The sequence below is a fragment of the Canis lupus genome, chromosome 1 (assembly GCF_048164855.1).
Source record: "Canis lupus baileyi chromosome 1, mCanLup2.hap1, whole genome shotgun sequence".
NCBI lineage: Eukaryota > Metazoa > Chordata > Mammalia > Carnivora > Canidae > Canis > Canis lupus.
In genome coordinates, this window is record NC_132838.1 from 5820990 (window position 1) to 5965168 (window position 144179).

A 144179-nucleotide genomic window follows, 5' to 3' on the forward strand; every position below is an offset into this window, starting at 1 on the left:
TCCTGTCTTCATCTTCATTGCTCCTCTCTCCTTGGGATCAATGGAAAAGACAAGGATAAGTCATTGCCCTGCATGTTTCAGAATATTATGAGCTGTTTTGGTTCCCTTTCCTCACCTTCTTTCAGATGGAATCGTTTTATTATTTTAGGCAGCTTATTCATCTGGATCTGGGAAAGGTGTTTGTATATGTAGGTTCCCATAAATGGCAACTAGCACTGTGCTCTTTTCTCTATGGGCCCTGGGGGGAGAGTGATACTATTTCCCTGAAACAGTTTTAGAAATCAAAATTAATTGAAAATACCCATAATAATCAAAATATCACCATTTTCAGGGAAGGCAATGTCAGAAGACTGATTTTTCTTTTTGCTCTGCTTTCCAATTGGCTCAGCGTGGCATCTGTTTTCTCTTTACCCCAACTGATTTTTTTTGGGGAAGCATTATCTTGGAGCAGCTAAGGGCCCAGCCGAGGTAGCTGAAACACCTGAGTTTCAAAACAGTTGCTCCTACTTACTAGCCACCTGACACTGGGCACAGCTCATCACGTGAGTCCTTAAAAATAGACTCCTTACCTGCTGGGTCAGACGGAGCATTTGGAAGGAGTCGAGATTCAAAGGGGGAAAGGGTTCTGACCCATCCCCTCTTGCTGGCTTTGAGGATGGAGGCTGGGATCCAAGGAATGGGAGGGACTCCAGGAAGCTGGGAGTGGTCCCCAAGTGATAACGAGCAAGGGAACAGTGACCTTGGTCCTGTAACCTCAAGGAACTGAATTTGCCCATATTCCAAATGAGCAGGGCCTCAGCAATCAGACAACAACAACAACAAAAAATGAAAGGCATCCAAATCGGCAAGGGAGAAGTCAAATTTTCAGTATTCACAGAAGACATGATACTCTGTAGAAAAGCCAAAAGACTCCCCCTCCAGAAAAACTGCTACAGCTGATGCATGGACACAGTAAAGCCACTGGATACAAAATCAATGTATAGAAATCTGTTGCATTTCTATACACCAAAAATGAAGCAGCAGGAAGAGAAATCAAGGAATCCATCCCATTTACAATGGCATTGAAAACCGTAAGATTCCTTGGAATAGACCTCACCAAAGAGGTAAAAAGATCTATACTCTGAAAACTATGGAACACTGATGAAAGAAATTACAGATGACACAAGGAAATGGAAAAACATTCCATGCTCATGGTGGGGAGAACAAATATTGTCAAAATGTCTAGCATTGCTGACACCTTGATTTTAACCAGATGAGACTCATGTTGGGCTAATGATGAATACAGAACCATAAGATAAAAGATTTGGGTTCTTTTAAACCATTATGCTTGTGGTAATTTGTTAGAATTACCAGGTGTAGAATTACCAGGTGTAGAGAACACAGTTTCCTAATGCTGGAAGCAAGGGTGCTGCTCAGAAACCATCGCCCATGGCTTGCCAACACCCACGGGTGCTGGCAGGTAATACTGGGAAGTGGCACTAAGTGGGAGTGAGGGGATATGGGTGGGCACCAATATTGTTTGCCAGTGTTCTTGTGAAAATGGGAACACACACACATGTGCACACACAAGGTAGGGAGGGACATGACAGCAGCAATCAGACATAGTCTTCATTTTTGGAGACCAAGTAGGTTTGATTCCAGGATCCACTAGAGAATAACATAAACTGGACTTACTGTCCAAACTGTAGGATGTGTGTTGAGGGCTGTTTCAGTAGCAGATGGAAAATGGGTTGTCTCACGGACATGGTCTTACACTTTCGTTTGGACCGAATTTCAAATTGTCACTGATAAAGGACATGTGTAGTGATGCTGCCTAATTTCATAATGGTTTCTCTCTTTCTGTCTTTAGTTGGGGAGTTGGATCTATTGCAAAGAGTTAAATGAAACTGATGAAAAATGCAAGAGCATAAAGTTCTAACAAACGTGAGACAGGTGGCACCAGACTGTCTGCTTGGAAAGAAAACTTGAAGTAGCGCCGCAACGCAAGCAGCTGCTTCCTGAATCCAGAAGCTTCAAGTAATCAAGTATCTCATGCTCCTTATTTACAGCACCTCTTCCTCCTTCTCTTTTTGATCTTTTTTCTCTTTTCATTCTGTCATTTCCCTGGATAGTCTCAGCCACTCCCATGACTTTAATATTTATTTGCCTTTTTCAAATCTTCATCCAATCTCTATATTATTTTTTATTCAATATCCCATAGTTATCTTAAAATGTTGTACATCCCAAATAGACTTAATTATCTCCCACCCCCAAATCCTGCTAGACTTAGCTCTCATCCTCTCTCACACGATCTCAGTCTCTCTTTTATCCTGTGATGGAGGACTTGAGTCAGTTCATAAAAATTTGTGGCAATATCAAAGAGCAAAATGAACACTCGAATGTGGTCTGGCCAGAGGAGAAATATGAAAAGCCAGCACATAAGATGAGCCCAGAAACAGATGTTAAATAGTCCTTTAAAATGGTAAGTGGGTCTCAGATTTAACTCTAAGCTTCCTAGTGCCCAAAGGGAATCTGGAACCACATTCAGCTAGGTGACTATTAGGTGCACCAGATTGCAACTAACTCAATTTCCAACAGTTTCCTGTTGCAACCTGGGTGAAGTTTTCCCTGACCAAAGGGAGCCTTCTATACTGTGGCCCCTGCTGTCCTTGACCCTCATTCATTGAAACATTCAGTTTTCTAGACCCTTTTTCAATCAGAGTGATGGTCTGACACTGGATGATGTTTTACAGGTAGATGGAGCTTAATGAGATACAGGCAGAAGGGCCTGTCAAAGGCTTCTCTTTCCAAATAACAAGATGATGTTTTTAAGGAGAAGGCACCCCTGCATCCCCTCTGCTTGGGGCCATGTTGTGCCTCAGGGTTACAACGACAGAGCAGGAAGATAGAAGGATCCTAGGTCTGCAAGGCAAGTAGAAATTTTGTGATTGTCCCTGATTGTTGACTTTAAACCTCTTTATTATGTGTGAGAATCACCTTGTTTAAGTCACATTTCCCCCCCAGGTTTTTCTTTATTTTTTTTTAAGATTTATTTATTTATTTATGAGAGATACAGAGAGAAAAGCAGAGACACAGGCAGAGGGAGAAGCAGGCTCCATGCTGGGAGCCCAACATGGGACTTGATCCTGGGTCTCCAGGATCAGGCCCTGGGCTTAAGGCAGTGCTAAGCCACTGAGCCACCGGGGCTGCCCCAGGTTTTCCTTAAAATCAAGTTAATTAATGTATAGTGTAGTATTGGTTTCGAGAGTAGAGTTTAGTGATTCATCACTTACATATGACACCCGGTGCTCATCACAACAAGTGCCCTCCTTAATGCCCATCACCCATCAAGCCTATCCCCCTGCCTACTTCCCCTCCTGCTACCCTCGATTTTTTTCTCTCTAGTTAAGAGTCTCTTATGGTTTGCCTCTCACTGTTTTTATTTTATTTTATATTTCCTTCCTTTCCTGTACTTTCATCTGTTCTGTTTCTTAAATTCCACATACGAGTGAAATCATATGGTATTTTCTTTCTCTGACTTTTCCCCTTAGTGTAATACACTTTAGCTCCATCCTCGTTGTTGGAAATGGCAAGATTTCATTATTTTTGATGGCTGAGTAATAGTCTATTGTATATATAGACCACATCTTCTTTAGCCATTTATCAGTGAATGGACACTTGGGCTCTTTCCATGGTTTTAAGCCACATTTTTAAGGGTTTCTGAGCATAACCCTAAATGATAAAATGCCCCATGATAAATACTGTATTCATTCCCCAGGGCTACCATTACAAATGACCATAAACTTGGTGGCTGAAAACAACAGATGTTTATTCTCTCAAGGTTCTGGAGGCAAGAAGTCTGAGGGGGAGGCATTGGTAGGCCATGCTTCTTTTCTTCCTCTGAAGGTTCTAGGGGCAAATCCTGCCTTGCCTCATCCCACTCCCAGTCATTCCAGGCTTCCCTTGGTGTTCCTTGGCTTGCATCTCTTTTACTCCCATCCCTGTTTCTGTGTTCATGTGGCCATTTCTCTGTGTGTCATGAATCCTCTCCCTTTCTTACAAGGACACCAGTCATTTGATTTAGGGCCTACCCAATCCACTATGACCTCATCATAATTAATTATATCTGCAAAAACCTTATTTCTGAATAAGATCACTGGCTGAGGTTCTGGCTGGACATGAATATTTGGAAGACACCAACCCACTGCAAATACTACATCAAACTTTGTGTGGATCCCAGACTTTTTGACTGCTTCCCATATAGGCAGGATAAAAGACTGTGGATCCTGCACACCACTCAATTTCCAATACTCATTGGAAAAAATAACTAGAGGAGAAAATTGGCAAACTGCAGTTGCCTCACTGAGGTCCATTTCACCCTCTGCATGACTTGGGGACCGTGCTGTTTGAGTTGATACAGACTCAAACCCAGTTGTAGTTGTGAGCACTAACCACACAGTGATTGTTCAGGAAGCAGTAAGAATCTCTCCCTAAGCCATTCAGTGTGATGCCTTCCCTGGGGCCGCAAGGATTCAGGAGGGTGAATAGTCTGAATGGGGCTGTGGAAGTGCAGGGGCAAGGGGCAGGGGCAAGAGATGTTCTTTGTTCGTCTGTCTGTAAATAGGGAGGCAGGTGTCTCTGATACTGTTGACAGACATCTTCCAGGCTGGAGAAGGTCAGCCGTGGGATCAGGTGACCACCTTGGGGGCCGAGGGAAGAGACTGGAAAATGCTGGGTCGCTGTTGATGTTGGACTCTTGGATTCCACTCCACCTGCTGCCTGATATACCCCTGGGCCTTTCTGTTGGGTGAGCCAAGAATTTCCCCTTATTAAACCAGTTTAATTCAGACTTTAAATTACTCACAATGAAAAGTATCCAAGCAGACATACTGCCCCAGCAAGTTTGGGGGGGATTTAAGGTCTCAGAGCCGGGACCCAGTGGCCCATGACACACTAGATTTCCTGCTTCAAGGACTAATGACCTCCCTAAAATAAATCTAATCATGCATTTCCTCTGCGAACGAGTCCCCCATTTCCCAGAAGACAAAACCCAACATTATCCTGGTAGGTAAGGACATTCGCCAACTATCTTCAATGCCTGTCCTGCCGAGCTCCAGCCCCCCTGTCTCTACATCCTGCCTCACTGAATTTCTCCCTATTCTCAGAACTTCTGGGGACTGTCCCTGGAATAGGCCTTTCATTCCAGTCACACAGGACTTTGTCTCTCCCTCTTCTGTTCCTAATCTGCTACTGTCCTGATCTGTGCACCACTGGATTGTGAGCCATTTCTCAGAAATACAATATTCTTGAGAATGGTCTCCTTCTTTTTCTCTTACTTTCATTCTTTGTCTGCTCTCTGTGTCTCTGTGTCTGGTTTGTGCCCTACTTTAGCTTGGGTTGGGATAGGGGTCACAGACTTCACTCTAGTTGTCTGATAGGAAATAGCTTCCAGGTCACACACCAGCCCACAACCTCCCACCATTGGGCAGGAGCTTCAGAGCTCAGACCACTCTCCCTTCCCATAGAGGAGATGCAGATACTGCAAGAGCCCCAGAAGGATCTACTTAAGGAATTATTCCTTCATATTTTGAAGAACATTATTATTTCTACTTATATTTAAAAAATTCTCTTCAAAATAATTGTTTTTGGATTGGGGCTTTCAACTGTGGGAGGAGGCAAAGAGTGTAGATAGTCTTAAAACCCCCCCAGAGATTCTCAAATTTGTTGGCAGAAGAGAGGGCAGCTCTGTCCCTTCTCAGCAACTCCTTGTTTGGAAAGAGTACATATGTGCTTGTATTTGCAAAGAACACCTCCTGGAGGATAGAGAGAAAATGCTGGATGGAGCTGTTGGAGGGGCAGGATGAGGGGCTGAAGCCTTTCCTAATTCTGAGAGTCCTCTGGCAACCTGTTCCCACTCCCATCCCCAAGCCCAATTTGGGGTCCTTGCCCTCAACCCCCATATATCCTTTTACATTTTACCAAGGGAGTAGGAGATTCAACGTTGCTGAAAAATTAAAAGCTTTTTAAATGCCACTTCCTGCTTTTTTCATTTTTATTGCATACGCATTTGGCATAAAATGCCATGCCCAATATGAATACGTAATATTCATTTAATGAACAGCTGTTGCTTTTTCTTTTACTATCCCCATGTGTTAAGGTATTTTTTTTTTGTGAAGAGCTAAAGCAAATAAAGCCTTCAATTTATTTTATATGCCTGTTAAAAGCTAAATTAACAGTTGTTTGCACACTTGCAACTCTGTGATGGCCCGTGTGTCAGCCCTTGGGCTGCCCCCAAGCCATAGAGCATGGCTATGAGAGTTAGGAACAATGAACAGTGTGTTATTTATTCTAAATTTTTTTCTTGAATTGCAAAATTCTAAGAGCTAAAATTAATTTAAAGGTATACTGTAGGTTTTTGCCAATGAGACCTTAAGGTAAGTTGAAGAGGGAAAGAGGTGGGAGGAGCAATGTGGAGAGGGAGAGAGCAGAACAGGTGAGGATTGTCAAAGGTTATCATTGCGTACTATATGGTAATATTCTGTTAAGAGTATTACTATAGTAGCAGCAGGTATTGTCAACCCTGGAAGCAGAAAAATAAGCCTGAGGCATAGACTTATAAACCCATATATATATTTTTTTATTTTCTATGAATGCAAATGCTTTTTTTTTAAAGATTTTATTTATTTATTCATAGAGACACACACAAAGAGAGAGAGAGGCAGAGACACAGAGGGAGAAGCAGACTCCATGCAGGGAGCCCGACATGGGACTCGATCCTGGGTCTCCAGGATCATACCCCAGGCTGCAGGTGGTGCTAAACCGCTGCACCACCAGGGCTGCCCCCATAATTTTTTTTTAACATAAATATGTGGGCATCTAGGTGGCTCTGTTGGTCAAGCATCTGTCTTTGGCTCAGTTCATGTTTCCTGTGGTCCTGGGATCAAATCCCACATTGGGCTCCCTGCTTCTCCCTCTCCCTCTCCCCCTCTCCTTGCTTGTGATCTCTCTCAAATAAGTAAATAAAATCTTTAATAAAAATTTTAAAATAAGCATAAACATTCAGAGGTAGAATAGGCTAAAGAACAGAATATCTTATTAAGAATGTTGATATGTATAACCAGATTCTCTTTCTTGAAGGGTGTCAGTTGTGATTCTCACCTGCAGAGAATTGGTGTATTTGTTTTGTCATACACCTTTGACAGCCTTCGGCGAATTCTTTAAAAAAAAGTCCAAATAATCCCAGAGAGGCAGAAAAGAAGAAACATAGGAATGGAAAAGAGACAAGACAAAGAAGGTCAGAGTGGATGTACTAACGTGAAAAAGTAAATATCAAAGCAAAATGTATTCCTAGAGATAAAAAGGGTACTTCATGGTGATAAAAGGGTCAATTCAACAGGAAGACACGCCAGTTATAAATGTGTATATGCTCAATAACAGAGCTTCAAAATCAGTGAGGGTACAATTGACAGAGGTCACGGAAGAAGTAGATAATTCCATAATATACTCTAAGATTTTAACATTTCTCTGTCAAACAGTTGATGGAGCAACTAGGCAAAAACCCAGGGAAGACATATGTAGAAGATCTGAGCAACACTATCAGCACGTGGGCTTCTTCGGTATCTCCATCAGTCATCAGAGCTACAAGGATGGGTCCTAGCCTTCATGCTATAGGCTTCCTAAGATCCTGGGCACTAACCTACAGTTGCTGTCCCTGTGACTTTCTGCAAGGTACTTCATCGCCCTGGGTCTTGCTTTCCTTGTTTGTAAGGGAAGGATAATAACAGTACTTATAGCATTTATACTTTATGTATTTAATGAGCTAATGAATAAGAAGCAAGGTAGCAGAATGCTTGGCGTATATAAAGTGTTTGATATATGCCAGTTATTAGTGTAAAATCAAACAGACTGCGTTTGGCTGCCTGGCCAAATCTTAGGGGATTTGTTCTGTTTTATTGTTGTTTTGTTATCATTCCCTGGAAATCAATCTGCCATGGAAACTGTCCTGGTCAATGCCTCACTCTGGGTTGCTCCTATATTGTTCCTGTGCCTTCTCGTTTCAGCTTCCCCCACCAAGTCAAGGTGAGCTCACAGGTGTTTAAATATTTCAAAGAGGCCCTGGGTGCCCCATGCAAACCTCGAAACTTCCAAATTGCCTACATTTAATGTGCCACATAGGAAAGCACACGTTTTTACCTTTCCCGCATCACCCTGTTCTCACAGGCCTGGATGATGATGACATCAACTAATGGAGGAAGTCAAACTTGCATTCTTCACATTTTTGTGCTATTAGGCCTTTTAAAATGAACGTTGCTCCTCTAAATGGCTATTAATAGTATTCCATGGTATAGAGATCATCTCTAAGCTTAGTCCAAGGTCTTGCTTTTTAAAAGGAACTAAGTTGAAATGCTTGTAAACAGAAGAGTCCTTCTGTGTTGCACATCATCCCTCCTTAACTGGCAATTTGTATTTCTTCAGAGAAGAACAGCCAATAAAAGAAGTAAATAAAATAAAGCAAATTATCCCTTTCAAGTCTGCCAGCTGTCACACCTTGAGAAGAACAATTTCCTCTTATTCTTCTAAGAATCAAGGCTCATTTATTTATAGGTATGTGTTAAAGAGTAATGAGGCAAATTGAAAAGGATCTTCCCAAATACTCTGAGTGAAATGTAATGCATCATTGTTACCAAGGACTTGTAAAAATGTAAAGCCATTTCCTTTCATATGAGCAGTGAGACCAGCTACACTAGCTTTGCAGAAACCAGAGGAAAGAGCCTTGCTCTACATTCCTGCGAAATAGGAAATACCTGGTGGATGAGCCTCATGGTGTTGGGGGTGTGGGTGGGCCCAAGGTATTTCCACAATGGCAGCCGTAGAGGGATAATCCTTTTTTTTTTTTTTTTAATTTTTATTTACTTATGATAGAGAGAGAGAGAGAGAGAGGCAGAGACATAGGCAGAGGGAGAAGCAGGCTCCATGCACCGGGAGTCTGATGTGGGATTCGATCCCGGGTCTCCAGGATCGTGCCCTGGGCCAAAGGCAGGCGCCAAACCGCTGCACCACCCAGGGATCCCATGGGATAATCCTTAAGCCTCTTGTGGTGGAGGGTCTTTGGAAATTGGGAAGGGCCAATTCTCCTACAAAAAGCTCCCCCCATCTGGCTTGTGTTCTACAGTATGTCTCCCATACTTGGTTTCAGATTTTAATTCCATAAATATAAGTACAACAGGCTTCTTGCATGGAACTGTCAATATGTGGACTACAGCATGGTGGTTAACAAGTAGTGTGGAGCTTATTAAAGGGGAGGATGTTTACATGAATATAGTACTGGAGAGGTTTAAAAATTACAGTAGTCCTCTTCCGGGGACGGCGTCTGTAGGCGTTCAGAATGGTTCAGCGTTTGACATACCGTCGTAGGCTGTCCTACAATACAGCCTCTAACAAAACTAGGCTGTCCCGAACTCCTGGCAATAGAATCGTTTACCTTTATACCAAGAAGGTTGGGAAAGCGCCAAAGTCTGCATGTGGCGTGTGTCCTGGCCGACTTCGAGGAGTTCGTGCGGTGAGACCTAAAGTCCTTATGAGATTGTCTAAAATGAAAAAACACGTCAGCAGGGCCTATGGTGGTTCCATGTGTGCTAAGTGTGTTCGTGACAGGATCAAGTGTGCTTTCTTTATTGAGCAGAAAATCGTTGTGAAAGTGTTGAAGGCACAAGCACAGAGTCAGAAAGCTAAATAAAAAAATGAGGATTTTTTTTGAGTAATAAAAATCAAAAAGCTTGATCTGTTAAAAAACAATAAAAAAATAAAAATTACAATAGATGTGTTTTAGAAGAAATAAAATAGAAACCGACATTTAAAAAATTTAATTAAATTAAACTATTTTATTTTTAATTGCTTTGATTAAAATTGAATGAAGTTTAAATTAACTTAAAATTATGACTTACGGGGCACTTGGGTGGCCCAGTCGGTGAAGTGTCCGACTCTTGGTTTCAGCTTAGGTCATGATCTCAGGGTCGTGGGATCGAGCCCCATGTCAGGCTCTGAGGTGAGTGTGGAGCCTTCTTGAGATTCTCTCTCTCCCTCTCCCTCTGCCCCTCCCCATCTCTCTCGTTCCCTCTAAAAAAAATAAAGATAAAAATAAATAAAATTAAATAACAACTTGAAAGAAATATTTTCTCCAGTTTCATCATAAAAAGTGGCCCAGCAATGGCAACACGACCATCACTTCTGTCCCAAAGTGATGGGACACCAAATGTCATGTGTGTACCCAGTGCCCAGATTATGGTCTCTAATATTATTCCCCCACAACCAATGTTCCCAGAAAGTAATATATTCCATTGCAGGGGTCTCAGTGGTATCAAGACAAAAGTAGCACAAAGAGCTTTCTGCTAATCTAACTACAACAATGTGAGTGTCAAAAAGAAAATGACATCCTGAAATTTAAATGAAATAAAATGTGAAGTTCTGTGAATTTATAATGATGCTCAGAAAAGGAAAGTCAATATGAAATGCACCCAAAACTACTGCGGCTCTGATAGGGCATGTTTGGTTTGTATTGGTCTTAAAAAGTAGGGACACGTTTGTGTATATATGCACATGTGTGGTTATTGTCTTAGGGCTGGATGTACTTATGACGTGCCGAGGCATGTTCTTGTTTGGGAGCGTGGCCTAGGTGAGTGAACCAGTGAAGCTCTAAACATAGCTTATTGTGTGATAGGCGGGATCCCTTGACAGCACATTTCAACTAGGATTACAGTATTGTCACTGGGTCAGAGGGACCTGAAGAAAGCAGGGAGTAGGGTTTAGTGTGAGGGCTGCCAGCAATCCCAAGAAGGACAAAGGTGAGTGAAGCAGGTAGTGGTGTTTGGGATGGCCTGGTCTTCCTTCACATCCTGTCCTGTGAGGCGAGGGACTCCTGCTTGGTGGCCCTGTGGGACGTTAATCCTAGCGTGCAGTCAGGCATCACCCTGTGTAGAAACGCATCTTTGGGACGCAGAGGGGAGATTTATCTAGAATTAAGAGGAGTAGCTGGCAGAATCTGACGGACACTGAAACAGCAATGCTGTTTCAAGTTCTTTATCTGGAGAACATAGAGACACTTGCTCCCCATGGGACTGGTCTCCCTCTGCTGGGTTTCGTGCTCCAATTCCTGCCTTCTAGTGTTTAAGTCTTTATTACTCTGCACCATCTGTTCCCAGAAGCCGAAGAGCGTTTGTGTACAGATGAGTGTGTTCCTCAAGTGAGGAGAACAGACAGCGGGCTGTAAATATTTTATACTTTCCAGGATCATTTTCTTTCAGAATATTAAGAATTCATGCCAACATTTGATAACGGGTTATCTGAAGGATGCTCTGCTTAGTCAAACATTTATCTTGGTAAAGGATAGGGAGAAAGCTTGAATAAATGCAGAGCTGAGAATTCAAAGTGCTGTAGCCTCATGTCATTCGCGTAGAATTGCGACCTAGTAACAGAACTTTAAATGCCCCTTGTGGCTGCTTTCCTTTAATATTTTTCAGAAATAATCTCCAACTTACAGAAAAGTTGCAAGTAAGTGCAATTGCAAATAACTCTTTTTTTTTTTTTTTTTTTTTACACTTTCTGAGAATAAGCTGCTGCCCAGATGTCACCTTATTTCCAAGTTCTTCCGTGTGTATTTCCTACAAACAAGGATTTTCCCTCATTTGGGGGCTGAATTGTGTCCCCTTCAAATTCACGTATTGAAGTCCCAACACCTAGAACCTCGGAAGGTGACCTAATTTGAAGACACGGTCCTTGGAGGTAATTGAGTTAAATGGGCCTTAATCCAAAGCACTGGCGTCCCCAGGAGAAGAGAAGATCAGAAAGGACATACACAGAGGGATGACCACGTGAAGACGGGGGAGGAAGGCCATCAGCCAGCCTTGGAGAGAGGCCCTGGGAGGAACCGATGCCCCGACAGCCTGGTCTTGGGGTCCTGGCATCAGGACTGTGAGGACACAGAGGTCTGCGGTGTAAGCTGCAGCCAGGGCCATGTCTCCCACCTCCAGCCACAGTGCCCAAGGCCAGGAGAGCCGCCAGAGGCAGAGCACTGGCACCCAGGCCTTGCCACCATGTGGCCCTCAGGTCCCTTCCGAGTCCCAGCACATCCCACTGTCCCTGGAGGGGGTGGGCAGCACCAGTTCAGGGGCTCGGGCCACACTCAGCTGTCTCCTCTCTTCGCCAGGTGTCGGGCTGGAACTGTTTCTCAGAGCTCCATCTCCCTGACTCTCACGACCTTGGACATCACAGGCCAGCTGTGTGGCTGGAGGTCTCCCAGTCCCGGTGTGGCTAACGTCATGGAAGGGGAGCCGTGTTCTCCTGCCTCTTCTCAGGGACGCGAATCCGCCTGTTCCTGGTGCTGTTCCCTGCAGCTGTGGGGTGAAGGTGGCACCTGCCAGGCTTCTCCCCGGAAAGTCACCCCTTCCCACTGCCGATGAACAACACAGAGTTGTGTGCATGGGGGGTACCTCGGGCTGGGTAACTGTTTCCTTCCTCGTGAAACATTTCTTCACTTATTTATTAGTGTCACTAAGGACCCAGAGGCCCATTTGCTCAGTGGCTTGTCCTCCACTGTAATTCACTTTGATGTGCAAATGGTCCCAGGTGTGTCCCCAGCAGTCAGGCCATGTGGTACGAGGTGCTTTAGGTGTATTCAAGGCTCGCCTGGCCTGTCCTGGAGCCGCCCACTTCTCCAGAGCCCCCTGCTGCCTCTTAGTGGGAACCGGACACCTGCGGTGGCAGTTGGGGCGTACACATATAGACACGGGGGCACACGCACGGGCTCACGTCTATATTTCTTTCCATATCCACCGTGTGAATGGGCAGCCCAGGTTCTCATCGTTACCTCCACCCGGGGCCACCAGCACCGGCTCATTCCTGGCCTCCTCCTTTCCATACCTGCCGCTCGCTCTCTCCTGTGCTCAGAACCTGGCTCCCTTCCACTGCGTATGTGACAGCTGGACCACCTCCCCGTATGTGACACCTCCTGACCCACCTGAGCTCCAACACCTCTCCCAGAGGCCAGCCCAAGCTCCAACCCTGAGGCAGCACCGCCCCTGCACTGACCCCCTCCTGCCTGGAGTTCTGACACCTGCAGGCCCCTCATCCCTCACCCCTGCTCACCATATGCAGGGTCTGGCCCCCAACCCCAGGCCACAGTGCCCCTTGTGGGCACCCTGTTCACCTTCGCCCTGCCCTGGGCTCCCCATTCTACTCCCTGTACCCCGGTCTATGGAGACACCTGTCGTGTTTGGTCACAACGCATGGCTTTTTCTTCACACTGACTTGATTCTGCAATAATGGGGCCATATTTCCTTGAATAAGAATTAGATGCTTGCTAAAAAAAAAAAAAAAAAAAAAAAAAAAAAGAATTAGATGCTTGCTCAAGGAGTTTCCCTTGTCACATCTCATTCAAAACCAGGGCATCCAGAGTCCTGTGACTGGGTTATAAGACATCCATAAAACATGCTGGAGCAATGCCACATCCCAGGGGTGACGAGCACCTGTAATGTCCTTGTCCTCTGTAGGCCACTGATGAAAGGAAAGAGCCAGAGCCACTAACACTTCCTGGGTGGCCTGGCCTTAATGAGATGTGAGCAGCATATGGGCAGCTCCTCAGGAGGCAAGCGCATGTGCCCAGCTGAGGGGCTGAATTCCTGGTTTTGTGTGATGTGGCATGATGTGACAGGGATGAGGTGCCAGTGGATTATTGCTTCCCTGACGTGCCACCTGGCGCCCGGTTCCATGGTGGCTACAATGCTCAGAGCGAGGACTCTGCATGTCCTTTGCAGCTGTCCCACGGAGCAGGTCTGCTCTCCCTCAAACGCCCCTTCCTGCCCCCGTCCCCACTGCAGCTGTGTTCTATCCCTCTAGCTCCTCCTCTTGTCACCTTATGTGTCTGGCCTGAGGCCCTACATCAGCTGATTTGAACTTCCCGCCCAGCATCCCTTCTAGGATGCCTCAAGGATGCTCTCCTTCCACGTGCTTCCTTGAAAGTGTCCAGTAACATCCCTCTCGGTCCTTCTCTCCTTGACACTCCTGAAGGACATGCCACAGCTCCCCATCCGCTCCCTGGAGAGCACCCCTGTTTTGGCTTCTGGTATAGTTTCCTGGAGCCACCATCACAAATCACCACAAACTGGGTGGCTTGACGCATCAAGAGTCTTCTCTCGCTGCTCTGCAGACCAGAAGTCCCAAACCAAGGAGTGGGCAGGGTCGCCCTCCCTCCACGGGCCCAGGGGAGGGTCCGTCTTCACCCCTTGCAGGTTCTGGGGGCTCTAGGTGCCCTTGGCTTGCAGCATCATCTCTCCGATCTCTGCCTCTGCTTCACACTACCGTCCTCCCATGTGTCCTTTTCTGTTTCTTATAAGGAGGCTGTCATTGGATTTAGGGCCCACCCTAGTCCAGTATGATATCATCTCCATCCTTACCTTAATTACATCTGCAAAGACACTAATTCCATAAGGTCACATTCTGAGATTCCATGTGAGCATGAATTTTGAAGGACATTCTAGCTCGCTACAAGGGCTGAACTGGGCTTGTCTTTGCTTCCCACGTCCATCCTGATCATGGTGTCTGTCAGACCATAGTTCTCCACCCCCAGACATCCCCTCAGAAAGATGGCCATGTTCATCCTGAGATCAGAGCCCATAGAATACTCGGTGTATGCATATGAATGGCCTGTGGTTCTAGTCTCCAGGCCTGAATCCTGCAGTAGAGCAGTAGGCACAGCTGCCGGGCCCCTACCCCTGCACAGCTGACACTTAATCCAGCATGTCTAGTAGGATTCATTCTTGCACCATCCCTCTGTCCGCCACTGCCATTCAGTTCCACCTCCCAGCTCCTCTGGTGTGTCAGAGGCATCTGAGTCTTATAATTATCAAGGCTAAACTTATTAGGCCCATCTATGGTGTAGCAATTTGAGAATTTATGGCAATGAAAGAGAAGCCAGATAGCTCACTATAGGCTTACTGAGGAAGGAAACTACAGGGGATACTTTCCTTTTACGGTATATTACTTTTGGGTAAATTATGAAGTAAGCTCAAAGGAGCTAAATAATGTATTATTGTAAATTATTATGTTGTTCACAGCTGCAGTTAGAAAAAATTAAAAATTTTCTACTTTCCAAGTATTTGAAACCCAGGATGAATGGCTGTCACTAACTAGAGGGAAGGTCGTTTATATAGGGCAAGTAATAAGAAAACAAGATAGCTTTTTAAAAATGCTGTTTGAAAAAAAAATGCTGTTTGATAAGGTAGGAGGGGGAGAAAGGACCCACTTTAAAAAAAATAGTTACATATTGTTGTGGTGGTGTTGAGATTTCTCTCCCATGTTCTCATTTCTGTAGGATTCTTTTGCATTTTGACATTGCATTCCTGCATTACATGCATTATTAAACTGTCCTGGAAAATAACACTGAATTTTTGTTCTCACACATTCCCACTAGATAGAAAAATATGACATTGGTTTTAAAACATCTAACCTTAGGAGCGCCTGGTGGCTCAGTCGGTTGAGTATCCGACTCTTGATTTCTGCTCAGTTCATGATGTCAGGGTTGTGAGACTGAGCCTCCCCACCATTGGGCTCCACGCTCGGTGTCGAGTCTGCTTGCTCCTCTCTCTGCTCCTCCTCCTGCTCAAAATAAATGCATAAATAGAATATTAAAAAAAAAAAAACAACCTGGAATCCCTCGGTGGCGCAGCGGTTTGGCGCCTGCCTTTGGCCCAGGGCGCGATCCTGGAGACCCGGGATTGAGTCCCACGTCGGGCTCCCGGTGCATGGAGCCTGCTTCTCCCTCTGCCTGTGTCTCTGCCTCTCTCTCTCTCTCTGTGTGACTATCATAAATAAATTAAAAAAAAAAAACCCTTCTAGTCCTAGTCAATGAGAATAGTTATTTTTTGGCAAAGGCAAGTTGTTAGAAGTGGTAATAGCAGATTATGTTTGAGCTGTGAGCTTCCCATATTCCAGACCCCATGGTCAGCTGGACATGTGTGTTTTGCCTCTGACCCTCATGCTTCTGGGTCTCAGGGTCATCTGGAGGTAAACTGAGACTCAGAGAGATTAAGTGACATTACCTGTGATACTCAGCCAAGTGAGTGACGGGACAAAGATTTCATTCCTGTGTCTGGCTAGCTCTAAAGCCCATACCCCTAACTACTTGACCGTAATTAATTTACTAATGTCCAAATCATAGTTTAACAATATCTTGATTTTTACAGTGCTGTCAGGATTTCTCAGAAGACTTCTTTCCCTAACAAGTGGGAGTGTAGGTTGTCTGATACTTGATTTCTACAATGTTCCTGCAGCTGTGTGTAGAAGGAAAACCACACAGAGGAGCGGTTTTCTATGTCCTGTCACCTGGAGGGCCCCGTGCTCCTCATTCCACTCCCTGAGTGGGCGTGTGAGACTGGGGCCCTGTGCCACACGCCTTGTGCTCCTGGATGGGAGCTCCTGTCCTCGTGCACACACGCAATCATAGGGCAGGAAAACAGGACCACTATGACTTAAATCATCACGCACAAGAGTCATGGAAGAGAATGATGGCAGGAGGGATGTTATATGCAGAGTGCTGTGTGTACAGAAGGATTTCATGGCATAAAAAACCATACCTCCCATTCAGGCTGTAAGGTTTGGAACATACTTGAACCCTACGACAAGGCTTAAAGCAGGCATACGAAACGGATTCAGCACTTCTTCAAATTATTCCGTTCAATATAATCTAAAACAAGGACTCTGAGTGGCATATTAAAAATGCTTCAGAGCTAAGAACTTATTTCCTTTCTGCTATGTAAATTATTTTGACCAAAAGACAAAATCTAATTAAGCTAAAGCCTTTATGCACATTAAACTAGTCAATCTTCCTCCTCATTCTGCAAATATGCTCAAATCCGAAGGCTGGTCTCCTATGAATTGTAACGTGCTGTTGGTTTCTATGCAACTTCATACTGTTGCAGTTTCCATAAAGAGCCAAGGGTGTTTTTAAAGTCCATTACAGGTAAGCAGAGAAATCACACCCGGGACTTCCCTCCAGCAGCCAGGCCACGAGGACTTCAGGGTTACATCTGTAAAAGGCATTAAGGTGGACAAAGGCCTGAACTGTTTTTTCTGAACTCAAAAATTCCACCGCAGTTTTAACCTTGAGCAGATGGGTGATGGGGGCAGTCATCTGCTGTTGAATCCCTCTGGTTATTTCTGACCAAGGCTCCCTCTGTCACCTTGTCATGCTACGGGCACCGTCACTGTGGAGTGGAATCAGTGTGGTTTTTCGGGAGAGAAAAGATGCACCACTATTAAAGTAAAAATTTCTTTTGGGGGGGTTAACTTGTGAGTTATATAGTTCATTACACACTCTCTATCACTTTTTGACACTTGGCTCTGAGTGGCTTTTTCAGCGCCTCGGGCACAGCAAGGCTCAGCTGGTGGAAAAGAGGTTCTGGAAACCTCTCCTGGCCCACAGTGTGCTACTTCTCCCTGGGAGCACCAGGGGTCCCATGGAAGCTGCGTTTGTGGCAACTTGTATTGCTCTCACCAGGTGAAATAATTTACCTCTGCGGCAGGTTAAATGTCCTTCTTAAACGGAGTTACCTTCTGCATGCTGGTTTTTATTAAATTACCGCAGATGTCGTGTGAACAGACGGGAGCAGAGACCCGTGCAGCATGCTCCGCAGGGAGTAGGATCCCCATGTCCCAGTTCTTGGGAAAGAGCTGCTTAAATGTGACCCTGGTCCTCATCTCTCAGAGATGCGCATCTCACCATGGGTGTTTATGCAGTCCCAGCTTGAGTCCTACCCCAGTAGGAAGATGCCCAATTTGAGAGACAAAACCAACACGGAAACCCAGAGAACATAGAGCTGGCTAAGCTCTGAGAGCCAGGGGTGGCGTGCTCTTGGCCAACTGTTTCTAAGTCACCCATGTTACCTTGGGAACCCATTACAAATGAGATTCTTGGGTCCCCTAGCCGATTAAATGATGACCCCTCAAAAAAGATGCCAGTGTTCTAATATATGGACCATGTGATTGTGACTTCATTTGAGAAGGCTCTTGCAAATGTGATTAAGTTAAGGATCTTGAGATGGGCCTCCTAGATGATACAGATGGGCTCTAAATCCAGTGACAGTGTTCTTCTGAAAGAAGAGAAGGGGACAGGCACCCAGGGAGGAGGCCGCATGACAAGGGAGGCAGAGACAGGACTGCTGCATGCAGAAGCCAAGGACATGCACCACCGGGGACTTGCACCACTGAGGACGAGCACCACCGCCACAGGTAGAAAGAGACAAGGTAGGATTTTCCCTCTGGAGCCTCCGAGAGGCACGGCCCTGCCCAGCCTGGATGTCACGTTGCAGGTCTCGGTGTCCATAGCCACAAGCCAGGTTGTGATCATTTGTTTCAGCGGCCGCAGGAGTCAGGTAGGGCCCACCCCAGGCCCCCTGAAAGCCGTCCAGTTTCAAAAAGCTCTAAAGCTATTCTGATGAGCAGGTGATTTGTGGAAAAACCATGGGAGTCATTGGTCTGGCTCTGAGGTGCTCGAGCCCTATTGTACACTGAGCCCTCGGAGCACCTAACGTCGGGGATGCCCAGGCCACACTGCAGACGCGGATGCTGAGTCAGGTGGCCGGGCATGGACCCAGGCGCGCCCTCCCGTGACTGTGATGTGCAGTAAGGTGCCAGCCTCTGGCTGCCCGGCCGCTGCAGGTGGAGACGCAGGTTCCTGTTGGACGTTCACCCGAGCCCTCCAGCAGCTGGCCTTGGAAACGGCCCAGTGCTGGGTCTTCCCGGCTCTGGCCACGCTGCTTACCCGCTCCTTCCTGCCCTTCCTCCCCCTGCTTACCCCTTTGAACAGAGGTATTATTGACATACCGAGTGTGCAATTGGTAAGAACGCCTGAGATTTGCAGTTGCCTGTATCTGTGCGATGGTTACCCCAGAATGTTCTGAATCCCCTTGGGGCCAGTTCTCTCAGCCCCTAGAGTTACTCCCGCGCTATCACCTCTAGCAGTGAGATTGTGTCTCTGTTCCCCTCATGTAACCTGTCTTCGTTCCGCTGACTCTTCTAAATGGTTCCCTTTACTTGGTTTCCATTAATTCGAGCCCGACATACCTACGTGTAGTTTTTCTCCCCCCAAGATTTTATTTATTTATTTTAAAGAGAGAGAGGAAAGAGGAGAGAGAGAGAGAGAGAGCGAGCAGGGGAGGGGCAGGAGGAAAAAGAGAGAGAGAATCTCCAGCAGACTCCCCACTGAGAGCGGAGCCAGACTGGGGCTCGATCCTAGGACCCCAGATCATGACCTGAGCTGAAACCAAGAGTCAGACACTCAACCTACTGAGCCACCCAGGTGCCCCCCACCCCATGTGTTGTGTTCTTGGTCTTTTGTCTCTCCTTGAGCTTCTTGGATTTGCGGGCCGTTGCTTTTCATGAAATGCAGAATTGTTTTTGGCCATTGTGTCTTCAGGTATTTTTATTCTTTTCTCTGTTCAGTCTCTCCTCCCACTCTGGGTTTCTAAGCTTCCATCCTTAAAGAATCATCTCTATGTGGACAAGTCTCAGAGCTGTGTCTGCATCCCCGACCTTTCTCCCAAGGTCTGAATTTGTGGCTGAATGCTGGGCGACTGTGTATCAGTGGCATTTCAGATTCTAAAACTGAACTTCTAATTTTACTTCCCCAACCTTTTATCCCTGTGTTCCAACATTTACATCCACTTTGATACCATCCTCCTCCTCAGATGTAAGGTTAGACACTTCAAGGTTGCATTTTCCAGACTGTGTTCCTTGAGCTGTACACGTGTGCACATTCCACGTGTCCATGTGGTGTGTGCGTGTGTGTGTGTCTGTTGGGGGAGGTTCTGTTGTCGAATACATTTGCCTTCATTCTAACTTTCCCTTAGATGCTACCATTATAAATTGCCACATAAATGCCCTTACAAGTCCCGCAGCCATAATTTAACTTTGCTTAAAAGTTAAATTATCATTCGGCATTTTTCAAAATAAGTTAACCATAAACTCCTCTTTTCAAATAAAATAGAAAATCTGCTAAAATCCATGTAAGTGAATTTTGAGAAATATTACCACACGGCCATCTTTAGTTAATCTTTGTCCTATGAATGCTCCAGTACTCACGAATTCTGCTTCCTGGTATCCCCGGTCTTTTTCTGCCTCAATATCCCCACTTTCATCACCTCTCATGATGACCGCACAGTCTCTGAGCAAGAGCCTCCCTCCTTTTAATGTCTTGCCTCTTTAATCCACTCTTCGCTTGGCTTCCAGAATAGTCTTCTTCAACACCAATCTCTTTCTTAAAAGCTTTGAATGGCTACCCTTTACTTGGAGAAGAGGGTCCAGGGTCCTCAGCCAAGGAGCAAATACTTTTCCTCATGGGCAGCCCTCCCAGCTTTTACCCAAGCTCCATCTGCAGGCTGTTATGGGCCAAGGTGGGGGCTTCTGAGGGAATGCAAGTGGGGCAGCAGGTTTCTGGGTAGGGGTGAGTTGGGCAGGACGATGGGGGTGGCGGTTGTGCCTGGGAGAGCAGCCTTGCGGGGACAAAGCCGAGCAGAGAAAGGACAGGACAGCCTGAGATTAGAACCAGCAGCAGGTGTGGAGAGAACAGGAGGATGGGGGGTGGAAGGCAGGGTAGGAAGGAGGGAGGAGCTGGGCGGAGAGGCGGCCCCAGAAGGGCTGACACAAGGCGGTGACTGAGACCATCGCCAGGCGCTCCTTGGTGCAGACGCTGACCATCTCAGCAGGTGCAGCAGGGTGCTGGCTGGGCAGACGTTCCTCCCCCACCTGCAGCGCTTCCCTCCACTGAGCTTGTGGTCCGGCCCACCCATGGCTCCCCGTCACTTCATTTCTTCCCCAGGACCCGGCCGATGGACGCAGTGTGAAGCCTTCCCCAATCCCAGCCCCGAGATGCTGGATGGTAAAGCTGCACTGCTTCTCTTAAGCAAAGTGGATCGAGTCCCTGGTCCTATTCACGGCACATGGACAATAAACATTTAAGGAACTGGTCTGAGAATGAGATGGGGTCTTGGTGTTGACATCAGAGGATCCATGGGATGCTCCGGATCCCTTAGGCGACTTCATGAAGTGGCTTGTTTCTAATTCTGTGCTTCTTCCCACTGGTGAGACGCATCTTTACTTCTCCCGATCCAGTGAGACCCACAACATTGATCTTGCCTGATGTAAATCAACAAGAAGGGATGTAAATGTTTGTCAAGAGGGAAGGTGGCTAGACATAAGTCTCTAGTATAGTCTGTTAAGGAGAGAATAAGGAGAAGACGAGGAGGAGGCGGAGGAGGTAGGAGACGAAAGAGATGGAGAGTCAGAGGTAGTGTTGGAGAGAAGGGGATACAGCAGGAGAAACCGGGGGACCTGCGGCTTGATGGATTTTAAACGAGAGCAATCGTGTCCTGCTATTTCCTTGGGGCCTGAGCTGCTGTTTGAAGTCACCTGGATAATGAGGTATTTGGCTCCTGTTTATTCTTCAGAGCTCCGTGCACACTGGAATCCTGACTCTAGCTGAGACTCAATAAATCTGGGGGTGCCCTTTGTATGGGAGGAACCCTGCAGCCCACTTCAGAAGCATCCCCAGGATTGCAACCACAGGAACCAAATCAAGAACGCTTCAAAGACAGTTGCAATCGAGCCAGGCGCTGCACTTGCTCCCTTGGTCAGATGCCCCCACGTTATCCCCTGACGTGAGCGCTGAAAATCGCAGCCTCCAGGTGGTCCAGTTAACGAGAAACTTCTGCACAAGTCCTTAGCAAACACACCGGCATTCCTGGATTAAGTAAATTGCAATAAAGTAAGTCAGTATTAATAACACAAATGATGATGCAGTTGCATTTGGTAAGGACAAAAGTGAACACATTAACAATACTTTGAAATGAAAAATAATGAGCCTATTACAATCTGTATATTATTTGAAACTATTGAAATGGCATACATCATTTTTACGTATTTATGTCCATTTCATATATCTATAGGCTAAACACAAACTTATATCAATGACTGTGACATCTAGCTTAATTACACTTATCGTTTTTATCCCAACTGTTGCTGAGGAAAAATAACAGCATTTCCTGGTGGTCTGTCACAACAGCAGCCGGCAGCTTCCAAGAAAAACAGTTGACTTTCATCATCTGTGCCAAAGACAAGGGGTCCTGTTTGGTTCATCGAGAAATCAATATACTCCTTTAGAGTCTCCTCTCCAGACAGAAAGCCCTGTGCCTCCCTCAGCATTTACTTGTTGATAGCAGTTACTTATCTCCAAAACAATACTGACAATTTTGCCTAAATAAATGAACGTTCCCACTGCTGCATTCCCGCGTGGCAGGAACAGTAAGTGAACATGAACAATGAGTTCCCATAAGGGAGACCCCTCTTGGGGCTAGAGCATCATTATCATCAGACAAACATCATTATGGTCCTGCTCTTTGCTCATCATGCCGTCCCCCTCCCGTGACTTGATGGCACAGCTCATGCCAAGTAACAGTCAGGGTGCAGTCAGCACAGGGCTGGATACCCAGGGCCAGGGATGAAGTCTGGGTTCTCCATTTGATGAATTCGACCTTGTCAACTTTATGTGTGTTTTTTTTTTAATTTTTTAAAAAAGATTTTATTTATTTATCTGGGAGAGAGAGAGCACAAGTGAGAGGGGCAGAGAGAGAAGGAGAGTCTTAAGCCAACTCCGTACTGACCTTGGAGCCTGACATGGGGCTTGATCACAGGACCCTGACACCACGTCCTGAGCCGAAACCAAGAGTCAGAAGCTTAACCAACTGGGCCACCCAGGCAACCTTTTTTTTTTTTTTTTTTTTAACCTTTTTAATCCCTCAGATCTCAATTAATAGAAACGATCCATGTTAAACATTGTTTCATTCATTCACATTTCTGTTAACTGTTTTTAATAAAAGCTCATCACAGATTCTGGGAATAAGGGGAGAGGATGGAAAAAGAAGAAGGAGAGGCGTTTTATAGTTTATCAGAGATCTTACTATTATGATTAAAAACCAGAGAAAAGTGGACTAATAGTTTTCTAGGTTGGGTGGGGGATCTAGAAATAGGATATTTGGTGGAAAAGGGGACACGGTGCCCCCAGCAAGGCATCTGGGTGTCAGGGAAATTCGGGGAGAGAGAACCTTCCCTGCGAGCTACACAGAAATAACTGTGGCATCAGGGCCACGCAGTGAAAGGCCGGGTGGGGTCAGGCTGCCGCTCTGGACAGTCAACAGATTAATTGCAGCACATCCACCACATCTGATGAACACAAGTGGTTCTTTCGAGCTGCTTCTGCAGGAATTTTTAAGTAAATGGTCACAGCATTGGCACTGCAGTCAAAGAAATGTTTTACCATGAAAATAGTCTTTTATAAAAGAATGGAACTCTCTTTGGTCAAATCAACAGATGTGAATGCAGCCACTTACTGTGATTCTCGTAACTATTTGATCAGATCATTACTTTTCTTTGCATTTTCATTCTGTCATATTGTGAAGCAAGTGGTCTCACAAGCTGGTTTTTCCATAAACCATTTTTTGCTGCCTTAAATATATATCTACCCCAATGAGCAGGGTGTTTTCCTTCTGCCAACCCCACTCCTGGGGGGTATATCCACCTTCTAGAGGCATCAGTTTGATGTTATTTTGGTTGTTATTGTATTTTACTGATGCAGGGTGGCTCGTGAACATTTGTGGACCACATCCACAGATTTCGTGGCTTTCTGTTCCTTAGATTTGGCTTACCAGGAATTTTGCAGCTTTTCAGTTGCCTTCCAAGTCACGTGCTGCGTTAGAATGATGGATGTTTCTAAGGCTTGGATTTCACAAACATTTTGGGAGGACCTACTATTGCCAAATAACCCTCAAACTGGAGGTCCAAAAATGGAAGCGATGCCTTCTCTAAGTGCAGTCTGAAGGGAAGACGAGACACACACTGGTAGCTGCCCTGGGTGGGAGCACATTCCACACGGCCTCACAGAATCCTTACAACAACCAGAGGCAGTTGTATTGTCCTCACTGGAGAGATGAGGAGGCCGAGCTGTGGAGAGACCAAGGGGCATGAACCTTGGCATGAAACAATGTTGAAACATCCAGGCTTCAGACTGCTGGTTCCAAGGTCACACAAAGCAGGTGGCTCCAGCCCATGCATTTGGTGGCCTCCAGAATGGTGAGTGGGTCCCAAAAGATAGGTCTATGTTCTAATCCCCAGAACCCGTGAATGTCACCCTATAGGGCAAAAGATGTGATTAAGATGAAGCTCTTGAGGCTGTGGGTTATTGAGTTCAGCCTGGGTCTCCACTGGAGGGAGCAGTGCGGCCCTGGGCTTCATGCACCTGCTCTGGACTTTTTTTTTTTTCTTTTTTAAAGATTTTATTTATTCATGAGAGACACAGAGAGAGGCAGAGACACAAGCAGAGGGAGAAACAGGCTCCCCGCGGGGAACCCCATGCAGGACTCGATCCCAGGACCCTGGGATCACGACCTGAGTTGAAGGCAGACGCTCAACCACTGAGCCCCCAGGTGGCCCTGCTCTGGACGTTTTGTGACGACGTCTTGCAGGCAGGGAGCCCAGCATTGACCAGCTTCATGCCAGCCCATGGAGCAGGAAGGAAAGCGTTATTTCCCAGGCGGATCTCCCTCTGCGTGTCACCCACCCGTTTCCAGGGGGGTCCGTCTGCATGTGGTGTCTGCACAGGATGAGGGCCGGGGGGGCGGGCAGCAGGAGGTGAACCTGGGTCTGGGACTCACCGCGGGTGGTTCCAAGCCCCTGGTGGTAGCAACCCCTCGCCTTGCTCGGCACAGGGGGACCCAGGAGGCGCAGGCGGGGTGAGTGAGGCACCCTGTTTCTGCTCCCGGGACTAACAAGGCCCCATGCTCCCCGTTGGTGGTGGTGGTGGGGGGCCCTGCTCAGCCCCTGTGGCGAGAGGCCCACAGTAGGCAGTGCCCCAGGAGGAGCTCTCGGCCACGCGAGCTTGTGCCCTGAGCTGGGGGGGACTTGGCTTTTCTGCCCCATAAGGCCCAGGGCCATAGGATAGGCCCGTGACCTGCTTCTTGGGTGGAACCTTACGGTCAGGAGATGGTTTTGGAAATGTCACCGGGGGAAGGAGACCTCTTGCCCATAAAAGCATAGCTTCTGGGGCTGCTTGGGTGAGAAAGGAATGAGCCCGGGGCCCACTGGGAAGCATTACGAAAATTCGAAGTAGCTGAGAATATTTACTAGGAAGACATACGCAGGTCCTAAAACCACCTGTTAGCAAAGCTTTTGGATGTCAGGGTGTGAGGAGGTGAGCCCCTGGAGGGGGGCTGGAGCAGGGCGGGGGCCACCTGGGGAAGGACCTCTGTGGGGAGCTGCGGAGATCGTTGGGGGGGGGCTGGTTTAGAGGGAGGACCTAGGGGCGCAGACGGAGGTCGAGGGGAGACTCGGGGGGGGGCTGGTTTCGAGGGAGGGGGTACTAGGAGCACAAACCGAGGTTGAGGGGAGGATTCCGACCTCCCAGCTACAGCAGCTCTGAGCATCTGCCAGGCGAGGGGGCTGTGGGGACGGGGTAGGACGTGGATAAATCCTACAGAGACGCGGCACCTGGGGGGCTCAGCAGGTTAAGCAGCTGAGTCTTGGTTGGGGCTCAGGTCGTGGGCTCGAGCTCGGCGTGGGGCTCAGCGCGGTGTCTGCTCGGGTCCCCTCCCTCCGCTCCCCCTGCTCGCACACACTCGCACAAATACACACCAGTCTTAAAAAAAAAAATGAGGAAGAACAGATAAGTAGCCAAACTCGTAACAGGGCTACAGTTCAGGCTACAGAGAGGATGAGAGACACAAGCAGAGGTGCGAGAGCGGAGAAGCACGGGAAAGCGGGGTCTGGTGCCTGCGGCCGGGGACACTGACGGGGTGAGCGGGTCCAAGGCCGAGGCCAGGCCGCAGCGCAAGCGGCCGGAGGGGCGCCCGGTGTCCGCCCTGAATCAAGTCCTCGAAGACGGGAGCAATCCCCAGGGCAGTGCTGGGCTGGGGGGTCTGTGACACCGGGGTACCCCGTGCTTACTTAGGCTTCATCTGTGTAAATTTGCGGAGCGTGGTGGCAGGTGACCAGCCCCGTCGGCACCGAGCCCGGGATGCGTCCTCCTCGCGGTGTCCTCAGGGCCAGAGGCTCCGGAAAGCTCCGGGGCTTCTCTGAGAACACTAATCCCGGGGCGCCTGGTGGCTCCGCCGTCGGTGAAGCGTCTGCCTGCGGCTCAGCTCATGGTCCCCGGGGCCTGGATTGAGCCCCAGCTCGGCGGGGAGTCTGTCTCCCTGTCCCCCTGCCCCTCCCCGCTGCGCCTGCACTTTCTCTGTCTCTGTCTCAAAATCTTAAAACAAGAACACTAGCCGCATGCGTGGGGCCCACACCCTTACAGCCCAGTGGCCTCCCAGAGGCCCCAGGGCCCAACACCATCACCTTTGGGGGTTAGGGCTTCGGCATATGAATCTGGGGGGTGGGTACAAACATTTGGACATAACACATGGTGACTGAAGTAGTGGATCCCAGTGTCCTCCTCCAGGCTCTGGTCCAAACTTGCCAGTGTTTGGCTCTCGCATGTCTTGCTCTGGGTTCGGGGCCTGTGCGCGTGAGGCGTCCTAGGCCCCTGATGGGAGGAAATCCTGGTTGGGGACGTTGTGCATTTATTTTCAACTTTTTTGAGCAGTGTCGAGTGCGCTGTCCAGCAAGTGCCACTGCCCCCCGCCCCCCCCGGCCCCTCCAAGCAGTGGGTCAGGGCTCCCTGTCCATTCTCTTTCTTTTTTCTTAACATTTAAACAGAATGTTTTATTGACTTTAAGTCAGCTGGGGACAAAAACCTGTGTTTATGTTCTAAGACCATTCACTTCTTTACTGATTTCAAAGCGTTCACCCGTCTGGCAGATGGAAACGAGGAGCCCACGCTGCACGTTCCTGATTTCAGTGAGGCTGGAGGTTCTCTCAGAAGCTCCTCAGCTCCACGTGCCCTCCCTTTACTATTAACTGTTCTGGGATGTTAACATGCCCACTTTCGCCCTGGGTTGCTGCTTCTAGCTCACTGGTTGTCTTCAAGCTCTTTGCAAGTAATCCTTCCTTTGCTATAGGTGCTGTAAAGCATTCTCATTAGTGGCTTAATTTTTTTCTAGTTTTTTTTTTTTTTCAAGATATTATATACTTATTTTAGAGGTGGAGAGAGTTTGAGTGGGGGGAGGAACAGAGGGAGAGGAACAAGCAGACTCCACGCCGAGTGCAGAACCCTGCCTGTGGCTCAATCCTGGGACCCTGAGATCATAACCTGAGCCGAAATCAAGAGTCAGACGCTCAACCGACTGAGCCCCCCAGGTGCCCCTCTGTAATCTTTTTAAAAAAATTTTATTTATTTATCCATGAGAGACATAGAGAGGGAGAGGAAGAGACACAGGCAGAGGGAGAAGCAGGCTCCTCACAGGGACCCCAGTGTGGGACTTGATCCCGGACCCCAGGATCACTCCCTGAACCGAAGGCAGATGCTCAGTCGCTGAGCCACTCAGGCGTCCCCTGAAGTTCCTAATCTTTTTTTTTTTTTTTGAAGTTCCTAATCTTAAGACCAATCTTTTTCTTCATGATTTCTCATTCTGTGTCTTACAAGATCCTTCCCACAAAGGTCACAAGGATGACCGAAGTTGTAAGGTGTTAATCTATGTGGGACAGACACTTGTGTGGTGTGGGGCAGATTCCACTCCCTTCCTCCCCACCTGGTACCCGATGCCCAGCGCCATTCGTTTGAGCGTGTGACTGACCTCCGCATGGGTAGGTGTGTCCCGGTCTGCGACTGTCCGCCGTCCCCACCAGTGAGCACAGCCATCTGGGCGGCAGGGCCCTCTGTGAGGGCACGTGGCCTCCAGGGGACACAAGCCCCCTCTTCCTGCGGCACAGGGGCTTCACTCACCTGAACCCAACCACCTGCCTCATCTGTTCTGTCTGTGGCAGCGGTCACACAGCTGTGCCACTTTCTGGGCCTGCTCTCACCCTGGCCACCATGCCCCCGTCTCCCCTCTTGCCCTTCGGAGACTATCCCACACCTCGTCCCACTCTCCGAGGCCCAACCCCACTCGAGCGTCTTCTTGGCTCATGACACACTCAGGCGAAGCAGCTGGGGCCGACTTTGAACTTGTCCCTCCCAACCCCCCCCCCCCCCCCGCAGACTTCTCTGCCCTTGTGCCCCTCCCCCCTGCCTCCCTGGGTTCTGCCCTGAATCCAGTCCCCTGGGACCTCGCTCTGTCCTTGTCCCTTTTCTTCCCTGCATTTCAGCGTCTCCTCTCTTGCCTCCTTTTCTTTTGCATGTCCCCAGATTTCTTTCATCTTTAGGAATCCTAGAAAAAAAAAAAACCGGTTCAAAGTGCAAACACACTGATGCTTTACTTAGTGTCTGTTAATCATTATAGAGAATGGGGGGGGGGCGCGAGGTGATGTGCCTTCCCGCACTGCCCGTGCCCGTGCCTGCTCACCTCTGTCCGCCTCAGCTGCTTCCTCCGTGTGGGGCTCTCTGAGCTCCTTCTCTAGGCCACATAGTGTCCTGAGCACCAGACTCGACTGTCCAGTTGCTCCTAGACCCACCACATGGCTGACTCGGGGGCTCGTTAACCTAGATGCTCAACTTAGCATCCCCACTCCCTCCCCTAGTTCTTACTATGCTCACTCTAGGTGGACCCGGGGGCTATCCTGGGCTATTCCCTCTGCACCCACTTGGCCTCTACCCCTAAACATGCTTCCACGGTACACCTTCTCTGGCTTCATCAGTGTCTGAACTGTCCTAATGGCCTTCATGCTGGCCTCCTCCCTGGCTCTCGTCCCTCCTGCAGCTACCAGTCCTTTTTTTTTTTTTTTTTAAGGTTTTATTTACTCATGAGAGAGACACACAGAGAGAGAGGCAGAGACACAGGCAGAGGGAGAAGCAGGCTCCACGCAGGGAGCCTGACGTGGGACTCAATCCCGGGTCTCCAGAATCAGGCCCTGGACTGAAGGTGGCGCTAAACCACTGAGCCCCAGGGGCTGCCCACCAGTCCTCTTCTGTTACCACAGACACAGTAGCTTCTGCTCCTGCTCAGTTTCTCATGTTCTCCATTGCTACTGGAGAACCTTAACCCTCGTCATGTGATATACTACCCCCCCACCCCGCCCCCCCTCCGGCAGCACTCCCAGGCCCCACAGAAAAGGACATTTCTAATGCACAGGCACTTTACAGTCACATGACTGCACTCTTGGAAGTTAGGGTCAGTTTTCTCCAGATCGCCCATAGATACTTGGGATGATGGTCCTGTCCCACAAAGGCATTGTATGTATATTGGCACCAGGCTGTCTCCACGTTCCTTCAGCAGTGAAGAGGGACTTGTGTTCTCCAGGGCGTGGGGACACTCGGTGATGCCAATTCGTGGTTGGTGCTTGCACCTTACCGCTTGTTCAGCTGGACAGTGAGGTCAGACGGTGAGGTGTGGCATCTATACAGGCCTCTGCCCTGGTTGAGGATCCAATGGCCCCCGATGAGCGGGCGTGGGCTTCTCCCACTGCAGCCAGTGTTCCCACTTGCTGAGCTGGAAGTACGAGACACACTACAGTGCTATAAACTGTGGTGTATACACCTTGCTACAGGTGTGCTGAAGCATACGTTTAATATTTGCATTTGTCACTTGAACTTCCTACAGTTCTCAAATGTTCTCACATGTTCAAGTCAGATTCCCAAGTGTGTGGAAGCAAGCAGCTTCTGACATCTCTGTTACTTCTGACTTTATTTCACAGATTTTACAGTTATACAGCATGAAAGCATAAAATATTGAACTCTTTTTGCTTATTTACATGGTATAGTTTTTAATAACAGATTTCTTATCATGAAAGATATTAACTAGAACAGAAATACTGCCCATGATCGATTCAGAGATACCATAAAGTATGTTCTTTTTCATGATTTGCCCTCTGTAAGAAATTCTCCACGTACGTGTATCTAAATGCAACTACTACCCAGTTACATTCACTTTTATGTGCTACACACTCTTTCCTATCTTATTCTACAGCCTTGGGAGGAGAGTGGGGAAGGGCGGAGCTGTGTGCCCGCACCACTCCACGTGTGCTTGGAAACCGTGCTTGCGGGGGTCTTGCAGTCAGCTCAGGATCGATTGTCTTCGATGATGATAGTTCTTCTAGGGTGGGGCTCAAGTTCAACAAATATGTATCGAAATTCATATTCGCCACTTTCTGGGTTCTGAAAAATAAACATATTTCTTGGTGTAACTTCTGTCCCCAGAGCTTATGTCCTGCTGCGTCAGAGCCCTTGATCCTCCTAAGGCCCCCTAAAGTTCCCACAAGGTCCCCACAAAGTCCCACGAGGTCTCCACCAAGTCCCACAAGGTCCCCATACCTCCTTCACTTCAAGATGCACTGTTCCTTGTTTCCCAGGCTCGGAGCCCTCGATGTAGAACTTCACACGCATGTGTTTCAGCCCATCCTTTACATATTCAATAAAACTGCCAAGAAAATGGAAGAGCGTGGCTTAAACTTCTGTCACTTAAACAAGCGCCCGAGCTTCCTGAACACATGTGAACGGGTACCTGACGTGCTGTCTCCGTCCACGGCGCGTCGCCTCCCCGTAGCCCTTCACGGGCTCCCCGAAGATGCTGATGACCTGTGGGACAGACTCGGTGAGGCCTCCACCCTTCAAGCTTCCTAGGGAAATATGTTCTGACAAATCAAGTAACTTTTTTAAAGAAAACAAATCATTAAGCCTGGGACCCTTTCAAAATGACAACTCCACTGATGAGAAAACGGACCAAAAAAAGAATTAGGCGAAAACCCTCCCACAAGGATATATTTCCTGCAGACAATGGGGTAGGTGATTCTGCGGTGTGAGCTACAGCTTCAGGACAGGTGACCCCACTTCCCTCACAAAGACCGGACACAACAATGGGGGCAAATGCTTAAATATACATTTGAATGTTTTTAGTGAAATGTATCTAATGGGGTCTAATACTCAAAGCTACAAGAATAAGACAACTTTCTGAGTCACTAGAGACAGTGAAAAAGAAGAACGAGTACAGGTTTCTCCAGCTATCCAAAAGTTGGCTTGACCACGTTGCTTTTAAGAAGGACCTACGCTAATACCTGTTTCTGCTAACTGAACAAAATCCAAATGCTTCTTGCTTCCATGAAATAAATGGTGGCTGCGCCCTTGCTTTACGCTTCTGACTTATGAGAACTTTCATGGGAGCGCACCACTTCCAGACGGCAGGGGCACCTGCAACAATCAACTGCTTAGAATAAGCCAGATCTAGAGGTATGAACCCACGATTCCTAAGGGAAAACTCACAATGACGTGGACATGCAGTTCTTCCTGAATTTAAAATGCAAATACCATGGAGCCCAGGGAAAGCGGTCAGGGACCTGCGCCTACTGAGGGCACCTGCAGCCTCACGCCTCCCCCTCACAGGGTGCTGTATTACTCCTGGGTCTGGGTGAGAAGCCACCCGCCTGGTTTTTGGTGCTGTCTGCTGTTTTCCTTCAAGATACAGGGATTGAGATTTCAAAGAGTTTCCGCTCTGGCACTACAATGGCTGCGCTGGCTTTCTACCTGTGACTGGAAAGCATCACGGAAAGCCCTCCTTCTGGACAGGACTCGTAACAGAACATGGGCAGCTTTCCCATATGTCAGCCTCCTCCCATGGGCAGGCCGTGCTTAAGAGCATAAGCTTTGGAGTCACACAAACTTGGCCTCAGGTCCTGGCTGTATCATTTACAGCTCAGCAATCTCAGTTGTTACCCAGTCTCTAAAGTGTCAGTCTCCCCTTCTGCAAATGACACAGTCAGTAGTATTTAACACAAATGCCTTTCATGAGATCCAAGAAAGAGGATGTGCTGAGTGCAGTGCCTGGTGCATAATGTGCCTTTAGTGTCAAGAATTATCATTATGATCATGGGGTCACTAAGCTTTTTTATAAGACTAGAAACTTACCGCATGAGTTTAAAACTCTGGGAAGATCTAAGCATTTAACATCTATGACAATAAGTGACTCTCTTGTATAATTAGGATGGAAACACATCGCTACACAGACCTTTAGGTGGTCTTAAGGCATTTCAAGTACAGAACAAAGAGCTAATAACATAATCACAATCCAACCGTTATGACTTTATTATCCTATAAACGTCACTAGTCTCAGAACCAATATGTGAGTTCTGTCCCTCGACCCTGGCATCTTCTCCGGATCTTCAGAGTGTGTGTGACTGCATCTGGAAGACTCACCTCGGGGTGTGATCTGCATTTTTCTAAGGCTTTCCCATAGATCTTATTAGGACTGGATGAAGAAAAAAGTTCTTTGAAAATTGTGTAAAACAAGCCACCTGCAAATTATAGAAAAAGAAGATCAAGCAAATCAAGAGCAAGACAAATGTTTAATTAAACAGATTTTAGGGACAGACATTATACTTGCTGTGATCAACCTGTGACGGTGATTCCAATAAGCACCACTATCAAATAGGTAAAATCTCTTCCAGCTTCTTTCACTGTAAACAGAAAGCACCACTGAGTTAGAGGTGTGCCAGATGGGCAGGAACGCGCATGGCTTCAGCACTTCTGGAGGGTGAGATGTGGACCCAGGACCCTACGGGGGGGTCTGCATGCATGCTGGAACAGCTGCTTTCAAGCCTCCCCACAAATCAGAACCACCTAAAGAAAGTTTTCAAAAGAACCTCAGCAGAATTCTGGGCCAAGGAATTTGTATTTTAATTTTATTTAGTAGTATAATTTTAACACTTCTTTACTTTCTAAGATGACAAAACACTTGAAACAAGTGCCCCAGGCCCTCGGCATGAAAACATGTTACAGATTTGGCAGTGCCGGTCACATTCTGTTCACAGATGAAGTGTTTGCTTTGTTAACTGTAGTCCAAGGGATCAGCATAGGCCTCAACTCTTCCAGTCACCTTCCCACCAGGCTGCCCCCACTGGCAGAATGGAATTCAGAAAAGGAATTTGCTTGGCCAGAGCTGATAATCGGATAAACTTAGAATACGAAGCACCTGCTACCAACAGGTAGCGCTTGTTGGAACACAAAATGACAACAACGTCTATGTATGGTCTCACCTAGGATTTGTTAGGTATGTGTTACAATGTGATTGTTAGGGACCTGAGCCTTCTGGACTTTGGCTGTCCTGTAGAGTAACCACACACCATACATGGCTATGTGAGTGTTATTTTAAAGTTACGTTAACTTAAAATTAAACACTCAGTCCCTCAATCACACTAGCAACATTTCAAGTGCTGAACAGCCACATGTAGAGACCTCATACGTACAGAACATCTCTGTCTCTGCGAAAAGTTTTATTTGGACAATGCTGTTGTGGACATTTTGCAAGACATCACAATAGTCCATTCTATTTATGCCATCATATTCGTCAGAGCCCAAAGTAACAAGTGGCATGTGTGTCAGGAAGCTTGGTAAACACAGGTACTCCAAATGTGGGGGATGAGGCCAAAAAACAGATCCAGAGCTCACCAACCACATGAGCAAAACCCTTAGGGGTATACTGCATGGGGCATGCTAAGACACTCCATCTCAAATAAAAGAAACTACTGCATCTTGTATACCCTAGTGTGGTGTGTGATAGGTTCCTTTGGACGCTGTGGGCAGCATATCCCACATTTGGGAATACTGCTCCCACTCATTCGCTCAGTCACCAGGAAGGCTGTTGCCTTTGAATGGGGTCCAGATCAGGACAGGACTCTGCAGCAGGACCCGTCTGCAGCGTAAGCAGCCCTATTGCTGGAGCGACGACCTGACACATGCTGTTTGACAGTCTCTGCCTCTGCCCTCTGCATACAGGTTGTTCATTCATGCTGAACTTTTAATCATCCCTCACAGCTCTGTTCAGGCTATTATGAATGAATGAACATGTATTTTACATATTCAACAGATTACAAAACAATTGCTAGGATACAGGTTTTTTTGTTAATGTTAAAAAGTATATATGCACTAAAAAAAAAGTATATGCACGGAAATAACATAGAGCAAAATATTAACAAAAGTCATCTCTGCATGGTAAAATCAAGATGTCTGAACTCTTTGCTTCCTTTTTACTTATTTTTCCACAAATTACCGTGAAATGAAGAAATAAACAATAAACGTTGAATTCATCATCTCATCTGTGAAAACCTGACTTTCCCTGACAGAAAGACATTGTGCCTTCCGTATTACATATGTTCTTTCTATCACTTCTCGTGTCACTTGGAGGTAAACGGTTTGGAACACCTTTAATTCTGTAGCGTGAAGAGTCTAACTCAACATCTGGGCGTCGCAGTCATTCAGGAGCAGTGTTGGGCTGACCTACGTTGAGTAGGTCCCCACGGATTATGCCTCAATAGTATTTCTTTTATTTATTCTACCCAATTACTCTGTATCTATTTTGTGCTCTCTGGTACTCTTTGCAGCAAACTACCATGTTTTCATTGTTTCACACTGTACCTACCTCCTCCTCATTGAGTGCATCTGTTTGTGTACAGGAACTCTCTGGCACACCCGTTAGCATCTGCTCAAGTGTACGCAGAGGAAATGGAAGCTCAAGAACTACTGGTGAACGGCTGTTCTAAAGAGCAATGACCTGGGTACTAGGAAATGAAGATTAGAAGATGTGGCTTTAATTTTCCGTTGTGTGAAACTGGGGAAGTGTGCCTCACACACAGAATTTTAATGTTTGAGGGAGGGAACAGGAAACTCAACTGTGGTAAACCACATCTGTGAAGTCTACTGACTTACTATCAAGTACTCAACAACGGTTAAGTTGTAATAAAAGCTGGGAAACATTTTCTCGCCACAACTCAACAAAGTCACCTAAAAAGCAACTTTGAAATCCGAGTTCAAGTCTGTGAAGAAAAGAAGTCTGTGGGTCTATAGTCTCAAACTCTGCACTGTGTTGAACGGTCCTACCTTTTAATTTGCGTGAACCGTTTTTCTACCTTTAGCCCTGAACTTGTGCGAAGGAGGGACCCTGCTCGCTCTCGCCACGTTTGCTGATAGACTCATCACTCCCGTTACCTTTCTGTGACGTTGAGACGACGGGTTCCCCTCTCTGGCTGTGCACGGACACTTGTTTGCTGCCGTCGTCTCCTGCCCTCTGGGGGCTCTGCCTCTGCGTCCAGATGGTTTTCTGGGTGACTCCAAGGATACTCTCAGGTCGTACCGCTTTCTTTTGCTCTCGCAGACCCCAGCTCAAACCCGACGCGGTCTTCAAGCGAGCTCTGTTAAGCACGAAGTGTGGCGGAAACAACGGCTTCCCTGACGACCTGCACAGCTTCTCCGCACACCGCGCAGCTCGTAAGAAAGTACAAATCATGATCACAGAAAACCGCTCCGCTTTACAAAGGTGCCAGCGGGGAACCGCAAAGCTTCACTACCCAATACACGCCCAGCCAGAGTGTCCTCAGCGCTACACAGTCACATCGGTGATTCTGCACGGCTTGTTCGGCAAAAAAGTTAGCTCCCGAAAGAAGCCGTGTCCACCTCTTCTTCCCTTCTGCGCTCTTTCTACTAGAATTAAAGTGATTTAATTACCTGCCGTATTGACATTCACACACTACCCGCCATGCCTCTGCAAAGTAACCTGGGACACCTCGGGGAGTCCTGGGAACAGTAGTCCGAGGCCCTCACTCCTCGCAGAGCTACCGCAGCGGGAAAGGCACCGGGACTACAACTCCCACAGTGCAAGGCGGCCAGACAGCGCGTGGCCTTTCCGCCACCTTCCAGAGTTCCTTGCGCATGCGCTCCACCTATTTGGCGCCAGGGTGGGCGGGGCGATCGCTCAACGGGCGGCAATCAAATTAGCGATTACGAACTGGGTGTTCTTGCAGCCCTTCGAGAGGACTGTAAACTGCGAAATTCTCAGACTGACTATGGCTCTGCTGTTGCTTGTGGGGAAATGATGTAGCCTGTGTTTCAGTTTCTTCCCCAGGCCACCAGACGGGAGGCAGCACAAACTCCCCCAAAGCCAGCGGCTGGGGAGAGACGAGGTTGCGGCAGTGCCCCCACCCGGGACCGAAACTCGGCGGCCCGCTTGCCACGCGGCGACCTCGGCATCAGGCCGCGGGGCGTGGGAAGAAGCAGGGCCCGGAAGTTTCCAGAACCGCTCCTCGAGCCGGCGGAAGGGCGGGCCGCCCTCCGTCCCGCCCCTGCGCACGCGCGCCGGCGTCGAGTGGGCGTGGCGTGGGGCGGCGCGCTCCTGCCTCCGTCGTCGCTCCGCCTCGGGCGCTCCCGCCGGGTCTCCATGGCGACGGGACGCGGCCGACTGCTGCTGCAGCACTGGCGCGGCCTCCTGGCGCTGCATTGGCCGCCGGGCGGCGTCGGCGCGGCCCCGGGGCTGGCCGGGGAGGCCCCCGGGCCCGCGGGGTTCAGGTGACTGTCGGGGGCCGCGGGGCGGGGCGGTACCCGGCACCTTCCCCCACTAATTTCACTCTCGGCTGTTCTTAGTGCAGGAGAGGTCCAGAGAACCGCGGGAGGACGTCCCCTCAACTTGGAAACATGCGGAGACCCCACGTCCTGATACAAGTAGCCTAGCTCCCCCCCACCCGGGGAACAGGCTTCCTCCTTCCCTTCATTCAGTTGTAGGCGCTGTGGGGAGCTGGGAGCCCTGGAGCAGCGCCTCCTGCGGGATGCGCTCCACCTGCGAGGGCAGGTGCACATCCCTGGTCTGCACCTGCGGGTCGCCCCAAGGGCACCCGTTCAGAGCTCATCCCTAAAGTAGCTTGTCTCTTCTGGGGCTGGAAAATCACCTTTCGTTCTTTTTATTAGGCTCTGGAATCTACTCATCAAAAAGTTACCGATTTTCTCTCCCGCCCATGGTTCCTGAATGGAGGACACAACCTCTAAGCAGATAATTCTGGTGGGCGGGTTGGTCTGGGAGTTTGTTTTCCTGGGGCAGAGCTTTCTGAATTTCGGATTTCGAGGCCTCCAGTGCCTTTCGTTTGGTTTCTTTTTACTTTTTCTTTCCTTCTTTCCATGGAGTGGGGGGGGGGGTGGGGGGAGAGTGAGGGAGAGATGGGGAGGGCAGAGGAATAGGGAGAGAGAGAATCTTAAGCAGGCTCCACTGTGAGACTTCATCTCACAACCCTGAGATCATGGTGGAAGCTGAAATCAGGAGTCCACTGCTTAGCAACTGAGCCACCCAGAAGCCCCATAGGTCTGCTAGGCAAACCCTGAAGGGATGCTTATTGATAGCCACTCCTTGGTGTTCAGGCCCCTGATCCCCTTCTGCCTCTCTTCCTTGGGCACCTTGCGGCTGAAGGGTGGTCCTCTTGTTAAGTGAGAGAAGGCAACTTGGAGGAGATGGGGAAGGGGCAAGAAGCAGGATGCTGCAGCTATAATCCAGAAGGCTCTTTAGCTTAACTCCAAAGGTTGGTTGATTTCAGAGTGAATGATCCAGTTTGTCAGAGGTGCTGTCATGGTCCCTTGTGGTGAGTGGTCCCTAACTTTACAGCCATCATCTCGGTTAGTGTGCCAGGTGGAGTGACAGTATGAAGAGCAGTTTGCAACCTTGATGATTCTCTTTGCTTGCACGTCCTTGTGATTTGTAAGATACAAAGAACTCATGTGTATCGTGTCTTCAAATAAACCGAATGTCTGTGTTTATGTAGAAAAAACAATTGTTATTTAACAATCGACAATTTGAATTTTGTTTTCCCGAATCTCCAGGACTACGTCCCATGTTCACCCAAGGGTCCATAACCCTGTCATGTTGTTTTTGGAAGTGGTGCTCTGCACCTTTGTATTATGGCAGTAGTTGGTTCTTGAGTGTAGCTGCAGTGCTGGATATACCACAGGACTTGTGACAACTAAAATGGTGACAATGCCTTCAAAACTTCTGTAGGAGCATTTAAATTTGAGGTCTGAACTTTAGATCAATTTGCCACTAACACTAAAATTAGTCTTTATATATAGAGCTCTGTCAGTGGGGAGCAGAATGATTTTTATGTGATGAATCTTCTATTACTTTGTAAGTTGAGTGAACATCCTGGTAATGACGTACTTAGAGTGCCTGGCAAGGGAGCCTGCTTGTCACCCTGTGATTTGGTGAGGTCTGCATTCTTTATGGGAAGGAAAATAAGCTGCTGAAAATGATTGCAGATGGTCTAAGTGGGTGGTGATTTTTATTGTTTTACTACAGAAAAATTAGATTTTAATAAGGAGTCCATGGTTCCCTTTTTAATGAAAGATGTGAATATGTGTAAATATCATGAGCTGAGAAAAATGGCAGCATATTAGGTTGGCTTAATTTGGACTTGATTTAATTTCTTTGGTTTATCATATATCAAAAATCAGGCTCAGAAGATAATTTTTTAAGGTAAACTTAAAAAATATTGAATATATTCAAGGCTATCAGGCAAAATGTATTACTCGAAAACATTGTTTTCAAACAAAATGTCATCTTACTAATTATATCAGCTAAGTATGCGCTTAATTTTGTAGACCCATAAATCTACATGAGGACATGCATGCAACTTACTGATTTGTTAATTGTGTGGCCCTAGAAAATATGCAGTTGGTTTATTTTATGGAGAAATGGAAATGTACTTTCAATATACCAAAAACCATACTAATAGGATATAGAATATAATACGGTGAGAAGAGCTCTGGAAGGACAGTCAGGAGATGAGTCTCTTGGGCTCTGGACCTCTGTCTTGGGACCTCAAATGAATCCCTGTGATTGCCTTGTTAGAACTTCGGTAATCTTTGATTTGTCAAATATGGACATATGAAAACTATTTTAGTTATGGAAAAGCAAAACAGCAACAGATAGGCTGTATTTCTCAAACAGGTGCCAGTGGACAGGTAATGCATGGAGCATCCTCCTGCGATGTAAAATTAATGCAGTGGCTTTGGGGAAAAATGTTAAGTAGTTCAACTGTAGGTAATATAATCCACTTGTTATATTAGAACAGCCACCGACAAATTATCCAGTAAAGTGCATCATTTGTATTAATTTTTTAAAATTTTTATTTATCTATGATAGTCACACACAGAGAGAGAGAGAGAGGCAGAGACACAGGCAGAGAGAGAAGCAGGCTCCATGCAGGGAGCCCGACGTGGGATTTGATCCTGGGTCTCCAGGATCGCGCCCTGGGCCAAAGGCAGGCGCCAAACCGCTGCCCCACCCAGGGATCCCTGTATTAATTTTTAAGATAAAATAAGAGACTTCAAAGAACTTTTGAGCTCTCTGCAGGCTGTGCCCCCAGATTTCAGAGCAGCTGGCACTCCACTGCACCTGCCTAAAGAAAGGATTGTGCTATCAAACTGTGAATCCAAACCTTGTGTATGGGATTCTCAGTTTTGAAATTAAAACAACAAAAATCCCACAGTTTATTCCATATTCAATATATTAAGAAATAATAGAAAACACATGGAGTTCTGTCCTTTCAGCTCTCCAGCCCCCATTTAAAAACATCCATCACCCAAAAACCTCATAACTTTTTGCAGTCCTGTGAATCAGACATATTACTGGCTAATACCTTGTCTTTTTTTCCATACACATTTCTTTGTGTGTGTTTACTTCTTCTCATAAGGGATAAATTAAAAAATATTATGTGATATATCTTGATATAACCTGATTTTTTCAATTCATAGGTTATTAATTTAGCAGGTATTTATCAATTGCCTCTCTATGCCAGGCATGTTGTGGGTGAACAAAACTCATGCAAAAGACCTGCCAGTGTGGAGCTTATAATTCCAGTGATAGCAAGCAGAGGAGATAAGATGTGTATGTAGTGAAGGATGGTGATATGTACTGAGGAGAGAAATAAGGAGAGGGCCTAGAGTGTGTGTGGGTAGTATGGATTGGAGTTTTAGAGAACATGGCCAAAGGAATTGTCAGTGAGTTGGTGACATTTGCATGAATACCTGAAGGAGATGGAGGCATGAGCCATGCAGACACAAAGACGTAATGAGCTTGTTTCTATCTCAGACACTTTTTTTCTGTGCTGAAAATGTCCATTTTAATTGGCTGAGCATTGTTCACTGTATGTAGCCACACTGTTGAACCAATCCCTGTATCGACTCTGGAAGTTTGTCAGTGTAGGCAAGTCTGAGATGGACTTTCTCCAGCAACATTTTTGGGCTCATTTTCTTGCTTTGGGATATATTTGTACAAGTGAAATTCCTGGCTTAAAAAAAATACATGTGCCTTTTAAGGATCTTGGTAAACACTACCAGATTTGGCTTTCCTTACTGTTTATACCAATTTATGCTCCCAGCAGTGAATGAGATGTTCTTTATGTGGTCTTTGCCAGTTTGCTAGATTGAAACTGATCGATACAGTGTATTAATTTACTTTTCTTCGACTCCTGTGGAAAGGACTTAGGGTAATAGATTTTATTTCTTTTGACAATTTTTGATTGCGGAAACATGTATGGCAAAAAGCTGTTGTCAATTTACTAATGCTTTTAAACAAATTTATATTTGAGTGACCCCAGCAGTATTCATTTAAGTTAAAGAAGCCTTCCTCAGTCTTCATACAATGTGTAATACAGACTCTGGGAGTTCTTAGCATGACCATTCATACTGGCAGGGGTCTATGGGTCACTGTATGGAAAATCCAGGCAGACAGTGGATTTGATGGAGGAGTTATAGAAATGCCTTTCTTAAAACTTATATGTTAGAAACCTCTATCAACTAAAGATATTTGATCTTTGAGTATGTAATACAGGTTGGTATAGAATTTACAACAAGTAAACCAGTTAAAATAAGGAGTGCTCTTAAATCATTTAAAAATGTATATTGTTTAAAAACTGTGTTAAATGGTGCCCCCCCACCCCATTCATGTCTACTCAGAAGCTTAGGGCGTGATTTTATTTGAAAATAGGGTGTTTGTAGATGTAGTTACAATGAGGTCACACTTGGTTAGGGTGGATCCTAAATCAAATGTGACTGGTGTCCTTAGAAGAAGAGATGAAGACACACACCGGGAAGATGGCTGGGCAAAGATGGGGCAGAGATAAGAGTTAGTCATCTTAGTTGCCACAAGCTAAGGAAAAGCAAGGATTGTCAGCAACCACCAGAAGCTGGAAGAGGCAAGGAAGGGTTCTTCCGTAGAGACTTTGTGGAGGGAGCATGGCTGTCCCAACTCCTTGACTTTGGACTTGTGGCCTCTAGGACTCTGAGACAATACATTTCTGTTGTTCTTAGCTACCTAGTTTAAGTCAGTTTGTTAAGAGAGCCCTAGGACACTAATACAATTAGGAAATTGTATTTTACTTCTTATTACTGTGTTAGAGCCAGGTTAGTGGAGTTGAAGATTTTCTCTTGTGGAAATCTTTGCTTAAATAATACTTTCAACAGAAATACAAAGATTTACTGCATAGGTGGAATTCTCTGAAATAAGGGGTGGGAGCGTTACAGAACTTTCCAGAGTAGGGCCTCTTCTGCCCCTCTCCCTCCACTTCCTGTTCTGGAACACACAGATTGCAAACTACTGGTTGTGTCCAGCTTCTTTGCGTTCCCAGGGACTCCCTGGCTAGGAGTCAGGTAAGACAAAAGGCACATTGACTGTCTTCTGCTGAAGCTGGAATGGAGAAGCATGGGCAGCCAGTGTTTTTACCTCGGCGAATTTGTTACCCTCCAGGATCTAGAAAGGTTTCCTGTGTTCCCCCTCTCCTGTGTTGACAATAGTGTCAGCATGCAGATGCTAGCCAGTGTTTATCGAGGGCTTATCATGGGCCCTTCATTATGATGTTTCTGAAGAGAAAAACCTATAAAGGGGGGACAGACATTCTCTGGATGCTCAGAAGCCCCTGGGGAGCCATCAGGCAATTTGAGTGCTTGTGGATGTGCACTTCATGGGGCGCATGGTTCCACCGTGGGTTTCAGGCTGTGCTGGGTTGTGGGTGATTCAGTCCCATGCCTCCTAGGGGCAGGCCGTGCTTGGGTGCTAAACTCTTGGTGAACAAAGTACATCCTCAGAGCAATGACATACTGGTGAACTGGATGTATGGAATGGATACTCTAGATTTTAGTCACATGCTGGGTGGGAGGTGGGGCAGTAGTTTGGTGTGTGTGTGTGTGTGTGTGTGTGTGTGTGTGCATGGTAAAGAAGAAGCTTCCAGACCTTTCCAAGAGAAGTAGCATATCCACCAGTAGCTCTGTCTGTGGGCTGCTGCCTAGAAAATGAGGGTTTTGGGCTCCATGCCTTACTGGGGTTTCAGATCCCTATCAAACTTCTGTGGAGCAGTGCTGGTTTTGAGGGTGATTTTAATAAAAAAATTAGGAACTTCTGAAAACTGCATAAAATACACCTTATTACATTGAGCCTTAAAAGCCATTGATTGTAAGAGTTACAATTTTTTTGTACTGCTAAAATGAAAAAAAAAAAAAAAAGATGGCCAGTTAAAATATATTCCATTGAATCTGAGATATTTAAAATGTGAAAAAAAAATTGAGGATGAGTATTTGGTATTTCTGTAGCTGTGATTGCCAGAGCTAGGGTTGGATTCATCATCCCTTAAGACCAGCAAAGTTGTAGATTGTGTGGGCAGTTCTGGTTTGCAAATCTAAAGGTTTTCTTACCTGATTGATGCTGTTTTCATTAGGTTTCTGCTATGGTATTGCTGAAGCTGGCCAGGTGATACATTTTATATTTATCCTTTTATTCCATTAAATAAGTCTTATTTAATGTCTTTGATATGCTGAAAGCCTACAAAAGCAAATATTTAATCTTGTTGTTTACTTGATCTTAGTCAACAGGCCAAAAGTGATGAATCTTATGTTTAAAACATATCAGAGTAAGTCCAGTTACCAGGTTTACGGACTCAGGACATGGAATATTTCACAGTCTCTTGCCTGCCTGCCTCCTTCCTTCCTTCCTTCCTTCCTTCCCATGATGCAATTTTACAAGGAGTCATTCTTGGAGTTTATGAATCCTCTACAGTTTTGTAGAGGGAACTGGACAGTTCGCCTGTCATGATTTCACTTTTCTGTGCTTACTTTCAGGAAGAGACCGGGCACCAGTTACGCAGGCACTGCCACCCTGAAGCAGTGCGCTAGGCGAGGAAGGCACTACAAGCAGCCCTCTGCTGACCATCCTGCATCTCTGGAAAGGTGAGTCACAGTAGTTGGTGCTCTTCTGGAGGCCCCAGGGGGTGGAGCTTGTAGAGAAAGTTTCAGTGCTGTACATAGCAAGCTGCTGTTCTTAGCCAAGAATAGAATTGCGTAGGAAGAAAGTACAACATGGAGAGTTTGCTGTGAGTCATCAGCCTGTCACCACTGTCATTATTAGACTAGGTTTATGAAGTGAACTTCTAAAAGTGACAAGTCAATTTTCCTCCTTAAAAAAAATATTCTTCAAAATTATTCACTTTCTAGTTGATAAAGACCCTTGAAACAGTGGAAAGAAGATGAAAAAGCTCCAGAGGTCTCTGGATTTTTTAGTGTTCAATGCTTTGGGAGCCCCTTGTGCCATGGCAAGGTTCTGCACTGTGACCTCGGCAACAGAATCTGTAGAATCCTTTCTTTGAACTAATTATTTGAAATTGGTGCTGAGATGCCCATGGATTTGTAGTGCACTGACACTCGTGGGACCCAAGCCTGTGCTGAGCATTGTGTGAAGCCCTGAAAGCGTGGCGTTCCCATAGACATGTACGGTGGGGAGAGTAGGGCTCACAGAGTCTGCACATTGCAAAATTCAGATTCAAACATAAGTTCCTTGTTTTCAAGTTTTGGGCTTTGACACTATAACTCAGCTCACAGAGTACATACTTTCAGTGTATTCTTTAAAAGAAATGAAAACAAACAAAAAAAAGTTAATTAAGGACAGCAATTTAAGCTTTAAACCCTATACTCTGTGAATATGATCTGTCATCTAATAATGTGATGTAGGAACTAGAACAAATACTCGATTGGTTCATCCATCCATTAAACATTTGAGGACCTTCTCTGTACTAGATACTGTGCTCTGACACTTGGAGCTTCTTGGATTGTCCTGCCTCTCTCTCACTTTCTTCCTCCCCCCAACCCCCCCTCCACCTGCTGTGGTATAAAATGATTAGAATCCAGCACAAGGTGACCCAGTGGAAACCTTATGAACCATAATGAAGACTGTCTTTGCTCTCTACTATTCTAACTATGGAGTGGGGGTTTTCTGCTTTTGCTAGAAGTACAGGGAGAGCCCCCATTATGTTAGTCTGCTGGGTAGGGGGTGGGAGTTAGTCTCTAAGAGCCTTTGAGTAGGATTTTAGTCCAACTCAATAATTCTCCCCAGATAGGATTTGCCAGATACCACTCTGGAATGTTTTCTTTAAGACCAGCTCTACATTTTCTTTTGGATTATAATTATTTAAAAAATAATAACTATGAGTTTTTGTGAAATAGTTGAATCAAAATATGAAAACTATGTGCAGCAGGTCATCCAAATGGTCACAAAATGTGTTTTCTTGCAACTTTGCCATCTATGCATTAGCAACCTTTTGTCACTAAAAGCATCTGATTTATTGACTCTGAGTGTAAGGAATTTCATTTGGTGGGAGGGATTTAATTAACCCCAAGCAAAACTGCTTGTTTAAACCATCAGGGAGTCTCTGGTCGAATATCTCTGAAGCTTTTGAGTTGGGGTAGCTCTGACTAGTGACATGGGTCTGGTCTGTCTTGTATTCTTCATCTTTTCTCTGAGGGAGTCCACATCATTCTTTCTCAGTATTATCAGAATCTTAGGACTGATTATTTCCCTATGACACATTTAATAACTTGATTTTCATCATAATTAGAAAATTTAAAATAGTTGAAATCACAAGTGGAGAGATTAGGGGCAAGCCATTTTAAATTGGCCAAAGGGTTTTACTGCCTAGGTTCGTCATCCCTGGGCCCTTCCCCTCTCCCCGTGACAGTCTTCTCTGGCTTGCTTTCCTTCAGCCTCAGAGAATGCAGCTCAATGTCATTCATTTAGGTTATAAATGAAAAAGGAAAAGGGAGTTCAGAAAATCTTACCGGGCTTGGAGTCTCTTAAAACCTAGAGGAAGGTCTTAAGTGTGGGGAAGAAGAGAGTATGTGAGGGTGGTATGGGGTAGGTGGAAAATAAGTGGGTATTTCCTATTCCAGTTCCTTTGTTTTTTTGAGGAGGACGAGGATTCTGTGGTTTATTATTATTATTTTTTTATTAATAGCTAAGAATGCATTCTTTTTCTCTTATTTCCTTTTATCTCACCAAAGAATAATGCATACTTTCATGAGGGAGTAAGGAAATCCTGTCTCTTGATCCATTGTGTGTGCATATAAGTAACATGCCAAGGAAGTTAGCTCCCTGTACCCTTGAGTCTCTGGATTTGTTCAGGTCATGAGGATTGTGGTAGCCAGGACATTTCAGTTGAGAAACCAGTGTAAGATAAGGGTCAGTTTGCCTCTCGTACAGGAAGGGTGCTGCTCACCTTCGGTCTGGAGATGAACAGCCGGTGGTTTTCTGGTTAACTTGTAGTTCAAATGCTCGATTCTTCCCCTCTCTCAGTATGCCTTCAGAAATCTTGCTGAAGATCTTTTCCTACCTGGATGCTGTGACCCTGCTGTGTACTGGATGTGTGAATAGGCGCTTTTACCACCTGGCCAATGACAAGTAAGGAGAAAACCAGATCTCTCTGTTGTCTTTTGATAGCATTTTGATGGAAGTCATGAAAACTAGTAAGACAATTTTAACCATTTTTAATATTTAGGAGAATTAATTTTGAAAGTGTTTTTAGGCACAGATGTAATATGTCTAATGCTTTAAGTGGTCAATTGACATTTTCAGTGATTTGTATTTATATGCTTAAAAAAAAAGGAATACCTTTGCATGAACTGAAAAAGATCGAACTTGTTATTGATGTAGCTGTTGTCTCATGTACGGAAGAATACATCTCTGTGTCAGTAGGCACACAAGTGGGTTTAGTGTGGGTTCAAAGGAAAGAAGTGTGCCCTTGACAGTCATTCTAGAATGGACGCAGAGCAGTTTTTGTGTCTCTTTCTTAATGACTCTTAATAAGAGATGAAGACATTCACTAAAGCAAAGTGTAGCAAGGCATTGTTCATGAAGGAGGTCATTTAAATATCCCAAAATATAGCTTTTTGGAGGGTTCTTACTTTAAGGATAGAACTCCAATTACTCCATAAGCCAATAACTTATAAATTGCTTAGTTTCTCTTAATATCACCTTTCCTGACTGACTTTCACAGGCTCAGGTGGTATAGGCACTGAGCCCTCCAGTGGATTTGGGGCTATACCTCTAGTAATCTTCCTTTTGTACTTTAATTATGAATTATGTGCCTATCCCACATTTCTTGGGAGTTGTCCCTTAAAAATCTGAGCTTCTGATGAAATTACCCTTATGTTTGTTTTCTTGTTATAGGAAATATCTTAATTGCATCTGTTGAATTTTATTTTATTTTTTATTTTTAAAAATATTTTATTTAGAGAGCGAATGCATGCACAAGCCTGAGCCAGGGGGCGGGGGGAGAAGGCAAGAATTTCAAGCAGGCTCCTCCACCTTAAACATAGAGCTTGACAAGGGGTTAAATCTCACTCCCCCAAGATTGTGACCTGAGCCAAAATCAAGAGTCTGGCACTCAACTGACTGAGCCACCCATGCGCCCCTTCATATGCTGAATTTTATTTGTAAGAGTCATAGTCTGATTTTATAGTTAGACTTCAAAAAGGGCATATTTATTTATTTATTTATTTATTTATTTTTAATTTTTTATTTATTTATGATAGTCACAGAGAGAGAGAGAGAGAGAGAGAGAGAGGCAGAGACACAGGCAGAGGGAGAAGCAGGCTCCATGCACCGGGAGCCCGATGTGGGATTCGATCCTGGGACTCCAGGATCGCGCCCTGGGCCAAAGGCAGGGGCCAAACCGCTGCGCCACCCAGGGATCCCAAAAAAGGGCATATTTAATGATTGGATGGGTAAACAATAAATGTTTTGGGGGGAGTATTTTAAGCATTACTTCTGGAGAGGGCAGGAGTACCTATTGTAGCCAGTCATACTAATGACTAATAGGGAGACCTGTATGGAGGGTAGGGGTCTCGCTGATGCCCTTCTTACATCAGCGGGGGCTGCCTCCTTGCTGCGCATGTCGCATCCATCAGCAAGAGCACCAGGCTCCACCTGCGTGGAGGTAACGGGGAAGCGTGGGTCAGGCTGGATCTGGATCATCATGTGGGGTGTTTATTTTCCAGCACTCTGGGAAACACTGTTTATCAGAATATTAAATTGGCCCCATTTTGTCAACAACTTGTTTGATTGAAGTTTTTCTGTGCCTGACTGGTACAGTAGCTAAATACGCTCTTGTTCTCAAAATCACCTTTGTTTTTTAACAGGATGAGGCGTTGGGTGATCAGAAATGAATGTGTTTGGGTTTTGAGTACTTGTTAAATGCATCTTATACTTGACATTTGTATTTTATCAAGTATCAAGTGGAACAATCTGCACAGTCTATTCTGTAAAATGTTCTGTTTAGACTTCACTTACAGTAAATACAGTAAGCTAATGAGTTGAAAGTGGTTCTTCATACAGGTGTTGGGTGTAGTTGTAACTGAAGGTGTGTGGGGTTCGGGCTCCGCTCCTTCAATCCCATTTCCTCTTTTGTAATTCAGGAGTGCTGGCGCATGGACAAGAATCGAGTCAGCTTTAGGTCATGTGGCGCCAATGTGAGAAATTTGGGAACACTTATGTGGAGTAAAGTGATGAGTAGAATAAATTTGAAGGAGATGTGAACAAGCTTTTATGTAAAGGGAGTTTTTAAAAATGCCTACTCAAGAGATTTTGGTGAAACAGTTTCAGATTTACCTAGATGTACTCAAGTAATCATCATTTTACACTCTTAGCTCACATCTGAAAGTCCAGAAATTTCTGAACTGAGAAAATAAACACCTTAGGGCAGAAAGCTTGGTGTGAAATGATTCTGTGGGGTGAGATATAATTTGAAAATGCATGCTACCTAAGGATGTCAGTGGGGGTCTGATTCCGTGTGAGTGTGTTGGGAAGTGCGTGCACTGCCTGGATCAGGGAGACACGTCTGCAGGTCGCGTGTCCGCCGAGTGCACCTTGCTGTCGTGGTGGTGACTGGCTGGCCCCCAGAGTGTGTGGCATCTCCAGCGGATCTCAGGCAGTGCGGGGCCATCCTCTTCTGAGGGCATTGCTTTCTCCTTGCTGCCTTTTGGCCACTGGCCACTTCATCCCGTGCTGAACTAAACAGAAAGGTAGAGACACAAATGAGCAGATTATTACATTTATTTATGTAAAGCTCACTTTTTGCTGTTGGAAATGGACTTTAGCCATGGCTCAGTTCCCCCAAAGAGAAGTTTGCTTCTTTCCCTGGAGGAGAGCATTGGTTCGGAGAGAGGTGTCTTGGGCTCCCTTGGGCCCCTGCCAGCTGCTACTGCTCCCATGGCTTCTCCTGGGCCTCAGTGTGATGGGCGGGAGGAGCACAGGCTCTGCCTTGGGGCTGAATTTAAATTCAACCTTGCGGCTGATGGGCTCTCTGAATTTAGGCGAATTACTTGGTTTCTTCAAGTTCATCTCTTTGTCCCTGAAGAGGCTGAGAAGCACAGGGGATGGATGTGTGAGTTCTGGTTGAGGCTGTGAGGGTCCAATCCTGGGTCTTCCATTTCCTCACCATCCACAGACCCGTCTGGGCCACAACTTCACATTGTGGCCTCATTACATTGTCCAGTGGGGACAATGATAGTGGCTACTTCATGGATTTTTTGATGATTAAAGTAGTTGCTGTTTACCAAATGCTCAAATAATGCTTACCACAGTGCTCAGAAAACACTGTTGTTATTTTTTTCATTCATTGTGCATTTTCCTCTCTTTGTGCAAGCATGACATGTCTTTGTGGAAAAATTAAAACATAGAAATAAAAAACATTCAATTCCATTCTGCTGACATTTCTCTCTGTGTGTATGTACATATGGTTCCTTTCCGACCTTTATTTTTTTTAATTTTTATTTTTTTAAAGATTTTCTTTATTTATTCATGAGGGAGACACACACAGAGAGAGAGGCAGAGACACAGGCAGAGGGAGAAGCAGGCTCCACGCAGGGAGCCTGACATGGGACTCGATCCTGGGTTTCCAGGATCACACCCTGGGCCGAAGGCAGGTGCCAAACCGCTGAGCCACCTGGGCTGCCCCCTTTCCGACCTTTAAAAAATATATCTACCTAAGATAACACAGTAGGAGTCACCTTGTATATTTCTTATTATTTTTCTGTAATCTCTTATTCCATTATTGCTTTAGGACAGCAGTGGTTTGGGTGATGCCAAATACCGTGAGATCACTCATTTTAACTTGACCCTGGGAAACGAGCTTTTCCTTTTAGTATGTGTTTCTGGGGTTGGTGAATCTGAAACACTTAACCTCAAACTACAGTTCACTTTAACACATGAGCAACTGTAAACGTTTGATTTATTCATGGACTAGGACTATTTACAAACGATTGTGCATCTCTACGGTAATATATTGCTACTGCAGGTATATGACAGTGTCTCATAGTTAACATAGTTCCTCTTCTCCCCCAGTTTTATTTGGATCAGAATCTATTCAACTGCCTTTTCACCTAAAATATCTAATTGGCAAGTTAATTCAGCAGAGAAGACCACTGTATCTATGAACTTACTGTCGGTTGAGGATAAAGAAGCTGGATATTGGAAGAAAGAATATATTGCAAAGCAAAGAGCATCTGTAAAAGCAGCGCTAGCGCGGGTTCTCAAACCTGTCAACCCTTACACAGGCCTTCCAGTTAAAACCAAAGAGGCCCTCAGGTACACAGCATCCTCTTGATCAGTGGGTATCGTGGTTACTTGCGGGTACTATTTAACATTTATATGCATGTCACTTTAAAAAGAATGATGGTGTAAGCTCAGGGTATTGTGTGTATAAGGACATAGGTACAATTTATACTGTGAGGGACTGTCTCTTGAGATATTCATGTGTTTCTGTGCATCTTATTAGCTATATAGTATTTCCATATACCATAGAAATGGCCTGAAGTTTTTATGAAAAGCAGAAATAACTAGTAATCTATTGTCATAAAGTGACAGCATCCAAAGCATCCTTGCTTCTGGGCAGAACTTTGCCTTGTCTGTGTTTTGCCACTTCTGAGAACATGGTAGATGTTCAGTGATTTTTAGATGAGGAGAAAAAGTCTAAAGAGAGGATCATTGATGAAAAAATTTGTGCCAGGTACTTTCTAAGAACTTCAACTTTGGCTTTTCAGGAACTAGATACTTTAGAGATGATGTGTGAAATTGACCTTAGCACTTTTTTTTTTTTTTTCCTGCAGCAAGACAAACATTTTTAATTTTTCTTTCTCCAGAATATCTGGTTTAGGTTGGGTGATTATATTGAAAGAAAAAAATGGAAAAGAATACATCATGCAGCACATTGACCTTTTGATAAATGATTCATCAGTGACAATTATATGGTATGGCAGAAACTGGCCACAGCTAGCCACATTGTCAACCCTAGATTTGTGTGGTGTGACGCCAGTTTTTAGGGACCGGTCTAAACCCCCCTCCAAAAATGGGTAAGTACTAACTCAATAGAACCTTTGGGTGAGAACATCTTATATGTAAAAACTAGTTGCCATTAATCTTGTAATTTAAGAATACTATTAGTCTTGTACTTTAAAAATACCACCAGTGCATCTTAAAGGCTTCTTTTGCAATGTGGATCACTATAGAATAGAAAAAGAATGGATTTATAACATTTATGATTAGATCTAAATTTAGGTTCCTCACACCTTGGGTTATCTATAACAGAGAATAGTATTCTAGTTCACAAAATTCCTAGGTGATTTATGGGCTAACCTTTTGAGCCTTTTAGTTTAGTTTTAATCATTTTAACACAAAGATATATAAAATTGCTATATCTTCCTTCATTAGTTAATGATACAGTAACCATTGGTTAAACATTAGGTCATAAGGTAATAATTCTTATTTTTATATGCCTTTCTGTTGAACTGACTGGATGTGGGACCTTGTGCAAGGGTCTTAGTCTCTCTGCTCAGCCTTCCTGTGTGTGGAATGGGGTGATGCTGATGGTGAGGAGTATTTAGCATACACGACTGCTCTGAAGAAGATCAGAAGGTTTCACTGTCAAGAGGCATCAGTCAGATAGATAGATGTGTGTCACGTTGCTGATGTGCATAGAGTCCTTACTTAGGGGCTCTGTCCTCAGGGGTTCTGTGCTGCATCCACATGCATTAGAAGTCTCTCCTCACTCTTCTGGTCATTAATCACTTCCTTCTCAAAGCCAGCTGCTGCTGGTTGTAGCATCCTGATCTCCTGAGCAAGCAAGTGCACCTACATAAAATGCACAGCAAACGCAGAGGTAAAGAGAGGTCATGGCTGCCTTCTCCAGGGCCAGTGTCCTGCGCTGGAATGCCTCCTTCCCTGCCCAGCATCCTTTGATGTTGCCATGGCATTTACCACCTCATTGTTCCTACCAGCCTGTGTGTTGTGATTTCACCCTTGGTTTCTCTCAGGTCACATGTGTCCTTGGGATGGGAAGTGTTGTCATGGTGGGTCAGCATTCTTTCATGGCTTTCCTGGACACACACATTTTTACAACTTTGTAACCTGGGACCTTGTTTTAGTTTCCACTCTCTGGTGCTGATTCTTTGAGGATATTTTCAGTGATTACACTTGTCATGCTGAGAATGTGAGAGCATTGGGCTTCTTGGTGATGATAAAGCCAGGCTTTAGCATATTCTGAAAATAACCTTAATGCTATGAAGAATGATATGTGAATGGTTTTCCCTGATGATATTACTGTAGATAATTTGGAAGCATGTTTACTTTTTAAATTGGTACATTTATTTGGATAAATCTCTAAAATTTCATATGGTATCATGACGGACACAAGATTTTTCTCATGTAGTATTATGTGCTGTGCAGTTGTGTTTGGAGAATCAATCCCCAATCTCTGTACTGATTTGACTGAACAATATGTTACTTGCCATATCATGAAATATTATTTATAGGCATTAGGACATTATCAACATCACATTAAGATAGTCACTGAAGACGAAGTGGATAGTGTTGAATTGTAAAGCTCAGTTAAAGATCCTGTGCTCCTGAAAACTGCCATCTGGGTCAGGAATACGAGATACTGTACAGTGAGAGAAGTGCTAGAATTCATTGGGAAAATTGATATACGGAATTTATTTCCAATAAAACTCAGTGGACTTCAGCCAGCATTTGATAAACTGTGCAGAACAGACACTGGAAGTGTTTTTTAGGAACGTGTTTTGATGGGCTCTTTTATTGCAAGTTTGAGAGTGAATGTGTTTATCATGCAGAAGTACAAATCCTTATCTGCATCTGTGACAGCAAAGGAGAAACTTGGGGATTGTTATTTGGGTCTTTTTTTGTTTCCTCCATGACAGTTTTTTCAAGAACAGTGAAAGCCTTATTTGAATTTTCCTGTAGTTTATACCATTCTAGTTAGACTCATTAAGTTTTCTCCTCTGCAAATGTTCTCCATTCTGTGGCTTATTCTATTCTTCTCCAAACTTGGGAGGAATGTTGGGTAGTTATTAGCCTTCATTTCTCTCTCTGTGGCCTGTGAGGCCAAGGCACATGAGGACTTAGCCTGTTCTTTGTGGAGTCTGTTTAAACTGCTCTGGAGCCATGGTGATGAGTATTCTCCTTTTGGGCCCATTGAAGAGTGTGAGAGGAAGGTTTTCACACCCTGCCTGACCTCATCTGTCCACACTAATGATCATAGAGGCAGTGACAACACCATTTCTGAGCACCTTGGGGTTGGATTTAAGGTTTGCTTGATGCCATACTTAGGTTCCTAACCCTATGTTTTGCTTCTGCTCCATGTATTATACCTATGTGGAGTATATTTTTAGGTCATACATCACACACATGCTTGCTCCCCATCACTCCCTAACAAGTATGGTTTTCAGCATAAAACGTCCTTTGAAAATTGAGGGAGGGACCAGGGTAGTCTAGAAACTGCAGATCTGGTTTTGATGCTTAAAGCCTCCTGGTCCCATGCCCCCACTTGGAAACAGTGCCACAGCTGAACTCCTTAGTTTTCTGATTCTTTTAGTGAATATTTGAATACATCTCCTGCTAGCTGTTGCCTTAGGTGCTGGAGGAGAATGCTTGAATGCCATGTGGCCCCAGCTCTTTAGGGACCCTCTTCTAATACTGAGCTGCGTTAATTGACCACTGTGATCTCATCTCCCTTATAATTTCCTGAACTATCTCTAGGTCCCTAGAAATGTTTCATTCCAGTTTTTAAGTCTTATGGTGAACAGCAGTGTTGTGTTTACACATCTGAGTTATTACTTACTCTTAGACACTGATTCTAATATAGAGTTCACAGTGGATCTCCTTCATGACAATACTCAGGGTTTTGGTTTAAATTCATTTCCTAGTATTAAAATTTTCACACTTTCTAAATTATTTTTGATAATAATGTTAAAAGGTATGTTATCTGCTTTCAGACAGCCTACTGATACCACCTGCTTTTTTGTCATTTAGAATATTTTGTCTTTGCTTAGGTGTTATTTCCCTTGGTTATGAATACATAGGAGAATCTGCTTTTGACTCTAGCATTGTGCTGATTTCTGAGGGGAAGAGGAAAGAACATGGTTCTTTCTCATCCTCATGATTCTTCCACCTCTGACTGGGCTGTTGAGTTGACAGTAACAGCAAGGAGGAGGAAAACATAATTGGGCAAGAAATTTGGGTATATCCATTTTCTTTTTAGTTATAGGAGTTGTTTGTGTCCCCTGGCCCTCCATGCACTATTTCTTAGCAAGGTGCACATTATTAGCATGCTCTTCAAAAGTATTTTTAGATACCCTAGACAGAATTGATAACATTCCAGGTGTGAAAGCTCATTTCTCTCTTTCCTTTCTTTGGCATGGATGTTCAAAGACCTCGGTGGCTTTCTTTAATTGCAAAGTACAATCTGAGTAATTTAACTGAATCCACCATGATTGGCTGGGACAGACTCATTCGGATCTTCTGTCTACACCCAGGCCTCCTGGTGGGGCTGTGGAAGGTAAGGTTGGAGTCCCTGCCTGCATGGTGCCATCTCCCTCCCAACTCCACATTTACTCACCATTGTGCAGGATGCCAAATGTGAGGTCCCTGTGAGTGTCCACTAACCTGGAAACCTGTTTTACGCTCTTACCGACTTCATTTTTCCAGCGAAATGACCCTCTGCTCTGTGGAGGCTACTCTGCTGTTTTGCTGTCACGGATTACAGGCCACCTGTTCCTGCCTGCATGTTTTTGTTCACATTCTCTCTTCCACGTCATGGGAATCGCCCCCTTTCTCTTCCAGTCAATACATGCTCTGTTCTCCTCCTCTCATATCCTGTGTTGGCCAGAGTGTCTCTTACTCTGTGTTTAACCCAGCGGCACATGTGTGTCTGATCCCAAGCATGTGATGTTGAGTGTAATCTGCCCTTCAGGATACAGTGTCTGAAGACTTCTCCTTTCCCACTTGATGAGGTTTCCTTTCTCATGGGGTGAGGCTGTTGGCCAGCTCCCTCCTCTGGGGTTACTTTCTAGGCAGGCGCTTTAGTGAAGAGCGTAACAGTGTGATGTTTCTCTGTACACCAGTTGTGTGGGCATCTGTGGCCATGGTCTGTGGGTGTTTTAAGATAGAAGTTTACAAATGTGATTCTAAATTATGACCAGACAGAACCAAGATATACAGCATCATCCTCTCATCATCCTTTGCAAGCAGCCAGTTAGTTTTTCCATCCCTCCCTCACTGTGTGAGGGTGACTTTTGGCCCAGGCAGCACTTGGCCTGCTAAACATTTCCTGGACTTGAATTCATCAGACTTTTGGCCCACATAGTTATGAGGATCCTCCTCTGGCGGGCTACTGGAGAGAGATGCCTTGGATTGACCATTCTGGGTTACCCACACCAGACAGTGTCTGCTGTGAGTTTGGGAAGAAATGGGTATCTGTTCCTCTACAGTCATATTTTCTACTACTTAACCTGGTGGGTGAAACTCTTCATCCCCATTGGCTTTGCCAAGTCAAGTGGGTACTCAAGAGACGAATGTATGCCACAATGCTAAGTATTTGTGGAATTAATCTTGTATATGTGAAGGTCTTACCAGTATCATCTTTATCTTGGTAAAGAGTTTGAAAGGACCTGGAGCTAACATATATTTTCACAATCGTGTGTAATAGAGTGATTTGACATTTCACAAGTGCTAGGATGTTAATCCTTTTGGTATTGCATGCTCTGCATATTTGGGTGGATTGTCCTGCTCTCAGTATGACACATAAGTCTTATTGGGTAGTAATAATGTATTAGCAGTAATAATGCATTCGTACTGTGGTGATCTTACAGTTGTAAGAAACGGCATCTATCTGTAACGTGAATGTGCTGTGATCTTCACAACGACCTTGTGAAAAATTAATATTTCAGTTGAAAAATGTATTCTTTCTAATTGACTTTTCAGAGGGAGGAAGAACTGGCTTTTGTTATGGCAAATCTTCATTTCCATCACCTTGTGGAGAAGAGCACATTAGGCTCAGCCACTGTGTATGTATTTATGTGTGGGTGTATTAAATTTTTGACAGTAAATATAAAGGATTAGAAGTTGATACCATCTTAATATCCTGAGAGTAGCTACAAAGATACTCTGTTTTTAATCAGTAGACACAAGCCAATAGGCATAATTACTTAGCTGTTGCTAAAATAATTGGATTATTCATGAGTACATATTTGCTTTATTTGTTCTGGGTTAAGGATTATGTCCCTAGTAGAATGTTATTTATGGGGGCAGGATAGCTTCATTACTGCAAGATGCCAGTGCATCAAGATGTTTCCTGTTCTTTGCATTAATGTGAGTTTTTATATCTTGCAAGGCACACAGACCCATGGCTGAGTTGGGTCTGCAGATGTGTTTTGCTTGGTCAACATAGTACGTGTCTTTTAATGACTTTGAAGGTCTTGAGGTGGGCAATATGCTTTTCATTTCACTCCTGCTTTCACATTCATTTTTAAAATTATTATTTGAAAAGCTCCTGAATGCTTTTGAGTTTGTTACTTTACGTAGTAAGGTTTTTCTTACTGAATAAAACTTTGTTCATCATAGCTTTGGGTCTCTGCCTGGTTCCTGATCTATAGGTCTGTTGTTTGATGCATTTTCCTGTTGAGCAGCTCCGTTCTCTGGTTACTGAGACCTCTGAGGAGCAGAGTTGTCTTTGCCGAGCTGCTATCTTAGGCAGATCCCAGGAATGTATTCATCCGTGGTCATCTTGTGGATACTTACAGAACTCACTCCTTTGCCTGTTTTTATATAAGTTGGTGAAAGGAACACAAAGCAATTCTTTTGAGTTCCTGGTGTGGAAGGCTATTGGGAACTCTGTAGAGGATTGATAGAAGCTGGTGTTTGGACAGATGTTAATTTTTTTAAAGGAGTATTTTCAGTTTAAACATTTTATCTCTGGTTGACAAATGTGTGTATGTTTTGTTTTGCTTTCTTTAGCCCCTACGAGCTACCTCCTCATACTCCTCTTTTGGATGACAACCCGGAGTATGGACTACATGGCTACCAGCTGCATGTTGATATGCACAGCGGTGGAGTTTTCTACCTGTGTGGTACATTTCGCAATCTCTTTACCAAGAAAGGTGAAACTAATTGACTTTTTGTTTCAGTATGAAATTAAAAGGTTAGAGACAATAAGGGACCTATTTTTATATTTGAGTTAAGAATTGTCTCTTCACTGATCATCTGTTGGCACTCTGTCTTCTCATACCCACACCTCATTCTAGGACTTGTGAAATACCATGGCCAGATCAAGTCTCTTTAGCCTCGGGCTCCATCTCTTTCATTACCACCTCTCTACCTTCTGGAATATTCTCTACTCATGTTTTCTGCTGATACTTTCCTTACTATTTTGCCCTGCTGTGCCTCTTCCTCTTACCCCAAACTTCTTCCCTTCTTTCTCAAAGGAATTTGGTAAGCTTGCCCACAGGGCCAGTGTAGCACCTGTCCAGGATAAGAGTGAAGGGAAACCACCCTTCTGTATATCCTGCATCCATGTTTACCATGCTCACTAAAACTGAGACAGAGACTGGAGTAGGCTGAGAGGGAGGGGGCTCAGTTGAATGAAAGGGAAGAAGGAATATAGAATGCCCCCTGTTCTGCTTTGTCTTCTTGTTTCCTCTCGGTTTCATTTGTCTGTGTCCTGTAAACATGGAGGTTTGATGTACAGAATCATATAGATACAAGTTTAACATTTAAAAAAAAAAGATTTTATTTATTTATTTGAGATAGTGAGAGACAGCACAAGGATGTGGAGGGGCAGAATGAAAGAGAGAATCTTAAGGAGAGTCCCTGCTGAATACGGAGCCTGATGCAGGGCTCAATCCCAGGATCTCAGGATCATGACTTGAGCCAAAGACAGATGCTTAACAGACTGAGCCACCCAGGTGGCCCTCAAGTTTAACCTTTTTGGTAGTAGTGTTTTATAGGGGAAATTTAATACTTTATTTGTGAATTCTCCAACATTCTTTCTTCTAATAGTTTTGACATCCATTACTAATCTCTGCCTGAATCAATTTCTTTCAGAGTTTAGAAAATGGTGATTTTCTAGTTATGTCAATATTTCTACATTTATTAACTGAAATTTTATAAAGAATTTCCACACATCAACTGGTGAACTCCTGTAGTGGCAGGATAAATGCTCTAATCCTTTCTTTTCTGACCACCAATGCTCAGATTATGGAATTGATGTTATCATCACTTCCTATGGTGGAAATTATTTTGAGTGCACACTCTTCTTGTTGTTTAGGTCATTGTGGACTCTGAGTTTTTAATTTATTTAATAATTTATAGACAATTACAAACATTATTCTTTTTGAAGCTAAAATTGTCCTTAGTTTGATCAGTGGGCTCTACTTCAAGCTGGCTTCTGTGCTTGTTTGATACACCCCCATTGGTCTTTGAGTCTTTGCTTTCTGACTCAAGATTTCTAGGTTTTTCTATGCTTGTCGACATTTTCATTAGAATCATTTCGAATGTATATTTGACATTCACCTGAAGTGAGTTGACATCTTTGTTGTTGACTTGTCCTACCCAATAATGTGGTATGTCTTTCATTTAGTTCAGAAATACTTACATGTCTTTTAGAATGAGTGTTTCAGAATTTTCTTCATACTAGTTTTGCACATTTATTGGTGAGATCTTTAGTATTTCATCTTTGTTATTTCTCTCCCTTTGTATCTCCCAGTTGTTGTAATGTTTAATGCGGCTTTGGTCTCAGGCCACTCCTGATTTCATAGAGTAGGTTGCGAAGTATTCATACCTTTTGGATTTTTTGGATTTTACTTAGAATTGGTAGTAATTCCTCCTTAAAATGGTTGGTGGAATTCCTTCAGGAAGCCATCAAGGCCTGAAGGTTTCTTTGTGGGAAGGTTTTTAACTACAGCTTCAATTTCTTTTATAGATATAGGACTACTTAGATTATCTATTTATTCTTGAGTAAGCTTTGGTATTTGTGTCTTTTAAGACATTTGTCTAAATATTAATTATATTGAGATTGATCCGTGGTTGAGATTTTTGGCCTGCTTATTCTATTATAAATTTCTCCATGAATGTTTACCAAATGATGGGCATCTATATGCGTTATTTTATTGAGATTGCAAAAATGATGTTTCCCTAGTTACTTCATTCCTTGTATGCCTATTATGTAGGATCCTTCTGTAAATAAGAGTTTTCTCTTATCAACTGTTTAGTTAACTTAAAAATAATTAATACAGGAAGGGCAAGGTACATGCTTGAGTCTTTCTATTTATAGTGATTAATGCTCTAACAGTCTTCAAAGATGACTTAGAGGGTTTTTTTGGGGGGAGGGGATATTATTATGAACTCCTAGATTAGAAAATGTATTTTATGTATTTTGGTCTATTTTCAGTCATTATTTCTTTTATTGTTATTGTGATGCTCAAATTGTCATCTTCTCCTGTGTTCCTTTGACATGACTCTAGTCATCCTTGGTAGCTTGCTTGTGCTCTTACAGGACTGGATACCTAAGCTCATCTTGTCTGTTTCTTGCACAGAGGTGGAACTGTCATTTTTCTGAGGAGCTGTGCTTCCTTTTAGTTCCCACTACACTATGGTATTTAGAAACCATAATCTGGACCCTGGAGATGCACCTTGCCCTTGGGTTTTCATTTCTTTTAGGGTTTTCGGTGGGCAGTGCTAACAAGTTTGTAGGTTTTATAATGGGAAGAAATCAATCATGCTTCATTAAAGGAAAGATTTTAAGGTTTTTAATTAACTACTTTGAGTAAATACTTGAATATGTTTTCTCATGCTGGAAATTTTTGTTCCAAACATCAAAATCTATAATAATTTAAAAATAGCAATATTGTTGCAAATAACCCATTGAACATCCTTTTAATTAGGATTTTCCTATAGCTCACTATGGGCTTAAGATACATCATGCCAGAGAGTTAAGTCACCTGAAATAGTTCTTCTCTGTGTGATTATGCTACCACTTTGACATACAATCAGAGTGATTTGTTTCAGTTGATTTTTTATTTTTCAGGATTGTTTTCCTTTTATTTTTACATTAAAAAAATTACATCCCACATTTACATGGTTTATAGTTGAAACTATAAAACAAGGAAGTTCAGAGAGGTTTACTTCTATCCTTGTCCTTCATCCCTGTTCTCTCTGTTCCTCCAAAGATGATCCTGGATATTGGCCTTTGGTTTATTCTTTAAATGCTGTTTTCTGAATATATGTTATACATCAATGTATTTCTATTTCTCCCAGTGTTTTTTAAAGAGGCATACTATACTCCTTTTTAATTTCCTTGCTTTTCCCCTGTTAGTAATATATTCTGGAGATTACTCTTTAGAATGACGTAGAGATTTTTCTCATTCTCTCTTTTCAAACCATCTGTAGGTGGGCAGTTTGTTAATGGTTTCCTTCTGTGGGTTCCAGTCTTTGCTGTCACAGTAAATAAATAGCCTTCTTCATACATCCTTTTATATTTTGCCAGCTTGTCTTTGGAATACTTTTTTAGGGGTAGGGTTGCTAGGTCTAAGGAAAATGCACAGTAATTTTGAAAGACACTGTCAAATTCTTGTTTATGAGGGGGTATTTCTAACTTAATAGGAAGTTAAAGCATTTTATTACTGGGGATGTTCTAGGTTTGTATTATGTGGTCATACAAGGCAGTTTAGTTAATAAACTTTCTATTTCTAAATTAGTTGGATTTTTTTAAAAAAATTGGGAATGGTTCTTAAATGTCAGATACATCTTTGGGTAACTATTGATAATCATATGATTCTGTCTCCTTTATACTATTAATGTATAAAATGCTTCAGTGTATCTTCTAATAGTAAGCATCCTGGAACCTCTGACAGAAGCTTCTCATTATGTATGCTTATTTCTAAGCTACTGGTTTCAGTTATTTGGTATTTAGTGTTTTTCCATTTATACTCACAGATTATTTATAGTTTTGTTTTTAAAAATCTGTTTCTGATCTGGTTATAATCAGGTTTTCTACTTTTCATTGAATCATTTTTTAGTATTTATATGATTTCCTAGAAAGTCATCTGTTTTCTTTAGGTTTATTTTGATCTTTTTTTAGCTTTTTGAGTTGGCTGCTTAGATTGTTTAATTTTCAGGGTTTCTTATTTTTCTTCAGTACTCTTTCTGCAGATCTTGGAGTCTGAATCAGGAAAGAACTGGAAGGTGATCTAGAGAGTGAGCCCTCCTGGGCAGGACTGCACTCTGCTCAAGGGCAGAGGTACTGTCCTGGGAACAGTTCTCCCAGTTTTATGAAGGCATGAAAGTTCTGCCTTTCTTCTCGGTACTTCAACCCTTTTAACTTTATTATGTTATTTGAAACAGAGAATAAAATCTCATCCCTTTTCCTGGTATATCCTATTGAGGGTGCTACTAATGTGCAGCGGTCTATACCTAGGGTACAAATGCATGTGCCCTCTGGCTAGTGTTAATTGAGGACGTCCTAGCTTTCAGTCTTTCTCATGAACATGATCTGTGCTCTCAAGAGCCTGTGCTGGGTCCTCCAGGAATTAGATCTTTTAGGTGGGATCTTAGATGGGTATGTAGAACTTCAGAGGAGAGGACTTACCCTCACCTAGTTTTAAACAAATATAGTGTAACCTTGATGAAGCTTCGTGTGCATTCCTTATACAAGCAGTGCCCTTAATAAGGAAGACGATAGTACACAGCAGACTTGTGGGCGCTCATTACAGGTTCTTACTGAATGTTTTATATTTATATTAATTATTCAACTTAATCTTCACGGCAAGCCTGTGAGTTGGGTAGTATTTTCTCTCGCGTGTTACTGGTGAAGTGGCTGGAACTGGTCTTGTAGGTCAGTTCTCTAATTACACGCAGCCCGCGCATGGCAGAGCCCCATATGCACCTGCACAGACCAGTCTCCAGAGTGCGGATCTGAAACACTGGGCTGCACTGTCTTCTGTATATCTGTACTTTCAGGGACATGCTTCTAGAATATGTGTCTTGTGTGTATGACTCGGTCTGTCTTTTCAAAGCGTTTGCATCATAGAGCGATCAGGAAGGGCCTTTCACTGCCAGCTCGTGGGGCGGCCCGTAGCCACTGTTCTGTTAGTGCTGATGGCTCACAGGGAAGGCCAGATGATTATCCATGACTGAGAGACTGAGGAAAATGAAGGAGAATGGGAAGCTGAGATGGGGATAGCTCACTTTTCATCTGTTTTCACAATTAGAAAACACATTTCCACGGTGAGAAGACAGCGCAACTGAGACACGTTTCCTCTGCATGTGGTTCTGTGATGAGGAAGCAGCAGAGGGCGCCGCCGCCATCAGCTTCCTCTCACATTTTAGAAAAGTACAAACCAGAATGTCCTTTGCAGTTTTTGAGAAACTCTCCTGTGGTACCATGTGGTATATTTAGTAAATTCTGGCTACGTCATTGCAGTTGGGAACGACAGCTCTTTGCCCTGTGTTTTAAGAACACTTTCTCTCTCTGTCAAGGATAAAATGCTTTATCATCATGTCCCTGGTGTTGAGGTGGCTCTATCCACTGTTTGTCATCAGTGAGACCCGAGAAACCTGCCTGATTCTAACGAGGCCATCTGCAGGGAGTGGCAGGAAGTAACGGGGACAAGGGAGGATTTATTTATCTGATTCATTCATTATTGAACACGTGTGCTGGACACAGGGCATAGATGTGTCAGGCATGGTGCCTTTCCTCCTCAGGTTGGTGCTGAGCCAGGTGACAGGCACATGTGGGGCTCTAGGGATTCTGGGCATCCTCAGGAAGGGCAGACCAAGAGCAGTTGGGGGTGGGGTAGAGTGACCAGAGCAATGTTCATAGAGGTCACTGGAAAGGGGTCCAGACCAGTTAGTAGGAGTCATGGGGCATGGAAAGGGTACAGCTTTAAATGTGACATAACTTACAAACAGAGCCTGAGTTTGGTGATTGTATAGGGTCATTTCCAGCATTCCATCTTAAACTAAGAATTCTGAGGATGTACCAATTTAGTCCACAAATTCATTGTAGTTTTATTAAAAAATCCCAGTGGGAATTTATGATATATCTTGCATAGACGTACTCATGTGCATATGGAATGGCTGACAAAATTTTTCTTTTAAAATTTTAATTGTGAGATAATAAGTTCTTTTCTATGTATGATGTGTGTACAGACCATGCAAAAAACAGTAAAACCCGTGTAGCCACTACACGGTTTAAGAAATGGACCATTGCCAGGGACTTTGAAGTGCCCTGTGTCTCTCCTTCTGGTTCTATATATTGTGTTAACCACTGTTTTGTGTATTAACTGTTCCCTTGCTTTTCTCTTATTTTTTTGTAATTAATCTTCTTTGTATTGTGCACTGACACTGAGAAATGCATAAGACAGATTATCATAAAGCAGACACTTGTGTGATCACCATCCAGATCTTGGTTAAATTTTGAAGATGGATAGTTAGAGGGGACTGGCCTTTGCTCATGTTAAACACACTGACCGATGGTGTATGGTGCCCCTAAAATGAAGCAGAATAGCTATGCACTTCTCTCGCAGCTCCAGAGTCTTTTAACAGATTATTCTCAGAAATGTGAGGCTCACAGCACAGCAATTACCAGCTGTTTTAATGAGTTATACCATGATATACCTGTGTATCTGAGTATATCTTCATCCTTTGGAGGATGTGTATATGTTTCTTTAGAGCATTGGTGTAGAATATGTTGTATAGAATCATTTGTCTCAGAGTGGCTGAGAGGATCTTTAGAATTGGCTCTACAGGAAATATGCATAATCAGAGGATTCATGCCATGTTTAGACTTAGCACAAACCCAGTGAGATATTAGAGTGAGCACTGGCCAACTGAGATGCCTACCTCTCTGTCACAGTATTTTCTCTGAACAAGATAGCCCTTTGTTCTGTTTTCTTGACTCTGTCTCATGGACTTTGCTACACGGTCCTTTGGATTTTATTATTATTATTACAACTTACTGAAAAAAAAAAAAAGCAGAAGACCCTGGTTAGTTCTTGTGCCTCGAGTGAGATTCCTGATACTCAGAAGGGATCGGGCCAAAGCTCTCTCAGTGGGAGATACCTAGGATGAGCAGTATGTCGGCAGCCCACAAGCAAGGCCCCTGCATTTGGCAGGGCTGTCTTCCTCATCCACTCGAGGCCATACCTCATGCTCCTTGGCTTTGGATCCCAACACTGGTCTGGTGAGCTGAGTTCTTAGGCTGGTGACTGCCCAGCCCTGCTGTATTCTTCACCCGCCTTCATCCTTTCACATCAGAGCAGGCATTATTCCAGTGTGCTCAGGAGTAGACTGGGGCCTCATTTTATAAGATATTGCTCAAGCTTCCAGACATTATTCTCTCCCATCCAGACACTGTATTGAGGGGTAGGGCTTTCTGCCTCCCCTACCTCCTAGTGAATAAAAGATCTGTGTCCTTTCTTCTTTCCCTAAAGGTTTGATTCCTTCCCCTTGGAACTTTGTCATATTCCTCCCCCAAGAAACCTGGAAAGTTTTCTCTTTGTATTTTTATGTGCTCTGCCACTTTGACAAGTCATGACTAGATTCAGAGTTTTCTAAAAAGGATCCATATTATCTCTCTTCAAAGAAAAATTTATGATCCCTGTACTTGCACATACTTGCTACTTGCTTCTTTGTGTATTATTACTAAAATCCAGCTAAAAGGCAGTTTAGGAGAAGAAGTATTTTTGTCACCTGACGTGGATTTATGAGAGGCAAGGGGTGGGAAGGATAAACAGTGAGGCAAATACCAAAAGAGGGGTTTGTGAATGAAACTGTGAGTTAAGCTTGTAGAAGTGCCTGCTGTGTTTATCTGTGTCCTGTTCTTTGGGAAATGTGGATGCGTTGCTGGCATTGGGTCCCGGAACCAACCTCAGGTTCTGTGACTCACTGGGAGGAGCTCACAGGACTTAGGATATAATAGTATTAGTGGCTACGACTTATTACAGTGAAAGGCTGCAGAATGAAATTGGTAAAGGGGAAAAGGTATGTGGGGAGGGACAGAGGAAAGCCTTCTGCAGGGCAGTCACCTGGGATGAGCATATTTTCTCCCAGAATGAGTTGTGAAAACACGTGAAAGTCTGTCTGCCTAAGTTCGTGTAAAGACCCGATGCCCAGATTTCTTAGTGGTGACTTGTCACGTAGGCACCCTCTGTCTGGCACTGCCAGCCTCCCAGACCCTCAGAGGGAAGGATGTTGAGCATACACCATGTGGTTGATACAAGCTGTTTGATGCAGTGAGCCACTTGTGTGAGTTAGGAAAGATGAGGTGGGAATTCAGGTGCCGGGCCAGCTAGACCAGTAGGCCTCCCTGAGAGTAGACTGTTCTGGGGCTGCTGTGCTAACTGCTCCATTCCACGGTCTGTGAGCGCTTCTGTTAGAGTGTGGCACAACCTGGAAGGAGCATGCAGGAGATAGTGCAGCTGCAGTTTTGAAGTGTAAATAGAGCTTGAAAAAAGACATGATCAGCGATGCAAAGTATGAGGCAACATGTATTTTTTGATCTTTGTATCAAGCTAATTATTACCAACTTTCAGAAGCTGAATGAAGGGGGTTTTGCCTAGGACAGCAGACTGTAGCCTTTTTAGCAAGATTGGGAGTGAAAGTGATAGAAGCAAAGGGAAAGGATTTTTAACGTGTGCTCTTCTGTCCTTTGACTTTTTGAGTTGTTATAAAAATGCATTTAAAACCTAATGTCTTTTTATTATAGAATTTGAAAATTCTGAATATATAGAAGTTTATAAAGAAGCAAATAAAAAAAAAAGAAGCAAATAAAAACTACCAAGGACAACCTTTGTTTATATTTTGATCCATTTTCAGATATACAGCTATATTTCTATCCGTGGACCACATTTTGTGAACAGTGCCACACTCTGGTTTTTCCCTTTACCATTACATGGTGGGCATTTCCCATATCACTGAATTGTTTTAGCAAATTTGATCTTGAAAAAAAAAGTTATATGGCCTCCCACTGTTTGCTTTTTATCGTGATCTATTGACCCACTCATCCTAACAGGCATCGGTCTCAGTTTTTCATGATTGCAGTGCTATTGTGATGAGTGTTATTTTGTAAAATGTTTGATGATTTGAAAGGTGAAAGTGACATCTGATTGTTTCACATCTGCATGTCTTTGAATATTAATTTGACTACAGCAGAGGTGGGTGGTGGGTAGTCTGTGTGTGGGGGCATTGTCACAGGACCCACCTCGCTGCCGCCCCTCACCGGCACGTGGCTGTGGACACTGTCAGTGTCCTTGCTTGCAAAGTGTGGCCACGTCAAAGCCTGCCTTCCAAGGTGTCTGAGGGCCAGGGTGGTAATAGAGGCACCTCCAGGAGGCTTGGCCCGTGCTGCTGCCCGTGAGGCTTGTTTTTATATTTCTCCTTTAATTGAATTTCCATGTGCTTGTTTGATTGGTTCTGTTGTTTCTACAACTTCTAGTTGTATTCATTGAAAATATTTTCTCCATTTTGTATTTTGCTGTTTAATTTAGTGTATATTGTTTCTGAATTGCTTTGAGGTTTTCAGTTATATGTAAACATAAAACGTACAAAGCCTATGGATTCCCAAACCCTTCCCCCTTAGGACTCTTTCTGTTGAGAATCGATGCCCCTTTTGTTTCCGTACCAGGCAAGAAGATATTTCAAGCTTTACTTGTATATATATTTTTAAGTTTGTTTATTTAAGTTATCTGTATACCAGTGTGGGGCTTGAACTCACAACCCCAAGATGAAGAGTCACATGCTGCTCTGACTGAGCCAGCTCAGTGCTCTCTTATTTTGTTACCAAATTATGTGTCCCTCCCCCCAATATAAAATTTCTTACTAATGAATTTTTCCCTAAGTTTTCTCTGTTATTTTAATCTAGTTATTCTTTTAGGTGTATTTAATAATCACTCAGCCAGATTTTAAAATACCTCGTTTGGATTTTTTTTTTAAGATTTTATTTATTTATTCAGGAGAGAGACAGAGAGGCAGAGACATAGGCAGAGGGAGAAGTAGGCTTCCTGTGGGGAGCCTGATGTGGGACTTGATCCCGGGCCCTGGAATCACACCAAGCTGAAGGCAGATGGTGTGCTGCTGAACCACCCAGGTGTCCCTCTCATTTGGATTTTGATCAGATTTGCATTAAATGTATATGTTAATTTGGAAGGCATTGATCTCTTTTCTATTTAGAGTTTCAGACGCTCTCTCTCCTTTAAGTCTCTGTCACTGCTCTCAGGAGTAGTGTTCTCTGTGTGGACCTGCCAGTCACCGATATTTCATTTTTGTGGTGCCATTGTGAGTGAATTCTTTGAGATTATGTTTCTGTGATCTGTTAGATTCAGGCTATATCCTACAGAGTTTCTGCAGTATGCTCTTCATTAAAATACTGTTTAAATAATACATGGTGCTGTACTTAACTCTATAAGACACATAGGAAGTGTTGAAGGGAGAAAAAGAAGGTATGGGTTTCAGAAACTTCTTTTCCCTCCAGAAAAGTGGGGTTTCAGCTATTCAGCAGTAGAACCTGATAAGCCCAGATGACCTCTGTTTAAAGAAATTCTACTTTTAAAGTTTTAATAGTTTGTTTCGAATATTTTTCATAGGTAGCATGTTATCTCATTTTTATAGTTGTGATTCCAAAAATAAATGACTTGTTTCCTCTGTTGATACTAATTGCTTTCTGTGTTTCTAGGTCGATTATTCTCTCTCAGCATTTATCATAACAGGAAGACATTAGAAATAGTACAGTCCTGAGTGGTGATTACCTATGAAAATTAGAACAGATAACTCCTCACAGCATCTTCCAGCGGTTGTTAGTATGTTTTTCCTATTCTGTCCGTCTGGTGACCCATTATGAAAAATCAGCATTATAGATTACTTTCGCAGAGCAGGAGAACCCAGATCTCCATACCTTTTAATGCCAGAGCTCTTCAAGAGTGCACAGTACTCCACCTGGAAACAAGGCCACGTGATTGTGGGACGTGGTACAGATGTGCAAAATGAAACTGTAGGGCTCCTTGTTAAAAATGCAAGGATTTCAAAATGGCAGCAACAGAGCCCAGGCTGCGCCCCTGAAGTGGGCCCTGCAGAGACACAGCTTGTGTGAGGAGCTGCCTCAGGCTCCCGAGGCCTCCCTGCAGCTTCTCTTCATCTGCTGGTCTGGACTCTGGCTTCTGTGTGACTTTTGACTTCAGAGTTGTAGTTTTGTCTTTCTGGTGATTTGCATTTTAAAAATCATTTAAAAGGAAGGGTATGAAGTCTTTGTTTATATTTTCACTTTCAAGGATATTGTTTAAATAATACATTTAGCTTTTTTCATAGATTTTTATTAAGGCAATTGTGAAAATAGAATCTTAAAACAAGCAGCTGGAGGCAGTTACGTCTAATAAGAAATGTAAGAAATGGGTTTTCTCATTTTTTTACCCCAGGGTGGAGTTAGTGGTTAGAACCTGAGCTTGTCAGGACATTGAACTTAGGGCCACCTCTGGGGTCACCAGCATGTTACCATCTGTGGTTCCTGTGCCTTCTACACACCTCTTTGGGTTTCTTCTTATTTCTTCCCATTCTTTGTTACCTTTCTGGCATCATTTTCGGGGCACATGGTCTGGGCGGGCTACCTTTCCTTGTGGCCCTGTGGTTTCCCTGCGTCAGTAACTAAAACACCACTCACCTTGATGTTGCTTCCCTGACTCTAATGCTCCCTGGGTCCTTGGGGAAAATCACAAGTATGTGTCTGTTGGTGCCGTCCAGTGTTGACTCACCCCTGGTTGCTACTCAGAAGTCTTTTAATTAGCCCTCTTTAAGTTCCCTTTGTATTTCATGTGAGGGTTGTTTGGATATGATCACAGTCATCTTCCTGCTCTGTTCCTTGTGCTTGGGCTCACTACCTGCTGTGCTAAGAAAAACTGTCACCCCTTTGCTTCCTGATCGTCCTCTCTCATCTGCCATCACATTGTCACTATATTATAGTCTCTTTGTATTCTTGTTTTTTGTTTTTTTTTTTTTCTTTAGGGAAAAAAATGTCCCACTTCTTTCCAAAGAGTATATCCCAATTTCTATTCCTAAATATATCTGCTCCTACCTCCTCTGGAACCTGTATTTAGCCATTTGTCTCTTAGCATCATCTCAAATCTGTTTTCCCATCATCTTTTTTTCAATTCATGTTTTTTGATTCAAAAATTATTTTAAAAGGAAAAAACACTTCCATACAGATCAGAAAAAATTGGTTGAAAGCTATGGAAAACCTAACCTAAAACTGGCTTAGCAAAAAGGATTCGTGTAGAAAAATCCAGGGAGAGGTTTTATTTCAAACAGTTTGACGCAAGGGCTTGTTGCCTGTCAGTGGGGCTGGATATATCTGGACACCCTGTCCCTCTTCGTCTCTCCCATTCTGATTCTTCCTGCTTCACTGTATTCTGAGTTATACTTCCTCCTTTGAAGGCAGCTCTGGCTAGCCCTAGATCTCATGTCCAAGTCTAAGATCCTCCCTTAAACACCCCCTCCCCAAGAGTCTCATTGCATCTCCTTGGCTCTTGTTGGCTCAAAAACTCATCCTGCCTTAGTCATGTGTCAGGAGGATGGGATGCTCCATATCTGAGCCTGGCTGCTATCATCTAAAGTATGGGGACTGATGTGGGTATGTGTCTCAGAGGAATATCAGAACATGCTTTGTGAGAGAAGCAGAACAGGTGTTGGAGAGTCCAAAACAAATATCCATATACCTTCCCCATAAACATCTCTGGAAAGACTCCCATAAACATCTCTGGAAAGACTAGCCTGGAAAAAATGATGCATACTCAGATTGACTGGACTGTTAGGAAATTGGCCCCCCGGCATGGAAGATAAAATCGGGTCTTGTGAAAAATACATCTGAATTTTTACATCAATAGGAAAAGCTATTTTGAAATACTATTGAATTAATGAGCACTGAGCTTTTTAAGAGTCTAGGTACACACTTTATCCTGTTGAAAATCAAGTTTATTGTCAGCAGTACCAGGAACAGTACCAGCAGCAAATGTAGCCTGTTAGGGTTCTTGCTGGTTGAGAGAAGTGGAGGGTCTGTGGCTCAAAGACTTAGGGGATTTTACTGATGTTGCCACACTCATCAGTTCAGGATTTGGGAGGGATGTTGTCCTACAGATTTGAAAGTTCTCCTTTTCCAGTATCCTTCCAACACAGCTCCAGTTCATTTCACTCATGCTGCCAGTACAACAAATGAAACCAGGGAGAAAGTTCTGATCCTCCTCACATTCAGAGATGACCTCTCTTTTCATAGTCCATGATCTGTGTCTATTCTTAGCTACTTAAATTTCATGTGTATCAGGGGTTTGGAAAGCAATGGAAGTATCTGAAAATAATCAACTGAGAAAAAGAGAGAAGCTCTGTGTTTACCTTATCTAATATAAGATGCTGAACAAGGAAAGAGGGGGAAGTACTCAAGGTTTTCTTGTCTGAGAGCCTATTCAATTTGATCATTAGAGTCTGATGACTTTCTGTCTTGTTCTTAGTTATTCCTTTATAGTGTTGGTGTCTCTGCAGCTTTAAACTGTTAATACTTGGTGGCAAATATTTTTGAGTTTGTAGGGTCTTCTTTCTTCTTACACACTCTCACCTGAGAATTGCATACTGATGTCCCATCCACATGTCTGTGTCACTGGTGTGTCACTGTGTTCACGTGTTCTTGTTCCTCCGGCAGTCTCTCAGGTGGTGCTTTTGGGCCCCACCTTACTTAGTGCCTGCTCTTCAGGGTGATGTGTGCAGTGGGCTCCTGTTGCCTTTCCTGCCTCAGACAGCACTACTGTGATGTAAGCCCCTTTCCTGTCTGCCTTGGGAAAATCATTCAGTCAACCCAGTCAGTAGTCCTCTCTCTGAACCTTCTTTTACTTCCTGCCTTTTCTGGGTTCTATTTATGGGGCCAAAAAAAAAAAATGAATTCTAATCATAGCTAAGAAATGAGGAATGTTATTAGTAGTGCCATTAATCATGCCGTAGAAGACATGACCTTTTTTCCTAAAGACTGTAGATTATTTTAGGAAACGTTGAATATGCAGAAACAATCCAGTATAATTAAATGTTCAGGTGTTAGAACATTAATGTTAGCAAGGGTTAGAAAAGGAAGAGATTAGCGTAGGCTGGAAGGTGCTATTAGCCATAGAGGTGAATGTTGAAGTTTTGAGGGACTAAATTCCCTCAGGGAAGAGGAAAATGATCTGAGGACACAGATTTGCACATTTCCAGGGTTATGGGTTGGATAGGAAAAGAGCAGCTAGTTGTAATAAGCAGAAGGGGGTCTTCAGAGGAAGGTTGATATAGCTGCTAACAGCTAACGTCTATTGAATGTTACTTTTTTAGTAACATTTTATTTTGATGTAATTTCCAATGTAGAAAAAAATTACAAAAATAATACAAGAACTCCCACATATAATTTTCTGATTTTTTTCACCATAGATTAGTTTTGCTTGTTCTACAACTTTATATCAGTACAGGATGTACTCTTTTGTGTCCAGATTCTTTCAGCGAAATGCCTTGAGTTTCATTTATACTGTTGCAAGTATTGCTAGTCATTCCTATTTATTGATGAGTACTATTTCACTGAATGAATATGCCACAATTTGCTTACCTGTTTTCCTATTGATGGACAGGGAATTTGTGTTGTTTCCTGTTTGGGGCACTTATGAATAAGGCTATTACAGAACTCTTGTGAAAGTCTTTTTTTTGTGGACATAAGTTTTTTTATTTCTCTTGGCAAAATACCTAGTACTGGAATCGTTGGTTTATGTATTAAAAATTATCATTTTTATGTATAAGAAAATTCTATGTATAAGAAATGGCCAAAATATTTTTTTAGATTGTTTGTACATTTTCTACTCCCACCAGTGTTGTATGAGTGTTCTGGTTGCTTTATATCCCAGTCGACGTTTGATGTTATTAGTCTTTTAAATTTTAGTTGTTCTGACATGTGGGAGTAGGATCGATCATCAAGGCTTTGATTTACATCTCCCTAATGGCCAGTAGTGGTGAGCGCCTTTTCATGTGCCTCTTGGCCATTTTCATATCTTCTTTTTGAAATGTCTACTAATCCTTTCAACTTTTAAAAATAATGACTTATCTGTTCCTGAATTATAGGAATTCTTTATGTATTCTGAATACTAGTCCTTTGATAGATAAATGTTCTACAAAATATCTCATCCCAATCTGTGGCTGGCTTATTAATTTCCTTAATGGTATTTTTAAAACATTTTTTAATTGAAGTATAATTGATGTATAACATTATATTACTTTCTGTGTCTGGATTAGCTCACTTAACATAATGTCCTTTAGGTCTATCCATGTTGTTGCAAATGAAGGATTTCCTTTTTTGTAGCTGAATAATATTCCTTTAGTGTGTTTGTATGTGTGTTACATATTTTTTGATATGATTTTTTACATGTGTATTACATATTTTTCCATTCATCCATTGATGGACACTTGGGTTGTTTCCATGCCCTATTGTAAATAGTACGGCAGTGAACATGAAGATGCAGAGGTTTTTTTGACATAGTGATTATATTTCCTTTGGACAAATACCCAGAAGTGGAATTGCTGGATCATATAGTAGTTTTTAAAAAGGATTTTTGAGGAACATCTATACTGTTTTCCATAGTGGAAAGTATAAATTAGTGCAGTTAATTATCACCGACAGTGAGGGCTCCCTTTTCTCCACATCCTCACTAATACTTGTTATTTCCTATTTTGCTTTTCAATAATAGCCATTCTGACAGGAGTGAGGAGATATCTCAGTTGGTTTTGATTTACATTCTCTTATGATGATTTATGTCAAGCATCTTTACATGTGTCTGTTGGCCATCTCTATGTCTTCTTTGGGAAGAGGTCTATTTAGATTCTCTGTCCCTTTTTAATTGGATTTTCTTTTGATACTGAGTTTTATGGATTCTTTATATATTTTATATATCAATCCCTTATTGACTATATTATTTGCAGATATTTTCTTGCATTCAGTAGGTTATCTTTTCACTTTGTTGATGGTTTCCTTTGCTGTGCAGAAGCTTTTTAGTTTGACATAGTCCCATTTATTTACTTTTGCTTTTGTTAACTTTGCTTTTGGAGACAGATCCAAAAATGTATTGCTTTTGGAGACAGATCCAAAAATGTATAAGTCAAGGAGTTTATGTTTTTTTTTTTTCTAGGATTTTTATGGCTTCTGGTCTTACATTCAAGTCTTAATCCATTTCAAGTTAATTTTTGTGTATGGTGTAAGATAGTGGGCCAATTTCTTTTTTTTTTTCCTGTATGGCTGTCCCATGTCCCCAACACTATTCATTGAAGAGATCATCCTTTCCCCATTGTATATTCTTGCCTCTTAATAGTATCTTTTCATGATTAGGAGTTGCTCATTTTGATAAAATCTAATTTATTAGTTTTTTTATTTCGTACTTTTTTTGGTGGGGGGGTTTAAAAACTTTTCCTATTCCAAGTTATAGAGATGTTCTTTCTTCTGATTGTATGATGGTTTTAACCCTTACATTTAGGTCTATGATCCATCCCTAATTAATTTTTGTGTTAAGTGTAAGGTAAGGGCTGAAGTTCATTCTGTTTTTCCATATGGATAGTAAGGTTTTTTTGTGAAAAGACTTTGTTTCTCATTGAATTATTTTGATGTCGTTGTCAAAAGTCAATTGTTTGTAAAAGTGTTGGTAGGTATTTAGATCCGTCTATTCTGTTCTGTTGATCTATCTGTATGTCTTAGAGTGATGACACGCTGTCTTGATTGCTGTACCTCTACGGTAAGTCTTGAAGTCAACTTTTTTTCTTCTTCTTAAGATTGTATGGCTCTTTTAGGTCCTATTTCCATTTGAATTTTAGAATCAGATTGTCAGATTTTATTATTTACTTATTTTTCTATATTGATTCTTTATAAATTATTAAATTCCTGCTGGGTTTATGATTACAATTACATTAAATCTGTAGATCATTTGGGTAAATAGATGCATTTATAATTATTGAGTCTTGTAATCCATGTACATGGTACATATCCACCTTCTGCTTGGCAGTAGGCTTGGCTCTTTAGATAGAGGAATAATATTGACATAATGCATGTAAGGTGCTTAGCATATTTAGCCTGGGAGATATAATAATCTACACTGTAATGTTAATATATATTATTAGTTCCATTAATCTTCACAAAGCCTTATAAAATACTTTCTATTCGTGTTCTTATTTCACTTAGCTTAGAGCTTGAATGTGGTTACACAGCTAGTAAATGGCTGGGCAGGGTTTGGAATGAAGCCTATCATGACTAAAAGCCATGCTTGTAAGTGAATGTCACTGGAAGCCAAGGGCAGTGAGCCTTGAATTTAATTTCTCTGCATTTTGGGGATGGCCTTATGCTTTGTAGGTTAGAGCTGGAGTTACCAGAATTTATTCTGACTGGTTTAAGCAACGGAGGAACTCAGTAGGGGTATATTAGCTCAAGTGAAGGAACCCAGGCCACTTATGACTTAGTTCTAGGAAGGTTGAGGAGGGGAGGTGAGTAAGCATGAGACTCACAATGGAGGAATTGACACAAATTTGGGGGAGCCATAAATGATTCTCCAGCATATATTGTCTGCTGATTTATAGATTTTTTTCTCTATTGACAGTAATATGAAAGCAGAACTTTATGAGAATTTAAAATATTACATACTATATAATATATATTTATTATTATAAATTTTTAGTATTTAAGCAAATAAGTAATTATGTTTCCTCCTTTTGTGTTTTAATTTATTATATAATTCTATATTATATTAATCTATTATAATAGACACATACTGTTTAAATCATGTCTCTGTCACTTACCAGTGGCATGACCTTGGGTGAGGTACTCTTAATCTCTCTGTATATTTCTCTCATCTGTGAATTCAGAAAACTATAATACCTAATTTATAGTAGGATTTTAAGATATTCTAGTCTTTTAAGCTACTATAAAGTGCTTAACACAATGGTTGGTGTACAGTAAGTACTCAAGAATATTGCCTATTTTATATATTTAACATAGAACATATGTGCAGATTGTTTAAATGTAGGGTAAGCTTAAATAGCCTTTTTCTCTTAGAGATACAAGCAGAAGGAGTTCTGACCTTTCAAGATACTGCAAATGTTAAAGTTGTTCTAAAGTGGGAGAATATTTGGTAATAAAATAACAATAGTCTTTTTGCTTCCACAGAGATTTCATGTTTATTAGCTTAGACAATTGCCATTGAGATGTTATTGGCTGTTGTACTTTGGGGTCCATTTTCTGCAGTGTCCTGAGGACAAGCCACATGGAAAATGAACTCGTGGTTTTCTGTATGGCATCGTCTGGCTGCCAGCACACATGCCAGCCGGTTGGAGGTCTCTCTTGATTTTGCACATGGCTGTGCAGTAATATAGAGCAGAGCAGAGCCACATCTGGTCCATTCAGAATGTCATTACTGTGTCTCCTCTGAGGCTTGGCTTTTCACACATTTCCTCCGTGCTTCCGTTGAGCCCTGCAGAGGTGACAGTGGAGCTGTTGCCTGGGAAGGGTCAGTGTCTTTTGGCATTCATTCCTGCAGCAGGGGAGAGGGGGAGAGAAGCTGCACTGTTGTTGCTAATTACTCAGCAGAAGGGGACCTGTGGGCTGTCCCTGTCCTTGGTACTGAAGGCCTCACAGTGCCCTCCTGTGGGGCTGGAAAGCTCCAAGGGGCTCATTACTGTGTCCCAGAAGAGGCTGCTGGCAAAGTGGCCCGAGACTGTGCTTCAGATGACACTGTGTAGAATTCTTAGGGTAGGGCTTTGGCTTTACTTTGTCCCTTGAAATCACTCACCTAAGGTCAAGGAACCTTTTTCTGTCCCCTTCTTCTTTCCCCTGCGTGACTCACCTCTTACCTTTGTTGAGGTGTCTCTCTCTGAAGAGAGCTTACATCCAAATGGAGGAGCTCTTATGTTGTCCTGCATGGTGGTCATGTTTCAGGGTAAATGTGTGAAGCTCATCATCACAGGAAGCTCGGCAGTACATGCATAGGCTCTCCATGCGTAAGGGCCTTGGAAAGTGGATTTGTGTGCCTGGGTTGGGATGGTCCATGGTTAGCTAATCAGAGGAGGGGCGAGGCCTCTGGTCTCATGCTGTTGGTAGCATGGGCATGGATTTCTGCCTACTAGTAAGCGTGTGAAAGATGTGTGTGCGGGGCTTCTTGTCTCTTCCATACTCCCCTGCTCTCAAACTCCTCATTCCTATGAACATTGCCCTCCTTGTTCCCTTCTGTTTAATGTCTGGGCCACTCTGGCATCTGCTCTCTTAGAGGCTCCGTACCATGATTGCTGTTAGCTTAATCAAATCAGAAGAACTTTAGCCTCCTTAGCAACATTGGCCTCCATCAGTTACATGTAACCTCCAGGTTCACCCCAGGCATCCCCCCCCCCCCCCCACTCACTTTTGAGATCATGTTTCCAGGATATGCACTTGTTTCTCTGTCTCTGGAGAACAGCTATGCTACCAGCCTCAAGCCAGATGCCTGCATCCAGGACTTGGCCATATGAGGCATTCTCTAGGAAGCAGCAAGTCTAAGGACTCTTGACTTGTCCTGCATTCGCATATCATAATTTCAAAAATCTTAAAATCTTTTCAGGATCATAATTTTAAAAATCTTAAATCTTTTCAGGATCCATTGAAAATGGATATGTGAAGCTTGTTGTTATACGTTTTAAAAATAACACAGAACACCTACCTCTTATTGGAAAAGTTGGCCTTTCTTGGAGAACTGATGTTTTCAGTGGCTGCATAAAGGTAATTTGTTGTTTCATTTTCTTAATGTAACCTGATTTCTGTCAATGTATATTTCTTTTTTCTTTAATAATAAATTTATTTTTTATTGGTGTTCAATTTGCCTACAGAATAACACTCAGTGCTCATCCTGTCAAGTGCCCCCCTCAGTGCCCGTCACTCATTCACCCCCACCCCCTACCCTCCTCCCCTTCACCACCCCTAGTTCATTTCCCAGAGTTAGGAGTCTTCATGTTCTGTCTTCCTTTCTGATATTTCCTACCCATTTCTTCTCCCTTCCCTTCTATTCCCTTTCACTATTATCTATATTCCCCAAATGAATGAGACCATACAATGTCTGTCCTTCTCCGATTGACTTATTTCATTCAGCATAATACCCTCCAGTTCCATCCATGTGGAAGCAAATGGTGGGTATTTGTCATTTCTAATGGCTGAGTAATATTCCATTGTATACATAGACCACATCTCTTTATCCATTCATCTTTCGATGGACACCGAGGCTCCTTCCACAGTTTGGCTATTGTGGACATTGCTGCTATAAACATCGGGGTGCAGGTGTCCCAGCGTTTCATTGCATCTGTATCTTTGGGGTAAATCCCCAGCAGTGCAATTGCTGGGTCGTAGGGCAGGTCTATTTTTAACTCTTTGAGGAACCTCCACACAGTTTTCCAGAGTGGCTGCACCAGTTCACATTCCCATCAACAGTGTAAGAGGGTTCCCCTTTCTCCGCATCCTCTCCAACATTTGTGGTTTCCTGCCTTGTTAATTTTCCCCATTCTCACTGGTGTGAGGTGGTATCTCATTGTGGTTTTGATTTGTATTTCCCTGATGGCAAGTGATGCAGAGCATTTTCTCATATGCATGTTGGCCATGTCTATGTCTTCCTCTGTGAGATTTCTGTTCATGTCTTTTGCCCATTTCATGATTGGATTGTTTGTTTCTTTGGTGTTGAGTTGAATAATTTCTTTATAGATCTTGGAATCTAGCCCTTTATCTGATATGTCATTTGCAAATATCTTCTCCCATTCTGTAGGTTGCCTTTTAGTTTTGTTGACTGTATTCTTTGCTGTGCAAAGGCTTCTTATCTTGATGAAGTCCCAATAGTTCATTTTTGCTTTTGTTTCTTTTGCCTTCGTGGATGTATCTTGCAAGAAGTTACTGTGGCCGAGTTCAAAAAGGGTGTTGCCTGTGTTCTCCTCTAGGATTTTGATGGAATCTTGTCTCACATTTAGATCTTTCATCCATTTTGAGTTTATCTTTGTGTATGGTGAAAGAGAGTGGTCTAGTTTCATTCTTCTGCATGTGGATGTCCAGTTTTCCCAGCACCATTTATTGAAGAGACTGTCTTTCTTCCAGTGGATAGTCTTTCCTCTTTTATAGAATATTAGTTGACCATAAAGTTGAGGGTCCACTTCTGGATTCTCTATTCTGTTCCATTGATCTATGTGTCTGTTTTTGTGCCAGTGCCACACTGTCTTGATGACCACAGCTATGTAGTACAACCTGAAATCTGGCATTGTGATGCCCCCAGCTATGGTTTTCTTTTTTTTAAAATTCCCCTGGCTATTCGGTGTCTTTTCTGATTCCACACAAATCTTAAAATAGTTTGTTCTAACTCTCTGAAGAAAGTCCATGGTATTTTGATAGGGATTGCATTAAACGTGTAAATTGCCCTGGGTTGTCAATGTATATTTCTGACACTGCTTTTAGAGTCCTAGTTTTACTGTTCTCATGTCTGAAGATATGTGCATATTCTCTTAGCTGTTGACAGCTGATTGATTCATTCAACAGGTACTTGTTGAGTACCTTCTGTTTTTTGTTGAGTGTGGGGGAGCAGGAGCAGTGGGTAGCATGCAGCAGCATTTCTGCGCCTCTGCCCTCCCATGAAGCCCCTCTGTCTGTGTTGTGGAGAAGAAGTAGAGCTCTAGGTTGAACCAAACAAGTAGCAGTTACTCAACATCTTAATTGCTCTTATACCAGGATACAGATATTTCCTTGAAACCCTTCCTTGAACAGTTATATCAGTTTGTACCTCACCAAAAATTATCCCCATGGATGGGAGAGTTTATTTAGTGTTTGGGAGTTGGCAGGGACAGAGGGAAGAAGAGGTAGAGGAGGGTGAGAGTCCTTGAAACAGTTCTGTTTTCTTCTGGGATCTTGTGCCCATGGATGCTGGGGTTCTCCTTGTTCTCCATCTTTATTTTGTTCTCCATCAGGATTTACGTATTCCTGGTGAGCCCGTGAGATCTATCTTGAGTAACTTTATTCCACCATACAAGTACAGACACCTTGTGAGAATAGTTACCAATGATGATTGAGATTGAGAGCAGTGCTATCATTGACTGTTTTTTTTTCATTGACTGTTAAAATCAGTTAATTATCATTAAGTATTATCTCTTAAGCCACTTGCTATTTGATACAATGAACTGCTTTATTGATTCTATTTATTTGTAAACAAATATTTTAATTTTGGTACAGATTATTTTTATCATATACATAAGAATATTGTTTCACATCTTGAAGAGCACAGACTTGTGTTTTTCAATGGGTCTTATAAAAATATGAACTAAAATAAAATGTTAAAGCCAGAGTAGACCTTGAGGTCCAAGAAAGGTAGAATACAGATATGAAAGACTTAAATGTGTCCATGTGATTATAAAAATGATGTCATTTGTTCTGTGTTTTTTTGTTGTTTGGAGCAGGATGAGAGCAGGGTGAGGGAAGTGTAGTAATTCTACAAAGAAACAAAGCTTTATCCTAGCTCTCACAGCCTCTGGTGGGACTTTATGTCAGGTAGACTAAGCTGTGTAACAGACCATCCTAAATAGCATTTTAGCTGCAAATACAGGGACAGATTTTTTACAGCAACCAGAAGCTGAAGGTGCAGCTTCAGAATGAGCTCCAGGCAGTGATTCTATAGGTTGCTTGACCAACGTGACTCACGTGTGCAGGTTTCTAACAGAGTGGCTTGATCTGCAAATGGGGCTGTGAGTCCTTGAAGTCAGGCATGAACTGCCTGTTCCCACACACTTTTTCCCTGCAGTTCCCTCTCCCAGCTGGGCTTTGGGAGGAGGTGGAGCGGGGCTGCACAGCTGACCCTCCCCTGTGGGCCTGCGGTTCATGATTTGGGGTTTGGTAGTTAAGACTGAGATGTCCTCAGAGTTTTTCAAGAAAAAAAGTGGAGGTAAGTGATGTCCTGTCCCTTCTGTTTGCTGCACAGATCAGGAATTTCCCTCAAGCATCTGATCAGTGTAACTATAGTGAAACTCTAAAACATGTGTTAAGAAATTGCTCTAGAGTTAAAAATATTTCATAAATGAGGGTAAATGGTAAAAAAAGTTTCTTATATATACATAACTATTAAAAGCCAAAAAGCTAAATCTCCTGTTTGTTGTGGAGATTGTATAAGTAGTGTCCCGGACAGAGCCTCCTGACACTGTTGTTCACACCATCAGGGACAGGTCTGTTTGAAAGTGTCACCCACATCAGTGATTCTGGGTCCAGGCCAGAAAGCAAAGAAGTGCTATGAATGATCATGATAATGACAGGTGGAGGAGCTGCCGTTGCACTGTGGTATTTGATGTGGTGTGTGGTCTCACCGGTGGGGAGCTGAGGTCCTCCTGGTGTATTGTCGCCAGAGGATTTCTTTCCATCAGAGGAGTGTGAGGGCTGTCAAGCTAACGCTTGCTGCCACTGAGGCCATTCAAATCACATGTATCTGTAGCCTGATGCCTGGAGTCCAGCGTCAGCAACTCATCGTTTTATACGGGGGATTACTCAACCTTAAACATTTTTAAAAAATCACGTTAAAAACTGATCAGTATTTTTTTTACCTTTTAAAAGTCAGATTATGATCTCAAATACATTTTAAAGATGCCTGCAGTGGCTGCTGTTGGTTATGAGTCCACGCAGGCCAGCTGCTCTATAACTGGTTGCCATGCTGTTTTACAAACTCGTTTTGAGTAGCCAGGGTAGTCGCCCCACTGCAGTCTTCAGTAGAATTCAGTGTAATTCAAAATGAAACACTCTCCTGCTCTGCCTTCCCTCCATTCCTATCAGAAGTGCTGGTTGGTGGAGTTTCCTTTGTTAAGGCTTTTCTTATACCTGTTCCTAGTGCTTCGTCCTTTCATGCCTTCCTTGGCATTTTTTTGTGTTATTTTAATATTACTTCTAAATCTATGTGGAGCTTGGTATTGGTTGTAATCCAAGCTAGATATTTTAGTATAACTGTGGTTGTGCTTTATGCAAGTGAAGTCTGCTGATGGGTGTGTCACAGTTCAGTGTGCAGTGGTGGCTGTGCCCTCCCTCCCCCCAGGAAAGATGCCCTAGCAGGTTTGCTGGTGGTGCTGCAGTGACCTGGGTGATTCCAGGAGTAAGCACCTTGGGAGGAGCCCAACGCCCCACTCCTTGCCCTTGGATTTTGCAGAGTTCATTGGTCAGTGAGGGGTAGGTAAGAAGAACAGACAGACTCCCTTAGGGAAGGTGAGTTCTGCCTACTGCATAGGTGTGCATGTTTCTAGAACTTTGTGCTGAAAGAGATCGATTTAGGGAAGGGTAGTTGGAAACATACTTATCTTGAGGAAGAAGGCAGAAGGTGAGTGGAGGAAGGTTGGGGGGTGTCTAAAATACCTCTCCTTCTCTCTCCTTGCCCCGGCCCCCAGGATGGAAGTGATTTCTTATGGAGAAGGGACCAGATGGAGAAGGAGCTGCCTTGTGCAGACACAACTCTCTCTGGCAGCTGAGGGGCTGAATGCAGCCAGAGTAAGCCATTTGCTGAGGAGTGCAGGGCTTGCGAGTGGCATCCTTGTGGAAGAGTTCTTACACCTCTTGACTGCTCCTCCTGAATTTCCTTCTCCACCTCCCTCTGGAATGTTGGGGCAGCCCAGGGTGTCACCTTCTCCTCCATGGTCTCCTCCTTGCTCATGGTTCTAGCCACTGTGCCTGTGCTGCTGGATTTTGATGAGGTTTAAGTAACAAAACCAAGAGACTGCTAAACCAGTAGTTAAGATAATGAAGAGCACTGGGGTAGAGAAAGGTGTGGGTCCACAGGACCGCTGACTGGATGTATTATCCTGGGCATCGACGTGGAAGCCACGGAGCTTCCTTCATCAAATGGCCATAATGGTAGCTGTTTATTCCTGAAGGACTCCTGCTGCCTAAGCACAGAGACACATTTTAGCCCCCGGGAATGGCTTTGGTCCCTCTGTTCTCAGCCCCCATGAGCCCTCCTCTGTGGTCTGTGAACTGTGGTCCCTGCTCTGCTAGAAACAGAGGGTGTGGTGGAATGGGCTCTCATTGGGCTGATGTGTACTGTTCCAGGACCTGGAGAGCCATTGGGAGCAAGGTCTAGTGTTGGGCTCCTCAGGCTGCCCTGCTGGGTGGCCCCCACCTCATGTGGTCTGCTCTTTCCACTGTCAGGGCTGAGGATGTTTCGTGTTCGCTGTGTCTTCACTCAGGTCTCCTCCAGAAGTGGGAACCACTTCACATCACTCATTTACTAGACCATCTCAGGTTGGTTGTTTGTTTTTGACTTTTGGAATGTTTGTATTCCTTAAATTTCTCTATGAGAAACATTTTTTGGAGTCAGGACTCATTTAGTCCAAATGGTGAGTGCTCTTGGCCATATTTGATTGTGTATAGATCTCTGAAAGCAATGTTTATGCTGATACCTATAATATTTTATATATTTCTCTATGTAGGTATCTATAATACCTGTATCTATAATTAGGTTGATATTGATAGGTTCATTTTATGCTGATATCTAAGAGTAAGCTTTATATTCCAATTAATAAAACACTAACACAGGGCACAAGTCATGGCAAAAAATGAGCCAAGATTTTAGCCTTGATACTACTTCATAATTTCTTGAGAAATATAGTTAATTCTTGAGTATTAAATAAAGTAGTAGATGTAAATGCTTGGATTAGCATCTGACGAATAGAACATGTTAAAAAAATATAGCTAATGTGATACACTCATGTTCATTTCATAGCAGCATTATTCACAGTAGCCCAAAGATGGAAGAAACCCAGGTGTCCCCCGGCAGGTGCATGGGTAGCCACAACTTGGTGTCCAAATACCATGGAATGTTGTCTCCTGGAAGGAGATTCTAGCACATGCTACAGCATGGGTGAACCTTGAGGGCATTATGTTAAGTGAAATAAGCCAGACACAAAAGGTCAAATACTGTAGGATTCCAGTTGTATGAGGTACCATACAAGGTACCAGTTTACAGAGGCATTGAGGAGAATGGTGGTTCTCAGGGGCTGGGGAGATGCAAGGAGGGGCAGTTATCGTTTCATAGGTTCCAGAGTGTTGGTCTTGCAAGATGAAAAGAGCTCTGGGGGTAGGTGGTGCTGATAGCCACACAGCAGTGTAAATGTGCGTAATGCCCTAAGCTGTATGCTTAAAGATGGTTACAATGGCAAAGTTTTGTTGCATGTGTCTTCCCATAATTAGAAAATAAATTTAAAACTATAGCTCATTAACAATAATCACTATCAGCATCTCCCTCTGATTCAGGTCCCCGTGGCACTTGAGATGCAGCTGGTACTTCTCCCCAGACCCTGCTCTTCTGCAGCAGTGGCGGAGGGAGTAGGAGGTTAGCACCCCCTTCTCCCTCACCCTCACCTCCAGATACCAGATTCTCCTCAGTGTCAGTACTTCTTCCCTCTCTGCCCTATGAGTTACTACCACCGACAGTTGAGGGCTCTTAGCACCACTTCACTGGCATGTAACAATAACCATCATTCCTGTGCTGTTCTCGCTGCCCCCCCACCCCGTTTTATTGCTCTTTTGTGTATCGGACGTGCATTTATTGGCACGGGTGGAGGTGAGGAGGGGCAGCCAACCTGCCACCCTCATGACCCCGTTGCCCCCCAGCGCCCAATTCCTGAGACTTCCAGCACTTCTTGCTCTCACAGTCTTGGTGTGGGCCCTGCCTTCTTGTGTAATTCTGCTCTCTCTTCTCTCCTCCCTCTTCTTTCACTTCAACCTTCATGACGAGGCTTAATTTATACATTTATACATCTATTACTTAAACTTGTAAATCAGGTCCAGTTGGCCCTTTTGTCCTTTCACTTATGAATATTTATGTTTATTTTGTAGAGTTGTTCTATAATGGACATAACTCTTTTGGACGAATATGGGAAACCCTTTTGGTGTCTCAGTTCCCCTGTTTGCATGAGATCTTCTGTGCCCTCTGATGGCCCTAACTTCTTGGGACAGACTTACTGTGTTGACTATGTGGACTCGGAAGGCAAAGTGCACGTGGAGCTGGTGTGGATCAAAGAGACAGAAGAATACTTCATCGTGAGCCTGGTCCTTTACCTGAAGATAGCAAAAATAAACCACTGGTTTGGGACAGCATACTAAGTATTGCCTGGGGGTGGCAAAATATTGCTGCTGTTTGTTTATTTTGAACTAACTGGTTTTGTTCTTGGTGTTGGAAATTGAAATAAAGCAGTTATCTGTTTGATGCTTTTTCTTTCACATTAGAAATTATGATCCCTGGGCCATTTTAAAGTTTATGTTCAGAGAATTTAAGTTAAATTTTAAAAACATGAAATAGCAAATCCCAATGAAAATTCATATAAAATAAGAAAAAAGATACTTCTGCCCTTAGAATTTAAAAGACAAGGAATTCTGCTTAAGCATGTGATCATGGGATCACTGTGTGTATGTGTGTATGTGTATGTGATCACTCCATGCATGTGTATGTGTGTGCACACGTGTGTATGTAGGTGCACGTGTGCGATCACTGTGTGTGTGTGTGTGTGTGTGTGTGTGTTGTATGGGTAGAGGGTTTTTTTTTTTCTTTATTGGCTAGAACCCAAAATGCAAAAGTGTATTTAAATATGAACTCCATGGTATCTGTTAAAATGAGAAAGTGCTGTATTCATGGCATTCAGCAGCTGCATTATTATTTAATGAAACTAAAGGAGACAGGTGCCTACCTCACAAGGTAAGATGTATCTGAAATCATCAGAAGCAACTGTTACTGCTTAAAAGAGCAAAGTGTGATACGAATGCAGTGAAGACTCCCAGCTTGACAAAAGTGGAGACCAAGACCCCCCTTCTTTAGTGGTGCACATTCTCCTGCAGCTTTCTAAGAAAAGTGACGTGGGAGACAATTTTGGATGCATGAATTCTGAAAATGTCTGATGGATTTAATTTGGGTTTAAATTAAATTAGAATAGTTTAATTGGGTACAAACTGTAGGATGACAAATATTTTCTCTTAGAACGTGGAGGCAGTTTTCTCACGCTTGTCTATCCTGGCATTGTTGATGTCATAGTGCCATTTTGATTGTTCTTCCTCTGTATGTGACCTGTTCTCTTTCTCTCCTCTCTCTGGAAGCTTTCAGAATTTACTCTTCTTTCTTGGTATTTCAAAATTTCAAGACAATGTGCCTTGGAGTAAATGTTTTTCATTCATTATGGTCATTATAAGAGTTTTTGTACTTCAATTTTGGATTAAAAGAAGAACATTTTCTCTTTTTCTGTAGCTTTTATTAACTGTCATCCTTTTTGGATTGGTTTTCTCATCTTTTTTTTTTTAAGTTATATTTTATTGGAGTTCAAATTGCCAACATATAGCATAACACCCAGTGCTCATCCCATCAAGTGCCCCCCTCAGTGCCTGTCATCAGTCACCCCTACCCCCTGCCCACCTCCCTTTCCCACCACCCCTTGTTCGTTTCCCAGAGTTAGTAGTCTCTCATGTTTTGTCTCCCTTTCTAATATTTCCTGCTCATTTTTCTCCTTTCCCCTTTATTCCCTTTCAGTATTTTTTATATTCCCCAAGTGAATGAGACCATATAATGTTTGTCCTTCTCCAATTGGCTTATTTCACTCATCATAATACCCTCCAGTTCCATCCACGTTGAAGCAAATGGTGGGTATTTGTCGTTTCTAATGGCTGAGGACTATTCCATTGTATACATAGATCACATCTTCTTTATCCACTCATCTTTCAATGGACACCGAGGCTCCTTCCACAGTTTGGCTATTGTGGACATTGCTGCTATAAACATCGGGGTGCAGGTATCCCGGCGTTTCACTGCCTCTGTATCTTTGGGGTAAATCCTCAGCAGTGCAATTGCTGGGTCATAGGGCAGATCTATTTTTTAACTCTTTGAGGAAACACCACACAGTTTTCCAGAGTGGCTGCACCAGTTCAGATTCCCACCAACGGTGCAAGAGGGCTCCCCTTTCTCCACATCCTCTCCAATATTTGTTGTTTCCTGCCTTGTTAATTTTCCCCATTCTCACTGGTGTGAGGTGGTATCTCATTGTGGTTTTGATTTGTATTTCCCTGATGGCCAGTGATGCAGAGCATTTTCTCATGTGCTTGTTGGCCATGTCTATGTCTTCCCCTGTGAGATTTCTGTTCATGTCTTTTGCCCATCACACTCTTTTTGAACTTGGCCACAGTAACTTCTTGCAAGATACATCCATGAAGGCAAGAGAAACAAAAGCAAAAATGAACTATTGGGACTTCATCAAGATAAGAAGCTTTTGCACAGCAAAAGAAACAGTCAACAAAACTCAAAGACAACCTACAGAATGGGAGAAGATATTTGCAAATGATGTATCAGATAAAGGGCTAGTATCCAAGATCTATAGAGAACTTATTAAACTCAACACCAAAGAAACAAACAATCCAATCATGAAATGGGCAAAAGACATGATCTTTTCCATCTTCTATCTTAGCCTGTGTTCTGCTTCTGGAATATCATCTCAATTTTGCTTTTTAATCTGTCTGTTGGATTTTTTTTTTTTATTTTGATGATTTGGTCAGGCTTTTATCAGAATTATTTTTCTAGTTCCTTAGAAAACATTTTATACTTGTCTCATAATGCAATATTTTCCTAAAACAAAGGGGTTGGCAACCCCTTTTCTGTGAAGGGCCTGATCACAGTTGAACTTTTGTGGGGACACACAGTGCCTGTTGCGTCTGCTCAGCTGTCCCACTGCAGCGTGATGTCAGCTAGACAGTGTTCACGTGAATGGGCCTGCTTGTGTTCCCAAAGTCCCCACGCCATAGTTTGCAAGTACTGCACAAAAGTCTCTGAAGTTATTCTTCATTTTCAAAAAACTTTGCATCCTTATCATGCAAACTATGGTTTGGCAAACCATAGTTGATTTTTATTAGGCAGGGATCATCAATGGATGCTAAAATTCGTGGGTGAAAATATGAAGAACAAGATAGGGACACAGTCTCAGAGCATCTTGCCACAAGGTACTTGCTGATACAAAGGACAGAAGAGTGTTCACAGTGGAGGAACCTGGAGAGATAGCATGTTAGCCCATTGTCCCACTGTTCCCCTCTGACCAGATGCCTCCACCTCACCCCGGGCACACCATGATTGCATGCTCTGCCATGAGAAGACCCTTCCCACCCTGCCAGGACCCCAACATATACCTCAGTGCCCCCCATTCCTGCATGTGCAACCTCCTCATCCCACATGGGCCCAGAAAATTCACAGTAGGGCCACCATTTTATAAGATTTACAGAGTCTTTTGATGCTGGGACACAACATACTAATGCTGGGTTAGGTGAAAGGCAGTTTCATATGAGAGAGGCAGGGCCATGCCAGGAGTCGTGCCTGAGGACAGGGTGACAGTACACTGCAACTTCAGGGAGCATCTTACAAATGAAAAGCCTGGTGCGTAAAGCTAGGTTTTGAAAACTCCTGTGGATTGGCAAATTGGAATAATCTGAGCTGTCCCTGGTGGTCTGGGGTCTGGACCGGGGGCCGCTCGGGCAGGTGCATAGTGGCACTGGATGGTGAGAGCCCCTCTGGTAAAGGAGTTGGGTGGGATGTGGACTTAATCAGCCACTTAGGAAGGGGACCGACCTACCTGTAGCCTCAGGACTGGCTCAGGACGGCATTAAGAAAAGCCTCAAACCAAATCAAAATCAACTGTATTACAGCCACTCCTCTGCATGGATGTCCTCACTACCCTCCTTAAGCCCGTCCTCCCTCACCATGCTGCTTCAATTGAGGAGCCTTCCTCAATCTGTCTGGAAGGTGTGGATCCCCCATTCCACCCACTGCAGGTGCCCACCTCGTTAGACCCAATTTCATGGCTGTAGGAATTACCAGTGGGGGAAAGGGAGATGTTTCTCAAGAGCTAAAATATATTAGTGTGTGTCCTAAATGCTCACACATGTGCCCAACATGAATAATAAACCTTATAGGGGGCTGGCCATTTTAGGATTGTATGTAGTGACATTAAGTTGTCAGACGCCTAAGATAAAAGCATTTACTCATCATACTCCTTTGTCTAAGAGGAAGCCTTTTGACTGCAAAGCAAGAGGCATTATGCTTGATGTCTTAAATACAATGAGAGGATGGAGGCTTATGGAGCTAAATCAATTCGAGAAAAGTAACAGGTGCAGACTCTTAATTATGCAGTTGGCAAAGAAAACAAGTGCAAGTTACACCCAGAAAAGCATACCTACCAATAGTGTAGAATAAAAGGGACATATTCTTATTTCAGGTGTATTCCAGATACAAAATCTTGCCTGATTTAAAATCAGACCAAAGATCTGACCAGCCTTCTTAAAGATGATCTTTATATGTGACCTGACTGTGGCCTCATTGTCATTTAACCTCTGATAACTCTGGTTAGTTACTGCTCCAGAAAGAAAATGCTCACATGAGAAAATTATTCTGCAAAATGCTCATAAGGTAAAGGATGTGCCTTTAAAGAACTGATGTTAAGGAGTGGGTCCTGCACACCAGGGTACATTTCATATGTGAGATATCACATCAACTTCAGCAAAGGCTGTCTTTTGTTGTCTCCTGGGGCTTCAAGGAAAAACATCTGGATTTTCCTTGTGCTTCCACTAGACAAGACCTGGGCTGCAGAGGCCCCTGGGGCTGAAAGCCACTTGCACTGAGTAGAGCTCAGTAGGATTAAGCACAGGGCAAGAAAGGGGGGCAGCAGGTGCCTGGAGAGAGGAGGAGCAGCTGAAGGCACCTCTCCCACTTTACAGCTACAGGGTCCACCCAGCGGGCAAGGTCCACCAGGCTGTGGGCAAGGTCGGGGAAGAAAGCTCGTCTGGGCACAGCTATAAACAGTGACAGGCCCAGTCTTCAAAGCAGGAGAAACAAGGATACTCAGGCTCACACACCCGTCATTTCAGGTGTACCTGAAATAATAGTTTGTTCCTAAAAATGATGCACAGGTATGAGTGGGTGCTCTGAGAAATGCATAATACGGATTTATCTGTTGAATGTCAAGTTGTAGAGTCTTACCCGACTGGTTCTGCCTCAGCCTGGACAGCTGGCCTTAGTTAACCATCTCATTTACCTTCTGGCCTCTTGGGGGTTATAAAATGAACTCTGGGAATTACCCCGAGGACAACTGTATGTTAACTGGTTGACACACAGTCATATGACTGAGTCACAGTGAAATGGGTATTAAAAAAAGTACATTCATTTTTATGTGTCTAATTCCGACATGTGCTCATACACTTGAGATGAAACACCTGTGATCTCTTGCTGACTTGCTGTGGGCTGGGGAGAAAGTGAGAAATTCATCATGAAATAATAGCTTTCATTTAAAAAATTGAATGCTTATTGTGTGCCAGGCACAGCCTAAGAAACTTTAACTGTATCTTTGAAAATCTTAGAAACCTGGGGCGCCTGGGTAGCTGAGTCAATTAAGCATCTGACTGACTCTTGATCTCAGCTCAGGTCTTTTTTTTTTTTTTTTAATTTTTTTTTCTTTATTTATGATAGTCACACACAGAGAGAGAGAGAGAGAGAGAGAGAGGCAGAGACACAGGCAGAGGGAGAAGCAGGCTCCATGCACCGGGAGCCCAACGTGGGATTCGATCCTGGGTCTCCAGGATCGCGCCCTGGGCCAAAGGCAGGCGCCAAACCACTGCGCCACCCAGGGATCCCTCAGCTCAGGTCTTAATCTCAGGGACATGAGTTCAAGCCCCATGCTTAAAACAAACAAAACAAAACCTTAAAAACCCTGTGAGATAGGTGGTGTTCTAACATCATTGTACAATGAGGTGCTGAGGTTCAGAGAGGTTAAAAGCCCAGAGGTGGACATCTGGTAACGAGCTAGGATTCACCTGTCTTTAAAGTCCATGCCTAACTGTTGCTGCACACTGCTACATACTCCATGACACTTATTGTGGGAAAAGCAACCTACAACTCAATAGCAAAAATAACTTGATTTTAAAAATGGGCAAAAGACTTGATAGGCATATGGCCAACAGGTAGAAAAATGGCCCGTATGACCAATCACTAGGGAAGTGTAAGTCAAAGCCACAGTGAGGTATCACCTCACACCTGGAAGGATGACTAAAATAAAAAAACAAAAGATAGCAAATGTTGGTGAAGCTGTGGAGAAATTGCAACCCTCGTGCACCATGGTGGGAATGAAAAATGGTGCAGCCGCTGTGGAAAACAGGATGGAAGGTCCTCAAAAAATTAAAAATAGGAATACCATATGATCCAGAGCTATCATAATCCCATTTCTGGGTATATATGCAAAAGAAATCAAGATCTTGAAGAGGTTCCTGCACCCCCATGTTCATTACAACAGCCAAGAGATGGACACAGTCTATCTATAGATGATGAATGGATAGAGAAAATGTGGTGTATATGTAAAGTGGAATATTTCTCAACCTTAAAGCAGAAGGAAATCCTGCTGTATTGGATGAATGTTGGAGACCGTATGTTAAGTGAAGTAAGCCAGTCATAAAAGGACAGAGTGTCTAAAATAGTCAAGCTCAGAGGAGAAGAGAGTGAAACAGCCGCCAGGGCCTGGGGAGGAGGGAAGTGGGGGAGGTATTCAGTGAGTATAAAATCCCAGTTACACAAGAGGAGTAAACTTGAGTGATCTGTACCACACAGTGTCTGTATTTTACAATATTGCATACATAAACATTTGTTAAGAGGGTAGATCTCATGTTAAATGTTCTCACCACAATTAAAAAAAAGGAGAGACAACATGGGTAGTATTTCCATGCAGAAGCATCTCTGATGGGCATTCAAGGCACCGTACTTTTTTTTTTAAGGTTTATTTTTTATTTATTTTAGAGAGCACATGGAGGAAGGTCAGAAGGAGAGGAAGAGAGAATCATTAAGCAGACTCCTGCTAAGCATGTTGCCTAACACGGGGCCTAACCCCAGGACCCTGAGATCATGACCTGAGCTGAAATCTGGAGTAGGCCACTTAACCAACTGAGGCACCCAGATGCCCCAGGCATTTATTCTTTTAAAAACAAGACCTTCTCTTGTTAGGAAACGTATTCCCTCTCTTGATAACTTATTTTAAAAAAGATGTGTTTATTTTGGGGAGAAAGAGAGAGAGTGAGTGAGCATGAGTGGGAGGGGCAGAGGAAGAGGGAGAAAGAATCTCAAGCAGACTCTTCGCTGAGCACAGACCCGGATGTGGGGCTCGATCTCATGACCTCATGACCCTGAGATCACAGCCTGAGCCCAAACCAAGAGTCTGATGCTTGACCAACGGCGCCCTGCAGGCGCTCCCGTTTTGATAATTGTTGCTAAGCATTCCTCTCTGTGTTGCACCAACGCCTGAGACTAAGTAACTGTCAAAAATAGAATGTAACTCCTGGGCCAGAGTTCCCCTGACCAGAGGTGCATAGTGTACATCTGACCACCTGGCTCCACCACTGGTATTTTAAAGGGAGGCTGAGGCAAGGACTCAGCGGTTGAGCATCTGCCTTTGGCTCAGGGTGTGATCCCAGGGCCTGGGATCGAGTCACACATCGAGCTTCTTAATGGAGCCTGTTTCTCCCTCTGCCTATGTCTCTGCTTCTCTCTCATAATAAATAAATAAAATCTTGAAAAAAAAAATAAAGGGAGGCTGAGGCCTCCCTTAGCATCAGCTGAGCTGTTGAAGTGATCTCTGGTACATCTCTTACAGGATTTTAGTCAATCATGGATAACTGTCCCCATGGGAAACAAAAGAAAAATCCTACATGTGATGTAGGTATAAGTAAAGCAGGATGTTTGTACACTAGCATTTTAGCTGCAGAGATGTTTTGGTTGCGCACAGTCTTAGGAACAGTAGCCTCGGTGCAAACAGCCCAAAAGAAGACTTGTGGTCACTGAAACCTCACATAAAAACTTTAGACCTGGAATAAATAAAAAGGACTGAAGAAGACATTTAGTGGCAAAAATGTTAATGTGTAAAATTTAATAGGGACCAAAAAAAATAAATGAGTCAGATTGGTGTTGTGAACTGTACATGGAAAGGGTTTGGCGCTCCCGAGGGGGAATGGCTTGCACCGTTCACTCATGCCGTCTAGAGAGCCCATCAAAGGGTTGTGTTGGCTTAATGGCCTTTAGCGTTGCCATAGTTCTGAGGAAAATGTTTTTATTGATAAATAGAGATTAAATATCCTCAGGGTCAGAACGACGGGGTTAAAAACATTCTGTATTGATTTAAAATGTCAAGCACTTCTTAGCTGCAGTGCATTTTAAGTTCAGCAAAAGTTATACATACATATATATATATTTGTAACAGGAACTAGATGGAAAAATGGACAAATAGATGCAATTTGATTTGTGGAAGTCATGGAATTATGAGTACATTTTATGTGTAATTCTATTAATGTTGCTATAATGTAATAAAATATTTAAAAATCTGAAATTTAGTTTGCGGCTGCACGAACTCTGTTAAATTCGGGTGTAAGTAGACTCCAGAGCCTGCAAGAAAAATCATTTGATCTTTTATTCACATCCAGCTGACACCCCGGTAGTCCTCTGTTGCCCCTGGTTCTTGTGCTTTTCCAATACATCCGGATTCCTTGCCTTTGATTCGGGCACAAGAAATTGTGGCTGTCATGGAATGAGATTAAGTGGTGTCTCTTACAGACTCAGAAACCCTGGCCACCCATCTTCCCAGAACACGATACTTTCTTTCTGTAATAGGATCCCATTGGCCACTGTTGCACAACTCAGTTGCTAATTTGCCCTATTATTTGTTCTGCCCAAGTGGAATGAGAGGTCATGCAAGAGAAATTTGTCTCTGAAGCGGCCCTCTCAAGTGACTGTGCTGACGTGTCTATTTACTACGCGCTCTGTGTGCAGCGAAAATAGGCCCGCGTGATGCCCGACCATAAATTGTAGGCTCTTCTCTCTCACACAAGGAGATAATTACGGTACATTTATAACTATGTTTTACAGAGATCCTCAAAGCTCTGCACAGGAAAAAGTCCCCAGATGGCAAAACTTTGTTTCATTGGGGGGCAGGGGAGCAAAATGGAAAACCTTCCACATGGTAATAGGAAAAGGTGAAAAGTTTCCTTCCGGAAGTGGAGAGCCTAATGTCATCTCATGGATTTATGTTACCATTCACATTTATTCCTCGTGGGTGTTATTAAATTAGGAAGTATAGCTATGCATTTTAATCACTATGGTTTATGTTAAAAACCTAATAGCAGCAGAGAGCATCACTTCTGTGTATGACATCCTCCCTGCCAATCTGTAGATGCTGAGCTATGTGAGGAAATTGTTCCCTCAAGACCCTGTATGGGCTTGGAACTTGGATAGAATCCTGAGGATTGCCTTCAGGTCTTTTCAAATGTGTTGGATCACATGAAAGGGGTGAGATTATTGTGTAGCTGGTGAATGTAAACTCCGTGCTTCAGACTTCAGTATGAGTTCTGGGGTTTCAGATCTGTGAACTCTCCTTGCGCTCCAGCAAATACTTCACATTTAAGTTGCAAGTTCTTGCTTGTACTTGATGGCACTCATTCTAACCCACAGGTAGGAAACCTTGACCAGTGATCCAAACATGTATTGTGCATCTGTTCAGCGTGGGGCCCTGATCTGGGTGCCATGGTTTCTTTCTTTTTTTTTAAAAAATATGGAACGCTTCACGAATTTGCGTGTCATTCTTGCGCAGGGGCCAGGATGCCATGGTTTCTAAGATGACGAGATTCGCTCACTCCCAGATAAAGCAGATTGCACGGCTCACCCGGATGGGAGATGAGGTCTGGCTGCAGTGGAAAAGATGCCTAATTTTGTGTCTTTAGTAGCTGCTCAATAACTATTTGTTGACCTCAATTACAAGTGTGGGCAGTGAAATCCATCTAGATGACATTGCCCCGTAGCTGTGTGATCTCTGGGCTGAAATCTTACACTGAAATGGCAGGTTTTCTGCCTCTGCTGGGACGTTGGTCCTCTGGGAACATCAGTCTTAGCTTGCACTATCTCATGTGATAGTGGTCCTCAGACAATCTCCATACAGGTGGGGTCTGTCTCTGGGGTCTGTGGTGGGTAGTCTAACGCACCACATTGGCCAGGCTGGTATACTAACTTATACTAACTGAGGTGCTGCTGTGAAGGCATTTTGTAGAGTAACACAATCCTTTGGCTGTAAGTGAAGGAGATGGCCCTCCACTATCTCTGTGGGCCTCATCTTTCACGTAAGAGTAAAAACTGAGGTTTCCCTGAGAAGAAGGAATTCAATCTCCAGACTACACATCCACCCCTGCCTGATGCGTCTGCATTCTACGGCCCTGCCCGGTGGGTTTTGGACTTAACCAGCCCCCACAGAGGAGTGAGCCATTTCTTAAAGTGAATCACAAATAGGCCTATTTCCTGTTGGTTCTGTTTCTCTGGGGTGGGCACCCTGACACCATGTCCCTGCCACCCGCTGGCTGGGCCCTCCCCATTCTCTGTCATCCTTTCTTCCTTCCTCTTGCTGCTCGATGCCCACCACATGTCCCCTGTGCTTGTCACCTACACCACAGCCCCACACAGCCCCACAGCCTCCTGAGGGCCTGTCCTATGCTCCGGAGCTGCTCTTCATCCCCAGAATCACATTTCCCATGTAGGAGGGCCTCAGGAGGGGGTTGGGAGATTAGATTGAAGTGGGGGTTTGCACAGTGTAGCTCACATCTGAATTGAGGGAGACTCGTTAAAACTCTGATTTCTGGGTCTCACTCCCCAGAGTTTCTGATTCACAACACCTGGAGTGGAGCCATGACTGCATTTCTGATGGGCTCCCAGATGAGACCAATCTGCTGCTCCCAGGACCCCACTTGGAGAACACCTAGCCAGTCTCCAGGCAGCCACACATAGCTGACCATGTTATGAGAGCCTTAGGAACCAAAGCAGAAGACAGAAAAGAACTCTTTCTTAATTCAAGGATAGAGTGAGAGGGGGTGAAGAGGGTGATGGTCAAAAAGATCAGGGGTGAGGGAGCCATGGAGGAGACTAAGCAGGGGACAGTCCTACAAAGGCCTAAGGAAAGAGAAGTAGAGGCTCGGAATAGAAGATTTGCCCTCTAGGCAGGGCTGGTGCATCTTTTTGTTCATTATCCTAGCTCATCAGACTCAGTAAGGACTCGCAGACTAGACACACAAAGTCCCTCTCAGAAGTCATGACCAAATGTCAGACTCCCGTGTAATAGTATTCTGTTAGGACAAGACTTTTCCTTCTCGTATCTGCTCTGAACCCATCAGATAATATTTGTACATTTCCCTCTGAGAAACTCCTGCTAGCAGAAGGAATCTCAAACACGTTCATTCATTCATTCATTCATTCATTCATTCACAGAACACACACTCCCAGCCTTGTAGCACATGGGAGACATTGTTCTGTTTTTGCATGTTCTGTATATCCCTGTTCCTCCTTGCCTTCAAAACATGCACAGCCTAGCCAGGGGATCTCGTGGGATCTGTGATCTCAAAGGAGGGATAGTTTGTGCTCTGGCTGAGCCAAGGAGTCTACTACTGTCCTGCTCACAGTCTGATGGAGCAGCACTGGCCGCCCTGGTGGGCCATCCTGGGGAGGGGAAATGTGCTGTCTCATTGGATGGAGGAGGCTGGAAGTAAACATTCCAGGTGCTTGATGCCAAGAGGTTAATGCTGGTCACTGAGTCCTTCCAAAATGAATATACACTGCTCTTTGAGTGGGCAATTGTGTACTTTCTGGATGGTGAGAATCTGCATGCTGTGTATAACCCCAAATGGAGTTCACCACAGAAATAAATGAGCAATGGAAGTCAAAGCATCTGGTGTAGTACGTGCACAGTGCAACATGACAGGGTCACCCTGTGTAAATTTGGAGGGAGGTAGAGGTGGGCGTGGATTCAGTAGCTCACAATGGCAAACATGTAATGTAGCTCTTACCACATACTCCCCCAACCCTTTCCTTCCACCAGAAACATTAACAGCATTCATTTTCTGGGAAAATATTCCCTAAGAGTTCTGAATCCTAAATTAAGGCCACCAGGAATTCAGCCTCAGATAGAGAACTGTGTCCTTACTGTCCCATTGGTGCAGTGTGGAGGATGACAAATCACATGGTATGAGAGTAGAAATTCCTTGTGGAGCTCGTGTATGCCCTTGGAGAGTCCAGTAGAGGACAGGGTCCGATCCTTAGAAATACAGGAGAAGCCACAGCTATGATAGACTGAAGAGAGCTGCTTTTATTCAGGCTCCTTCTCAGGTTATTAAATCCAGTATGACAAATATTTACTGAGTACATAGCAGGTACAAATTATTACCTGTCTCTACAACATTTACTCTACCGAAGTCTGTAATAAAATTTATCTATGATTCCACAGTAATTGCCCTGTTTTCAACCTTCAGTGTCTATTTAACTTGAAGATACACCTAAAATTTCAGAGCTCAAATTAAAGTTCTGGACACCTGTCAGTGAGGAAATTGAAACTCCCCGTGAATTAAAAATGGGTTCATAACTCTGTTTTCCACTTGCTGTACTGGAATCTTAGAGAATTTGTTCTGTGAAAGGAAGTCAGTTGTGCCCATCCTGGGATCGGAAATCCGGTATATATAGCAACCAGCTGCAGATGGTATTGAACGCTGTGGCGCAATTCTCTCCCTCCTCCTCAGCAGCTAAACTGTGAGCGCATCTGAAGGAAGACATTAATGTGTGGATGAGGAAGGCAGGATGCAGCTGAAACCATTCAATTTTAGAAAGTTAGGAGCATTCAGATTGCATCGAGGTTAGAGTGTTTACTGTAACCATCTGGGCATTGAAAGAGTGGATGCACCCTGCTTCTCACTTTGCTGTTCACTTTCACAGTGACCTTCAGGATATCATCTAGAAGGGAATCTTGCTGACCGAGATAGCATGCTAAATAAAGCCCACAGAGAGGACATGTTGAATTGATGAAGCTTCATTCTTCATTAAAGTTTGCAAAGAAAGCGATTACAGTAACCAACTGATATCATCCTTCACATGGTAGGCAGTCAACAAATGTCCAACTCCAGTGAATTCGTCGAAGTGAGTGCAATTATGCATGTCTTCCCGACTTGACTCAAATAATTAAGCCGCTAATATCCATTAAAGAAATGGTGCTTTGTTTATCTGATCAGGCCAGTTATTTTTAGAGGCAGATGAATCCCGGAGATTGTGCCCCAGTCTCTGCTCACAGCACATTTCACGGCTCTATGTCCGGAGAAGTTAATAGCTTTGGTTTTGGGAATGTAGTTTTTGTGAAATTCCTTAGCCAGAGTTAGCCTCTGGGAGATGTATGTGATTGGGATGGAATTCACCCAACAAACATTGGGATAAGCCCTCTTTTAGCAATCTGTGAACCTTGCAAATGGTAAATCACTGCTCCTGTCATTTGCAGAATTACCTTGTAGCCTACCAGCTCTATAGACTGCAAGGCAGAGGGAGGATGAGATTTTGAGTTGTGAGCGCCTGTCTGTCTTTGAGAATTAAAAAAGAGATGAGTAGTTAAACACTGACCTATGAGGATGATGTTTTTACGTACTATGCCCTATAGCTTAAAATACAAGATAAAGATAAATTGAGATCATGGAGTACTACTATTTAAAATAAAAGCCAAGAAACAGCTAAGGGGCATGACAAAAATGAAGTAATTGATGAATGACTCCTGCTTGAAAAGTAAATGGGATAATTTTCCTAATACATTGCATTCCTACAATCTCAGAATATTAGCGTTTGGTGAAAATAGCTCAGTCTACTTTCTTCCCATTGAGGGAAGTGACCTTTCTATGGATGTTGCCAAGTTTCATTCCAGTGGCCAGTGGTCATGGAAACAATGAAACACTTGCTTTCAGGAGGCCACAAGAGCAAGGATTTGTGGTAAATGCACTTCCCTCCCATACTAGAGACAACCCAGTGTTGGAGTTTCCCTTGGGCAAGATACACATGTGAAAGGGAATCTGTTTGCTCTGATAATCATTCCTATAGAAGCATTTTCATTTTAAAAAGTGCTGTGTGACATCCATCTTCCTGTACTGAGGTTAGCAAGCCTGACTTGTGACATGCTGGACAGTTAATTAGGACACGAGGGTGAGGCTGCTGACTGACCTGCTGCTGCTGCACGTTATGAAAGAATGCCCAGGGGTCTTATTTTTTTCCTCCCAAAATTGAAAGAGACTTCTTAGATCGTTGAGGAGTATAAAAGCAATACAGGCTTTTGGTAAGAAGCTTAAAAAGTACAAAATGAAGTACAATGGGAAAATAAAAGGGTGTAGATATAAATGATATTAACAATGGAAAAAAAGGGCAAAAGTACTGATGTGACAGAGATTGAAAATATGAGAAGATTATGAATTAATTTATTCAATGGAAAACAAAGAAAACATGATTTTTTGAGGAAGAATACAACAGAAATTGATTTAATAAGAAATGGAACATATGAATGAAATAAAATCATTAGAGATTGAATAATCAAAGCCCCATCTATTAAAAAACCCTAAGTTTAAAGAATTTAAAACTGATTTTTCACTTTATATTACTCTACCGAAGTCTGTAATAAAATTTATCTATGATTCCACAGTAATTACCCTGTAAGGACCAAATAATACCAACATTTTGCCAACTGTTCTGGAGCACATGAAAACAGAATGTTCTCCAAATTCATTTTTAAACAATTTTAAAAATCTTGTAAAAATTGTCAATTATAGAACATATAGGAAAACTGCATGAAGGAAAAGTGTACAGATGGCTGAACTACGGTTCAAAACCCTGCAAAACCCCCACCCAGTACTGCCCTCACCCCATGGGTCCCCAGGTGCCTTTCCAAGGAAAACTCTTTTTTCTCTCAAGATAACCAGTATCCTGACTTTTAGGTTATCACATCCTTATTTTTCTCCATATTTTAATAATCTAGGTATGCATTCCTAAATGCCTTAATTTTGTCCATTTGTGAACTTTGTGTAACTGTTTTGGATAAAAGTCTGAGGTAGTGCAGGAAGGCTGGAGAAAGGGAAAAACATGATTGGAAAGAACACTCAAACTATTATTTGCAGATGATATGATTTTCTTCATCAAAACCCCAAGCTAACCCATTGGAAGACTATTAAAATTAGAGACTTTATCAAAGCTTCTGGATAAAAGATCCATGAGTAAAATTCAGTTTATTTTGAAAACCAATAATTAGAAGATTTAAGTAATGTATTATTTGTAATTGCCAAAACATCCACCCAAAACCAAAACTAACAACTCTATGGCTCTTGGGAACAAACTCAACAAAGGATCTGTAAGACCCTTATGGAGAAGACATACAACTTTCTCAAACGACATTAATGAAAATGTAACTAAATAGAGTTACCATTTTTGTAGATAGAAAGACTCTAACAACATCATCGGTTTCCAACAAGTTAATCTACAAATGCAATCTAATTGCAACCTCATTGCAAAAATGTTTTATAGTTGGTAAGACAATTAAAAAGCCAAATGGAAAACTATAGGACTAAGAATGGAGAAGATGATTTTGAGGACGAAGATAGTAGATATACTTCTAAGATTTATTTTGTAGCCATAGTAATTAAAACAGTGTGAAATTAGCTCAAGGGTAATATATCGATTTACAAACACATAAAGTCGGGAACCCAGAAACAAAATCATGCATAACAGAAACAATTTATGGTAAGGTAGAATTATAATTCAAACAAGAAATGATGGACTCTTCAATAAATGGTGACAGGGGACCATTGGAGACCCATATGCAAAAAATTAAAATTAGACTCCTTATTTGGGAGAAACGAGCCAAATAAATAAAATCATGAATGAAAAAGGAGAGATCACGGCCAACACTGAAGAAATACAACTTTTATGTATATATATATATATTATTCATGAGAGACACAGAGAGACAGAGACATAGGCAGAGGGAGAAGCAGGCTCCCCATGGGGAGTCCGATGTGGGGCTTGATCCCAGGACCCTGCGATCACAACCTGAGCTGAAGGCAGACGCTCAACCACTGAGCCACTCAGGTGCTCCAATACAATTATAAGAGAATATTATAAGCAGTTATATGCCAACCAATTAGGCAATCTTAGAGAAATGGATAAATACCTAGAAAGCTATAAACTACCAAAACTGGAAGAAATAGAAAACCTGAATAGACCCATAACCAGTAAAGAAATTGAATCAGTAATCAAAAATCTCCCAACAAACAGGAGTCCAGGGCCCGATGGCTTCCCGGGGGAATTCTACCAAACATTTATTTATTTTTATTTTATTTTATTTTATTTTATTTTATTTTATTTTATTTTTTTTAAAGATTTTATTTATTTATTCATGATAGTCACAGAGAGAGAGAGAGAGAGAGAGAGAGAGGCAGAGACACAGGCAGAGGGAGAAGCAGGCTCCATGCACCGGGAGCCCGACGTGGGATCCGATCCCGGGTCTCCAGGATCGCGCCCTGGGCCAAAGGCAGGCGCCAAACCGCTGCGCCACCCAGGGATCCCTCTACCAAACATTTAGAGAATACCTATTCTTCTGACATTGTTCCAAAAAGAGGAAATGGAAGGAAAACTTCCAAACTCATTTTATGAGGTCCAGCATTACTTTGATCCCAAAACCAGACAAAAACCCCACTAAAATGGAGAATTACTCATCAATATCACTGATGAATATGAATGCAAACATTCTCACCAAGATACTAGCCAACATGATCCAACAGTACATTAAAAGGATTATTCACCATGACGAAGTGAGAATTATTCCTGGGCTGCAGGGATCGATCATTCAACATTTACAAATCAATCAACATGATACACCACATTAATAAAAGAAAGGATCAGAACCATAACATCCTCTCAATAGATGCAGAAAAAGCATTTGACAAAATACATCCTTTCTTGATAAAAACACTCCACAATGTAAGGATAGAGGGAACATACCTCAGTATCATAAAGGTCATATATGAAAAACCCACAGTGAATATCATCCTCAGCGGGGAAAAATTAAGAGCCTTTCCCCTAAGAAATGAGATGTCTACTAGAAGTTCTGGCCTCAGTGATCAGACAATAAAAAGAAATAAAAGGCACCAGAATTGGCAAATAAGTCAAACTTTCATTCTTCGCAGATGACATGATATTCTATGAAGGAAACCTGAAAGACTCCACCAAGAAATGGATAGAATTGTTACAGGAATTCATCAAAGTTGCAAGATATACATACATGGATGTGGATGTAGATGGAACTACAGGGTATTATGTTAAGTGAAATAAGTCAGAGACAAATATCACATGATTTCACTCATATGTGGAATCTTTTCTTTCTTAAGAAACAAAACAGATGAACATAGAGGAAGGGAAAGAAAAAAATAAGATAAAAATGAGAGGGGGCAAACCATAAAAGACTTTTAAGTATAGGAAACAAACTGAGGGTTGCTGGAGGGGAGATGGATGGGAGGGGGATGGGGTAATTGAGTGATGGGAATTAAGGAGGGCACCAATGTAATGAGCACAGAGTGTTAATGCAACTGATGAATCACTAAATTCTACCCCTGAAATTAATAATACAGTATATGTTAACTAAACCAAATTTAAATAAAATTTAAATAAAACAAATTTAAATAAAAATCAAATTTAAATTAAAATTTTAATAATTAAAAACATGAAATTAGACTTCCTACTTCACACCATACACAAAAGTACATTCTAGGGAGACTGAAGACATAATCAAGATTTCAAATTTGAAATGAAAATATCGGAGAATATCTAACCTCAGTGTAGGGTAGGATTTTAAGTAAAAAGACAAAAATAACACAAACACAGAAGAAAGTCCACATCAAATTGACTACATGTAAAGGAAACTTCCATTCATAAACAAATGAAAAGACAAACATGGACTGACATATGTTTGTAAAACATATAGCTGGCGAATGATTAATATCCAGAGTGTATTAAACTCCTTGAAAGCAATAAGCTGAGGACTAGAAACTCACTAGGAAAATGACACAGGATATGAATAGACAAGTTGCAGGGCAGGAAGAATGGACAGGCACCAAACACAGGAACAATAGTCCACCTCACTAGTCATCAGAGAAGTTCAAATTAAAACCTGAGATACTATTTTCTACTCTTCAATTGGAAAAAATATAAAGATCTAACAATTCGAAGTTTTAGTCAGAATGTGGAGCTTAGAAACTGATCTATCCTGCTTGTGGTGGTAAAAATTGGTACAACCACTTTGGAAAGCAAATTTGTATTCTCCAGTAAGTTGAAAATTTGTATACTCAGCAATCTAGCAATTTTATTTCTAAGTGTGTTATCAAAAGGAAGATTTATGCACATGTGTATAAGGAGAGATATGTAATGTTTTGACACTGTTGTTTGTGATAGCAAGAAATGGGAAAAATCCTGTATGTTCATTCATCAACAAGAAAATGAATTTTAAATCTGTGGAATATTTATAAAACATTAATATTATACAGCAGTTTAAATGAATGAACCAGAGGTACATGCATGAATGTGGATAAATCTCAAAAACATAGCATTATAATATGATACAATTTGTATGAGGTTTAACATCTTCCAAACCAACTACCATATATTTTATGGAAACATGGATTTATAGATAGTGTATTTAAAGTATTCAAAATATGCATGGGAGTGACAAACTTCAATTCAGGTGAGTGGTTACGGAGGGAAAGAAGATAAAAGGGATTAATACTTCAGCTGATATGAAGCCAATATTGGCAAAATATTAAGTGGCTAAGTGATATGTAAGGATATGTTTGAAATATTTTGTATGGAAAACCATCATCATTATGTGTCATGTCTCTATCTATACATCCATCTACCCATTCACCCTCTATCAATCAATCAATCTATCTATCTATCTATCATCTATCTATTAAGATCTTCAGTGTTCCTTAGAGAGACATTACACATTTATAGACTTCTATTAAAAAGTGATTTCCTGATCATACTGTAATGTATCTAAAGTTTGGTTTTATTTAAATTTTTAAAAATCTTTGCAATATATAAATTTACATACACCTGTAATCTCATTTAATGTATCAGTTAGCAATTCTCAAGAACACTGTGAAAGAACAAAAAGTGGGTGGATGGAGGTTGCTACCTCTGACTTTCATACAATCTCCACCTAACCGAAGCCCTTCCATGTCAATCCCTCATACCTAAAGGGCTGAACAAAGGATTGTGAGCCTAAATGAACACTCAAATACACAGGCACACCTTGAAGATGTGGTTTAGTTCCAGACCTCCTCAATAAGTTGAGCATCACAATAAAATGTGTCAAATGATTTTTTTGGCTTTCCAGTGCATATGAAAGTTATGTTTACACCATAGTAAATGCAATAGTATTATGTCTAAAAACCAATGTACATACCTTAATTTGAAAATACTTTATTGCTAAAAAACGCTAACCATTATCTGAGTTTTCAGTGGGTTGTAATGTTTTTGCTAGTGGAGGGTCTTGCCTCAATGTCGATGGTTGCTGACTGATGAAAGTGAGGGTCAATGAAGGTTGAGTAACAGTGGCAATTCATTAAAATAATGTAACAGTTAAGTGTGCCATGTTGATCAGCTCTTACTTTCATGAACAATTTCTCTGTAGCATGTGATGCTGTTTGATAGCATTTTGCCCACAGAACTTCTTTCAGAATTGGAGTCAGTTCTCTCAAACCCTGCTGCTGCTTTATCAACTATGTTTATAGGATATTCCAAATCCTTTGTTGTTATTTCAATAGTCTTCACAGCATCTTCACCAGGAGTAGCTTCCATCTCAAGAAATCACTTTCTTGGCTCATTCAAATGAAGCAGTTCCTCACCCGATCAAGTTTTGTCATGAACTTGCAGCAATTCAGTCCTATCTTCAGGCTCTGCTTCTAATTCTAGTTCTCTTCCTGTTTCCACCACATCTGTAGTTACTTCCCCCACTCAAGCCTTGAACCCTTGAAGGTCATCCATGAGGGTAGGAATCAACTTTATCCAAAACTTCTGATGATGTTGGTGTTTGACTTCTTCCCATGAATCACAATTTTTTTTGAGAGACAAAGAGTTAGGGTGGGGAGGGACAGAGGGAGAAGGAAAGGGAGAGAGGGAATCTTAAACAGGCTCCACATTCAGTGCAGAGCCTGACTTGGGGCTCAATTTCATGACGCCGAGATCATGACCTGAGCCAAAATCAAGAGTCAGTGGGGAGCCACCAAGGCACTCCAATCACAAATGTTCTTAGTGACATGTGGATTGGTGAACTCTTTCCAGAAATTTTTCCACCTACTTTGCCCAGATCCATCAGAGGAATCACCATTGATGGCAGCTGCAGACTTATGAAATGTATTTCTTAAGTAATAAGACTTGAAGTCAAAACTACTCTGAGTCTATGGGCTACTGAATGTATGTTGTGTTAGTAGGCATGGAAACAACATTTATCTTACTGTATATTTCCATAGAGCTCTTAGATAACTAGGTGCATTGTCAGTGAGCAGTAACATTTTGAAAGGCATCTTTTTTTCTGAGCAGTAATTCTCAACAGTGGGCTTAAAATATTCAGTAAACCATATTGTAAGAAGATGTGCCATCATCCAGGCTTTGCTGTACCATTTACAGAGCAGGGGCAGAGTAGATATAACATAATTCTTAAGTGCCCTAGGATTTTTGGAATGGTAAATGAGCATTGGCTTAAGTTTAAAGCCACAGCTGCATTAACCCCTAACAAGAGTCAGCCTGTCCTTTGAAGTTTGAAGCCAAGCATTGTCTTCTCCTCTTCAGTAAGGAAGGTCCGAGATGACTTCTTCCAACAGAAGGCTGTCTCATCTACACTGGAAATCTGTTGTTTATTGTAGCCACCTTCTGTAATGACATCAGCTAGATCTAGATAAGTTGCTGCAGCTTCTACATCAGCGCTTGTTGTGTCACCTTATACTTTTTTATGTTATGGAGCCACTTTTCTAAGCCTCAGGAACCAGCTAACTTTTCTCCTGCAGCTTTCTCATCTCTTAGCCTTCACAGAATTGAAGAGAGTTGGGGACTCTCTCTGGATTAGGATTTGGCTTAAGGGACAATCATGGTGGGTTTGATCTTCTATCCAGCTTTCTCCCTCTCAGCAATAAGGCTGTTTTGCTTTCTCATTTGTGTGTTCACTGGAGTAACACTTTTAATTTCCTTCAGGAACTTTTCGTTTGAGTTCACAACTTGGCTACTTTTGGTGCAAGAGGCCCAGCTTTCAGTGTGTCTCAGCATTTGATATGCCTTCCTCAACATGCTTACTCATTTTTAGCTTTGATTTAAAGTGAGAGAGGTGTGACTCTTCTTTTCAATTGAATACTCAGTGGTCATCATAGAGTTATTTATTGTCCTAATTTCAATCTTGTTGTGTCTCAGTGAATAGTGAGGCTGGATGAGACTTTTCTATCCACTGATAGAAAGCAGTCAGAACACACGCAAAATTCATTAAGTTCTCCATCTTATGTGGGTGTGGCTCATGATGTCCCCAAACAATTACAAGAGCAACATCAGAGGTCAGTGATCACAGATCACCATAACAAAGATAATAATATACCACATATTCATCAGAGAAGGACAATCATTATATGGTTTCACTCATACGGGGAACATAAAAAATAGTAAAAAGGATTATAGGGGAAAGGAGATAAAATGAATGGGAAAAATCAGAGAGGGTGACAAAACATGAGAGACCCCTAACTCTGGGAAACGAACAAGAGGTAGTGGAAGGGGAGGTGGGCAGGGGGATAGGGTGACTGGGTAATGGGCACTGAGGGGGGCACTTGACAGGATGAGCACTGGGTGTTATACTATATGTTGGCAAATCAAACTCTAATAAAATATATATATATAAAACAAAGATAATAATAACAAAACGAGTTTGAAATATTGCTAGAATCACCCAACTGTGACACAGAGACTCGAAGTGAGCAAATGCCGTTAGAGAGATGGTGCTGGTAGGCTTGCTCGACGCAGGGCTGCCACAAACCTTCAATTTGTAAAAAGTGCAGAATCTGTGAAATGCTAGGAAGTGAAGTGCAATAAAACGAGGTATCACTGTAAAAAACTATGATTTGAGTTTTAAGACACAAATTTATCGGGCCAGGAAAAGAACGCGATTACAAACATTTCCATTACTTGCTTTGACATCTTTTTCTTCAGGTTCACCACACATTAGGCTACACTAATAGTCACTTACTCCTTGATTTTAAGAGAACTGCTCTGTGTAGCTTTCGAATTGATGGAAAGCAAGGAGTAGTCTCTGCCATGAGCAAGGAGCCAGTGATGCACAGCTGAGTCTTGAATTCCTGTAATCAGAGCTCTGCTGTCACTTCCAGATTTGACTGGGAGGAACTACAAAATCTCATTAAGACAATTATGGCCCTTGAGTCACCCTGGGGCTACTCATTATTATGTACCAATTTGCAAAGTTGTTTTAGGTGATGGGTAAGTCAAGTAGGCTTGTTGTGAACGCTGCGGCATGGCATGGCTCACTTCCTTCTGCTCTCTCGTTGGAATGTACTTCAAGGGCATTAGCATCAACTTTGGACTCTCAAAAAGAGGCCCGACTGTAGGACTGTGCTCAACCTTGCAGTAGGAAGATGAAAATTTAGGTGAAAATTTTGGAACACACCTAACCTAGTGTCTGTTAGTAGCTTTCTAAAGCTCCCAAAGATTCTTCTCTTAGTCACCAGCACAAAGCAATACTGAAAGTGGGGTGTTCAGCCCCCCAGGGAGGCGTTCACCACATCTATTTCTGCATACAGTTGGGAGGATCAGTCCTCTTGGAGGAAGGGTGATGATGACGAGTGGAGGCAGGCACACAGGATGTTTGGGCTCCTTTTCCTACTAGGATACTGACAAACCACAGTTCCTGGCACACAATCAATACCCAATAAAAATATAATTTACTCGATGAATAAATGAATGAAAATCTGTTCTTAATCTGCCATCATAATTCGACTTGGTTTTACTAAAAGTCACTAACATGAGTAACATGGATTCACTATTTCTGAACATACTTCAGCTTATTGTACTGAGCTTGGCAAGTTCTTTAACACTCCTGCACTTTATGTAGGTCAAGGAGATAATTGCTATTTAATACTTGAAAAGCAAATAGATGTCATGGATAGTGAAGGCCAGCCTGAGGCTTTGCAGTTATAGCCTTATTATCCTAAGTCTCCATTTTATTCTTAGACTTGTCCTTTTGGTTCTGACCATGTGTTTGCTCAGTGTCAATCAGAAGGCCCCCTAAAAAATGTGGAAAGAATAAACACAATTGTGTCTCTAATGGGCAAGTGCTTTGGAAAAGATGAAAACATTTTGTAAGTGAAAGGCTTTGGCTTTATAATTTGGATCACATATTTTATTAGTAGCCATGCAAAATGGAGAATCACCATCATTTGCTTTTGGTTGTCAAGACTTGTGAGATGACAGGTGTGAGGAAGAGAAGGGGCTTCCACTGGGACCAGCCATGGAGGGAGGTCAGCTGGAAGCAGGGACAGAGGAGGACCTTATAAGGGAAAGGTTATGATTAAAGCTCTAAATCGAGAAACTTTGGACCTCAAAGGAAATTGTCTTTACCCAACCCCCCCGGCCTTTGCATTTTAGCTATGACTGGTGGGTATACTGAAATAAGTTACTTTAGAAAGCTGCATTTCACTGAGAAACTGCACTTGACCAACATGTAAAATGAGGAGGATGAAGTGGGAAGCAGGAACACGTTGGAGTTCAACAAATCCCAATTCAAGTCATAAGCTTGTCAGTTACCAGGATGTGATCAGGGCCACATCCTTCCCTTCTCCCATCCTGGGTTCACCATCTACCAAACAGAGATTGCCCCTGCCACACGGTGGGGAATCACTGTCATGCCATCACATGGGTAAGACACCTATGGGAGGTGCCTGCTCTCTGGCTATTTCCTCTTCCATGGGACCTTCAGAAATTGGAATGGATGTGAGGCCCGAAAACAAGGTGAAGGTAGGAACCAAGACTTTTGTGACCTGCAGATGACCCAGCGCTGGGCTGAGGGCTTCACATGCAGATGAGTTGTGTGTTTGTTTCTGTGACGGAAGAGTGGAGGGGTACACTTTGAAACTTTTACTTCAGCTTTTTCAGTTATATTAAAATGGAAGCCAATGGCACTGTGTTTCTTTTGTATGTGCCAGACTTCTAGAACCGTCTCTGCTGTGTGATATGGGTGCGACAAGCCATTCTGCTTGGGCCTGTACAGGTGCAGGAAGAAATGGTAACTTGTGTGGGACCCGAGGCTCCAGGGACACTGGAGGTGGCACCATGTTTGTGCAACTACATCACACAACTGCCTGGTTGCACCAAGCTCTGTAATGAGCACTCTGAGAATTTTTGGAGGCATATTTTCATGAGACTACATTTCTTAAAATATATTTTATGACTGCTGTTTATATGGGGGTATGTAGAGCGGTCTGCCTGTCTTTGTTGGGTGCAGTGCTCTTCTTCTTGGGAGACATGAAAGTGAAAGTATGGAGACAGCTCCTGCGCCAGTGGAGGAAAGGAGACACAATGATGACAAGTAGGAAGGATAGCTCTGTGCATGTGCGTGTGCGCGTGTGGTAGAAAACACACCAATGTCATTGGAGAATAGAAGAGGACATATAAATAAGAGAAAAGACAACATGGTAAAATTGAAATGGCTGTGTGGACTTCACCAAATATTTTCTCCCTAATTTTTTAGAAAAGTTTTTTTTTAATGAATTATTTAAAGACACCTGTTTATTTTGAAGTCTTGGCGTAGTCATCTGAATAGGACAGAATGGAGAAGAAATTGTGATAGAGATCAGATAAGTCTTGAAGTTGAGTATTTCTCATGTTCAAGAAAAATCACCAAGAGTCCTTCAATTTTGGTTTTTATTGCAAGTGGCCTTCGGCCTGGAGGCAGGATAGTAGAATGGTTAAAGCATTGATTTTGGCATCTGCTTCCCCTTCACTGAGTAGCCTTGTGCATGTGATTTAATTCTCTGACTCCCACTTTTGTCATTTGTAAAATGTCGTCTGTATAATGACAATAGATTCTTCAAAGAATCGCTGTATTAAATGAAATGGGAAACACGTGGCCCGTTATTAATGCCCGACTAATACAGTTATTACTTTTCTGTATTATACTGAGCAGCATATCACAATGAATTGTGTCTGTGGATCATGACTTGGCTGCGCACCTCGGTGACACGGGCTGGAATGCGGACGCTGAGCAGAATTGGGAAAATTCTTCAGAGAGGAGAATCCGGTCCTTCTCAATATCCGTCTAAGGTCAACTTCCTTTTCCCACCTCAGAAGGACTGAGAGAACGAACACCCACTTCTCCATGTGGTAGACTGGCTCCTGTGGCAGAAATAAGACACTCGTGTTACCACGTGCCTCTCCAAAGTCTGAGCAATATATTGTTGCATACAGAAGCAGCCTGCAATCTGAAGGAACCCAATGTTTGGATAGTTAATGGAAAAAGATCAGTTAAATGGGGGGGGGAGGGGATTCATAAGGAAATGTTTGCATGAATAATCTAAATATTTTAATTTAAAACATAAGTATGTAGCCAGGTTTTTTTTCTTTAAGATTTCTTCTTCTTTTTAAGATTTATTTATTTTAGAGAGAGAGAGCATGGAGAGGAGGGGCAGAAAGAGAGGGAGAGAGAGTCTCATCCAGCGTGGAGTCCGACACATGACCCTGAGAACATGACCTGGGCCGAAACCAGGAGTTGAACGCTTGCTTAACTGATTGTGCCACCCAGGGGCTCCTTGCCAGTCTCTTGATACAGGATCAATCTATTCTTTGACTACAGGTTACAATTCGGTGTCCTCTCTCTTGCATAGACCACAAATGTATTCCACCACCTATGATTTTTAGTTTTGATTGTTTAATGTGGGTTGAGGACTTAAACTTGGCAAAGCAATCTGAGTAAACACAGTAAATACTATCTATTTTTAGTTAGCTACAGAGACTTAGATTCCCCTGATACCTCATGCCATGGTCTCTGCAAGGCCCTTCAGTTTTAGTCTACAGCACAGTTATGACACCCATGCCTCACACACCATAGTGTGTTGGGAATCGGTTAACCTTCGATGACAGCGGTCTCCTCTGTTGCCTCTGCCACAGATACTCATGCTTGTTGATCAGGCATAGGTGTACAGGTATCCCTGTCAGACCTGTGATGATAGTGATTGTTAGCATTAATTTCCCTACATGGTGTTGATCTATAAATCCCACTCTCTTTCTTGCTTTTTTCCTCTCCACTTTTTTTGATATCTGTTCATACTGCTGAATATATACCTGGTTTATTGCTTTTAACTAGACTGTCGTGATCCCATGGTACACATATTTCTTGTTTATTCCCCTAGTGATAGACAGCATATCAATCATCTCCTGCTATGTTACAAAATGCCTCAAAGTCTGTGCCCTACAACAGCTGTTTTACCTGCTCATGATTCTGTGGGACAGCAGTGAGAGGACTGAGTGGTTTTCTGGTCTCACTGGAGGCTCCTCGTATGGCTGTGGTCATCTGGTGGCTCACCTGGGGCTGAGTGACCTAAGACAGCCTCACCATCATGCTGACCATCCACGGGGCTATCTGTTCCAACAGGATATTCGAGCCCTGACACTGCTGTTAGGGCTGTCCATGGGTGTCCTATTGCCAGGAAGTGTCACCATGATGATTGTGGAGTAGTCACTAGACTCAAAAACTTAGAATTTTCTGTAAAATAAAACTTTAAAATTACTTATTTTTTAATTGTTGGAAATGGTTCATAGTTACACCTAGCACATAATTTGCTGAATTGTCACCAAAACGGTCACTCTTGGTTAAAGAAATTATTCTCACTTCCTGAACTTCTGTGGTGCCTGCTTGTCACTAAAGTCTGTAAGGAATGATGAATGTATCTATATGAGAGTTACTATGAATATGACATTAGTTCAAGTAGAAAATATGAAAAGTTTGGGCTTCTTCCTTTTTTTACTTGCTGGGCCATTTGTTTTTTCACCAAACTCACCCTCTTGGCAAACATTTATTGAATGCTGTTTTGTACTGGACTATCAGAAAAATGTAGTTGAATAAAACACTTTGTTCCCAGATGGAAGATGTGACATGTTCTTAAAGAATGATAATACAAGGCAGCGCCAGACGGGAGTTTTGGACAAGTGCTGTAAGACTTGGGGGAGCAAGCGTTTTCTTCTAGCTGGAAAGGAAGGAACTATTATTATTAAGCAGGTAACATGTGTTCCAACCCTTTGTCCGTGTAGTGGATGGACTCTGCACATATGAAGGTCAGAGGAAGCTAAGAGGGGACTTCTTGGGGGGTAGAGTGAATGAAGGCATGGAGTGGAGATGGGGCACAGCACACTCAAGAAATGGGAAGTGGGTAGGTACATCCATGGATTAACAAGATGGGAGGGTATGGATGGGTTGAGAACAGACCCCAGGAGCCCTGGGCACCAGTAAGCCATTTCGACATTACTACAAGGAAGTGGACAACAACACAGCTTTTTAAGCAGAAAATGATGTGATAGAAATTCTGTTGTAAGAAACTTAATTTGAATGAATTCAGAGTTTGTTTAAAGCTCCTTCCTGAGGTGGGGAGACTGAAAATGAGCTAAGAAGATCCTGGAAAAACACAAAAGTGGGGAGATCTCCTAGTGGGGAAGGTGGTGCTCCAGGATGACCCTCCTTGGTTTCCCTCTCTGTTTTCATCATTAGTGATCATATTGCTTGTTTATGCATTTACATGTTTAAAGTTTGCCCCCACCTCCATTAGAATAGAAGCTTGGGGACCTGGTCTACGTCATTTGTCCTCAGGGCCAAGAATGGTGCTGCACAACAAGAGGCAGTCCTGGCTTACATTTAGAGTTAATCGAGGTTCATTGAAAACAGAGAGGTTAAAAACATGCAAGTCCTCATTTGACTTGATTTTCTCCAGTAAGATTGGGCTTGGGGATGACTATGGAGCAATATCTACTTTGTGTATAGAGTTGTGCCATTTTCAAGTACTCATACATTTTATTTATGCCTCCCAACAGCCACAAAAGCCAATCTGAAAGGCAGCCATTCTTTCACCCAATGTTTATTGAGCACTTACTCTCTGCCTGATGATATATTATGTGCTGTGCAACTGAAGGTCTCATAGTATGATGGAGAAAACCAATATGGTCAGAGGACTGTTATACAATATGTCTATGTTAGTTAGGGTTCTCCAGAGACACAGAGCCAATAAGATGTGCATATATATAGAAAGAGATTTATTATAAGGAATTGACTCACATGAGTATGGAGGCTGAGATATCCCAAGATCCTCAGTCAGCAAACTGGGGACCCAGAAGAGCTGATGATGTACTTCTTCTAGTCTGAGTCTGACAGGCTCAAGACTCAGGAATAGCCAATGTTTCAATTTGAGTCTGAAGGCAGGAAAAAAAAAAAACAGTGTCCCAGTTTGAAGACATTCAGGCAGGAGAAATTCTCTCTTACTCCAGAAAGAGTCAGTTTTTTGTACTTTTCAGATCTTCAACTGATTGGATGAGGCCCACCCACTTGGGGAGGGCAATCTGCTCTACTCAGTGTCCTGATTTAAATGTTCACTTCCTCCAGAAACAGCCTCACAGACACACTCAGAATCATATTTGACCAAATGTCTTTGCACCTCATGGCCCAGTCCAGTTGACACATGAAGTTAGCCATCATGATGCCCTTTGTTGCTATAGAGATGTGATCTAGGTTCCACTCAAGCTAATTCCTTCTTGAACAAAGAAGGCTTTGTAAAGGAGTAAAATAGAAATAATTGACAGATACTACAATCACTTCTATTTTTTAAAGAAGGAGAGATAGATTTGGGGAGATTAAATAATTTCCCACTATAAACAGACAGGAAGTAATAAGGCCAGGAGTTGAGCCCATATATTCTGATTCCAATTTTGTATTTTTGCATTATTTTGAATAAGAAAATTGGAGGAAGAATTATAGGATACTACAAGAACGTCCAGTTACACCTTAAGCTGCCAGAGTGATCTGTGAGGGTCATTTTAGAGTCATGGTAAGAGAGGTCTCCTTCCCCTTCCCCCCATGCCCATCAGCCCTATCTCTGTGCTGGTTGTGGGATGGGCAGTGGTGGCCCTTGGTACTTGAAGTTTCCAGTTGTCCTGGTTTTGAGGTAGGTGAGGATCTACGGCAGTGATATAACAGAGTCGTAACTCCCAGTTGTAGGCAAGAGGCCTTGGGGGTGTTGGTAAGTGTTCTGTGCAGTCTCCTCCAGAAGTTCCACTTCCCATGTGCATCTGATTTATGCTATGCTGTTTCTGTGGACTGGTTTCCCTGTGGACTTTTAGCTAGTGCCCACTCATAGCATCAATAAGCGAGTGGCTTTTGAGTACGAGACATGTCCCCACCTCTGTGTGGGCTTATGTGGTCAATGCCCAGAATAATACAGTCCAGGTACATGCTTTTTAACTTCCAATTCAAACTCTTAAGGTAAAAATAAAATCCTGTTGGCTCACCCTGGGTCAGGTACCCACTCTGGCACAATGCTAGGTATCTCCTAGAGCCACCCCCTAACTCAGAATGTGGGTGATATTTTAAAGAAGGAATGGGCTAGCCAGACATCTCCAATGTGTTTCTACTAAAGTCCTCCCTCTGACTTCCTGCTGGGACCCCAAGATGCTTATCTCAGCAGTGAACTGATTGTGTCTGGGCTTTCATCATGCTCCCCCTGGGAACACCGGGATTATGACTCCTCTTTCTGGCCACTCACAGGGTCCTTGAGAAGCCATCGTGGCCTACATGATGTTAAGTGCATCCTGCTTAAATATTGCTGAACTATAGGAGGAGAAAAGTACATAACCACTCCTGAATCTGCAGTCAAATCACTTTCAGTGCTGTTCTTGCTGTGGATTTTCAACTGCCATCTGAAAGGAGTGTTAGTCATCTTAATAACGTGAATTAATCATAAGCCCAGCCTGCTGGACAATATTGCAATCAAAACAACAGAGGCTGAAATGTTCCTGCCAGAATGAGAACATATGAACATAGCTTAACTCAGAAATACTGCAGCTGCATCCAACAGAGTTCCAATCAAAAGAGACTTACAAGCCATATCTAAAATTTCTTGGCTGTGAAAAGTGCTTTTGTCACTAAAGGGATGTCAGCACTGTAATTTCAGGCTCAAATAATGAAGAGAATAACAGTAATTATGGACATTTTGTGACCAGAACACTTCCAACCAAATGATACAGTTGAAGTTGTATCTTTTTGAACCAATTGAATTCTGCCTTCTGTATCAATTTCTGAAAAATGTAATTGTTATTAATAAGACATTAACAGGATATCATTTCCTTCAACGGTAACTTGATCACTGTGTAAAAGTGAGTTATTAGAACAATTAAGAACTGTATGAAAGTCTATGGTCTAGAGATGATTCGGCGTTTTTTCCCATTGCTGGCATATTTGATGCTTTTGAAAACTGTGTCCACCCTTCCTCCCGCCCCCCCCCCCCCCGCCAATCTGCTTTAAATTATATGGGAGTTAAAACTGCCCCTTTGTTCTTTTTGAAGATTTTTACAACAACTTGCTTTTGGGAACAACGGAGCGACTTTAGAATTCTCTTTATTATTGACCCAATCGTAAGACTTAGCAGAAAAGAACAGAAGGCACCGTGGATTGCAAGCCAGGCGCTGGGTAGATGCTTTCAGATCATGCAGTTTATCCTCATAGCACCCCTGGAAAGTAGGTACTGCTCTTCCCACTTGTACGAATGAGACAAATGAAGGTCATAATGAAGATAATGACACTCAGGTGATCTGACACCAAAGGCCAGCATCTGCCTTCTGGAACATTCCTTCCCCTCTGCCCGCTACAGTTATAATTAGTCAGGAAGCAATTGAAGTCTCACTTAGGTCACATGTGCCCTCACACCCATACCCTAAGTTCAGTGTGCTACAGCAGGCGGCACGGGCATTCTGCACCCCCAGCCCCACACCCTCTCCTCCGTAGAAAGACAACCTGAGCCGGGCTCCTGTCCTGTAACAAATCAGCCTCTAGCCATCAGCGGCCATAGGAGCCCTTCTGGGACATGGCAGGACTCAGCACAGCACTGGGGGGAGGACCCGTGCCACACTGGTTAGGTGGTGCTCTCTGCTGCTCCTGTCACGGCTGTGCTGTCTCTGAGGGAGATGTGCTGACATTGGAGGTTAGCCAGTGAGGCATCTGCAGAGACGGTTCCCTGGTGAAAACAGAAAAGGTGGCTCTCCTGCAGAAGGGGCTGCCCCGAGTTGCCTGCTGGACTGGAATCCACCTCCCCTCCCCTTACGGCTCCCCTAGCAGGTAGAGACAGGCCACAAACACCCGTGCCACTGGAGCTGGGGCCAAAGCACTCAATGTCACAGGACTTGGGGAGGGGCCCGGAGTGGGATCTCCCCCTGGGGGACAGATAATGAGGGGTTTCATTACACATTGGTGCACAAATCTGTGGGCACGTGAGTGTGGGTGTGAGCATGTGTGTTCCAAAGAAGGCTTTGTCGGTGTCCTGGTTTTCTGAAGGCCAGTGTCACTTTTGCTTTTCCTTTGAAATTGCCCTTATCCTCAGTGACAAAATCCACCTCTTCCAGCACAGTTTGGGGCTTCTGTCCTGTGACGGGGGTGTAGGGGGGCACGCAGACCTGCTCTCACACCTTGTGATCCCCAGCCTCAAGGGGAGACTAACGTCTCCTGTTCATGATCCTGTTCATGAGCAGGGAGCTAGTAAGATCCTGCCTTCTTTTATCCTCCCAGAGATGGGAGAAGGAGAGAAGGAGGGTGCTGGCAAACTGCAGACACCTTGGGGGAGAGCCCAGAGCGCGGCTGGTATGGGGTCTGCAAGGTGGCTGGCCAGGGAGCATCGCAGAGGGGCCACGACCACTCGTCTCCTCTTCCTCAGGAGCAGGTCTTCCTGCAACCTCTCTGCTTGAGGCAGCTGTGCATCCCGGTGTCCCCCGATCCCAAACCTATGCTCATTCTTTAAGGCCTCTTGGGACTCATCTGGGAGCCAAGGCCCTCTGTTAGGCCCCCTCTCCTGCACCGTGGTGAGCTCCTGCTCTTTCTCCCTTTCTGAATAAAGCTGAAGAGAGTGGAAGATAGGCGAGCTCGCAAGAAGTGCGCAGTGTCTACCCCGGATTGTCCTGGGCCAGGGGAACCTGACCGCCGGCCCCACGGCGGGGCAGCCGCGTTCCTCAAGCGGGCACAGCGCATCAAATTCGCTAACAGCACACACTCTCCTAGGCAGGGATTGAAATTAAGTCCTTGTCTATTTAAAAACTCCTGTGTTACAATCAGGACGGTGGTTTGTGATGGTGAAGGACTTAAGCTCTGTCCGGGTGCCGCCCGCGCGCTCACCATCCAGCAGGGGGCGCTCACTGCAAAGGCAGGAGCGGGGGGCGGGGGGCGGCGGGGCGGGTAGACCCGAGCCCTGGGCGGGGCTCCTCTTCGCTGTCCCTCTTGCAGCAGGTCTTTCAGCTCCCCTGACAGGTCCAAGGGGGATCCCCGGCTTCTTGGCCTCAAGGTTTGTTGACAGACTGACTAGGTTCCTAGGCGTATTTTCTCCTGAAATGATGCATATCTAAGTCACAGGGAACTGCATAGACGTGCACCTGGTGGGCGGTAAGATGAGTGGAAAGGCAGCAGGACTCTGCTGGGGGCTCTCGGGAAAAACTTAGGACAGGAGGGGCACCCCACGGAGGAATGGGCTGCTGTGACCTGTGCCGGCCCGGGGAGCCCGCCCCTGAGCTGGAGGTGATGGGGAGCCCGAGGCTTTGAGCAGGGACTGGAGGTCCGACGTGCAGTGTTAGGGTGATTGGAGGTGAGAAGGGGCGGGGGTAAGTCGGCAAGCTGTGGCCGTGTTCCAGACTGAGACGAGACAGGTTTGCGAGATGTTTTGGAAATCGAGGGGACAGAAATTTAATTAATTAATTAATTTAAAAAATAATAATAAATTTATTTTTTATTGGTGATCAATTTGCCAACATACAGAATAACACCCAGTGCTCATCCCGTCAAGTGCCCCCCTCAGTGCCCATCACCCATTCACCCCCACCTCCTGCCCTCCTCCCCTTCCACCACCCCTAGTTCGTTTCCCAGAGTTAGCAGTCTTTACGTTCTGTCTCCCTTTCTGATATTTCCCACACATTTCTTCTCCCTTCCCTTATATTCCCTTTCACTATTATTTATATTCCCCAAATGAATGAGACCATACAATGTTTGTCCTTCTCCGATTGACTTACTTCACTCAGCATAATACCCTCCAGTTCCATCCACGTCGAGGCAAATGGTGGGTATTTGTCATTTCTAATGGCTGAGGAATATTCCATTGTATACATAAACCACATCTTCTTTATCCATTCATCTTTCGATGGACACCGAGGCTCCTTCCACAGTTTGGCTATCGTGGCCATTGCTGCTATAAACATCGGGGTGCAGGTGTCCCAGCGTTTCACTGCATCTGTATCTTTGGGGTAAATCCCCAACAGTGCAATTGCTGGGTCGTAGGGCAGGTCTATTTTCAACTCTTTGAGGAACCTCCACACAGTTTTCCAGAGTGGCTGCACCAGTTCACATTCCCACCAACAGTGCAAGAGGGTTCCCTTTTCTCCGCATCCTCTCCAACATTTGTGGTTTCCTGCCTTGTTAATTTTCCCCATTCTCACTGGTGTGAGGTGGGATCTCACTGTGGTTTTGATCTGTATTTCCCTGATGGCAAGTGACCATTTTCTCATGTGCTTGTTGGCCAAGTCTATGTCTTCCTCTGTGAGATTTCTGTTCATGGGGACAGAAATTTAAAATCTGACTTCTGTTCCCCTGTGTCCTCTCACGCCCCTGCCCCCACCCCTGCCCTACAGGCCTTCACTGTCTTCCTCTCCGCCCTTCCCTCCTGCCGGTGCTGTTCCAGCTCATCTGGCTTTCCCCACCTTCCTGCTCCTGCCTTCTTGGACACCCCGTATGCCCACCAGGCCTGAGCAGACCTTGGTTCCTATCCTGCCCCATCATTTTATGCCACTTAATATGATGATAATGACTTCTTTTTTTAAAAAAAAAAATAAATTCAATTAGCCAACATATCCTACATCATTAGTTTCAGACATAGTGTTCAATAATCCATCATACAACACCCAGTGCTCATTGCATCCCATGCCCTCCTCAGCACCCGTCACCCAGTGACCCATCTGCCCACCCCGTCTCCCCTCCAGAGACCCTCCCCGTTTGTTTCCCAGAGTTAGAATCTCTCATGATTTGTCTTCCTCTCTGATTTTTTCCCACTCAGTTTCCCCTCCTTCCCTTGTGGTCTCTTATACTATTTCTTATATTCCGCATATGAGTGCTGACAATGACTTCTGTTTAGATCTCACTGGACTCTTCCATCTTCCCACTGGAACATGAGCGGGAGGCAGAGCCTGTGCTCACAGAGTCTTGTCGCTGTCGCTGTTTTATGGTCCGGGTCTCGCCCGGGACCTGGCTGGCAGCACAGGTGCAGCAGTGACTGTAGGCATGAGTGTGCAGGAGGAGAGCTGGGGGGTTGGGGGGCTCCGGGGTTCCCAGGGTGGGGGGTCCCTGAGTAGCTAGTAAGGCCCCACAGCACCAGGCCGCGTAGAGTGAGCAGCAGGCTCAGGAAGAAAGACCACGGGGACCCATCAGATGTGTCATTGTGGTGGTGCTGCCTGTGGCCCATGGAGGTGGCAACGCTGATGGAGTATCTCACGAGATGGTTCTGGCACACAGAAAATTTAGGACGAAAGACACAGATCTGGGAACTCTCTGGCATCACTCTGGTATTAGGATGAGCTCATGACACCGAGAGAATATTCTCAGGGAGAGAATATTTTTATGACTTGGGCAAGTGTCTTAACTCATTTAACTTTGAGTTTCCCCATCTGTCCGCTGAGGCTAATGCTACTCGCCTCTAGCTCTTGTGACCAGTAAACATCTGTAAAACCTGACGTCTACGTGGAGCTCAGCTCAATAATGAGCACACAGCACACATATGCAATAAATAGGAGGGAACAAATGGAACCCAGGGGGGATATTTAAGGGGTGGGGGAGAGTATACAAGGAAAAACAAAGTAGGAGCAAAGCTAGCAAAAACGTAGTTGCTTTTCTTTTTAACAATAATGTGAAAATGCGGCATGATTCTAAAGTTGTATTTGTGGCATTCTCCTAAACTGTACATTTTTAGATTTTTTTCACTTTTTATTCTCTATTTATTGTATTTCAGATAAGCTAAAGAAAATTTTCGATGAAGTAATTTTGAAAAATTCTGTGTATAGCATGTCACATTATAAATGATGTTGTCTTAGATCTGCTTTTTATTTGATAATATTTACTTATCGTTAGTGCCAAGAGTAACGTCTCACATAAAACTTCTCACATATGACTGCTGAAGGCTAGTAGTGTTTTATTTAATTAAAAATTAACTTGTGTAGAAGAGGAATTTGAGAATTAGTTCCTATTGCTATAAGTTCATGTTATAAAATAATGGTTTTAGAATTTTTATCAAGTGGAAGTGTATTTTGTCAATTAATGGCTTGCCTGAGAAGTGATTTACAGTGTTCTATAAACATAGGAAACAAGTATAAGTGGCAGGTACAAATGCTCCAGAGACGTCCTCATCCATCCATGTGATTTTAAATCAATGGATTGTGAAATTCTTCTGTCAGAAAAATTGATTATGACCCTTTAGGCCCTACTACAAAATTATTCCTGTCATTCATGTATTAAAAATATTCTTCCCATCATATACTTTTCCTGGTAGCCTTGTCCATTTACCCTTGAGTGTCAGACATTATGTTCGACATCATCACGAGGTCGGGGCAGCAGAGGATGATGGGCATGGGCATCTCACACCCAGAAGGGAAGGTCTGATCCTTTATTAATGAAAGACAAATTAAAACAATGAGAGACCATCTTTCATCTACCAAATTGGAAGTGAGTAATAAAAAGAGTGCCTGGTGGTGTTAGACAGTGGGCACAGAGATGACCATCCTCTTTCACAGCTGGTACCAATGGAATTGGGATGATTTTTGTTCAAGATAGTTTGACCAGCACCATAAAAAAAACATTTAATCCTTGGAGGCTCTAATTCATGCAAAGAAAGTGAACTGTTTGGGCACAGATTTGTACACAGACCCGCTCACTATGGATGTCGTGTCTACTTGTGAAAATGTAAAAGTCACTTGTCTGCCTAGCAGTATAAGAATCATCACACAAACCATGAGAGAGCCACACAAGGAGATACTGTGTAGTCACTTTAAAAATCACATTATAGAAGAATGTGACTATTTAGTGAAAATGGACAGTATTTCTAAATGACAAAAGCAGAGCACAAAATAGGTTTTGAATACGCATATATACATACCTTTGTGCATACATAGAATATCTATGAGGATGAAGTTCTAGTTATCTTTTGCTGTAAAACAGCAATAATTTGTTATTTCTCATGATTCTGTAGCTTGACTAGGCTTTGCTGGCAGTTGGGCCAGGGTTCCTCTGCTCCTGGGTTTGGCTGGGGTCCCTTATATGACTCCATTTCGCTGGAGGTTGGGCTTCGCTGGTAGGCCCAGGAAGGTTTCGCTCCCAGGCCTGGGGCTTCAGTTTTCCTCTATGCAGCTTATCCACGAGGCTAGCCAAGGCTTCCTACAGCAAGGGGGTCTGGGGTAGTTGGGCTTTTTATACGGCAGCCAGCTTCTCCTTAGACATAATGCAGAAACTGCCAGATCTTGAAAGGCTAGACTGAAAGCTGGCATTGTGTTGCCTCTGCACATTCCATTGGTCAAGGTGAATCACGAGGCCAAATTCAAGGGGAGGGTGGGGCACATGCACTTTGAGGGAGAAGAGGAATGATAGCAACCATCTGTGGGTGCTATCCAATGCAACGTACATCCAAATTTTAAAAAGAGTTTCTGAAGGTGATGTGATTATATATTTATAAATATAAATATATGTATATATTGATATACTTGTTCTCTCCTTCATACTTATGCTGGATTTCTACTTTACTATCATCAAAAATAGAAAACAAAAACCCTCACTGCACCAAATTATAGTTGCACGTATAGGGCATTATAATAAGGTTTGAATTACAGCCTTGTTATTTACCTTATTTGGGCGGGTTACTTATGTTTGTGAAGCCACAGTTACTTCATAGTTAAATGGGGGTAATAGTATGACCTTATGGTATTTACACAAAAGATAGAAAAATACAGATTCGAAGGGGTACATGCATCCCAAGGCTTATAGCACCGTTATCAACAATATCCAAATTACAGAGAGAGCCCAAATGTCCATCAATGGATGAATGAAAAAAGAAGATATGATATATATATATATATACACACATATGTATGTATATAACAAAGTATTACTCAGCCAAAAAAAAAAAAAAGAATGAAATCTTGCCATTTGCAATGACGTGGATAGAACTAGAGGGTATTGTGTTAGTGAAATAAGTCAGTCAGACAATGACAAATACCATATGATTTCACTCATATGTGGAATTTGAGAAACAAAATGAATGAACATATGGGAAAGAGGGGAAAAGAAAAAAGAGAGAGAGGGAAACAAATCATAATATAATCAGAGAACAAACTGAGGGTTGATGGAGGGATGTGGGTGGCTGATGGGATAGATGAATGAAGGGCATTAAGGAGGGCACTTGTGATGAGCACTGGGTGTTGTATTTAAGTAATGAATCACTGAATTCTACTCCTGAAACCAACATTTTATGAGTTAGAATTTAAACAAAAATTTGGAAAGAAAGAAAATAAGATCTTATGTGAAGTAAGACCAGTACGATGCCCACCTAGAAAGTGCCCAATAAAAAAAAAAGTGCCCAATAAATAATATTTCTTTTTCTCTATATGACATCTTTTCTTAAAATTTTGATATACAACTGGCATAGCATTACCATGTTCATATTTTTCATTCTTTTTTTCTGATCTTTGTGATTTTGCTCATCATTTTATTCATATTCGTAATACAAACTCAGATTTCTTTGCTCAAACAGGAAAAAAAATTCTCTGGTCACATAATATTTCTCAACTGGAGAGGAATCCTCGCATGTCCACTCTCCATCATTAACTGCTCTTTATTCAGGTCTGCAGACCGGCCCAGAGAACCATGGTGTTCTCGTACAGGTACTAACTGCAAAGTGTCAGGCTGCCCAGGACACAGTGAGAATTGTACAGTTGTCCTGTGGAAGGAGCCCAATTCCGGGACTTTGAAGATCCAGGAGTCTTATTTTTGTTTTATAGCTAAATAGGTGTATGGTTTTAAGAATGCCATTTTCTCTGTTTTGTTTTTGAAATATTTAAGATGGGAGAGATTGGATGAAGGTGATTTTTAAGCTTGTTTCAGCTTTAAAATATTGATTCTACCAGTTTAAGCTCATGTCAAGAAGACTAGATGAAGTGTACAAAGGCTTCACTTCTTCTGAGCAAGAACTGAAGGCTAATGCTTACCAAGGGAACTGGCGTCATTTAATGGATGGGGCAGCAATGGGACATTGGACACTCAGTCTCTATTTTAAATATTACCACTGACCTGCAGGTTGACGCTTGGGAAATTAAATCCTATCTGTGTGCTTTACTCCCTTAGGCATCTAAGGGCAATTTTTCTTCTTACCTCAAGAGGTTGTTATGAGAGGACTATATCCAAATAATGATATTTTCCCAAAAAAAAGATGAGGTTTCTAATGGCCAGGTGATGATATTTTATCATTAATGAGGACTCTCCAGGAAAATAACCAAAAGTTATAGCCACAAAGGTGAATCGACATTCACTATGTAGATCTAGGAAGACACCAGCACAGCCCTCGTTTCTACAGGGTCTTCAGCTCTTGTCTGCGTCTTGTCATTGAGATCACTCTGAACTTATAATTGGACATGGAAACAAACATTCTGGGGGGGTCGCTGGGGGTGAACAATATTGCGAAGGCTGCTAACAAGTTCTCTAATTGGGAACTATGCTCATGTTGTAAACTGACAATATTTGAGGCATAAGATATTAACATCAAATCATATTTTACGGTTTTTTACAAATTGAATGATCGATTAATACAAGGCATAAATAACGATGCTGATGATAGTAAATGCAAGCACAGAGAGGCAGGTATCGTGTTATGTTTATAACAGCATCACTCACCACTGGAGAGCCCTGGAAACACTCCACCAGCAACAGATTGGATAAATAAATTCCAGTATGTTCACACAGCAGTGAAATGAACTATAGGTACACATATCAACATGAAGGAATCTCACAAAATTACAGTATTTAAGTTTGCTAAGTTTACAGAATTACAGTTTGCTAAGCCTATGCTAGGAAAGCACCATTGGCTGGGCAGCTTACACAACAGAATTTTACTGTCTCGTGGTTCTGGACGGGGAATCCAAAATCTAGGTGCTAGCTGACTAGTTCCTGCTGAGGCTGGGAGGGAAGTGTTCGTCCCAGGCTCTTAGCTTATCGAGGCCATCTTATCCCTCGGACTCCTCCTATTGTCTTTCCTCTACGTGTATCTCTGTGTCCAGATTTACCTTTTCCATAAAGATACCTGTCATATTGGATTGGGGTTCATCCTAACATCCTCATTTTAACTTGCTTATCTCTGTGAAGACCCTCTCTCCAAATAAAGTTATGGCTTCAACACCTGAATTTTGACCTCTCGTTTCAACCCATAAGAATTATTTTGTAATCAAGTTATGAATATTTTTTGTTCATTTAGTCAAATTTTTAATCAAATATTTAATCAAACTATGTATGTATAACTGTCTGCCACACTGAGAAGGACATTCATGGCTTTCAGAAATCCTCGACAAGCTCTGTAACCTTCAAAAAGTTCAGAAAGCCTTGCAGATGAAAAGTGGAACCTGTGCTACTATTACTTTTACTCCTACTGCCACTGCTACTACCACCACCACCACCACCACCACCACCACTGCCCCCACAGCCACCACCACCACCACCACCACCACCACCACCACGGCCATCACACTGCTGCTCTTACTACTAACAGCAGAACCAGAGAAGGTTGTTGAATGCTACAGAAGCTCAGCAGAAGGGCATGCAGAATTTTTTCTGTAGGGCATTGCAAAAGTGGAATGCTTGTATTTGCAATGGTTTCTATGTATTACTATGGGAAGTTATTTGAATAAATCATCTCGTCACTTTCCTGTCTTTAAGAAGGATTATAGTCAAAGCATCTCAGAAATATAGTTGTCCAGTTTTTCATGAGAAATATTCTCACAGCTCTTCATTTATCACCTCACATTTTCCCTGAGTGTGTCCTTTTGGACACGGGAAATATTTGAGATGATCCAAGGGGGATCGTGTGGTCCACACACCTCCTACCGAATCCTTGCTCTCAGGGGTCTGTCTTCAGGGACATTGTGAGCAGCAGATCCAGGGAGGGTAATCTGACCGTGTGCTGCTGCTCTTGCCTTGGGGCTTAGCGTCTCTGGTCTCACAGATGAAAGGGGCCTACCTGGCTGCAGGCCTCTGCCCATCAACAGTACTGAGTTGAGGGCTCTTTACATTGAGACTTTATAAAATAGGCAACAAAGATTTGTTGAGCATGACTAAGCTCATATCCTAAGGTAGGAGACATCTGATTTTACTGTGTATTAAATATGTGGGGGTGGGTCACCGAATGGGCAGCTCGGGAAGCTGGGGTGTGCAAGCCCTGGGAAGGGAAGAAAAGCAATGGAGCGTCCAAGGCCCAGTGTCATAGCTCAATGTTCCCAAAGGCCCATATGTGGCATCACATGTGAGTGCGTGTCACATGCCTCCTGTGGACATACTTACATGACCTGCACTTAGCACTTGTGAGTTGTTTTAATTGACGAAAACCTTTGGAGAATTCTAGTCCTTTATTTCATATTTGTCAACTGGAGGTGATCTCGATTCCACAAATGAAGACCGAGAACCTACATTGGGAACTGTGCTGGGGGCAGAGGCTCTCCGGCTCAGCAGCATCACCAGGAGAACTCAATCCTGGGCAAGATGTCAGGGATCCGAGTGGGGAGCCCCCAGAGGCAGCAGCCTCTGCCCCCGGTCGCAGAGGATGGCATCGGCCCACACAGATGTCGGGGAGTCAGAAGGAACTGGGAGGGGGATGAAGGGGGAGCCCAGGAGGAAGGGGCATACCCCCCACTTCTCTAGTTTGCTCTGCATTTCATCATCTCTCAGTTTTATATATGCAGATGGCTCTTTAAATTCTTGTTAAATTCATGGAAAGTTCCAGTGCCCTTGTTAAATTCATGGAAAGTTGCTAGTTTGAAAAATCATGCACATTCTCATGCAATATAGTTAAAGAATAAATTTACTTGTTCTAAGGAGGCACAAGTTGTATTTCAGGCAAGAAAGCTCCTTCTCAGCTGTGGAGGAGAAGAGAAATGTAAGAAGTATTGTTGAAAAAAATGAAGGAACTGTATTCTTTGTTTTAAGCCAAAAGAGAAAACTGAATGTTTTAAACATATGCAGTACTGAAATGCACTGTATTTTAAAATAGACCACGGTATGATTTAATTGTCACTAATCTGGAGTAGAATAAATTTTGAGTGGCTCCCTGCCGCTGACTGTGTTTAGTTTAGGATTTACTACCTTTTATTATCCTTGGAGAGTATGAAGTCTGAATAAATTACCTCTAGACCCTAGCCCTCTGCCTTCTAACTTGTTTTGCTTCCTTCTAATTGCTTGTAGAAGAAAGACAAACACACTACTTGGATGTTTTACGTTGTGTGGATGGTGTGTTTTGTTCACAGAACACAGGTAGGGCACACGATCTCATCCTGATGCTCTACCATGAATTCTGGTGGGTTCCATGTTTGTATTGTCTAGAACTGTGCCTGGGAACTTGGGCCTCACAGAGGAGGTGGTCATTACATGTTGCTGACCAGCTGACTAGTTGACTTACTGAAAAGTCAATCTGTTGGTGGCTTTGGTTGAAAAACCTTTTGGAGGAGATGTACCTGGGGCTTTATGGAAGGAAGGGTAACGATTTCTTGAATGAGTGTCTGTGCTCGGGACAGTCTCTGCTGGCGGAACAGAAATGTCTTTATGGGTGTTTCAAGGAAGGCCAGGAAGCTACAAACTGGTGCCCCAAATCCTGTGGTTATATTATTCAAGAATCCTTTCTTAGTATTAGTACAAATACATCGACGTGGTAAATTGCTTTGCCATTGCCAGTCCTGGCACCTTTGTGTGAATTAGTTGTCAAATCCTTTCTTTCTTTCTTTCTTTCTTTCTTTCTTTCTTTCTTTCTTTCTTTCTTTCTTTCTTTCTTTCTTTCTTTCTCTTTCTTTCTTCTTTCTTTCTTTTTCTTTCTTCTTTCTCTTTCTTTCTTTCTTTCTTTCTTTCTTTCTTTCTTTCTTTTTTTTAAATTTTATTTTATTATGGTAAGAACATAATATGGGATCTACCCTCTTAACAGATTTTTAAGGGTGTGATACAGTATTGCTGACTATAGGTATAGTGATGGTTAGCGGAGTTTCTAGGCTAATTCATCAGTCTTAACTGAAACTGCATGGCAATTGACTACGACTCCCCAGTCCCCAGTCCCCCAGCCCCTGGCAACCACTGATCTACTCTTTGATTCTATTTTAGATACCTTCTAGAAGTGGAATAATGCTTCCTCAGAAAATTAAAACTCAAACTACCATAGCATCCAGCAGTCCCACATCTGGGTATTCCCCAAAGGAATTGAAATCAGGATTATTGAGGAGATAGGAGAACTCCTGTGTTCATTGTATCACTATTTACAACAGCTAAGATACAGAAAACAATCTAAATATCACTGACAGATGAGTGAAAATGTTGTGTATACATATGGTGGAATACTACTTAGCCTTAAAGAGGAAGGGGACCCTGTGGTTTATGACAGCACCTAGGGAGATGAACCCTGGGCACCCAGTCTAGAGAAGTGCCTTGCTGAGCTGGTTGTGAGCTAGTATGCTCTTCCATCTTCATCATCTACATATTTTCATTGGAATGCAGTGGGAACTGTGTGTCTGGTTGGTTTCTGGGTCTCTAGTACCAGCCACGGGACTGACTCTATGGGCACCAAATCCACCTTGTCCAAAGGACTCATCGTCATTCTGTTAGCTGACCCTCGGAGGTTCCCAGGTGAGGGAAGGACCTGCTTGATTTGCACTGAGTAGACAGGACCGGGATGCAGGGCATCCCAGGCCAGCATGCCCTGACCTTAACCTTGAGTATGATGATGATTTCCCCTACAAAGGCAGCCCCCAGAGGAATCCCACCCCCTCCACCAGCCCACCAGCTCCACTGTGGTTGCCTCACTTGACAGTTTCTATCTTTGTCCAAGAGAAATGAGGCACGCCTTGGCCCATTTATTTTAATGGAAACTCCTTAATAGCCCTGAAATGAAGGATTGTTTTGTGAGTAACCAGCTCCATGGGACCTCTCCTTAAGAAATAACGCCAAGTGATTGAAAGAGGGAGCCGTGCTACTCATTGGCCCTGCAGTGAGACGGGAGCTGTGTAGGGGAAGAGCCATAAAGCTGGAGTAGAAAGCCTCTCGGAGATGAAATCGTTACACTCTTGGTCTGAACACAACACCCACCAGTAAAGTAGAAAACCGTGGCATGACGAAATTTTGCAGTGAATCTTTTTTTTAACTACTACAACAATGGGTTTCAGCTTTCTGTTTCCTCAAAAGTGTCCATACAAAAGGAGAGATACTTAAACAGTATATTCACACTTACCACGTACGAACTGTCCTGCTTGCCTAAAACCGTCAGTGGAGATTTTCCATGGATAAGGAAATCTCTACGATTTTATTTTTTATTATTTTTAAATTTCTAATAAAGATTTTATTTTTAAGTAATCTCTCCACCCAGTGTGGGGTTTGAACTCCCAACCCCGAGATCAAGAGTCACACGCCCCACGGACTGAGCCGGCCAGGCAACCCATCCACGATTTTAGTTGCCGTGAAAAGTAGCGTTGGGGGTGCCCCTTGGGGCAAGGAGACCATATATATGTTAAAGTTAATATTTAGGCTTCTGCACAGAGTTGGTCAGACCTCATCAGCACAGATGCTGAACCGATGCTTTGATTGATCCCATGCGCCTGTGAGCTTTGTGTTGGAACTCAAACCAAGTTTCTAAGGTAGAATGCTTTGAGTCCAGAATTTGTTGTTGAACCTGCCGACACCATTTATTTCCCAGTAGCACAGTTGGTGGCTCTGCTATTATCTCCCCCACGTAAGAAGACAGACGAATGCTGGGGCTCACTGTCATAGCGAGTGCTTTACAGAGCTTTACGGAGGTGGTAGGAGGCAAGAGCCTGGAATATTTATGAAGCTTCTTGATTGATTCTTTTACAGTTGTTCTCAAGTGACAATTCCAGCTATCTACTGAGACAGGCACATTTCTATTTAAGGGAGCACCTTATTTTGGAATTTTTTTTTTTTTTTTTCCTAAAAGGGTAAGAAACTTTAGCGACTTTTTTTTTGTTTTTTTTTGTTTTTTTTTTTGTTTTTTGGTTCCTAGAGAACTTGATGATGGGTTGACAGGAAAGTTTCAGTGAGCACTGTACAGTGTCACTGGATTGGGATTTGGAAGAGTTCTTGGAATCATTCATGCCAGCTCTGGAAGAAGAGGCAGGGTAGGAAAGTGAGGTGACTGGTCAGAGGGAGGAGTGGAGACAATATTTCCTGACCCCATGGCTGCTTTGATTCTTTCTCCTTCATTTTCCAAATCTTAGACTCATCATTCTCTACCACCCTCCTGCATGCTCCCTCCTTCAGTGACTTTCAATGTTGGTTAGAGCCGGGCTATGGGTTCTGGAACCAGGTCTGAAGACCTCTAAGGACTCCAGAAATTTGCTTCAGATGTACCATGGAGGCAGTGATATTGATATTGTGCAAAATACACAGGTCATCAGATGGGCACTTCCCAGGAGTAGGATCTATAAGTATTCATTCTGGTCCCTCAGAGGAGATTTTTACCTAAAAAAACTTAAGGACCTCAAAAGATGAGCTCTGGTGTTTTTATTCATTTCCTCAAGTGGCATTTTATTAATACTGACCATGTGTCTGGTTCTGTCCTGGTTAATTGGTTCTCTGTAGTTCTGATAAAAGACTTGAGTATCGTCCCCAGTTGGGTTGCCTCGAGTTTCTCTCTATTATTAAATTTCTCCCTGTTATTTCCACTTCCAATTTGTCTACTGGAGGTAGAATACTTTATTTCATTTGATGGAAGCATTCTTAGGGAAGGGTACAGTTCTAACGCTCTGGTCTTCTGGGTATGCACCAAGATGGAAAGTGCTAGAAAAGGCATGGAACCACCGTACCTGTCACCCTCAATCACTGGACACGAGGGCAGCTCACCATTGATCCCAGTCCTGATCCTCCTCAGGTGATACTCAGTGTGTCATGGTGACTGGGAACAGAAGCATGTGGGAGGCTAGTGCTAGTGGGCTTGGGTCTTTGCCCCCAGGAAGGGCCATCGTCAGCAGAGCCTTGTCCTGGCGGCCTTGCGGAGCATGTCATATGTGCATGGGATTGCTGAATGGTTTGTACTTTCCAGATATTAGATAACTTCGCAGCTACCAAATTTATAGTTCCTTTTAGATGCTTCTGGCCTGAATTCAAACAGATGAATCAGAGCTATGTAGCGTTTGGTCTTGGCATCAATTTCTTTACCATCTCAAAATCCTTTCAAAACTTTTCTTTTTATCTTACTTTCTCTAGAATTTAAACCTATAGGATTATCTTTGGGGCTATAAGAGAGCATATAAAATACAAAGTATTTCTGTTCATAAGAGCTCTAGACTCATTTCAACCAATCAGTTGGCAAATATTTATCGAGAACAGTATTTATGTACAGTTGTCACACTGTTGATGAAGACAAATTTTCTGCCCTGACTCTACCTTTTAGAGGGGAAGATGGATAGAAAACCTGTAAACAAAGACACAAATAAGGTAATTTTAGATAATGGTAAGTATGGAGCAGTCAGAGTTCTAAGTAGCAAACAGCACAAATTGGTCAACTGAAATAACAAAAAGAATTTTGGAAGTGTTAGGCTGCTTCTGGAATCCACTGGAAGGCCTGGTCAGGAGTGAGGAGAGACAAGGCTCAGGCAAGGCCCTGTCACAGAAGCATGCGCCTTCCCTCCGGCCTGTCTGCACTGCATTGCTGTGGCTGGAAGCAAGCTGCCACTTGGCTCTCAGATCCCCCCTGCCAACCTCTGGCCCTTCAGGGCAGGGTGCCGGTTGGACTCTGCTTAGGTCATGAGTGAATGTTTCAGCTCCTGGTGGACGGGAGAGAGAATATCTCCTTTCCTACACCTTCAGCTTTGAGGTAAGCAGACACCTTGGGATGTCTCCACAATACGAAGAGGTACTTGGAGATGCTAAGTAATGGCTCAGACAGTACTTGGGGGAGGGCTGGAAGGGGGGGTGCTCTCTGAGTGGGTAACATGTGAGCTGAGATCCACGTGATGACAGGAGGCAGCAAGTTGGCCCAGGAGGGAACATTCTAGCAAGAATGTCCAGCAACTGAAAGGAGCCCAGTGGAGAAAGAGAGAGAAGGGAATCCGGTGGAAAGCAGTGGGAGTCTAGGAAGGAGGAGGCAGGTGGGAGGGATGAAGTTGGGGGCTTGCACTGTCTCCTCGTGCAGCAGGGCCTTGCAGATCCCAGCAAGAGGTTTAGCTTTTACTCTTTTTGTGGCGGAAACCATTGCAGGTTTAGATATTACTCTGTTTGTGAGGGAAACAGTGACCAGAGGCTGCTGTGAACCACACAGTGGCTTGTACGTTGACCAGGCTCTTGCAGCTGTCCAGTAGAGTGATGAGGACGGCAGCGTGGAGCAGGTGGAAAGAGCGCAGAGGAAAAGACGTCAGCTTGCGGGAGGAGCAAATCTGGCAGGCGTTGGAGGTGGCTTAAGGTGACAGTCAGTAGTTCAGTTTCTGCTGCGCTGAATTCAAAACAATTCTTATCTTCTCAAGTGGAAATAAAAAAGATGCAGATGGATATATGAATCTGGGATTCAGGGAAGTAGCGTGGCAATTCAGGTGTGAGAGTCCTAGGCGTGTAAATGGTACCTAATGCCACAGGCCAGGACATTGCCGAGAAGAGTGTGGCTGGAGAAGAGGGAGGAGGGAAGCACGCCAGGAGAGGAAGGTCTCACAGGGGGGCCAAGAAAGAAGTACTGGCAAGTAGGAGGATTCGCCCGTGAGTGTGGACTCATGCCAGCCTAGCGAAGGATGTTTGCGCTGGAGAGCTAGAGCACCACTTTTAAAATAAGGGATTCGGTTTGGTCTGCATTATTTCAAATAGGCATTGCTGAAACATTTTGAATTTTTTTACATCGCAAAGTTATTTCCCTTCAGTGAATTTTATTTATTTATATTTATATCACATTTGCCTCCAAAAAAAGAATTTGAGGCAATTTGCTAGAAAGAGATATACAAGGGAAACCATTAAAATACAAAATCAAACTGAACACTATCTGTGCTAATGGCTCATATCTCTGGTTTCCGTGGCTGAGTATTACACTGAACTCAGTCTCCCCGCAGCCAACATTGAAGGGAACAGGTTGGGTTACATAACTCTCTTCAGCTGTTAGGAAGAATGCCCAAATTTAAGGGAGACAAATTATTTCCAAATGCTGCCAAAAGTAAGTTGATTTTGAGCCATCCCATACATAACAGAAACACCGTGTCCCCCAAATAACAGTGCCCATCATTATTTTATTCTCATGCAAACTCTTTAAGGTAGATTCCATGCTCACCCTCATTTCATGGATGAGGCTGGGAGGTGGAGGGTGGCCAAGATCTCAGGGCTGAGAGGTGATGGAGCTTGGATTTAAACTCAGTTCAGTCTGTGCCGGGGTGCTTAGCCACTGGGCCATCCTGCTGTCATACTGTGGTGCCAGCATCTTACACTGCCACCCTCCTGTCCTGCCACCAGGATGCACCATCACCATGCTCTACTACCATCTTCAGGGCAGACTGCTCCCCCTGAACCTTTAGCTTCAGTTGCCAGCTGGATGTCTTCAATTCAATGGCTACAAGTATCTCAAACTCAACTTCTCCCAAAATTGTACTCCTTGGCTATTCAAATCTGTTCTTGTATTCTTAGGTCACAGCCCCCTACCCTGGAAAGTCATCTTTGCATTCTTTCATCAATAAATGTGCATGATGAAGATGAATTGTTGGGTGAAATAACCACACTCTGTCACTAGACAGTGAACTCTGTTGGTAGTGACCCTATTTGTCCATGTAATCCCAGGCCCTTAGATACTCAGTGTTTGCTTTTTGAGCAAATACTATGACTACACACTTGGTTTCATGTAACTATAGCCTAGTACAAGGCATGGAGAGAATAAGTATAAAGTGAGGCTGGAAAGGTTGGGTGGGGTTCGATGGTGAAGGTACCTGGAGGTACACTTCTACCCTCTCCCCCACCCTCCTCCTCCACTGCCTTTACCCAGCTATTCCTTACCTTTCAGATCTCAGTGTCAACATCCCTGTTCATGGAGTGACACAGTTTTCTCTGGGAAACGTCTCTCACTTCCCCTGGGAAGCTCCTCTGACTAACCCCCAACCATCCCTGCCATATTGGGCTGGGAGTCTCTCCTGTGTTCCCTTAGCTCTGGGTCCTCCCCGACCAGTGTTTATCCCTCAGTCATGCCAGTACGTGTTTTTTTCTCGTCTTCCCACGTAAGAGTGAACACTCCTCGAGGAAGGATGTCTAGTAGTTAATGCTGTCAACTGGGATGTTAGCTGGCATTGTCCCATTACATCCTCCTCCTGCAGTCTGGACTTCCTCAGGGGATGGCGTTGGGGGAGGGAGAGGGGAGAGAGCACAGGAGCCCTACTGCCCTTTGTGACCTCTCCTCAGAAGACACGGAGTGCCACATCGCCCTACTCTAGTAGTTGAGGCAGTGACTAATGCCTTCCCAGTTCACGGGGAGGGGACATAGACCCCACCTCGTGATATGGTGGGGGAAAGGTCATAAGGTCATAGTATAAGAAGAGAACAGGAAATGGGGGATGCTTTTTGTGGTTCTTTGGAAGAGACAAGCTGCCACTCCAGCAGAGGTTAAATAGGATGTGAGTCCAGTAGGCACGTCCAGGTGGACTTGGAATAGTCTCAGAATGATGGAAGCAAGGGTAGACTTGAGCATTAAGCAAGAGGACAGGAACTAGGACCACACATAAAGACTATTCTTGGAAAAGTTGTGCAGGAAAAAAGAAAGAGCTGGAACCACCTGCCAATTATAGAATGTTTTTATGTGGGTATATTTCATAATTTCTTAGTGTGTCCACTGGGTTACCCATTGCTAGTCTGGTTTTGGTCAATAGCTATACCTGAGACTATTAAAAAATAAAAATTCTGGGCTTTTAAGAATTTTTATTCTTATTAAATGCTTTCCCCAGATTCACTAAATTGGCAAGATTTTGTGATGTTGACTTTCTTTTTTAGGTTCTCTGCCAGCTGTCTTTGACAGTGGAACCAAAAAGAGCTAAACCTATTGAGTCCAATTGCCGGTTGGTTCTATGTTACGTCGAGCTGGCTGGTTCCTTAGAGAATAACAATAAACTTCTCTGGAGCAAAGCAGATCAGACTGCTGTTGGGTTTATAATGTTTCTTTCATGTCAAGTGTTAGAAGTTGGAGGAGGGTCCATACTGTACCCTCTAGACTGAGAAGACACTTTATTTATTTTTTTAAAGATTTTATTTATTTATGAGAGAGAGAGAGAGAGAGAGAGAGGCAGAGACACAGGCAGAGGGAGAAGCAGGCTCCATGCAGGGAGCCCGATGTGGGACTCGATCCAGGGACTCCAGGATCATGCCCTGGGCCGAAGGCAGTCGCTAAACTACTGAGCCACCCAGGGATCCCCCTGAGAAGACACTTTAATACCGAAAAACATAGCAGGCCATTCCATATCACTCACACGGTTTTATTCACGGTGACTTGCTGGCAGGGGCAATCCGATGGGTGGAGGGGAAGATGATTCAGGGCACTACACACCTGTCCCTCTTTTCTGTCCCTTTGGAGATCTTAATTCCCCAGCTTTAACGGAGCGAGGGGTATGATGAGGTCACAGCAGAGTTACCTAATGTGGTGCCATCTGTGTGCCAGAGGGGAGAACAAGATGGAAGGCCAAAGATGGACTCACTGTTGCCATCACTCCTTCATCAAGTTAGCGGGATTCATGTAGATGTTGAGTGAATGTTTACTTTGTAGCTAATTTAAGACAGTGTGCTGAGATTTTTACCAATTTAGAAGACTATGTGGATAGTTTCACATCTTAAAAGTGACCACATTTCGTACCTAAGTCAGTGGCTTTGACATGGTAAGTGAGGGACTGGAAGACGTAGCTTTTTCTGATTATCCCAGGTCCCAATCCTTGCCCCATACTCCACTAGTAGCCACTCTTAGCTGTAAGGTGCTCCCTGAAGATCCTGGTGGCTGTTGCTGCATCTCTATGGGCCTGCATGCTGCCCTTTCTTCCCTGTCCTTCTCACTTTGCCAAATAAACTCCTGTAAGACACCATCCCAGTGGTGCTTCAGAGCTTCTCATTTTCTGGGCTGATTTTTCTTCCTCTGCACCCTCACTGGACCTACGGGAGTTTTTGCACATTTGTTGTGATCTCTGGGCTCATTTGCTGTTACTATTAGACTGTGAAGTCATTAAGATGGAATTCTCCTTAATTTATCTATGTTTCTCCACTGCCTAGCATGGTTCCTGGTGTGGACTAGTAGGTATTCAACACATCTTGTTGTACACTTAAAGACCAAATTAATTATATTTGAAACATTTGGTGCATTAAATCGTAATTTTGGATAATTGGCAATCTGAGGATGATAGCCACTTCTCAGCAGTCAGTATATTTTATTTTACAACATGCATAATGTGAAATGGAATAAGTTGATTTTTCTTCAGAAGTTGACAATATTTCATTCAATTCACAACCTTCAGAAGAGCACTACTTACCTTTGTGTGTGTGTGTGTGTGTGTGTGTGTGTGTGTGTATGTGTTCAATACTGAGAAACTACTTTATTTCAGTTCCTCTTCTCATAAATATGTATCTTAGGCCCATGCAGGAAAAAAAAACATTGACTCTGTGGCCATGAAAAAGATTGGCTATGACCATGCCAAGGGTCAGGTAACAGTGAGAGATGGAAGATTTAAAATAAGTTAAATAATTAAATAAGTAATATTTACCAACCATTAGCTCATCAGCCTGAATCTTGCTTACATGAATGATGTACTAATTAAAAATACTTTTCTAATAATCTCATTTCTTTATATGACAGTGAATTGTGTGTATATAATATAGCTGGGCGGAGTGCTGAGAGCATGAAATGTATGCATGTGCATCTCTACAATAGTCAACGACCATGAAGCAAGCATAGTTTACATGGAATAAGGCCACAGGTCCTCCACATGGAATGAAAAACTGTAGGTCTGCTGGGTTTTTCTGCCTTATTTTTATTATTTTAGATTATTGATGCAGCTCAAGTAAATAGGCCTTTATTGCCAAGGATTTTCAGATGCCTGGAAATAAGACAAACTCATTTATTTTAGCATTAATGGAATAAAACTTGACACGATGGCCATACTGTCATAAATATCTTCAGTATGATCAATAAGATACATTGCTTTTTGTGGTGTCTCTCTGGATTTCTATTAAACCATAGTGACAGGTGGAATATTGTACCCAGCATGTCTGCTATCCAGATGAAGGAGAGGGTTAGCAGAAAGTGTATAATAAGAAAAAGACAATTTCTAATTTCTTTTTCAAATAACTTTTCGGCAACCTTGACACAAATTACCTGCAGGATGTTTTATGCTGAGCATAAGCGACTCTTTTTGGTAGTCAGGAATCTTCTTCCTTTTTGTCTCAAAGAAAAAATAATCTTCAGGAGATGTTAGGCTGAGAGATTTAGACTGACAAGAAATTTTACTTCAATTTCCAAGATGATTGAGTAACTTGGAAACGCTTTATAGTCTGTAGGATCAGGGACACAAACAATTCTGGGAAGATGGCAGACAAAAAGGGATAGACAATAAAAGCCAGAAAAAAAAATGTGTTTTAAAAACAACCAGCACATTTTGAAAAATAGTACAGTTTATTCTTGTTTTATTTCAATTTTTAAAAAATTGGAACAATCTTAAATTTATAAAGAAGTTGGAAATACAGTACATAGACCTTTTATTTTCCTGACCTGTTGGAGAACCAATTGCTAACCTTGTGCCTCATCACTCCCGGACATTTTAAGTGTATTTCCTGTATTACACAATCATCATAATCAGGAAAAAAGTATTGACACATTATCGCTGCTCCACTGAAGTGTCACCGTTTGTCCCAACAATGCCCTTTGTGGGCAAACAGTCCTGTCCAGAATCACATGTTACATGTAGGTGTCCTTGTGTCTTTAGGCTCCTTCAAACTGGAATGGTCCTTCAGACTTTCTTTGCTTTTTTATGCCCTTGACACTTTTGAAGATCACAGGGCAGTTATTTTAGAGAGTATTCCTCGATTTGGGATTGATTGCCATTTTGTCCCAATTAGATTCAGATTACCTGTCTTTGGCAGGGATGCCCCTGAATGCTGCTGTGTTCTCAAGGCATCCTCTGAGGTGGCACCCAGTCTCCGATGCCTCATTTCTGATGGTGTTCACTTGGGTCACTTGGTGAAAGCGCTGTCTGCCAAGCTTCTCCCTGGAAAACCTACTCTTCTCCCCTTCAAGATGTTAGATTATTTAAATAACCCCTTTCTCATCCAACTTCAACCCATTCATCTATTTTACTGGTGAGCATGGAATCATAATTTCCCATCTATTCAACGAGTGTCATTTATTTTGGTGCCTGTGTTGCCCCAGACCTGGCCAGGGGAGCTCCTTCATCTCACTCCTCGGTGTCCTAGTGTCCTTCCATCATCCTTTGAACATGCCCTTTCTTTCTGGCACAACAAGACTTCCTGGCATACCTTGTACTTTTCCTGCTCCAGCCCTGGAATCCACTGTTTCTGTATTCAGCGCCTCCTCTTAGAGGAGGGTGGTGTGTTTAGAAACCAAGTGCTGGGCACAAGGTTTGTTGCTATTGGGACAGAATCCCTCTCAGACCCTCTTAGTTGGCAGAGGTCGGGATGTATGAATGCGTGCGCGCACGCACACACACACACACACACACACGGATTTTTACTTACATTTATTTGTACAACTGCTTATCTATCTAGTCTGTTTATCTACCTACCTCCCTGGTGCACTGATCCCTCCAACCCGAATCTAACACTGGTTTTCTTCAATTCTATCTATGTAAATCTCTTCCTTGATAATGAACAATCTGTCTTCATCTCCCTGAACGTCTTTGCCTGTTTGGGCCATCTCCCTGTCCGTGACCATCCTTCCATCGCTGCCTCCCCCAAGCTCAGAAGGTGTCTCCCTGCCCAAGATCCAACCCTGCAAGCTGGCCACTGTCCTCTGTGGGTGCACACCGTGGGGCCCTGACACTGGTGCCCATCCCATCCCAGCCCTCCATCCCTCTCAGGCTCCCACACACCATTCTGAGCCTCTAGTTTCCCTCTTCCCTCCTCCGCATGGGGCTGTGAGCCTCCCTCAGCGTCACCTCATGGCTTTCTGGCTGCATTGTTGAGGAAGAGGAGAAAATCAAGAAGTGGAATTAAACCACTTCTGGAATGCAAGTTTACTGCAGCCTGGAAGGGCAAGAGCCCGCGTGCAAGAACTCAGAGGTGCACTTGCAGCCCTGCTTTAAAGGTACACTTTAAGGGCTGCCTGCGACTCCCGTTGGAAACAAACTACTGACTTCTTGGAAAGAGACAGCAACTGCAAATGTGCACACACGATGCACTACGGAATGTGTGGTGCTTGTAAATCCCGGAGACTCTGATGCCTGGAGGCTGCGAAGGACAGAGGTGCCACCCAGAGAAATGGGTGAGCGGGATCGCAGATCGCAGGTACGGTGTGAGCCAACACAGTTTGTAGCCTTGGTGCACAAACGGCCCACAAGAGAAATGAAAGCTCCCCCAACCCTCCCGTCCCGGGAGGGAAGGGATTCAGTTGCCAGACCCTGTGATTCCAGAGGACACCTAGGCCAGAGCTCTCGCCTTGTCCTGCAGGGGGCACCTCTCCACCCTGCGGGACCTCTGTGACACCTCACCCTGGGTTCCAGGACATGCTGGGTTCCAGCTGCCTCCCCCATTGACATTCCAGCTCTAGGACAGAAGGGAGAGTGCCTCGTTTGTTTACTGCTTCATCTCCCCCGACCCCACCATAGCACCCCGAGGGCAATCGTGGTTAAAAAAGAACTTGAAAGAGAAAGTGAATGAAAATATAACCAGGGAGGTAACCGTGGATAGTGGCTTGGAAACAACCTGAGAACAAGGGCGTTTCAAAGAGGTTCACTTCTGAACAGACCTCAGTAACCCCCCAAGAACATAATTATCAAGTAAATTAAAACAAAAGCATAAAGACATGTGTGTATAAGAACAAGAAAAAGAGAAGACTGATGTATTTAAAGGAGAGTTAATTTTGAAAATAAATAAAATGAGGGTAGCTTTTGATCTTGTTCTCTCTTTTTTTAATAATACTTTAAAAAAAAGATTTTATTTTATTTATTCATGAGAGACACACACAGAGAGAGAGGCAGAGACACAGGCAGAGGGAGAAGCAGGCTCCATGCGGGGAGCCTGACGTGGGACTCAATCCCAGGTCTTCAGGATCACACCCTGGGCTGCAGGCAGTGCTAAACTGCTGCACCACCAGGGCTGCCCTTGATCTTGTTTCTAGAACAGTGGTGGGTCAAGTGGAATTGGTAAGTCCGGTGCCTGCCTACATGGATTTTCCCTCCTGCCTGTTAAGAGAGGCTGTTTCCAGCACCTGGAGACCTCGAACATTTGCCAAGCAAGCCCTGATGCCAAAGATCCCACAGAGACCCAAGCAGATCAGACATTTGAGAAGGAAGATGAATTAACAAAAGGCAAAGTTCATAATGTAGAGCAGGATTAGAAATGCATAATGATGAAAAATCAGGGTACTCAATTCTATGGAACCAAAAAAGAAATTTAAGCAATGCCCCATCATGTAAGTGATCAAAAATATTGTCATAGAGTATTCAATATCATACAAATATAAATATCACCTGTCAATACTAAAAGAATGCCACCAAAATAGTGCTTAGGAAACTAAGTTACCTCAAATACTTGCATTTTTTAAAAAATAAAAAATACAAAGAGAAATTGGGTTAAAAAATAATAGCAGAGGTGAATAGCAAGCAATTTAAACAGATCTGATGAACCAAATGCATTTACTTTAGAAAATATTAATGAAATTGATAATGCTTTATGAGACTAAATAATGACATGGCAAATTAATAAAATTAGAAAGAAAAAGGACCATAATAGTTAATAAAAAGGGAGCATATTGTTCTCATCAGTGGGGTAATTAATTTGATAAATAGATGACATTAGGGGCACCTGTGTGGCTCAGTGGTTGAGTGTCTGCTTTTGGCTCAGGTCATGATCTTGGGATCCTGGGATCCAGTCCCACATCGGGAGGATGGGATCCTGCTTCTCCCTCTGCCTATGTCTCTGCCTCTCTCTGTGTGTCTCTCATTGATAAATAAATAAGATCTTAAAAAAAAAATAGATGACATTATAAGAAATAAAATGTTTTAAAATTGGTATGATAGGAAATGTGGATATTCATGAATTAGCAACACAAGTAAAATAAAAGTTACAAGCATGACATGTAAGAATACAGACTTGATAAATTTACTGGAAAGCTTTTCTAAGCCAAATATTTAATCGTTCTAAAGCCATCATTTAAAATATTTTAAAAAGCTGGTAATTGTTCATGTCATTTTTTTTTTTTACCTAAACAGACAGGAGTGGGGGAAGTCATAAGCAGGAACCCACCTTAAGAAACTTATTTTCCAAACAAGATAGCATTTCAAGTATTTACAAGAGGGGACTTAATGAGATTAATCTATTATTTAAAGAATGAAGATGCTAGTAATGAACCAGGAGATGGAAGGCATCCCAGAAATTAGTGATAGCAGGAAGCCACTACCATCCTGAGGACAAAGAAAAAGATGGGGCTGCAGGACCCAGGCTGAATGCAGCAGACCCAGAAGCCCCGAGGAGCAGCTCGCCAAGTCTCCACTCCCATGGTGCACGACCAGCAGGGCGAGGGGTGAAGGGGAGAAGTGATGTGGGGGTGAACAGCTCCAGGATTGGCGTATCTGAAGGACAGGAGCTTGCTTGCTGAGCGCCTATGCAGAGCTTCTTGCTCTGTATGTGTGGCTCACTGTGTGGGGTTTCCTCTTCAATGGCTTGTTAAACTTTGTGTAAGTCGATGATACTGCACATTTAGTGACAGACCCTTTCTTGGAAGCCAGTAGGTCATGAGCTGGCATGATGCCCATGATGCCAGGCTCCTATGCAACTTTATCTGCTACAGGAAGGACATTGGCAGCCAGGCCAAGGACCATGAGAGAGCCAGCCTACCCTGATGACTTCCTAACTGGGCCTTGATACTAAAGTTCTAACTGTACAGACTTGAAGACCTGCCGGAAGGGATCTTTAAGTAGATCCCTGCCCTCAGTCTTGACCAAAAAATCATGTTGACCAAAAGGCCATGATCTCATGTGGAATTCCATAGACCATGGCTGTTGGGGGGAAACTCCCAGATTGAAACTCCTCTCTGTTTTGCATGCTGGAAACTCTATAAAGAATAAATATCTCTCTTCTTTAGTAATAATAGCCACAGTGTGAAAGTCAGGTCCAGAATCCTGCTCAGTTTGTCTTATGGAGCCTCCCTGCCTCAAAGTTTGACCCTTATGGAAAGAGGGGTTGCCTGTAGAAGCTCATGGGCTGCCATCACCTGGGGCTTTGTGAGGTGAGTGGCCTGGCCCCGGGTGACAAAGGGTGCCTGCTTATTGGGGAAAGGACATTCTCCTCAGTACTATTAGGGGCACCAGGACAACTGTGGACACCAGGGAGTGTCAGAGGTCAAGTGCCAGGCAGGCAGCGTTCTCACAGAAGATGCTGGAAGCAGTGTTCCTAGCAGGGTCATACTCATGTGGCTTTTCTGTAAGCAGATATGAGTCAGGACCTCAGAGACTTGCTCCTTAGAATGTCAGGTATTTCCCGAGGATTCCCAGAAATAATTGAAAGACTCTGATGGAGGAAATTATATTGATAGGGGCTAAGGGCTTGATAATTCTGGATATTAATGAAATGTGACCTTATTATGCTCATAGCCTGGGGAGGTTTGGTGAAATTCAAATGTCTTATAATTCAGACCCTAAAACATGGTCATCAAAAGTACTTTTACCAAAGGAAAATCTTGGACCAAGTGTACATCCAAACAGATACAATTCTTAATAAAATTTTAGCATATATATTCCACATCAAAAGAGGAATATGCTATCACAAGTACCTAGGGCTAATGTATCACATTATTACTAATACTTGCAAAATAATACAATTTAACACCTACTGATACCTCCTGCCATTTAACAAATCAAGGGAGTACTGCCCATGCGTGAGAGCAGGATTCAAAGTCATCCAACATGTGAGAGACAAATTCATCCCTGTCTTTGTATGTAGTGATTGAGAGGTATGGGTTGTCAGGGAAGATTGATTATATTGACATAAACTACATTCTGAGAAACTAAAAGTGTAAGAAAAAATGTAACTAGACATGAAAGTGAACTGTCATTTGTGCTTAATTACCTCACGGCAGAAAGAAGAGTCAATATGCATTAACACTTCTGTTGATTACACTCTTACTTGCCATGCATGCGGCACGCTTGTTTACTCACAACTTTATATAAATTAAAGAAATAATGTGTACTAGTATTGAAACGACATGTCCTCCTGACAGTGGATTAACAGCATCATTTCATAAGAAGAAATTTTATATGGCCATATTGTATATAATATGTGATCTGTAAATAATTGATGCATCCTATTAATATAGACTCAGCCTCCCCATAAATTTGACTTTAATAAATCTTCCTACTTTACATGTCTAGTGGCCAGAACAAAAAAAAATGCAGTTAGGAGAATGAGAAAGGAACCTATAAATACCAATAAGGTCAATTATTTGGGACTTATAAATGTTTTGTGTTTGTGATTTTTTTTTTAAATTTAAGTGAAGATGTGGACAAGCTAAAGATCATTAACCAAACCTTCAAAATACAAAAATATTACTATAATTTTTATTTTTTATTGAAAGGATAATTTGAGGTGGCTCTGTTGAGCAATGGATAGCACATTGGGCTTCTAAAAGTATAATTTGTACATAATAAAATATACAGATTTTAAAGTGTAAGTTTGAGGAGTTTTTAAACCATCCTGTCAACATATAAAATATTTTCAGAACTCTGGAAAGTTCCCTCACGTTTCTTTCCAGCCCATTGACACCCCACCTGAAAAAACCACTTACATTTTGTGTAATTGTAAAGCTTCACATAAATGGAACGTAGAGGATGTACTCTTTTGTGTATGGCTTTGCCTCACAGAGTTGTCAGATTCATCTGTGTTCTCTGCATCAACAACATATTGTTTCTTAAAAAAAAAATCAGTGAGTGGTATGTCATTGTATAATAATATAATTTGGTTATCCATTCACATGTTGATGGACATTTGGGTTGTTGTCAGTTTGGGGCTCCGATGAATAAAACCAGTATGAAACATTCATGTGCGAGTCTTTTTGTGCACATATGTTTTCCTTTTAGTGAATGCCGAGAAATGAAATTGTTGAGACCATATAGTAAGTGTACAGTTTTATTTTTTAAGATTTATTTATTTAAGAGAGAGAGTGTGAGCATGAGCAGGGAGAGAGGCAGAGGGAGAAGGAGAGAATCTCAAGCAGACCATGCTAAGAGCCCAACTTGGGGTTCATCGTCACAACCCTGAGATCATGACCTGAGCTGAAATCAAGAGTAAGAGACTTAACTGGCTGAGACACCCACGTACCCTTATGTTTGACTTGATAAGAAACTGACATAGTTTTCCAAAGCGGTGGAACCACCGTCCACTCCCACCAGCAGTGCATGGAAGTCAGGCTGCTCGCATCCTTGCCAGCACTAGACAATGGCAGTCTTTTCCATTTCAGTCATTGTGGTGTGGGTCATGTTGAGGGAGAAATGCCATTATGCTCTCAAAAGAATGGAAGTCAGAAGCCAGCCTCAGATTGTGATGCTGTCATTTGTTAGTTACTTAAACTCATTGTTTTTTAAAAAAATTTAATTCGAGTATAGTTGACACACAATGTTATATTAGTTTCAGGTGTACAATATAGTAATCCAACGATTCCTATCCATTACTCAATGCTCATCATAAATTTGCTCTTAATCCCCTTCCCCTATTTCACCCATTCTCCCCACCCAGCTCCCCTCTGGTAAGCAACAATCTGTTTTTTTGTTTTTTTCCCCTTTGTTCATTTGTTTTACCTCTTAAATTCCACATATGGGTATTTGTCTTTCTCTGACTTACTTATTTAACAGCATCATACCTCTAGATCCACCCATGTTGTTGAAAATAGCAGGATTTCACTCTTTTTTATGCCTGAGTAGTATTCATTATATGTATATATCACATCTGCTTTATTTATTCATTTGTCAATGAGTGGATACTTGTGTGGCTTCCATACTTTGGCTATTGTACATAATGCTGCAGTAAACATTAGTGTGCATATATCTTTTCAAATTAGGGTTTTGGTGTTCTTGGGTAAATACCCAGTAGTGGAATTATTAGCTCATATGATAATTCTTTTAATTTTTTTCCATAGTGTTTTCCAAGGTGGCTGCACCAGTTTGCATTCTCACTAACATTCCACGAGTATTCCTTTTTTTTCCACATCCTCGCCAATAAGTGTTTCTTTTGTTTTTGATTTTACCATTCTGACAGGTGTGAGGTGATATCTTATTGTGGTTTTGATTTACATTTCCATGATGATGAGAGATATCGAGCATCTTTTCATGGTCTAGTGGCCATTTGTATGTCTTCTTTGAAGAAATGTCTGCTCATGAATTCTGCCCTTTTTAAAATTGGATTATTTGTTTGTTTCCTCAGGGTTTTTTTTATGTTGAGTTGTATAAGTTCTTTATATATTTTAGATACTAACTCTTTTTTGAAAGTGTCATTTGCAAATATCTTCTCCCATTCAGTAGGTTGTCTTTTAGTTTTGTTGATTGTTTCCTTTGCTGTGCACAAGCTTTTTACTTTGACGTAGTCCCAATAGTTTATTTTTGTTTTTGTTTCCCTTGCCTTAGGAGACATATCTGTGTACTGTTGGATTTGGTTTTCTAATATTTTGTTGAGGATTTTTGCATCTTTGTTCATGATAAATATTGGCCTGTAGTTTCCTTCCTTTTTTTTTTTTTTTTTTTTCTAAAGGGTTTTTCTTTGGTTTTGGTATCGGGGTAATCCTGGCCTCATAGAATGAATTTGGAAGCTTTTCTTCCTCTTCTATTTTTTTGAATAGTTTGAAAAAAATAGGTATTAATTTAAAAAATAAGTTCAATTTAGTTAACATAAGGTGTATTATTAGTTTCAGAGGTAGAATTTAGGGATTCATCAGTTGCATATAACACCCAATGCTCATTACATCAAGTGCTCTCCTTAGTGTCCATCACCCAATTACTCATCCCCCCACCTGCC

The 144179-nt window shown here is 43.2% G+C and overlaps 3 protein-coding genes and 1 long non-coding RNA gene across 9 annotated transcripts; 3 read left to right on the forward strand and 1 right to left on the reverse strand.

The window, feature by feature from the left end:
• The first annotated feature begins 9310 nt into the window (after positions 1 to 9310).
• LOC140630224 (large ribosomal subunit protein eL34-like) lies at positions 9311 to 9788 on the forward strand. Its single transcript, XM_072819987.1, has one exon. It carries the CDS (start codon positions 9365 to 9367, stop codon positions 9713 to 9715), a length of 351 nt encoding a protein of 116 aa, XP_072676088.1. The 5' UTR covers positions 9311 to 9364; the 3' UTR covers positions 9716 to 9788.
• Positions 9789 to 29716: 19928 nt separating this feature from the next.
• Positions 29717 to 36120, reverse strand: TIMM21 (translocase of inner mitochondrial membrane 21). Its single transcript, XM_072820055.1, has 6 exons — positions 35024 to 36120; positions 32434 to 32496; positions 32237 to 32334; positions 30552 to 30625; positions 30362 to 30467; positions 29717 to 30205 (listed from the first exon to the last, which is right to left on the reverse strand). The coding sequence occupies exons 1-6, from the start codon at positions 35319 to 35321 to the stop codon at positions 30110 to 30112; spliced, it is 735 nt and encodes a 244-aa protein (XP_072676156.1). The 5' UTR covers positions 35322 to 36120; the 3' UTR covers positions 29717 to 30109.
• Positions 36121 to 36220: 100 nt separating this feature from the next.
• FBXO15 (F-box protein 15) lies at positions 36221 to 83749 on the forward strand. 6 transcript variants are annotated; one of them, XR_012028039.1, is made up of 11 exons: positions 36221 to 36376; positions 42959 to 43066; positions 45462 to 45566; positions 49509 to 49751; positions 50306 to 50515; positions 53889 to 54015; positions 55440 to 55522; positions 56472 to 56614; positions 76151 to 76275; positions 81691 to 81783; positions 83380 to 83406. XR_012028039.1 is itself a non-coding variant. In XM_072820002.1 (10 exons), the coding sequence occupies exons 1-10, from the start codon at positions 36249 to 36251 to the stop codon at positions 83644 to 83646; spliced, it is 1539 nt and encodes a 512-aa protein (XP_072676103.1). In that variant the 5' UTR covers positions 36222 to 36248; the 3' UTR covers positions 83647 to 83749. The 6 variants fall into 6 exon arrangements, 5 of the variants coding, with proteins under 5 accessions (XP_072676103.1, XP_072676143.1, XP_072676120.1 ...); XM_072820002.1 differs by lacking the exon at positions 81691 to 81783 and having other exon boundaries at positions 36222 to 36376; positions 83380 to 83749; XM_072820030.1 differs by lacking the exons at positions 36221 to 36376; positions 81691 to 81783 and adding an exon at positions 36452 to 36529 and having other exon boundaries at positions 83380 to 83749.
• A 12601-nt stretch (positions 83750 to 96350) lies between these two features.
• Positions 96351 to 110595, forward strand: LOC140630248 (uncharacterized). The gene is made up of 2 exons (XR_012028046.1): positions 96351 to 96532; positions 108639 to 110595. It is a non-coding gene; the product is annotated as an uncharacterized lncRNA (long non-coding RNA).
• Positions 110596 to 144179: the final 33584 nt, after the last annotated feature.

Bases quoted from the DNA above. Each gene is read 5' to 3' on its own strand.
- LOC140630224 (XM_072819987.1), top strand. From the start codon at position 9,365: ATGGTTCAGCGTTTGACATACCGTCGTAGGCTGTCCTACAATACAGCC.
- TIMM21 (XM_072820055.1), bottom strand. From the start codon at position 35,321: ATGATTTGTACTTTCTTACGAGCTGCGCGGTGTGCGGAGAAGCTGTGC. The intron at 32,497-35,023 runs GTAACGGGAGTG...TTCTGTTTACAG, and splicing joins CGTCTCAACGTCACAGAAAG to TGAAAGAAGCTGGAAGAGAT. The intron at 30,206-30,361 runs GTATGGGGACCT...TTTATTTTTCAG, and splicing joins TGCATCTTGAAGTGAAGGAG to AACCCAGAAAGTGGCGAATA.
- FBXO15 (XM_072820002.1), top strand. From the start codon at position 36,249: ATGGCGACGGGACGCGGCCGACTGCTGCTGCAGCACTGGCGCGGCCTC. The intron at 36,377-42,958 runs GTGACTGTCGGG...GCTTACTTTCAG, and splicing joins CCCGGGCCCGCGGGGTTCAG to GAAGAGACCGGGCACCAGTT. The intron at 50,516-53,888 runs GTAAGTACTAAC...GGATGTTCAAAG, and splicing joins AAACCCCCCTCCAAAAATGG to ACCTCGGTGGCTTTCTTTAA.